The following is a 144,179-nucleotide window of genomic DNA, read 5'->3' as shown; positions in this document are numbered from 1 at the left end:
GTATATGGCCAGTCAAGGTCGCCCATTGGACCATCCCAAGGATGTTTGTGGCACATGGTCCTGACTTTGTTCATGTCTAGCTGTAGGACTTCTGGGGCTACAACGTTGTTCAAACATTTCACCATACCATTTTAGTGAATGCGCTTTTGTATTTTTGTGGCCGAAGACCAGGGGAGCTTTTCCCAGAGTACTCTGGGTTTGAGATTTCATTGATGGGAGAAGGGGGAATAACCTGACAGCAATGGTGCTGGAACAATTTTCAGAGTGAGGGTGCTGCCATCAATGTTGCATTACTGACATCATAGGGATTGTGAAAAATCTAAGCAGCACCCAAAAAACAAGTAGCACATGAGCTAAGTCTATTCAGCAGAAGAGTGATACGGTGTGTTATGTAGCCGGTGGTGCATTTTGGAGCACACTATTGCACATATATTACTAAAGTAGGGTGTGGAAGTAGGGTGTGGAAGTGAAATGTTCACAAACCCTTGCATTGCCAAGCAGCTCTACTGATAAAACTATTGTAGTGCACAATTTGTGGAAATATGGTTGTAGGAAATATTTATCATTTGCATACCACCAAATAAAGTGCCCAGATTTGTTTTAATCATCCTATTAAATTCTTTATTTCAATGACATTTCCAAATTACAAAAAGTGTGCTTCATTTGCACTTTTATAACTGTTTACATATTTTGAAATATTTGTATAGTTCATTTACAAGTATTAAATGTTGTGTGTTAGAAAACACTGGCATCCTACAAGCTTTCCTTTCACACTCCATATACACAAGCAAGATTGTCAGATAGTACACTTTACACAATCTTCTACCTTTGAATCCTCTAATTTTGCAGTTAGAGTGAAAGAAAAGTAAACACCAATATCCATGTTAAAACAATAAATAGCAATTTTTCTGCAATTTGCCCTCCGTCTGTGAACTCACAGCAAATGTGTCAAGATTAAAAATAAAATTTCAAGGCATCTTCATTTCTCATTCACCTTCTGAAGTCCAGCTGGTTTATTTTGGGGTGCAGCAGGGTGCTGCTGCACCCCTTACACCCCTGTTTCTAGCACCTAAGCCGGACAGACCCATTTGAGAGTGAATACATATATGTTTAAATGTAAAGAATTGAAAAGGTAAAGGGATGAATAGTAGTAAATAGGTATATTTTGATAGAGTTCCCCCCATGCCTCATCATGAATTCAGCCCTTTCACAGGAAACTAACCTACATACAATTGGGCTATGTGGTTAGACATCATCAGTGACTGAGTTTCCTGTAGAGTCAATCTCTCCTTGGGGACAATACTCTTCTGGTTAGAATGGCCCCTGATCACAGAGCTCATAGATGGTGAACCTACTGTCATCTGGCCAATTGCAGGCTCAACACTGCCCATTCTGACTTTTCCCCCATACCAAAACAGGTCTCTGCTTCAAAAGTAAGAGGCCTCTACAGCCTTGCTAACGCCTCAACAATGGGTGTCCAGTGGCCTCACATTTGACAATCACAAAAGTGGGTTCAGACCAGTGATTCCACCGTTCAGCTGTTGTATCAAAAGAGTAGCAGTGTTTACATTGGGCATATGCCTTTTTTCTTTCCTTCAGAGGGACTGTCACCAGTTCTTTATCAGATGGCCAACGAAGGGTCAGAACAGGACGGCTTGCAGATAGTAACAAATAATGCAGTACATCACTATATTCATCTCAAGTGAATCATTATTTTAGGGCAATAAAATCACTACAGTACAACAGCCATTTTAATACCAGGCACCCTGGAATCACTGGATATTCTGCCTAAAAACAAATGCAGATCTAAATTAGGTAGCCATGTATAGACCAGATGACAAATCAGGGCAAAACCGGTCTCATGTTTCTTGTGGTCCTTTTCAGGGAAGCCCAGGCCTGACAGTTTGGGCTGGACTGTTCCTATTGGAGCAGGGTCAAGACTGATTTTCATATTGCTGGGTCCAAACTGAGGTAGCATGCTGGATGACATAAACCTGGATTGGAATGATACCCCGTGCGATTGCCAGTGGTTAGAAGTATTGCAAACATTCCTCCCATCACATTTTGTGCGGTGAGTGATTTACTCCATCAGAGGTACTCCATCCACTGATGCATCTGACATCCTCGACCACTGTTGCCAAATCACCAGTGCTTTGCTGGATAGGTTACCCCTTCCCAAAAAGAAACTCAGATCCTTGAAAACCCAATGTAACAAATGTTCCAGCAAATAATTTCAACTCCTAAAATGAAAAGGAACTGGGGAAAATCTTGCCTCCTGGCTGATAGAACCACTTGTCACAACCTGAAGAGAGTTGATAAAGTCAGAACTACAAACAAAGCATAAACCACTACTTCCTAACTTAAAATTACAAAAGGTGATCATTTTTTAAACAAATTCTTTTGGGTCTATCAAAAAATGTTTGGAGTACGCTTGGCTATATCTCATGTACGTAAACCCTCGCAAACATTATGCAATGCACTTGTGCCCTTTTAAAATAAAATAAAATAAAAAAGGAAAACAAAAAACTGACCTCTTCTACTCAACAAATTATTAGTGCCACAGATCCCTTCTCAACTCCTTGGATAAATATTTACTCTGGTTGAATGACAGAATATCAACAACCACAAATAGACTTATCCAAATACTGTGTCAAACATAGTGCCTAGAAAAATATCTAGTTTACATACCTTGAATGTAAATTATCAAAATATTGTGGAGCAAAATCTAGTAAAAAAAGATAAGTATATCTAAATTCTATTAGGATTAGTTTATTTAAAATATTAAATGATAACATTATAATTTATTTTAAATTTTTTTTTAATAAGCAATGCAAATAAATATATATATGTATATACAAACATGTATGACAATATTAATTCCCATAGGAACCTTTAGCCACGCCTACAGCCCGAACTACTGAATGGACTTACACCAAATTTTGGCAGGGAGGGAGATGTTGGTTCAGGGAAGTGCCTTTTGCCTATTTAGTGTAAATCTGTTCTGTAATTTTTGAGAAAAAAGCCAAAAATGATGGAGATATCTCTAGTTGTGGATGTTTGACGATGGTTTTGCGATTAATCGCGAATGCAGGCACCAATGGGAATGCTCTGGTTGGCTGGACAGAACCTGAACAGCAAGCTGTAGCTGTCATTTTATTGTTTGGGAACAGTGCCCGTGGCTGAACATTTCAGATAAAGGTACGATAAGGGGTCAGAGTAGAGGTACTCTGATCCCACGTCTGAGAAATTGAAGTGTTAGTGAGACAAGTTAGGAGTCCGAAATTGATATTTTTAATCGAACCCACCAGGGCTTTCCAAGAACACACTATAGGTTGAAGAAGATAATCAATATATTTACCAGAGTTTCCATCCTCCGCTTCTATTGGAGAATTTACCTTTTTCACAAATGATGAGAGTGAAGCGTATCTCCTCCCAGAAAGATGCATGTGATATAGCTACCTTCAGAACAAAACAGAAATATTTACAGAGAGGCTACCCATATACCATAATTGAGAAGGCTGAGAAACGGATGGTACTCCTATCTAAATTGACCACCAAATCTAGAAGCATTAAGAAAATAATTTGTAGACTTTGGGAACTATTATGAACAGAGCCTGACTTTAAATATTCCTTCATTTACCATTATTTGCTTACACGAGAATGAGGAACTTGAAACAACTGTTGATGGCAAACAATGAGAAGTCGAAAATGAATCATCCAGGAATGAAGGAATGTATGAATTGCATAGATTGTAATAATGTAATGGAGAGAAATTACATTACTCATCCCCATACTGATGAAAGAATTATGTTAAGGCACTCATCGGACTGCAACACCATGAATGTGATTTATGGTATATGTGTCCCTGCGGACTCCTATATAGCGGGAAAACTGAGAGGAAGGTAAAAATCAGGATGGGAGAACACAAGGGCATGATAAGGAATAAGAACACAAGATTCAGTTTAGTGTTACACTGGGTGGAGCAGGGCCACAATATTGCACAATTAATTTTTTTGACTTTAGAAGTCTTGAAACCAAAGGAGGGCATAAACCAGTGCAAAACGCTTCTACAAAAAGAAATTCCATGGATTGAAAAACTTGACACCATGATGTGCTTAGGGTTAAATGATAAACTGGACATGAGTTGCTATTTGTGAGTAAATAGCATTCAGATTTACGAGCTACTATTGATACCGGTGGAGATGCAAAAGGGAATTGAATGTATACCCACAGTTAGAATACAGCCAGTCACACCCACTAGTACTTCATACCTTAAACCTTATACGAAAAACATGAGTGTGCTATGCAGAACCACACATTGTGAACACTTACAATATGAACTAAGTGGTTTCATGTTAGTCTGCTCCTACATTTTATATGAGCTGTTTTTGTAATGTTCATAATTACTATTCCATGAGCATGAGATAAGATGCATTAATATCATATGAACATGCTAGCTGTATACATGTGCATAACAATGTGGTTTTTTGTTGCAATCAATGATTTTGTCATACCTGTTGAATTTAATTATCTCTACATTCAACCTAAGATGACCATAAGAGATAGTTAGTCATGAAGTCATGTGATTTCACGTAGGATTTATTTATGATTTATTCATTTTGTAGATTTGACTCCTGGTAGGATGAGGCTTACGAATCATGTTTTCATAAACGTTTTAGTGGTTTTTTCATAGGAGGAAACAGAAAAAAGATTTTCCTTACTTTTATTTTTTGCGTCTTTTCCTGAATTGGAAACTCTGAGATGGCTGCCATAGTGAGTCGGAATTCTCACAAGGTTTTAGGAAGACCAGGGGCAGAGTTGTGTTCCTTGTAAACCAGCCGTCATTGTTCACGTTTTCATATTACTCATTCCGAGGGAAAAGGAAGGGTTGAGCTACAGATGTAAGATTTCTTTGGATTGAACTCAGTAAGCCGTTTGTTGCGGTGGTGAAATGAAGACTATGGACGAAATACATTGAAGGTGTGTGGTTTCACTATTCGGCTTATGTTTTGATTGCAGGCATATTTAGAGATGCAGACGATGGGTTATCTTCAAGATTTACAAGGTATCACGTAGTATTACACGATGGGTGAGGTTTCGGGCATAACTAGAATGATTGGGTGTTTATTTTTCTCATGCACTTTACAAATATGTGATCGTTTAAAGGGCATTTATAGAAGTATATGCTGGTTCATCTACGAGTCACTTGAGATCTTCGATCTTTGAAGCTATTGGCTTGACAACAGTTAACTTGAGACTCTGTCTTGAAAGTGACCAATTTGTTTTCTGGTTTTTCACAAGCATGTTTAAGCCACTGGTGGCTCATAATGTTAATCCCATCAGCCCTTAGAGACTCATAATGGTTATGAGGCATGGGAAATTAAGCCTTGGGATTCTGCAGGAACATGTGCACATGAGAACTGAGAACTGATGGCATGTAATGCACTTGTATGATTCAGATTTTTGAGAATTAATTTGATTGAGATTGCAGTAATCAACACTATGAATAACAATGGTGTAGTTAGAGATTGGTAGTGCTGTAAACTATATATATGTTTTTTTTAAATGATTGCTTTTTGTTATTTATTTCTTTTGAGGCCCCTGAGGAAGGGACCGTTGTGTCCTGAAATGCATAGGGCAAGACGGATAACATTTAAATAACTTTAATTTGTACAATTATTTTGTTATTGTTTGACTGTAAACTTGTAAGAAGTATGTTAATGGAACAAATCTTATGAGATCCTTTATGTACATGTAATACAATTCAAAAAGAATGAAAAAAGAATTAAATGCAAATGGAATACTGAATATCTATTTGTGATACATGTTATGAAAATGGAAAAGTATTATGTAAAATTGTCGACATACCCAGCTGTGCACACAGTTAATTAGGTACATGGTTACTTGAATACTTTCAGTTGAATATGGAGGACTGGTAGCCTCCAGATACTGTGTAGCACGCAAAACATTCTGTTGAGATAGAGGACCTTTAGGTTTACTCTCAGAGAATTTGGATATAAAAAGGAGTGCACCATTGTAACAGATTAATTTATTTATATATTAGAGTACACCAAGACAATGTGAGGGAAATGCGAAATGAGTTTTGCAAAGGTTTCTTTCATTAGGATTTCCAGCCCTACCCCAGTCAATGTGCCTATTTAATTGTCACAATGTACAATGCAGAATCAGGAGGTGAGGAGCTTGGGAATCCACAATGGATTTAACCAAAGCCAGCAACTAATGAAACTTTCACCCTCTCTGGCCAAATCAAGTAAGCTGCACATTTTGCAAACCCAAGTCCCTGTCAATACCTCTCATTTTTGCACCCTCTTTAGTCCAATAGATATAGCTGTCCCCATCCAAACTCTCATCATTTTGAAGTGAAGTACCAATAGTAGCCAGGAGAAGGCTGCAGCTGAATGAGGCAGTTTTTCAAAGAAAAAGCCGTTAAAATGGAGGTGTTTGAAAAAATGCATTTAATTGGATGTTGTCAGCTTGAAAGTGAATACAATTAGGTAGTGTGTTGGATACCTTAGGAAGAAGTCTTATTATTGGCTGTTGTTTATAAAAAGAAATGTAATACAGTCATGGATTTGCTTTTGAATCTGTGGTGTAAAACACACCTGCTGTATCTCATTTGGAAGTAGCATGTTCCTTCTAGAAAGTGATGTAAACATGTGACCTATTGGTTCCACAGGGTTGTTGCATACACTGAGTTAAGAGTATATTGGGGGGAAGGGTGTTAAAAAGACAGAGCATTTTTTATAAGATGAGAAGTAATTACCGAATTTAAGTAATGGCATGCTTTCATTTCCATCTCAGGACTTTGTAATAAACTGATGTGTAGTATTCAAATAAAAAAATAAAAAAATAAAGCTAGATGAAGGTTGAAGTGCCATTTTTTTCACTATTACTCCGCGATGATTGTGAAAACATCACGAACACGCACCAACAGTAACCTTGTTTTGAAAGAGAGAGAAAGGGTGAACTGATGCTAACCATTCACAAGTGGAGCTAGAGTAGTCTAAAATAAAAGACATTTGCTGCCTTTCTCATGATGATTGAGTGGAAAGATGAAAAAGTTGCCATTTTATAGTTGCTTTCTGTGAGAGTGGTGTACCATTCTTGTTCTTAGTTTTTACAAATCTTAACAGTCCAGAAAGAGATAAATGAACAAATATAATCTACAAGCTCAATTCACTGGTATGTAAATAACTTTCTAATTAGGTAAAATATGTACATTAGAAATTACTATGCATATGGAAGTTTGATTATATCACAGTGATGTGAAAATAAATATATCACTTATATGTTTACATGGTGATCTATGTTCTTCAAGCCTTTTGAAAATGTCATGTATTTAGTGAGGATGATGCCTTTCTTTCAACATGCTATGTTTAAAATTGGGGAGGGGTAATTGTGCACAATGTCTTTTGAAAGTTTGTGTGCTAGCTTCACTGGGCATGTACCTTTTCTTTGAGAAATATGTTTAAAGGCACAAGAAATATTTGTGAAATGATGTAGGTATGCCGTTAGGAAAAGGTTCTGTGCTTTCAAAAGGTGTTCATTGTTTTTTTTAATGATACACGTGGATGCTGAGTAACTAAGCAATGTATACTCCTGCAATTATATAACAAGTGTAATATATAGACTTATTCAATCACCCAGGTACTACACATGCACTCTTCAAATCACACAGGCACTAATTATGCACTAATTATGTACTCATTGAACTATGCAGGCAATACCCATGTGTTCATCCAATCACCCAGATAGTAGCAATATGGTTATGGGAATATATAGGCATTAACTATGCAGAAGGTGGGAATCATGCAGGCCTATATACCTATACTAGCAGCCCGTCCCGACGTTGTCCGGGTATGAAATAGAATGTGTGTAATGTGTGTATTGGGCAAGGGCAATTTATTTTAAAATCTCGCGGTAGACAACATTTTTTGTTTCATTAGAATAGGGACGGAGAAGGCCCAGCTGCAGCCCTGGTTGATGTTAGCAGACGCGTGTAATTGGTGTAGTGATACGCCGCCTGAGCCCGGCTACAGCCCTGGTTGATGTTAGCAGGCACGTGTAATGTCGTTGAATGAGAGAGTTATCAGCCGCGGGTAAACCCGCTTAATGAGAGAGTTGAGTGACAGCGAGTAGGAGAGGCTGCAGTAATTGTCCACGCAGACACGCTCATTTGTGTGTTCCCCCGCTTGAGGCCCAGATGCAGGCCTGTTTGATGTTAGCAGGCGCGTGTTCCCCCGCTTGAGGCCCAGCTGCAGCCCTGGTTGATGTTATCAGGCGCGTGTAATTAGTGTACTGATCCGCTGCCTGAGCCCGGCTAGAGCCCTGGTTGATGGTAGCAGGCGCGTGTAATTTCGTTGAATGAGAGAGTTCAGTAACAGCGCGCATGAGAGGCTGCAGTAACATTACTTACCAGGCCTCCAGGTGAACGCGTTCGTCACGCCCCCAGCACACGGCCACATCAGATGATCTTCTGATTAATGTACGACCCACATGGCATGAAAGGCGGAACGTAGCACGCGCCCCCAGCATTTCTCACGCCCCCTGCATGCCCCTTGATGCGGCGCAATTGCGTTCACATGGCATGAAGGCCAGACACACTCCCCCCAGCGTTTCTTACGCAACCAGCGTGTCACGCCCCCAGCGTGCCCCTTGATTCTGCGCAGCAACGTAATTGACGCTTGTATGTACAATTCACATGGCATGAAGGGCAGACACACGCCCCCAGCGTTTGTCACACCCCCCAGCGTTTGTCACACCCCCAGCACACGCCCACAGCCCACGATGTGATGGCTGTACCACACGCCCCCAGCATTAGTCATGCCCCCAGCCCACGCACACAGCACAATGCAGACACGCCCACAAGGGACTACTTTGCTGGAACGGTTCTTTTACCTTTTAAATGTATAGAGGAGTTGGCCTAACAGCTAAGGCGCTCGACCTCGGACCTGGGGATCTGGGTTCGAGTCTTGGTAACGACGCCAAACATCCTGTGATTCTGGGCAAATTACTTAATCTCCCTGTACCTAACAAAAATGAATGTGTGTCCTCATGTAACGTAACTGGTGCTATGTAAAGTGCTCTGATACCTGATTCCGTTCGGGTCAAGTTCGCGCTATATAAAACTCTGCAAAAAAAGATATGGTGCCCGTCTGCATAGCCTATGTCCTTCTGCTGCAACTGCCCTTTCCAACGCTGTATTGGGTGTTGTGATTGGTGCTGTGGTTACTGAGATTATCCGCCTCAAAGGTTTGGGCTCTCTCTTTATAATATTAGTATGGATTCTGAGGGAATTACGTAGGCACTATCTATCCACTCATCCAAGGAGTATTGTAGTAATCAACCAGAAACACATGTATTTACAATGAATTTTTTTTACAAGTATGCCTTTACCATGAATGCCTTAACAACAAATTTCGTTGTAAATGCATTTAAGGTAAAGACATACACATACTCATAGTAAAAAAAATACATTTCAATGTAAGTATTTTGGTAAGTATTAAAGGTAAGTATTACACATATATATAAATTCACTGAACAAAACATAGGTTTCAGGGACCTTATAGTTAGAAATTAGCATTTAGAAAACCTTTGAAATTCATTGAAAAAAACATAGGTTTCAGGGACGTTATAGTTAGAAATTAGCATTTTAAAGACCTTAGAAATTCACTGCAAAAACCACAGGTTTTAGCGACGCTATAGTTAGTGGGACATTACACTTGTACAAAACCAGAGAAATTTGGCCGTTATAGTTAGTTCATCTAACTTTGACTTGTGCCCCCGCAATGCACTGCTGATGATGTCACATATTACATCATTCATGACATGGTCAGCGACATCACTGATGACATCATGTACTTAGACACTAACACATGCACTGCTACAATCCCCTGAGCACTACCCATGCAGTCCAGCCATCGCTATGTCATTACCCTTGCACTCCTACAATCACCCAGCCAGCACCATGTACTTATCCATTCACTCCACCAAAACCCAAGAACTTATAAATTCACCATGCACTCTCCTTGCAGTACTTGCAGCTACCTCCAGTAAGCGCCACAGAGCAGAGTGGTATAAAAAGAGGGCGTGGCCTTGGACCACCTATCTGCAACACAGCTCCCTGGCACTTACTGGAGGTACCTGGTGGCTAGTTGGCCCCCAGCGACCCTCAGGATTGAAGGGAATGAATGCCCCGGCTTAAAATGCGCCACGGGGTGCGCTTGTACAGAGGTGCAGCGAGGGGGAAGGGCCTGATGTCACAAGTGTGCAAACGTGCCCGTGGCACATTTTAAGTTGGGGGTTAAGTTCCCAAGCACTACCTTTTGACAAATTTGGTGTAATTCCGTTCAGCAGTTCGGGCTGTAGTGTTGGCTAAATTTCCTACGCGAAATTGATTTTTTAACTTTTATTTTTCAGAATTTCTCAACAATTACTGAACGGATTTGCACCATAAAAAACAAAAGGTCGCTTTCTGAACCAAGCTCTATCTTTTTGCCAAATTTGGTGTCATTCTGTTCAGCAGTTTGGGCTGTAGCTTTGCCTATGGAAAATAACATTGGAAAAACAACTTGTTTTGTAATTATTGGGGAGCCTTTGAGGCCCCACCATGCCCTAGAGATCGCCACCCCCCGGGGATTTAATTAAATATGCAGGGGGGCCTTGCAGGACCCCCGAAGCCCGGGGGACCATCACCTCCCCGGTGTTTTGAAAATCGAGGGATGGGGCCACGCGGCCCCCCTCCTGGAGCCCTGGGGACCGTCACTCCCCCGGCTCCCGCAATGTCCCGGGCAGCTCACCTCGGTACATTGTTGTTTGCTATGACAGGGTGGAAGCACGTCGCCCACCCTGGTATAGCAAACCCAGGTTTGCTTCTTTGAAGCGAGAGGAGGAAAACCTGCTCTCACGTCAATGAAGCAAAGCAGGATTGCTTTTGGGCAAGTGGAGCTGTATGTTAGCAGCTCCCCTCACTCAAAAGCAATGCCGGTTCCCGCAGGACAAAAGGGGGTGGTGATGGACAGAGCATCTGATCCAATCAAACACTCACACCCAGTCAACAGATCTGGGTTTAATACATCACCGTTCTTTAGCCCATTCTGCCACCCCAGTTCAGACATGGCCATATGCAAATCAGTCTGACCCTGTGCCTCATGGGAACAGTTCAGCCCGAACTGCCAAGCCATGCCTTCCCTGGACCGGAAACAAGCTTCCTAGGACCAGTTTCTGGCATTTCAGCCGTCTTCAGCCAGGCTTGCTTGAATCCAGTGGCAAAGTGAGCAAGGGACTCACGTCTGAGCATACCCTGCCAACGTATGGCGAACAAAGCGGTACAAAAGGGGGTGGTGATGGACGGAGCATCTGATCCAATCAAACACTAACACCCAGTCAAAAGATCTGGGTTTAATCCATCACCGTTCTTTAGACCACTCTGCCACCCCAGTTCAGACATGGCCAAATGCAAATCAGTCTGACCCTGTGCCTCATGGGAACAGTCCAGCCCGAACTGCCAAGCCATGCCTTCCCTGGACTGGAAACAAGCTTCCTAGGACCGGTTTCTGGCATTTCAGCCGTCTTCAGCCAGGCTTGCTTGAATCCAGTGGCAAAGTGAGAAAGGCACTCACGTCTGAGCATACCCTGCCAACTTATGGCGAACAAAGTGGTACAAAAGGGGGTGGTGATGGACGGAGCATCTGATCCAATCAAACACTCTTTTGTACCACTTTGTTCGCCATAAGTTGGCAGGGTATGCTCAGACGTGAGGCACAGGGTCAGACTAATTTGCATATGGCTATGTCTGACCTGGGGTGGCAGAGTGGGCTAAAGAACGGTGATGGATTAAACCCAGATCTGTTGACAGGGTGTGAGTGTTTGATTGGATCAGATGCTCCGTCCATCACCACCCCCTTTTGTACCGCTTTGTTCGCCATAAGTTGGCAGGGTATGCTCAGACCTGACTGATTTGCATATGGCCATGTCTGAACTGGGGTGGCAGAGTGGGCTAAAGAACGGTGATGGATTAAACCCAGATCTGTTGACTGGGTGTGAGTGTTTGATTGGTTCAGATGCTCCGTCCATCACCACCTGCTTTTGTACCACTTTGTTCGCCATAAGTTGGCAGGGTATGCTCAGACGTGAGTCCCTTGCTCACTTTGCCACTGGATTCAAGCAAGCCGGGCTGAAGACGACTGAAATGCCAGAAACCGGTCCTCAGAAGCTTGTTTCCGGTCCAGGGAAGGCATGGCTTGGCAGTTCGGGCTGTACTGTTCCCATGAGGCACAGGGTCAGTCTGATTTGCATATGGCCATGTCTGAATTGGGGTGGCAGAGTGGGCTAAAGAACGGTGATGGATTAAACCCAGATCTGTTGACTGGGTGTGAGTGTTTTATTGGTTCAGATGCTCCATCCATCACCACCCCCTTTTGGTTCCCGTGGGAGGCAGGGAGCCGGTGGGACTGTGGGGGCCTTGGGGCTCCACCACGTTCTCCAACGAATAGGACAGGCCCCGGGGGATGGGGTCGCCAGGGCCAGAAGTGGAGAAGGAAAGTGGGACCATGCTGCCCCCCTTCCTAATGATTAATAAAAACATTCAAGAATTTGTGAACACACTGGGTGCACGGCTCTCAGTGCGACCCCCTAGTGTGAACGCACTCGGTGCGTGACTCTCAGCGCGGCACCCGAGTAATTCACAGGTCTTTAAAAGACTATTTACCTGTAAATGAGGTTTTGTTGTGTTTTCACCCCTTCTTAGAGCCCCTGCAGCTCCACTCTGCCTATGACTGGAAGATTAGCCCCCCCTGAAATTCTTATCAGCCTCCCCCAAAATTTAGCTCTAGTTGGGTCCCTGACTGGCGTACGCCAGCTCTGCCCAATCTGCTTACGCTTACAGAATTCCATAGATTCTGTCTGCCCTATGTCAATGATCCAGCTGTGGGGCTGGGAATATCTTGCAGACAGGATTCTGGGCCTTTTATTACTGGTGTTCCACGAACCCAGCAGCTCGTTTTAGGGGATCCAGTGGAAAGGACTCTGGGGATCCAATAGTCAGAAATCCTTGATCTAGAGATTAAGGACCTGGGAGGGTATCCACTAAATGAGAATGCAGTATACAACAATGAGAATTCCAAGCTCCTGGACTCTGTTTTCCAGGCATCCATGCGGTATTCCCGCTAGCCAGTGGCTCAGATTTTAGTGGGCGGGAATCCAGGGTACTAGAGCAAAGGCTGTGGGGATCCAGTAGCAAAGAAGGCGGGTGCCTTAGGAACTGGCGCGGTGCCTACTCGTGCTCCGTGCGTAGCGTTGGCTCGCCCGAGGCTTGGTTTGCAATCCTGACGTTCCCCTGGGGTTGCTACTGGTTGGCAGTCAATTAAAGTCAAGCTCGTGCTCTGGGGTTAGGCTCCCCCAGCATATGAACTTATCCAATCACTCTGCCAATCCCCAAGCACTTATAAATTAACCATACACTCTCCTTGCAGTACTTTAATTATCCAGTCTCTACCCATGTACTCATAGAATGACCCAGACAAAGTTACATAACCGAGATCTTCCCCACTGTTAGAGGTAACATGGTTGCACGCGCAGTCAACAGCACAATGTAATGTGGTAGGGGCCAGGGCCATCATGCATACATAATGAACACAGGGACACATTTAGATAGATAGTGGAACTGGCTACGGGCACGTGCGCTTGGTCCCTTTTTTTTACCAGGCTCACATGTTACTGCTTGACACTCAAATGAATAAGTGCACTTTTAGCATCAGGGAGTTCTTGAAGTTGTGTCCACTGTCTTTCTTCTGAAAGAAGTGGGTATGCGATGTAATACACTAGAGTTTGTCTATACACTTTGTTGAGTACAGCGGACCCAGAGTTATCACAATTTCCTGCAGGGCAGTGAGTCAACTTGCTGCGCTGTATCTAAGGGAGAGGGCAGGAATGCAACATATTTATCAATTTATCCAGATCTCTTGCATTCCTGCTCTGTCTCTCTCTCTCTCTGTGCTGGTGAACCAAGTGATGCCCACAGCGCCAATGTAGGTACCCTTGCTGGTGTGCCACATTACACAGCAGTCTAGGTGTTTGTGTGCAGGAAGTAAACACCTCCCTGCACAATCCAAACAGTTCTTATAGGCAAGATGACCATCCCCAACCCTTGATAAATCTGAGCCCTGGAAGTAGTGGTGTATGGTAGGAAGGGTGTTCACCATAGGAGTGGAGTGGACGTCAGGGGAATGATAGTGCCTGGAGTCTGTTCCATCATGAGCTAACCAGTTATTCAATGCTTGTTTGGGATGATTTAAGAAGGGATGTCGACTCCAGTCCTGTCTCTTCTTAGATAGTAGTATATCAGGGTGTTAGCATTCTCTGTGGCTTTAGGTAGCTCATACAGTCCCAATCTCTCTGATATGTAGTATGCATTGCAATGGAAGTCTGAACTTGATCCATCAAAGGGGGCAGTGAGGCAAAGATCATTCACCGCAATGCATGAACCTAAAATATAATTTTAGTTTTAGGAAACTAGGAATAGGATATCTGATTTGGAAAGTAAAATGTTGTGCCTGTCAAAATAGTTTTTGTAGAACTTTCCACTAATCATTCTGTTTTATTCTGTATTACTTTCATAAGTACCCAAGGGCAGGAAGGCATCCGTGGGACAAGCGGCTGTCACCACCAGTGCCATGGCATGTGATGTGCGACTACCACCACCACCACCACCACAACCACCATGTCCAGCACTGCAGCTGTAGAAGATGGTTCTGGTTGTCCGCGTAAGTCATGTTTATTTTTTATTTTATTTTATCTCTCCCCACTATTAAAATTATGGCCTTGTGTACTTATTCTATCAACCTTTTTTCAACTCTCCTATCTCATGTTTGTTATCCCTGCATTACCCTGTTTTTCTATATTTCCTGTTTCCACAGCTGACATTCTCCTGTCTGTACATTTTCTCTTGGCATTTAAAAAAAAGCTTTCCCTCACCGCCCTGTTAAATGTCTGTGTAGTTAGTACTGTTAAGAGAACAGATTTTTGGTACCATGAAAAGGATTGCAGGCCTGAGTAAACTCTTCACCAAACATGTTGGTTGAGAAGGCTTTCTTGAACAAGTAGTCAAAAAGTACAGGAACAGAGATATAGAGTGTCCATGAACCCCCAATGTTGTCTTATTTAGATGGTATACTCGCAGTTCCCATGACAGTGCCGCATGGTAGTAAAGGAATGAGATCCGGTTACCAACCAATACCATATGTCCTTCATTGAACATTCTCTTCCACCCATTCATTGTATTTCACTCTCATCCTTTCGACCTTTGACCATGGTTCAGGGTAGGCCGCTCCCCACTTCGCTCACTGCTGCTCCTCTCCGCCACCGCTGCTGCTTTCCACCGCTCTTTTTGCATCCCCCCTGTGCCATTGTTGTAACCACTTTCATTCTGTGTTTTTTCTCCCCCTTTGTCCTGTAATCCGCTGTGCCCGCTCCCACCGCTTCTTTTCCCGCCACTGCCTTCCCCTGCGGCCCTGCCCCCTTGGCGCCCATTCGCCACCCAGCTCCCACCTCCCAGCTGTTCCTACCTCCTTAACCCCTTATATGGAGGCCACGCAGCGGGCGCGCCTTTGTCAAAGGCAAGCCTGTCTGTGCCCGTCTGTACCTGGACCGCGCCCAGTGCCAGGACCCCTGGCCCCCGCAAATGCCACAATGCCCGCCTCTGCTAAGGCTCCAGCACCCTCCATGCACTCAACACCGGTAGATCTAACACCTGCTGCTTGGCCATCCTGAAACGCACCCAAGGACCCTTCTCCTGCCGGAACTGCAACTTCATCAGGATCTGGCCCACCAACCCACCCACAGAATAACCCAACTTCCTCAGATGCATTCTGCTCCACACCCACTCCGCCCGCAAACATGCCGTCGAACTCTGGGACCTACTCGACACCAACGCACAAGACGTCGCCTTCCTACTGGAGACCTGGCTGACCCCCTCCTCTGCACCTGACATCACCATAGCCATCCCGGAAGGCTACAAGATCACCCACAAGGACCGCACCAACGGGACAGGAGGAGGAATCGTCATCATCCACAGGAACACTCTCAAAGTCTCGACAAACACCAACGACACCCTCAGCTCCGCTAAACACCTGCACTTCCAGATCCACACCGACCCCAACACCACCCTCAGAGGCACCCTCATCTACAGACCCCCCCGGACCCCGACCGCAGTCAGCGACTCCATCACCGACCTCATCAGCTCACGCCCTCGCCTCTACGAACTATATCCTCCTCGGGGACCTGAACTTCCACCTCGAGAACAACAACGACACCAACTCCTGCACCCTGATCGACAACCTCGGACTCAGACAACTCATCACAGCACCAACACTCTCCGCCGGCCACACGCTTGACCCCATCTTCTCTGTGAGCAGCCAAGTCTTCTTCGACCTAACCACCAAACTCCACTGGACTGACCACCGCGGCATCCACTTCACCAACCGGAAACCCACCATACACCACCGCACCCAGCAGATGCCTGGCCGCATCTGGGGCAAGATCGCCGAGGACCAGCTAACCGCCGCCATCGCCCAGAGTCCACTTGCAGACCCGACCGACCCCGACGCCGCAGCACGCCGCCTCAGATAATGGATCAACGACTGCGCTAACACCCTCGCACCGCTCAAGAAGCCCACCAACACCCACACCAGCAAGAGAGCCAGCTGGTTCACCGAAGACCTCCAGGCCTCCAAGCGAGCCAGCCGTAAACTAGAGAAAAACTGGAACCGCAAAAAAATCCCGGAAAACTACACAGCCCACAGGACCGCCACACAGCAACACCACCAACTCATGAGATTCACCAAAAGGACTGCCTTCAGAGACCACCTAGACAACAACGCACACAACAGCAAAGAGCTCTTCAGCATCGTGAAGGAACTCTCCAACCCCAGCTCCAACACCAACGACATCCCACCATCACAAGACCTGTGCGACTCGCTGGCCACCTTCTTCCATCACAAGATAGCAGACATCCATGACAGCTTTGACACCGTCACCATCTCTGCAACATCTGACACCCCCGCTCCCACGACCACCACCCGCACCAACCGCCTGATCGCCTGGACCAACATCAACGACGACAACACCATCAAGATCATGAACACTGTCCACTCCGGATCCCCGGAAGAACACTGCCCACACCACATCTTCAACAAAGCCAGCAGCACCATCGCACCCCACCTCCGGAAAACCATCATAATCTCCTTCAAGACAGCGACCTTCCCGGGGAGCTGGAAACACGCAGAGATCAATGCCCTACTAAAGAACCCAAGGTGGACCCCAAGGACCTCAAGAACTTCCGACCTATCTCCCTGCTCCCATTCCCGGCGAAGGTTATCGTAAAGGCCGGCAACGAACAACTAACCAGCTTCCTCGAAGAGAACAACATCCTGGACCCATACCAGTCCGGGTTCCACAGCAACCACAGCCCCAAAACTGCCATCATCGCCGTCACCGACGACATCAGGATCATGCTCGACAATGGAGAAACCGCGGCCCTCATCCTCCTGGACCTGTCAGCCGCTTTCGACACAGTCTGCCACCACACACTAAGAGCACGCCTCCACTATGCCAGAATCCAAGAGAAGGCCCTGGACTGGACCACCTCCTTACTCTCTGGGAGAACCCAGAGTGTCCGCCTCCCCCCCCTTCCCCTCTAAAGTCACCGAGATCATCTGTGGCGTACCCCAAGGCTCATCTCTCAGCCCTACGATGTTCAACGTCTACATGGCACCACTCGCCCACGTCGCCCGACAGCACGACCTAAACATCTTATCCTACGCCGACAACACCCAGCTGATCCTCTTACTCACCAAGGACCCCCACAATGCCAAAACCAACCTCCATGAAGGAATTAAGGCTGTCACCGACTGGATGAGGGACAGCAGAATGAAGATGAACTCGGGCAAGACAGAGGTCCTCATCTTCGGCTCCACCCCCACGGCCTGGGACAACTCCTGGTGGCCAACGGCACTAGGAGCTCCCCCTACACCCACCAACTACGCACGAAACTTAAGGGTCATCCTCGACCCCACACTCTCCATGACAAAGCAGGTCAACCCCGTCTCCTCCTCCTGCTTCAACACCCTCCGCATGCTTCGCAGGATCTTCAAGTGGATCCACACCGAAACTAGAAGGACGGTCACCCAGGCCCTCATCAGCAGTAGACTGGACTACGGCAACGCACTCTACGCAGGAGCCCTGGCCAAATTCCTGACACGACTCCAACACATCCAGAACGCCTGATCCTCGACATCCTCTGCTGCAGCCACATCACACTCCACCTGAAAGACCTACACTGGCTCCCCATTAACAAGAGGATAACCTTCAAGCTCCTCACCCACTCATACAAGGCACTCCATGACACCGGACCAGCATACCTCAACAGACGACTCAACCTCTGCACCCCCGCCCACCAGCTCTGCTCTGCAGACCATGCCCTCGCCATCTTCCCCCGCATCTGAAGAGTGACCACCGGCAGCAGATCATTCTCCCACCTCGCCGCCAAGACGTGGAAAACCCTCCCCATTCACCTATGACAAACCGAAGACCTTCTAACCTTTAGGAGACTCCTCAAGACCTGGCTCTTCGAACAGTAGCAGCCTCCCCGCCCTATCGCCTTGAGACCCTCACGGGTATGTAGTGCGCTTTACAAATGCTATGATTGATTGATTGATTGATTTTGCAGCCTTACCCCTCCGTTAGGAGAAAAATGTTTTTGGTTTACTTGACGACCTGGTAGTTTCAACATGTTGTCAACAAATAAACCTCCCAAAGTGATAGTTTCAATAGTAGTTCATGCTAACCGAACTATAGTGAGGTATTGCTGTTGTAATTTGTGCAAAATAATTAATTAGGTGGCTTAAACTGGGTCACCGACCACTTCATCAGTCTTTCCTTCTGTTCCAGCCTACCAAAAGATTGTAAATTCCATTTCTGCAATGAATGTGCCACATTTTTCTGCCCAAGTGACATATTTCATGGCGGTCATGAAAGATTTATGCCTGTACCAATTTTTTCCCTCCCATCAAGTCATCATTTGTCAACCAGTATGACTAAGCAAAAGCATATCACATGATCAATGATAACCAACCATTCAATAGCTAAACCTCTACCTAGCCTAATTCTCCTAAGTTACCTTTCTGCAGAGTACCTTTCTCTACTTCAAAGTGAAGGTATTAGTTGAAAATAGTTTGTGGTTTAGGCCAGTGTGTAATGTGCGACTAACTGCCTGATTAGAGTTTGGCAGCGGGGATACTCTGTCACAAAACTGGCAAATAAAATATATCCTGTTGGTGTGTCGTGTAGTTTCTATATATTCTATACAGGATCTGCACGTTCGGATAACATAAACTGTGGGTTTGCTGGCAGAATGCTTCCGAGCACCCCCACCGGATATGTTAACCTGTTTGCGTTACCTAGCTCACAGTGAAATGAGAATCTCCTCTAATCGGGGAGAGAATAGTTTCTGGCAACCTCAGAACATGACAACCCTGATCCCTCAGGATCATGGAAACAATATACTACTTTTCTCTCAGTCACTCATGCTCACATTGTTGTTCTCAGAGATACACAGAATAAACAGTCTGGGTGTTTCAATTAGAATTTTTTGAACAGTTGTTATTCTAGTGTAGAATAGATTTGCTGTAACAACCATCAGACAGTAGAAGAGATATATGATTAGCGGTACTACAAAATTAAAGGGATGGTACAGTTCTACCATTTTGCAGTAATCATGAACATATACAAGTACATAAAACACATGATAAGAAAGTGTGTCCTCCTACAATGTCTCCTTGACTAGATGTCACTAAATGTACCTGGCATTGGTGTAGGTGTTATGCCAATAATCCCTCTAAGGTCTAGTCAACCCCATTACCTGAGTAAGGAAAGAACATGGGACCCCGTCCTGGTATCAAATTGGACGCCCCATGAGGAATGTTAGACCACTGCTGGCTGGAGTATCTGCATGCAGGAACCTCAGCGTCTCTGGTCAGTGTGTCAGCTGGAAAGTCACGATCTCCTCTGTTTTCGAAAGCAAGACATGATGTATATATACCCACAGGTCTCCCCAGGGGTCCTACCTTGTTGTGTTACTGTGTCGGCCTCAAGGATGACGTTGGGCTTGAACTTTCACATAGATATTATACAGGAGCTGTTTGTCTACAGTGCATCGCTTTACAATAAACTGTGCACTGTCTACTTACAGCAGACAGGATATCCATTATATGTCACATGTATGACAGAGTATCCAACCGGCCCTAAGTTTGGAGTCAGCGTAGAATTGAAGAGGCAGTTGGACAGGAGCAGGACCTTTTGAATTAATTATTCGAGGTTAATAAATTATCATGCCATTACAGCAGCCCCAAAAACAAGCTGCAGAGTAGCAGACCCACCAACATGCCTCCATTAATGTTGCACATATACTGTAGTCAAGTATACTATTAATTGTGCAGCATATACACATTCCAAATTAATAAGAGGTAATTCAAAACACATAAAGGGCCTGATTTTGTTCTTTGCAGATGGTTTCCTCCATCACAACGGTGACGGATATCCCGTCTGCTGCAATATAAATTCCACAGGATAAAATGGAATTTATATATATTGGCTGATGAGACATCTGCCACTGTTGTGATGGAGTAAACTATCTGCCAAGATCTAACTCAGGCCCAAAGTGTCTGTTCATGTTTCACTATGAAATCAAATGAAAATCACTTTTTGGTTATATTGGTAAATTGCATTTTGTGACGCATGTGTGGGAAAACTGGGTCCGGTGATGAATCACATAAAACATTCCAATAGCCTTAGGGGACCACTCACCAGCAATGTTCTGATGTTACGCCACTATAGTACTAACAAGTGTTTGCACTGAGCATTACAATTTGTGTTTTTCTTTTTTGTCTTTCTTGATATAGCAACTTCTGCTGCTGAAGGTCACCCATTCTGGCAGGAGATAGCTGCCCGGCTGTGGCTCCTGAGGCTGGAGGCCTTCATGGGTGAATACTGCTGATAGGTGGCTATCAGGAGGCACATGCCTCCAGTTTCTTGGGCCGTCAGCCTGGCCTGCCTCCATCCTTGCCACACCAATGCTGCCACCGCCTGCAGCCGGGGTCCACTGCTGCGCATCAAAACACCACCACCCCTTCTCCTCATCATTGACAACAATGACATGGCCATATGCAAATCAGTCTGACCTTGTGCCTCATAGGAACAGTCCAGCCCGAACTGCCAAGCCATGCCTTCCCTGGAACGGAAACAACCTTCCTAGGACCGGTTTCTGGCAGTTCAGCCGTCTTCAGCCAGGCTTGGTTGAATCCAGTGGCAAAGTGAGCAAGGGACTCACGTCTGAGCATACCCTGCCAACGTATGGCGAACAAAGCGGTACAAAAGGGGGTGGTGATGGACGGAGCATCTGATCCAATCAAACACTAACACCCAGTCAAAAGATCTGGGTTTAATCCATCACCGTTCTTTAGACCACTCTGCCACCCCAGTTCAGACATGGCCAAATGCAAATCAGTCTGACCCTGTGCCTCATGGGAACAGTCCAGCCCGAACTGCCAAGCCATGCCTTCCCTGGACTGGAAACAAGCTTCCTAGGACCGGTTTCTGGCATTTCAGCCGTCTTCAGCCAGGCTTGCTTGAATCCAGTGGCAAAGTGAGCAAGGGACTCACGTCTGAGCATACCCTGCCAACTTATGGCGAAAAAAGCGGTACAAAAGGGGGTGGTGATGGACGGAGCATCTGATCCAAACAAACACTCACACCCAGTCAACGGATCTGGGTTTAATCCATCACCGTTCTTTAGCCCACTCTGCCACCCCAGTTCAGACATGGCCATATGCAAATCAGTCTGACCCTGTGCCTCATGGCAACCGTCCAGCCCGAACTGCCAAGCCATGCCTTCCTTGGACCGGAAACAAGCTTCCGAGGACCGGTTTCTGGCATTTCAGCCGTCTTCAGCCAGGCTTGCTTGAATCCAGTGGCAAAGTGAGCAAGGCACTCACGTCTGAGCATACCCTGCCAACTTATGGCGAACAAAGTGGTACAAAAGGGGGTGGTGATGGACGGAGCATCTGATCCAATCAAACACTCTTTTGTACCACTTTGTTCGCCATAAGTTGGCAGGGTATGCTCAGACGTGAGGCACAGGGTCAGACTAATTTGCATATGGCTATGTCTGACCTGGGGTGGCAGAGTGGGCTAAAGAACGGTGATGGATTAAACCCAGATCTGTTGACAGGGTGTGAGTGTTTGATTGGATCAGATGCTCCGTCCATCACCACCCCCTTTTGTACCGCTTTGTTCGCCATAAGTTGGCAGGGTATGCTCAGACCTGACTGATTTGCATATGGCCATGTCTGAACTGGGGTGGCAGAGTGGGCTAAAGAACGGTGATGGATTAAACCCAGATCTGTTGACTGGGTGTGAGTGTTTGATTGGTTCAGATGCTCCGTCCATCATCACTCCCTTTTGTACCGCTTTGTTCGCCATAAGTTGGCAGGGTATGATCAGACGTGAGCCCCTTGCTCACTTTGCCACTGGATTCAAGCAAGCCTGGCTGAAGACGGCTGAAATGCCAGAAACCGGTCCTAGGAAGCTTGTTTACGGTCCAGGGAAGGCATGGCTTGGCAGTTCATGCTGAACTGTTCTCATGAGGCACAGGGTGAGACTGATTTGCATATGGCCATGTCTGAACTGGGGTGGCAGAGTGGACTAAAGAACGGTGATGGACTAAACCCAGATCTGTTGACTGGGTGTGAGTGTTTGATTGGATCAGATGCTCCGTCCATCACCACCCCCTTTTGTACCGCTTTGTTCGCCATAAGCTGGCAGGGTATGATCAGACGTGAGTCCCTTGCTCACTTTGCCACTGGATTCAAGCAAGCCTGGCTGACGACGGCTGAAATGCCAGAAACCGGTCCTAGGAAGCTTGTTTCCGTTCCAGGGAAGGCATGGCTTGGCAGTTCGGGCTGGACTGTTCCTATGAGGCACAGGGTCAGACTGATTTGCATATGGCCATGTCTGAACTGGGGTGGCAGAGTGGGATAAAGAACGGTGATGGATTAAACCCAGATCTGTTGACTGGGTGTGAGTGTTTGCTTGGATCAGATGCTCCGTCCATCACCACCCCCTTTTGTACCGCTTTGTTCGCCATAAGTTGGCAGGGTATGCTCAGACGTGAGTCCCTTGCTCACTTTGCCACTGGATTCAAGCAAGCCGGGCTGAAGACGACTGAAATGCCAGAAACCGGTCCTCGGAAGCTTGTTTCCGGTCCAGGGAAGGCATGGCTTGGCAGTTCGGGCTGTACTGTTCCCATGAGGCACAGGGTCAGTCTGATTTGCATATGGCCATGTCTGAATTGGGGTGGCAGAGTGGGCTAAAGAACGGTGATGGATTAAACCCAGATCTGTTGACTGGGTGTGAGTGTTTTATTGGTTCAGATGCTCCATCCATCACCACCCCCTTTTGGTTCCCGCGGGAGGCAGGGAGCCGGTGGGACTGTGGGGGCCTTGGGGCTTCACCACGTTCTCCAACGAATAGGACAGGCCCCGGGGGATGGGGTCGCCAGGGCCAGAAGTGGAGAAGGAAAGTGGGACCATGCTGCCCCCCTTCCTAATGATTAATAAAAACATTCAAGAATTTGTGAACACACTGGGTGCACGGCTCTCAGTGCGACCCCCTAGTGTGAACGCACTGGGTGCGTGACTCTCAGCGCGGCACCCGAGTAATTCACAGGTCTTTAAAAGACTATTTACCTGTAAATGAGGTTTTGTTGTGTTTTCACCCCTTCTTAGAGCCCCTGCAGCTCCACTCTGCCTATGACTGGAAGATTAGCCCCCCCTGAAATTCTTATCAGCCTCCCCCAAAATTTAGCTCTAGTTGGGTCCCTGACTGGCGTACGCCAGCTCTGCCCAATCTGCTTACACTTACAGAATTCCATAGATTCTGTCTGCCCTATGTCAATGATCCAGCTGTGGGGCTGGGAATATCTTGCAGACAGGATTCTGGGCCTTTTATTACTGGTGTTCCACGAACCCAGCAGCTCGTTTTAGGGGATCCAGTGGAAAGGACTCTGGGGATCCAATAGTCAGAAATCCTTGATCTAGAGATTAAGGACCTGGGAGGGTATCCACTAAATGAGAATGCAGTATGCAACAATGAGAATTCCAAGCTCCTGGACTCTGTTTTCCAGGCATCCATGCGGTATTCCCGCTAGCCAGTGGCTCAGATTTTAGTGGGCGGGAATCCAGGGTACTAGAGCAAAGGCTGTGGGGATCCAGTAGCAAAGAAGGCGGGTGCCTTAGGAACTGGCGCGGTGCCTACTCGTGCTCCGTGCGTAGCGTTGGCTCTCCCGAGGCTTGGTTTGCAATCCTGACGTTCCCCTGGGGTTGCTACTGGTTGGCAGTCAATTAAAGTCAAGCTCGTGCTCTGGGGTTAGGCTCCCCCAGCATATGAACTTATCCAATCACTCTGCCAATCCCCAAGCACTTATAAATTAACCATACACTCTCCTTGCAGTACTTTAATTATCCAGTCTCTACCCATGTACTCATAGAATGACCCAGACAAAGTTACATAACCGAGATCTTCCCCACTGTTAGAGGTAACATGGTTGCACGTGCAGTCAACAGCACAATGTAATGTGGTAGGGGCCAGGGCCATCATGCATACATAATGAACACAGGGACACATTTAGATAGATAGTGGAACTGGCTACGGGCACGTGCGCTTGGTCCCTTTTTTTTACCAGGCTCACATGTTACTGCTTGACACTCAAATGAATAAGTGCACTTTTAGCATCAGGGAGTTCTTGAAGTTGTGTCCACTGTCTTTCTTCTGAAAGAAGTGGGTATGCGATGTAATACACTAGAGTTTGTCTATACACTTTGTTGAGTACAGCGGACCCAGAGTTATCACAATTTCCTGCAGGGCAGTGAGTCAACTTGCTGCGCTGTATCTAAGGGAGAGGGCAGGAATGCAACATATTTATCAATTTATCCAGATCTCTTGCATTCCTGCTCTGTCTCTCTCTCTCTCTGTGCTGGTGAACCAAGTGATGCCCACAGCGCCAATGTAGGTACCCTTGCTGGTGTGCCACATTACACAGCAGTCTAGGTGTTTGTGTGCAGGAAGTAAACACCTCCCTGCACAATCCAAACAGTTCTTATAGGCAAGATGACCATCCCCAACCCTTGATAAATCTGAGCCCTGGAAGTAGTGGTGTATGGTAGGAAGGGTGTTCACCATAGGAGTGGAGTGGACGTCAGGGGAATGATAGTGCCTGGAGTCTGTTCCATCATGAGCTAACCAGTTATTCAATGCTTGTTTGGGATGATTTAAGAAGGGATGTCGACTCCAGTCCTGTCTCTTTTTAGATAGTAGTATATCAGGGTGTTAGCATTCTCTGTGGCTTTAGGTAGCTCATACAGTCCCAATCTCTCTGATATGTAGTATGCATTGCAATGGAAGTCTGAACTTGATCCATCAAAGGGGGCAGTGAGGCAAAGATCATTCACCGCAATGCATGAACCTAAAATATAATTTTAGTTTTAGGAAACTAGGAATAGGATATCTGATTTGGAAAGTAAAATGTTGTGCCTGTCAAAATAGTTTTTGTAGAACTTTCCACTAATCATTCTGTTTTATTCTGTATTACTTTCATAAGTACCCAAGGGCAGGAAGGCATCCGTGGGACAAGCGGCTGTCACCACCAGTGCCATGGCATGTGATGTGCGACTACCACCACCACCACCACCACAACCACCATGTCCAGCACTGCAGCTGTAGAAGATGGTTCTGGTTGTCCGCGTAAGTCATGTTTATTTTTTATTTTATTTTATCTCTCCCCACTATTAAAATTATGGCCTTGTGTACTTATTCTATCAACCTTTTTTCAACTCTCCTATCTCATGTTTGTTATCCCTGCATTACCCTGTTTTTCTATATTTCCTGTTTCCACAGCTGACTTTCTCCTGTCTGTACATTTTCTCTTGGCATTTAAAAAAAAGCTTTCCCTCACCGCCCTGTTAAATGTCTGTGTAGTTAGTACTGTTAAGAGAACAGATTTTTGGTACCATGAAAAGGATTGCAGGCCTGAGTAAACTCTTCACCAAACATGTTGGTTGAGAAGGCTTTCTTGAACAAGTAGTCAAAAAGTACAGGAACAGAGATATAGAGTGTCCATGAACCCCCAATGTTGTCTTATTTACATGGTATACTCGCAGTTCCCATGACAGTGCCGCATGGTAGTAAAGGAATGAGATCCGGTTACCAACCAATACCATATGTCCTTCATTGAACATTCTCTTCCACCCATTCATTGTATTTCACTCTCATCCTTTCGACCTTTGACCATGGTTCAGGGTAGGCCGCTCCCCACTTCGCTCACTGCTGCTCCTCTCCGCCACCGCTGCTGCTTTCCACCGCTCTTTTTGCATCCCCCCTGTGCCATTGTTGTAACCACTTTCATTCTGTGTTTTTTCTCCCCCTTTGTCCTGTAATCCGCTGTGCCCGCTCCCACCGCTTCTTTTCCCGCCACTGCCTTCCCCTGCGGCCCTGCCCCCTTGGCGCCCATTCGCCACCCAGCTCCCACCTCCCAGCTGTTCCTACCTCCTTAACCCCTTATATGGAGGCCACGCAGCGGGCGCGCCTTTGTCAAAGGCAAGCCTGTCTGTGCCCGTCTGTACCTGGACCGCGCCCAGTGCCAGGACCCCTGGCCCCCGCAAATGCCACAATGCCCGCCTCTGCTAAGGCTCCAGCACCCTCCATGCACTCAACACCCGTAGATCACACACCTGCTGCTTGGCCATCCTGAAACGCACCCAAGGACCCTTCTCCTGCCGGAACTGCAACTTCATCAGGATCTGGCCCACCAACCCACCCACAGAATAACCCAACTTCCTCAGATGCATTCTGCTCCACACCCACTCCGCCCGCAAACATGCCGTCGAACTCTGGGACCTACTCGACACCAACGCACAAGACATCGCCTTCCTACTGGAGACCTGGCTGACCCCCTCCTCTGCACCTGACATCACCATAGCCATCCCGGAAGGCTACAAGATCACCCACAAGGACCGCACCAACGGGACAGGAGGAGGAATCGTCATCATCCACAGGAACACTCTCAAAGTCTCGACAAACACCAACGACACCCTCAGCTCCGCTAAACACCTGCACTTCCAGATCCACACCGACCCCAACACCACCCTCAGAGGCACCCTCATCTACAGACCCCCCCGGACCCCGACCGCAGTCAGCGACTCCATCACCGACCTCATCAGCTCACGCCCTCGCCTCTACGAACTATATCCTCCTCGGGGACCTGAACTTCCACCTCGAGAACAACAACGACACCAACTCCTGCACCCTGATCGACAACCTCGGACTCAGACAACTCATCACAGCACCAACACTCTCCGCCGGCCACACGCTTGACCCCATCTTCTCTGTGAGCAGCCAAGTCTTCTTCGACCTAACCACCAAACTCCACTGGACTGACCACCGCGGCATCCACTTCACCAACCGGAAACCCACCATACACCACCGCACCCAGCAGATGCCTGGCCGCATCTGGGGCAAGATCGCCGAGGACCAGCTAACCGCCGCCATCGCCCAGAGTCCACTTGCAGACCCGACCGACCCCGACGCCGCAGCCCGCCGCCTCAGATAATGGATCAACGACTGCGCTAACACCCTCGCACCGCTCAAGAAGCCCACCAACACCCACACCAGCAAGAGAGCCAGCTGGTTCACCGAAGACCTCCAGGCCTCCAAGCGAGCCAGCCGTAAACTAGAGAAAAACTGGAACCGCAAAAAAATCCCGGAAAACTACACAGCCCACAGGACCGCCACACAGCAACACCACCAACTCATGAGATCCACCAAAAGGACTGCCTTCAGAGACCACCTAGACAACAACGCACACAACAGCAAAGAGCTCTTCAGCATCGTGAAGGAACTCTCCAACCCCAGCTCCAACACCAACGACATCCCACCATCACAAGACCTGTGCGACTCGCTGGCCACCTTCTTCCATCACAAGATAGCAGACATCCATGACAGCTTTGACACGTCACCATCTCTGCAACATCTGACACCCCCGCTCCCACGACCACCACCCGCACCAACCGCCTGATCGCCTGGACCAACATCAACGACGACAACACCATCAAGATCATGAACACTGTCCACTCCGGATCCCCGGAAGAACACTGCCCACACCACATCTTCAACAAAGCCAGCAGCACCATCGCACCCCACCTCCGGAAAACCATCATAATCTCCTTCAAGACAGCGACCTTCCCGGGGAGCTGGAAACACGCAGAGATCAATGCCCTACTAAAGAACCCAAGGTGGACCCCAAGGACCTCAAGAACTTCCGACCTATCTCCCTGCTCCCATTCCCGGCGAAGGTTATCGTAAAGGCCGGCAACGAACAACTAACCAGCTTCCTCGAAGAGAACAACATCCTGGACCCATACCAGTCCGGGTTCCACAGCAACCACAGCCCCAAAACTGCCATCATCGCCGTCACCGACGACATCAGGATCATGCTCGACAATGGAGAAACCGCGGCCCTCATCCTCCTGGACCTGTCAGCCGCTTTCGACACAGTCTGCCACCACACACTAAGAGCACGCCTCCACTATGCCAGAATCCAAGAGAAGGCCCTGGACTGGACCACCTCCTTACTCTCTGGGAGAACCCAGAGTGTCCGCCTCCCCCCCCTTCCCCTCTAAAGTCACCGAGATCATCTGTGGCGTACCCCAAGGCTCATCTCTCAGCCCTACGATGTTCAACGTCTACATGGCACCACTCGCCCACGTCGCCCGACAGCACGACCTAAACATCTTATCCTACGCCGACAACACCCAGCTGATCCTCTTACTCACCAAGGACCCCCACAATGCCAAAACCAACCTCCATGAAGGAATTAAGGCTGTCACCGACTGGATGAGGGACAGCAGAATGAAGATGAACTCGGGCAAGACAGAGGTCCTCATCTTCGGCTCCACCCCCACGGCCTGGGACAACTCCTGGTGGCCAACGGCACTAGGAGCTCCCCCTACACCCACCAACTACGCACGAAACTTAAGGGTCATCCTCGACCCCACACTCTCCATGACAAAGCAGGTCAACCCCGTCTCCTCCTCCTGCTTCAACACCCTCCGCATGCTTCGCAGGATCTTCAAGTGGATCCACACCGAAACTAGAAGGACGGTCACCCAGGCCCTCATCAGCAGTAGACTGGACTACGGCAACGCACTCTACGCAGGAGCCCTGGCCAAATTCCTGACACGACTCCAACACATCCAGAACGCCTGATCCTCGACATCCTCTGCTGCAGCCACATCACACTCCACCTGAAAGACCTACACTGGCTCCCCATTAACAAGAGGATAACCTTCAAGCTCCTCACCCACTCATACAAGGCACTCCACGACACCGGACCAGCATACCTCAACAGACGACTCAACCTCTGCACCCCCGCCCACCAGCTCTGCTCTGCAGACCATGCCCTCGCCATCTTCCCCCGCATCTGAAGAGTGACCACCGGCAGCAGATCATTCTCCCACCTCGCCGCCAAGACGTGGAAAACCCTCCCCATTCACCTACGACAAACCGAAGACCTTCTAACCTTTAGGAGACTCCTCAAGACCTGGCTCTTTGAACAGTAGCAGCCTCCCCGCCCTATCGCCTTGAGACCCTCACGGGTATGTAGTGCGCTTTACAAATGCTATGATTGATTGATTGATTGATTTTGCAGCCTTACCCCTCCGTTAGGAGAAAAATGTTTTTGGTTTACTTGACGACCTGGTAGTTTCAACATGTTGTCAACAAATAAACCTCCCAAAGTGATAGTTTCAATAGTAGTTCATGCTAACCGAACTATAGTGAGGTATTGCTGTTGTAATTTGTGCAAAATAATTAATTAGGTGGCTTAAACTGGGTCACCTACCACTTCATCAGTCTTTCCTTCTGTTCCAGCCTACCAAAAGATTGTAAATTCCATTTCTGCAATGAATGTGCCACATTTTTCTGCCCAAGTGACATATTTCATGGCGGTCATGAAAGATTTATGCCTGTACCAATTTTTTCCCTCCCATCAAGTCATCATTTGTCAACCAGTATGACTAAGCAAAAGCATATCACATGATCAATGATAACCAACCATTCAATAGCTAAACCTCTACCTAGCCTAATTCTCCTAAGTTACCTTTCTGCAGAGTACCTTTCTCTACTTCAAAGTGAATGTATTAGTTGAAAATAGTTTGTGGTTTAGGCCAGTGTATAATGTGCGACTAAGTGCCTGATTAGAGTTTGGCAGCGGGGATACTCTGTCACAAAACTGGCAAATAAAATATATCCTGTTGGTGTGTCGTGTAGTTTCTATATATTCTATACAGGATCTGCACGTTCGGATAACATAAACTGTGGGTTTGCTGGCAGAATGCTTCCGAGCACCCCCACCGGATATGTTAACCTGTTTGCGTTACCTAGCTCACAGTGAAATGAGAATCTCCTCTAATCGGGGAGAGAATAGTTTCTGGCAACCTCAGAACATGACAACCCTGATCCCTCAGGATCATGGAAACAATATACTACTTTTCTCTCAGTCACTCATGCTCACATTGTTGTTCTCAGAGATACACAGAATAAACAGTCTGGGTGTTTCAATTAGAATTTTTTGAACAGTTGTTATTCTAGTGTAGAATAGATTTGCTGTAACAACCATCAGACAGTAGAAGAGATATATGATTAGCGGTACTACAAAATTAAAGGGATGGTACAGTTCTACCATTTTGCAGTAATCATGAACATATACAAGTACATAAAACACATGATAAGAAAGTGTGTCCTCCTACAATGTCTCCTTGACTAGATGTCACTAAATGTACCTGGCATTGGTGTAGGTGTTATGCCAATAATCCCTCTAAGGTCTAGTCAACCCCATTACCTGAGTAAGGAAAGAACATGGGACCCCGTCCTGGTATCGAATTGGACGCCCCATGAGGAATGTTAGACCACTGCTGGCTGGAGTATCTGCATGCAGGAACCTCAGCGTCTCTGGTCAGTGTGTCAGCTGGAAAGTCACGATCTCCTCTGTTTTCGAAAGCAAGACATGATGTATATATACCCACAGGTCTCCCCAGGGGTCCTACCTTGTTGTGTTACTGTGTCGGCCTCAAGGATGACGTTGGGCTTGAACTTTCACATAGATATTATACAGGAGCTGTTTGTCTACAGTGCATCGCTTTACAATAAACTGTGCACTGTCTACTTACAGCAGACAGGATATCCATTATATGTCACATGTATGACAGAGTATCCAACCGGCCCTAAGTTTGGAGTCAGCGTAGAATTGAAGAGGCAGTTGGACAGGAGCAGGACCTTTTGAATTAATTATTCGAGGTTAATAAATTATCATGCCATTACAGCAGCCCCAAAAACAAGCTGCAGAGTAGCAGACCCACCAACATGCCTCCATTAATGTTGCACATATACTGTAGTCAAGTATACTATTAATTGTGCAGCATATACACATTCCAAATTAATAAGAGGTAATTCAAAACACATAAAGGGCCTGATTTTGTTCTTTGCAGATGGTTTCCTCCATCACAACGGCGACGGATATCCCGTCTGCTGCAATATAAATTCCACAGGATAAAATGGAATTTATATATATTGGCTGATGAGACATCTGCCACTGTTGTGATGGAGTAAACTATCTGCCAAGATCTAACTCAGGCCCAAAGTGTCTGTTCATGTTTCACTATGAAATCCTTTAAATGAAAATCACTTTTTGGTTATATTGGTAAATTGCATTTTGTGACGCATGTGTGGGAAAACTGGGTCCGGTGATGAATCACATAAAACATTCCAATAGCCTTAGGGGACCACTCACCAGCAATGTTCTGATGTTACGCCACTATAGTACTAACAAGTGTTTGCACTGAGCATTACAATTTGTGTTTTTCTTTTTTGTCTTTCTTGATATAGCAACTTCTGCTGCTGAAGGTCACCCATTCTGGCAGGAGATAGCTGCCCGGCTGTGGCTCCTGAGGCTGGAGGCCTTCATGGGTGAATACTGCTGATAGGTGGCTATCAGGAGGCACATGCCTCCAGTTTCTTGGGCCGTCAGCCTGGCCTGCCTCCATCCTTGCCACACCAATGCTGCCACCGCCGGCAGCCGGGGTCCACTGCTGCGCATCAAAACACCACCACCCCTTCTCCTCATCATTGACAACAACAGGCTGCCTCCTCCAATGCGCACTATGTGAGCTGACTCTACTCCAGCATGAGCTGCAGAACATGGCCAGGACATGGCCAACCTACACAGCGGGATGGATGCCCCTTTTTTATTTCACCTTTTGTTGGTGGGAGGGACTGTGCCGTTGTGGGTAGAGATGGTGGGAACCGTGAAGGGAAGTTGGGAAAAGTTCAGACTCATAAATTCGGAGTTTTTTGCTTAGGGAGAAGGTGGGCTTATTGTGGGTTGAGACAATGGGTTTCCTTTGTACAAAACATAAATTTACTTTTCACTGCATATCACTAGCTCTCTTTTGTTTATGCAATGCTTGTTAGCGTAGCATTGTGGTTTTTTCATTCTAAAATTGTCATGTGTTATACTGTACATTGAACTTTTTCCCTAGACTTTCCCTACCTCAAGTACCTCGTCAAGTATTTCTTTAGTAGGTAATTTTACTTATCACTTCCTGCAGTCAAGTATACTCCACCACCAGAGCGGGAAAAGACTAGTTCTGTTTGACATATTGCTTGATGAAGTTTTGCAGCACCCAGCCACCTATTACAGTGTATACTATATAGTTAATGCCCTAGTCCTACTACCCTATGTAACTATTGACCTGTAGCAGGGTATGCCAACAACATACACAAAAATCTTAATCTTACAAATCTATCTCTGATCCTAAGAACAACTTCAGTAATAAATACCTAACTAGTTCCCTTGTTAGTTCTTACCTAAATAGACAAAAGCTATGGCTGCTACCCCTCTCGATCTTCCTAAACGATATTGCAAGGTTTTCCAAGGAGCGTTCTTAATGGTGGTGATATTAGTGGGCTAGCAAAAACAGGGAAGACATCACAGAGCAAGGTCTGACTCCCACCTATTACGAATGCGGTGAACTTCAATTGTTGGATTTCAGAAGGATTATCCATCACAGGCAACTAGACTGATAGAAAAGACAGAGTTAGTGGGTTATCAAAGACTGAGACTAAACCATAATGACAAAAAACTCAACTTTCAAAAACTAGCGGTATTAACTTCTAAGCAATCCGGGAAGCTAGTAGCTATTTAACTTATTTAAAATAATTAAAACTAAACTTACAAAACTCAGGATTCAGGAGAAGGCTAGGTTACTCCATGTTGCATTTAATCAACACAAAGCCTGATTCTGAAACGTAAAGTATGTTACACTTTTAATGTTAGTTTTCTCTTGCTGTGTAAGTTTAAAACTAGTAACTTTTCCATCAGGAACTATATAAGTAGTAATTTTGTGAGTAGTAAGTAGCCCCTATTACTTTAAAAGGAGTTACTATTACTAATCGGTAGTTACTACTCATAAGGTTACTACTAGTATAGTTACTGGTGGTTGAGTGACACTGCAAGAGTGATCACCAAATGTGTAACTTTACCTTTGTGAATCAGGCCACATAGTGCACAATAATACTATATATCATGGGACAGACATAGTTCTAAGACTCTGCACTATGATGCTGTTGTCCCTTTCATACCTGGGTGGGTTAGTGGGGGCTGGCATGGGCTATTGTTGGGACAAAGAGATCCTGCAGTGAGTTGGTTTCACTTTAACCACATCCGCCCGCCAATTGTGTGATCCATAGAGCTGCTGCCTAACCCCCACAAAGGAGATCCAGAGTGCACTGATACACATGTAATTGGTTTGTTTCACAACTGGTTCACATGTCTGTTGTCAGGTGGATAGTGTGAACAGCACTTTGCTGCATTGCTTGGCCAAACAATTGCAGCACGTCATAATAGAGTGCTGGACCAGCAACTCTGGCAAAATAGGTTCAACTTGGAACATTCCATTGCAGACAGATGGCCGCCACAAACTCTCACTCTTTCCACAAAGAAAAAAGGGAGTAGTTCCAGCGCTAACATTTTAGCCAGCTTCCCATTGTACAAACGTGCTGTTGAATGGTTGCATTCATAGGGCCCCTCCTGCTTAAACATGCTCCTAATAGTTCCTTACATTTGTTTCTTTTGTGTTGCCACTGACACAGGCGACTTCTGGACAGTAGCAGAAGGTGGTGGACTCACTTTGCTTCTTAAAGCCGGAGTTACTGTATGAGGGGGCGTCTGCATCTAATCCTTGTGCCATTTGGAGGTTGCTGATTTGGGTGATGGTTGCACACTGCAGGGAACAGGGCTGCTTTGTGTAAAGCTGCAAGCCTCTTCATCCTCATCACCTCCTTCTTCTATCACCATGATCTGAGCTGCTTCTCCTTTCTTATCACCACCACCAGCTCTCTTTTTAAGGTGCTCCTCCCACTGGCTTGCATGATGTTTTTCATATGTGACTTTTGGCCTGCAGTACCACAGTGTGAACCAGGTTTACCTCGACAAACATTTGCATGGCAAATGGTGCATATTGCAATGTCATTCTCCTGCCTGATAATCACAAAGAAGTGTTTTTAGTGTGCCACAGTCAATGCTTAAAAAAAACTAGAGGTGGATGGGTTTGTTGTTTGCCTCTCTGGAGTGCGTACTGGACTGAGGTAGAGGTGGATGCAGGTCTCAGAGGAGTCCTACAAATATAAAAACTGGCAGCAGTTTTGGTGGTGGAACAACATCTCTCTTAGCAGGTTGAATAGGAGTCACCATCGCCGTGTCCTCTGAACCACCCTCTGTACTGACAGCAATCATTGGCTCATCATCACTGTGACTTTCCATAATTCTAAGGCTTACAGGAACCTTCCTTTTCTCTGGTCTATTGTGGTGGGTCTCAAACTCAGCCGGAGTCCATGCCATGTCCAGTTCATCAGAAGGGAGTGCTTGAGGAAGATGGTGGGGTAACCTTTCTTTTTCTTGCTGGAGATTGTGACGTCAATGGTTCAAGAGCTACATCTTGCTCAACAAGAAGCTCAACCTCCTGTTCTGCTCCTACTTCAAGAAGAACTGTTGTTGGCTGTGGCTCCTGTTGTCCGCTTTGCTCAATATCTTGTAATGATTGGGTGCCTAGCGGCTGAGACAAATCCAACTCAGACTCACTGCTCGCCACATGACTGCAGTGGCTGCTTCGCTGAGAGACATAGGTTTGTTCTTAAGTTAGGGTGGTGCAGACAATATGGGAGTGCTACTGCCAGCTTTTTCTGCCTGGAGGAGGGTGCAGAAGGCACACCATGTTTCCTAAAAAAGCTGAAGGGTGGCACGCCCATGGTGGCCAACTTCTTCTCCTCTTTATTAGCAGGTGCACCTTTCCTTGGCGCCATCCTCAAGTTCTTAGCTCTGGTAGGTGTCGCTTAGGTGCACAAGTGGAAGCAGAGGTGGAGGAGGGCTCAGGTAATATCACTCAGCTCCACCCTTATGTTTGGCAGTACTCTGTGGGATGTCTCTTATGCACCTAAAAGCTAACCAACAAGTAAAATATTCAGTGAAACCTGACATTTACAGTTTGGTACAGACAATATCATTGAGTGAGGTCATCACAAATAATTAACAATGGTTTATCCATTACAATCCAAGCCATAAAATTATATTTCAATATCATATAGATTTAAAAGCTTACTTTATGTGCCTCTTATGCCTATGGGACACGTGTGACAGGCAGGGGGTGCATGGGCAAATTAAATAATCCTTAAAAATGTAATGCTGGTTTGTGCCTATAGCAGCCATGGGATGTAGGAGATAGAATCATCCTTAACCAATGTATTGCTGGTGTGTGCATATGGCAGACAGGGGGTGCAGAGGAAAATGGAATAATCCTTAACAAAAATAATGCAGGTGTGCACCTATGGCAGTCAGGGAGTGCAGGAGAGCATGGAATAATCCTTAAAAAATGAATGCTGGTGTGTGCATATGGCCTAAAAGAGCAATGGCAGGCAGGGGATGCAGGAAAAAAATCAAATAATGTAATAAACAAATAATTGCTGGTGTCTCACTAGGGACTATGGAAAATCCTATTGAAGGCAAGGAGATACAGGGAAAAATGGGGAAAATGCTAATCATATATAAATACTGTAAATACATACTACAATCATCTTCAAGCACATTAAACTGATATCAGGGAAAAATGGGCAAAAACAAAAAGGCAAAGCCCTCTTCTTTCAATTTCCCTAGAAAATGGCAGGCCAATAGCAAAAGCACACTGACTACTATTCAAAATGGCCGCAGGCTTAATGTTTAAACAGTAACAAGCCAGACTTCATGGACAACAAAAAACACATGCAGGCCTATGGCAAAAACTCACTGATCGCTATATAAAATAGCCGCCGGACACAAACAACAACAAGCAAGGAAGCATTGACAACAAAGAACACATACAGGCATAAGGCAACACACACTGACTCCTACGAAATGGCTTCCGGCGACGTTTTCAAACAACAAGAAGCAAGGCGGCATGGACAAGATGCAGGCCTATGTCAAAAGCACACTGACTACTACAAAATGGCCGCCAGCCACATGTTCAAAGAACAACAAGCAAAAAGGTATTGACAATAAAGAACACCTGCAGGCCTATAGCAGAAGCACACTGACCGCTACACAAAATCACCGCCTGGCACAAACAACAATAAGCAAGGAAGCCTGGGCAACAAAGAGCTCATGCACATCTATGGCAAAAGCGCACTCACCACTACAAAATGGCCACTGGTCACATGTTCAAACAACAACAAGCAAGATGGCATGAACAACAAAGAGCACATGCAGGATTATGGCAAAAGCACACTGCTTTCATTATGTATTATAATAGTGAGGACTTTCTGAGATGCAATCGCTATTGATTAATACAGCTGTTTGAAGTATTGAAGTGAGCATCTGGTTATAGAAGTAGAGTGGTAAATGTGTGGTGCTCTTTACGAATGTATGTCTTCAGATTACTGTTTCCTTCCTTGCATACTTGGATCTGCACATAAGGCTGGTGGTTCCCAGACACCAGAGAGATTTCCATGTTCCATGAGGGATTCTTGAGTGAGGCCTTCCAGAAATACTCTGCAGCTTTTTAAATGTTATCCATTCCCCTTTTCCCCAGAGCGTCCCATTGCTAAGCAGTGATTGACGTACACCCTTTGTGTTGTAACGTGAGGGGGAATATTTGCACATACTTCACACCATCCCCATTGCTGGAAAACACTTAAGGTTAGTGGAATCTCAATCTGACAGCCCTGACAGCATTGCTCGAATGTAAGCAAAATTCTGCCATGCGGTAATTGGCAGAATTTGGCTTGAACTTCCAGTTAACCCCTTCGCTGCTGGCTTTTTCCCCTCCTGTGCTCAGCCTTTTTTTGGCTATTTGGGGTAGTGCGCGCTTAGGCCCCTGTAACGTTTTGACCACATAAGGTATCCAAGCCAATTTTGCGTCCTTTTCTTTCAACATCATGGGGATTCTTAAGGTACCCAGGGTTTGTGGATACCCTTGGAGGGGACCCAGAAATTAGCCAAAATACAGTCATAATTATTTTTTGTCAGAAAAATGGGTAAAACGGGCTACAAATGAAAGCCTCTGGGTTTTTTCCTGCAAATGTTATCAAAAAAGGGTTTGTGAGGCTGAAATCACCATTTTCCCAGCTTTTAGGGAATGACAGTCTTTTGTCAGAGAACCACATTTTTTACACAGTTTTGGCATTTATCTGGGGCGTAGCCTATTTTTGCTTTCAACCTTGTTCCAGTTAATGGTAAAAATGAGTATGAAAGCAATAATGGATCCTGAAAAGCTATACATTTTAGAAAAGTAAACAAAATTCTAAATATAGAAAGGGTTCATTTGTGTAGATCCATCAAGGTTTCTTTATAGAAACTAACAGTTAAATATTGGGAAAATTGAAAATTAGTTGAAAAAAACAGCCTTTTGTGTCAATGTTTTCACCTGTAACTTCTTGTAATTATGACAGCTTTTTGAAAGCAATATACCGCTACATCCGCTGGACCTTCCTGGTTGTGGGGATATATAGAACTTGTAGGCTCACCAAGAACCAGACGAACCCAGAGTCAAAAACTGAGTAGCAATTTGCAATGGCTTTTTATTATGTACCGGGTATATAGCAATTATTGTGCGAAAATGTATACATGGAAAAATCGGTATGAAAGACACCTATGTATTTCTGAAATGGGTACAAATTATAGAGTTTAGAAACAGTACATATTTGCACATTTTCAAAATTGGGAATACTCATACTAGCATGAGAATTATTGGACATTTTCCAAAATGACTTCTTTTTTACACAATGTCTTTCATTTGGAAGGCAGAAATGCATCAAAAATCAATAGGTAATAACAGTTGCTTTACAAATCTGAATTATGCTAAGTCTCCCAATAAAAATGGTACCTCACTTGTGTGGGTAGGCATAGTGTCCACAACCATAAAGGGCTCAAAACCCAACGTGAACACACCACATTTTCACAATGAAAATGTACCCTTTTTTTGTGAAGTGTGTAGCTGTCATTTTTTAACCGTAGCTCTGCCGGAACCTAGGGAAACCTAGCAAACCCACACATTTTTTAATCCAGTATGGGGTGACTTGACTGCCTCCCACCAGGTTCTGTTACCCAGAATCCCTTCCTTGCAAACCTAAAAAATTGTCAAAAAACACATTTTTGCTACATTTCTGAGGTGGAAAGTACTGCAATCTGCGGGGATCCAAACATTTCTATCCAGCGTGCGTTTCCCAAAGTCTTCCGAGAAAAATGGTACCTCTCTTTTGTGGGTCTGCCTAGTGCCTGCGACAGGGAACGATGCAAAAAGCAACATCGTCCCACCTCAATTTCGCAGTGAAAAATCCAGGATGGGGTGACTTGACTGCCTCCCACCAGGTTCTGTACCCAGCAACCCTTGCTAACCTAAACATTTTCCCCCAAAAACACATTTTCTCCATATTTCTGTGGTGGAAAGTTTTGGAATCTGCATGGATATACAAATGTCCACCCTTCCCGCGTTCCCCAAAGTCTTCTGAGAAAAATGGTACCTCACTTGTGTGGGTCGGCCTCGTGCCTGCGACAGGACGGTGCAAAACGCAACGTGGTCACACCTCAATTTCACAGTGAAAAATTACCCTTTTTTGGCAAAGTGCCTAGCTGTAGTTGTTGAACCCTAGCTCTGCCGGCCCCTAGGGAAACCTAGCAAATCTATACATTTCTGAAAACCAGACACCCGGGGAAATCCAGGATGGGGTGACATGACTGCCTCCCACCAGGTTCTGTCCCCCAGAAGCCCTTGCAAACCTAAAAAAATGTTAAAAAAAACATTTTCTCCACATTTCTGTGGTGGAAAGTTCTGGAATCTGCGTGTATCCACAAATTTCCTTCCACCCCGCGTTCCCCAAAGTCTTCCAAGAAAAATGTTACCCCACTTGTGTGGGTCAGCCTAGTGCCTGCGACAGGAAATGGCGTAAAACGCAACGTGATCACACCTCAATTTTACAGTGAAAAATGACCCTTTTTTGGCAAAGTGCCTAGCTGTAGTTTTTTAACCCTAGCTCTGCCGGCACCTAGAGAAACCTAGCAAACCTATACATTTTCGAAAACTAGACACCCAGGTAAATCCAGGATGAGGTGACTTGACTGCCTCCCACCGGGTTCTGTTACCCAGAAACCCTTGTAAACCTAAACAATTGTCAAAAAAACACATTTTCTCCACATTTTTGTGGTGGAAAGTTGGGGAATCTGCATGTATCCACAAATTTCCTTACACCCTGCATTTCCCAAAGTCTTCTGAGAAAAGTGGTACCCCACTTGTGTTGGTCGACCTAGTGCCTGCCACAGGAAACGGCGCAAAACGCAACGTGGTCACACCTCAATTTCGCAGTGAAAAATGACCCTTTTTTGGCAAAGTGCCTAGCTGTAGTTTTTTAACCCTAGCTCTGCCGGAACCTATGGAAACCAAGCAAACCTATACATTTTTGAAAACTAAACACCCTGGGGAATCCAGGATGGGGTGACCTTACTGCCTCCCACCAAGTTCTGTTACCCAGAATCCCTTGCAAATCTAAACAATTGACAAAAAAACATATTTTCCCCACATTTCTGTGGTGGAAAGTTCTGGAATCTGCGTGGATCCACAAATTTCTACCCACCCCGTGTTTCCCAAAGTCTTCTGAGAAAAATGGTACCTCACTTGTGTGGGTCGGCCTAGTGCCTGCGACAGGAAACGGCGCAAAATTCAACGTGATCACACCTCAATTTCGCAGTGAAAAATGACCCTTTTTTTGCAATGTGCCTAGCTGTAGTTTTTTAACCCTAGCTCTGCCGGCACCTAGGGAAAACTATCAAAACTATACATTTTTGAAAACTTAACACCCATGGAAATCCAGGATGGGGTGACTTGACTGCCTCCCACCAGGTTCTGTTACCCAGAAACCCTTGCAAACCTACAAAATTGTCAAAAAAGCCACATTTTCTCCAAATTTCTGTGGTGTAAAGTTCTGGAATCTACGTGCACCCACAAATTTCCTTCTACACTGCGTTCCCCAAAGTCTTACGAGAAAAATGGTACCTCACTTGTGTGGGTCGGCCTAGCGCCTGTGACAGGAAACGGTGCAAAACGCAAAGTGGTCATACCTCAATTTCACAGTGAAAAATGAACCTTTTCTTGCAAAGTGCCTAGCTGTAGTTTGTGAACCCTAGCTCTGCCGGCACCTAGGGAAACCTACCAAACCCACACATTTCTGAAAAGTAGACACCCGGGGGCTTCCAAGGAGGTATAGCTTGCGTGGATCCCCCAACATTTCCCTACCCAGAATACCTTGCAAACCTCAATTTGAGCTGAAAAACCCAGTTTTTTCACACATTTTTGTGTGGGAAAGTGTAGCATCACCGGGCTCACACGAATTTCCTACCGCCCAGCATTCCCCCAGTCCACGCACACCGCCAGCCAAGCACCAGTCCACGCACACCACCAGTCAAACGCCAGTCCACGCACACCACCAGCCAAACACCAGTCCACGCACACCGCCAGCCAAGCACCAATCCATGCACACTGCCAGCCAAGCGCCAGTACAAACAAACTGCCAGCCAAGCGCCATTACAAACACACTGCCAGCCAAGAGTCAGTACAAACACACCACCAGCCAAGTGCCAGTCCATGCACACCACCAGCCAAGCACCAGTCCAGGCACACCGCCAAACAAGCACCAATCCAAACACACCGCCAGCAAGGCGCCATACCACGCAAACCGCCTGTCAAGCACCAGTCCACGCACACCGCCAGCCAGACCCCAGTCCACGCACACTGCCAGCAAAACGGCAGTCCACGCACACCGCCAGCCAAGCGCCAATCCACGCACACTGCCAGCCAAGCGCCAGTACAAACACATTGCCAGCCAAGCGCCAGTACAAACACACTGCCAGCCAAGCGTCAGTACAAACATACCGCCAGCCAAGTGCCAGTCCACGCACACCTCCAGTCAATCACCAGTCCACGTACACCGTCAACCAACCACCAATCCAAACACACCGCAAGCCAAGCGCCAGACCACGCACACCGCCATCACATTTAGGATTGTTTTTTTATATAAATAAGAAAACACAAACAAATTGCAAATCGATACAAATCTACTAACACAACAACTAAAACTAAATACACTACACAAATGCCAACCTTGAAACTGAACAAAATGTATTAAACAATAGAGGCTAGGCATTTCTCTTTACCACTCATGGATGCTCCCAAAAATTCTTTTGCCTGTGATACATTCTAAAACAAGCAGGCACGCACAGCCCAGGGTTAGAAGGACACTCGGGGCAGTACATACAAACCTCCTTCCGCATACCTCTTCGCCAACAGACAATACATCTCCTACTGGGAAAGTCTTTTGAGGATGTAGGAGGAATGTGATCAGGAAAGTGGCGATCTTTCAATCTAGCAACATCCTCCACCACTCCAACTCTAGGACCACTTGCCTGTTCCACTAAAACAAGGCTGCCTATTACAGACTCCTGAAACTTTACAAAAGTCTTCTTTGACTCAGGACAAGATTCCTGGAACACAACAAAAGCATTAAAGGTTGTCAAGTGGAAAAGATGTATAGCCAACTTCTTGTACCAAATGTAAGCCTTACGAAGAGCAGCATAAGGTTCCAACCTCTGATCTACTCTGTCAACACCACCCATATGCCTATTATAGTCTAAAATGCACACAGGTTTGCGCGCTTCAGCAATCTCATCCCAAACAGTCACCGGTTCAGTGCTTTCATCATGGATGGTAGTCAACATGTACACATCTCTCCTGTCTGAAAACTTCACAGCTAGAAGCTCCTCGCAACGCAATGCACTGCACTGTCCCCGCACAAGCTTTTGACAAACAAGGTCTTTTGGGAAACCTTTACGGTTACGCGGATTGTGCCACAAGCAACAGTGTCCAATTTGGCCAATTCCCTGAACAACCGCACACCAGTGTAGAAGTTATCTACATATAAATGGTGGCATTTGTTAAATATTCCTCTACCAAGTTCCCACACAATTTTCTCAGTCACTCCAAAAGTGGACAGACAACCAGGGGGGTTAATCCTGGATTCCTTACTGGTGTACACCCTGAAATTAGAGACATATCCAGTCCGAATGTCACACAGCATATACAGCTTAATTCCATAGCGTGCCCTCTTACTAGGAATGTATTGCCTAAAAACCAAGCGGCCCTTGAACAACACCAAAGACTCATCCACTGCAATTTCTTTCCCTGGAGCATACATCTCAGAAAATCGATCAACAACGTGATCAATGACAGGCCGAATCTTAAAAAGACGGTCACAATCAGGGTGATCTCATGGCAAAGCTAAACCATTATCGACAAAATGCATCATCCGAAGCAGAAGCAAATACCTATCACGACTCATGACTGCTGGAAATATAGCAGTTGCCATCAAGGGACTAGTAGACCAATATGAAGCCATTGATGGCTTCCTTAGCAAGCCCATCAAAAAATTTAAACCCAAGAACTTCTTCATCTCTTCCAGATTTGTTGGAGTCCACCGGGTAGCTCTAGTGTGGGGCTTAAGGCTGGCACTGTTGTCCCTCAAAAACTGTTTGGCATACAAATTAGTCTGCTTAACAATCTCTGCCAAAAACACATCATCCATAAACAACTGGAAAAAATTTGTCGGCAAAATGTTTTCAGTGTTCACCCTACACCCTAGAACACCAGTAAAATCTGGCAATGCCGGCTGCACCATGCCTGGGGCAACCCAGAGTTCAGCACTTTCAACGGGAAGCCTGCAACCCATCTGCCTCTTGTCTCACTATACCAATGGTAAGTCTTGCAACCCAGATGCCTCTTGCCTCATTATACCAATGGGAAGTCTTGCAGCCCCAGGCTGCAGCCCAGATGCCTCTTGTCTCACTATACCAACAGGAAGTCTTGTAGCCCCAGGCTGCAGCCCAGATGCCTCTTGCCACACTATCGGCACATCAATGTCCTCCTCTAACTTCATCCGCACCAAGAGTAGCTTCATCTGCACTGAGAGTATCTTCATCATCGGATAATGCCATATGCAGAGAAAACTCACTGCCTGAATCTTCCCCTCCCACCTCTGCCTCAGAATCAGAGTCAGTCTCTGAACCATGGTCAGAGGAAGAATCAAAAAGCATTCCAACAGCCTGCTGAGCTGTAATCCGGCGGCTAGCCATTATCCTTACTAAGAAAGGAGACTGCACAAACAAGTCAACAACCAACACTGTGCAAAGTAAGTAAAAAAAGTATGCCTTTATTACGAAGATCTATATACTCAAAAACTATACAATTCACTTACAAGGGACAGCTATACTCACCAGCAACTACTCTGCAAAGACACAGCAAATAGTCAACGATATCCCACTAGAAAGAAGAAAAAAAACAATTAATCTACGGAAAACAAAATACACATCAAGCACAAATGCAAAGCATTTTAGACACTCAAAAAACAGAAACCAAACATGGAGTGGTGTGGCTCACTGGTTAGAGGCGGCAGACCCAGGAGCAGAGGGCGGCCTGGGACCAGGGTTCAATTCCCGACGCGGCAGGGTCTTGGACCAGGGTCAACGGACTCGATAATTCTCGCCTTGGTGCCTACCCTAACTAGGCATCACACTCGGTAACTCTGGGCATTATCTTGCCTCATCTCCACAACGGCCCCCCACATACGCCGGGGATGCCTGGTTTCACCTTGGAGAGACCCAGTAGGGACCATCTCACAGGGAAAGCCAGGACGGGTTCCCCAGCGGTCTACAGCGCAGAGATACTCCTTCGGGAGTCGATTCTAGCGCTTTAGAAACCCACAATTAATCAACAATCTTACTGGTATTATTACACATTTTTAAAAAAACACATTTACATTGTAATTGTACAAAAAAGTCTCTTACCAAACACATGCAACTACACAAACAGCAGAATCCACCAGTAACAAAACCGCAACCTGCCACAGTCTAAAGAGCAAAAGCCTTGAACTAGAACAAAAAAGGGGGAAATAAAACATTACAATTCACAAGAAATAAAAACAATACACATTATAACAGGCTAGTCACTACACAAACGGGGGCAGAAAGGCCAAATAAACAGCCTGAATACACATAAACAAATATATGTCCCCTGGAAGCAACTAATTTATTTATTTTTTTAATCCCTGGCACTACTGGGCTTTTCTGCCCCCCCCCCCCCCCGGGCCAGAAATGCCAAAAACATAGGTAATCTGTCCCCAAGGGGGGGGGGGGCAGAAAAGTCTTAGGCCCATAAGGAAGCGACCCTTACCCAAGAGGTCGCTTCCATCTAAAATTTAATACACTCGCTGGTGTCTAGTAGGTTTTCTGCCCCCCCCTCCCGGGGGCAGAAAGGCCAAATAAACAAACCGATCTGCCAGAATATACTTTTAAAAAAATATGGCGCCTGGAATGCGGTCTCCTCAGTGCAGTTGTTGCTAAATGACTGGTAGTTGCTTTTCCAAGTGGTCAAACTTGATGTGTCAATTTTTCCCCACTGTAGCCTACAAAGTAGTTTGTGAATTTCTTCTCCGGTTGGTGCACCCACCATGTTTATGGAGTGGGAGCTTCCTACCTGTAAAGACGTTTTGACACATATGGGGAGGTGATCACTTGCTGAGGTTGAGAGAAATCCATAACTAATGATTGGAGATGGTTACTCATGAAGATGTAATCAATGATGGTTTTTTGCCTGGCAGAAGTATGGGTTTGACCATCTGGGATTATTTTGTGGGTTGATCTCATGTGATATACCATTAGAAATGAATATAGCATTTTGCTGGCTGGATCCCTTAGTAGATTGATGTCTTTGTCTGATTCCAAGTTGTAGGTGTTAAAATCTTCTGCTATAATTATCCCACAGTTTGGGAAGTTCCATTGTTCCCACCAGCTCCATCATTTTGCCCTGTCGGGGACTATCCTTACTGTTCAAATAGACTTTTAATAGTAGAACTGATGTTAATCTGCCATTTATTTTCAAGCCTTCTAAATGTAAAGGCTGAACCATGCATGTGCTCATAGTGGTTTTTACAGCTTTAATTTATGTTTTCAATTTTACGTAAATCGATAGACCCCCTAACGGCCTCTCAAATAAATTGTACTTTTTAGCAGGGTTTTGAAACTCTGTGAATACTGGAATTAGGAGTGGTGTCATGAGCCAAGTTTCTTGTAAGCAAAGAAGGTCCCCAGACTGCAGGAATTCAATGCTTCTTGATTATTCAACACTGTTTTTAGCTCAAAGGCATTACAAGAAATTATTTTTAATGTGTTTTCTACTCCTCTCCTAGCTAGCCCCTTTGATACCCTTGTACTAGGAGCAGGTACGGTAGGAGCCTCCTAAAGTTGACGCTAGCCAGCTCCAGTCATTAGAGCGGTCTGTGCCATTGGGTCCCTCGATGATTTCACATCTCTTGGTGGCATTTGTCGATGCCAGGCAAATCTTCACGTTGAAATGAGACTTCGCAGCCGTTATTGGCAGAGAGCCCTTTGATATAGATTTTCTTTGTGTTTGTGTTGTTTGTACTTTGGGATGTTCCGGTAGCATGTACGGATATCTATCTGCTTTAGATTCCTGGACCTGTATCCCCCAATTGGCTATTTTATTCATTTTATTTCTAGTGTTTTCTATAACACGAACAAGAACCTGAATAGGGTATCAGGTTGCTTCACAGTACAGAGCAAAGTATTCAAGACAGTTTAGTAGGGTCCTTCTGATAGATATCTGGTATAGTTGGTCCTTAGCTGTTATAACAGTTTCGAATATTGTGTGGGTTTTCCATGTTACTAGCATTGATTCTCTAGTTGCCTTACTACTTGGAGTCTTGAATTGTACACACAGTAAGTCTTCTGTGTTAAGATGACTTAGCTGTGATATGTGATGGAGAATTTTTAGTATATTCACCCTATTTAAAATGTCCTTGTTACCTCTGGATATGTATTCTGGAGTAAATATCGTAATGTTGTTTTCTGGGTTCCTTATAGTACATTCTCTTGTCCTTCTTTTCTTTTTTTGCATCCCATTTCCTCTTCCATCTTCACTCCGGCTGAGAATCACCTTATTTTTACGCCTATATTTAACTGGGGTTTTAAGGTAATAATTACTTTTATCAGTTTTACTAGTCCTTTTACCCATTCCATTCTCACTACATATGTATATTAAGCTTCTGTGAATAGCAACTGCTGACTATATTAAATACCTTGAATTCAATTAAAAATTGATAAGGGAGTGGTCATATAGGAATTTCGCTAAACTGTTGTTTTTTATTCTTTTTTCATTTTGATTTGGGGCTCAGAGAATATTGCAATGAGTCCACCAAGTTTAAGCAGATTCAGGCTATTAACCAAGTCTGAAAAAGATTTAATGACTTAAGTTGTGCGCCAAAAAGGGATAATATCTATTTTGAGGAAAGTTGTAATGTTTAAGGAGTTGAATGTGAAGTGAAAAGGTTGAAACAACCAGGTGGGAATATAGTTCAAGCAGACTTTTTGTAGAAGCAAACCAGTAGTGCCTTCTTTAATGGGAAAGGGAGGGGGAGTTTGATTAATTTGTTAAGGGCTTTGATTAGTCCAGTCAGTGTGTTAGTATCACAGGGATCTGTCCAGTTTTCAGTGAAGACCACAAAACGGAGGGAGAGAAAGTGTGAGCTGAAGCAGTCTGCAATAAAAATGATTGCATCATGTATGGACATCCCATGATAGTTTCTTTAAAACTTTATAAAGTTTATTAAGGTGAAGTTCTTCAACTACACCCAGCACTCATTTTTGATTTAAGTAAATAATTGTCCATTAAAAAGAAACAATGAAAGTATGGAATCACTGCATGTACATGATGAACCTCTTTGATTAGTTATCAAATTGAACCATTATTTGAAGGTCACACTGAAAATGTGTCTTACCACACACTGAACAGTGGAATTTACCTCATGACATACACAATTACTCTCTAAACATTGAACTTACCAACATGAGCCTTGCAATGCCTCGGATGATACATGAAATTAAGTTATTAGTTAATTATATTTCTTGCTAGGTCTCCATGTTGTCCCCATGGTGGTAATGATCTCCTATTTATAACTCCCCGTCTATGTACCTTGATGGATATATGTATCACCAAGGTATGTATGGACAAAGTTACATGTATAAAAACCTGCCTTTCATTAATATCCTTATCATAATATTCTGTCACCTCGATGTTCTGCTTGCAATATTAGCAACCTAACTGGAATTTATCACATAATACATTGTAACATTCCCAGAAAATATATTCACAAGTCATTTATTCAGTGTGAGAATGAAAACGTTGTGAGATGTAAGCAAGTTAATTGGTCTCTTTATGTCTATAAAAAGTATCCTTAAGATATAAATAGTGTCACTCTGAGATGTAGAGATGTTAATGGGCCTATGTGAAGTTTGCAATGCCCCCATCAGCATGCCGCCCTTCTCTATTCAGGAAACATTGTTATTTTTTACTGTAATAAAGTTATCAGTTTAAGGCAGGTGTAGATCTAAGAAGATGTTCATGGCAGCAGTGGTGAACTATTAGCAGATCTGTCACTTGTGGTATATGAACATCAGAGGACAATGCCTAATTGCATGTATTTGCCACCTAGGACAGAAGTGCGCCTTATTACTAATTTCAGTTGCTGGAGAACCTCTGATAAGAAATGACTGTTTTGGGTAATGGGTGCAGTCAAAAGAGGCAAGCGGAAAACTGCAATAGAGGCAAACATTTTAAAGAAAGTTACATAACAGATAAAGAGAATCGAAGGCAATACACTGAGAAGGTGTTTGAATCCTAACAAATATCAGTTGTTATGAAATGATGAAGACATGCCTCATTTAAAGTTTCGAGGAACTGAAAATGCTCCAATTTCTGAAGGAAACTCGAAATACATGGTAGAATATGTCCCGCATTTCCTCCACTGTGTTATCTCTGTGATAGCGAGAGCTCAACAGGTAGATTCTACTCTGCATTTAGAGTTTTCTCCAGAAAATGATGTGCCAAGCCTCTTGTGGAAAAAGACTATTCTTTCCAAACCTCTCTATATGTATTTATTAAGACTTTCCAATGTGAGAAGGCTAGGCATTTTATGGAGGTCCACTTCCTGAGTCAATTGAGTTTCTAGAAGAATGTTTAACAGTTCTCATGACACAAGCTAGTGGCTATATTTACCAGCATGGTGCAAAATGAAAGCAAATAATCACTCATGTAGGAATTTGTACCCTTTTGAAGAGAAATCTCCCATATCTGTATCACTCAATTGTGGCACAGGCCTCTATCGTAAAAAAGTGTATAAACCCGCAATCACCAGTGAGCGCCATTGGTTCCCATAATCCTTCCTGGACAGATGGAAGATCTCCAACCAGTGTTGTATGTACTGATTGCGCCTCAGATACATGTTTATTCCACTAGATCTTGGTCAAAGGAACACCTTGAGTAGCCTAGTCATTAGTCCAACATGCTGAAAGGTGGTAGGATGAAAGACCAGCTTTGCTAATTGCATTATTATTGCTTGAGAGTTCATGTGTTTTCTTCTGAAATGCAATTCTTTTGTCATCACCCTTCAGCCAATCATTGCCCTTCCCATTGAAGTAATTCGCTTGCTAACAGTTTGACAACCAGGCTAGACTAGATATGTATATTGCTATGTCTATTCACTGAGTCTACTTGGGCTGTGCAATCCACTGTTCTTGTTAATCAGCTGCCGAATGTGCATAACTGTATCCATCGATTTTTCTCTTCCTTAGGTTAATGCTCATTTTTGCTTTTTGAAATGATACAAAAGCCATTACAATATCTCATCTCTGCAATATGTCCTAAGCCAGGGGTGTTGCACGTGCTCTTCATCCACTTTAAGAACATTACATGATATTTGTTGATGAGCAAACCAGTGCATATATTCATTTATAGATGGTGGTGTTGCTGTTCTTGTCCATCTCAGGTCTCTGGTTGTGCATGTGTGGTCATTATCTTAGCACTGATTTGTGTTTTTTGTTATCTTAGTACCAGGAGCCAACTTTGTGAACGTGGTTGGCATTTTGTCCTATCTGAATTATCCTAGACTCTGTGGAACATTGGAGAAGTGGGCTATAATGATGTAACAGAACAACAGATGTTCGTGACACTGTTGCACCTACTGCAGCCGTCTCAATGTACAGGACCAGTAAGGCTTACCACAGTCGTAGAAGCTTCAGTTGCTGCTTTAGAGGCTCGGTGCTATTTTCAATGTCGTCCGTCATTTCAGTCACGGAGGTTTTTACAACGCATCTCGGCCAGCCTGTAATCAGACAACATTGCTTTCCCAGTCCTATTCCTCTTTGCAGAAGAGGAACTTGAATCTTCCTCCATCACTAGTTAAACTCTAAGGGCCCGATTCACAAAGGTAGACATACACTTTTGTGTTCGTTTTTGATGTTGTTTGCAATTCACAAAGGTATTTTACTAGCAGTATCTTTAAGACTGAGGAATCTTCCACATGAAAAAGATTGCTCTAGATTTTTACGTGGGTAGACTGCGCAGTCGTATATATACTACTAGTAAAATACATTTGGGCCTCATTTATGAAAAGAGACGCATCGCTGCGTGAACACAGCGATGCATCACTTTTCACCGCGCCCTCCTTGCAACACCAATGATGCGTCATATTTACAGTATGACGCATCATGGCGCAAGGAGTTACAGACACGTCAGTATTTCTGACGTATCTGTATGGCGCAAAAGTGACGCATCGCTGGAGTGTGTCACAAAAGTGACGCAACTCCAGCAATGTGTCCTTTCACATGAGGCAAGCCCCATGTGAAAGGGCCTGCGTCAGTCTTACGCCTGCTCTGAGACAGGCGTAAGAAATTGACGCATTTGTGACCTAGAAGTGGCACAGTGAAATCTTATAGATTTCACTGCGTCACTTCTATGACCCTTTCTTGCGTCAGAACGCCCCCATTGCATACATTATACCTGGCGTAGGTATAATGTAGCGCAGGGGTTTACTAAGTGACGCATCTACCTAGATGCGTCACTTTTTAAATATGGTGCAACAAGGCACATTTTTACGCTGCTGGTGCGTCACAAAAAGTGACGCACCGGCGGCATAAAAGTGACGCACGGCCTCATAAATGAGGCCCATTTGTGAATAGCAAACAATCGTGATCTTACACAAAAGTATAACTTTTCCTTTCTAAATCAGACCCTTAAAGCACATCATAAAAAAACGCTGACAGAGCAGACCGCAGTACAACTCTGTAATGTTAGAAATTTGTAAGGCATCAGGAAATCATATTTCGTGTTTTTGCGTCAGATTTCTTTGTTTTTTTGTTTTGCATACAGGCAAGTGAATTAAACCTGAGTACAGAACTCACTGTTCTTGAGTATACTTCTTATACAAATTACTCCAGCTGCTACATAGATAATTCCCAACATTTCCACATTGTAAAGGTGTCAGGTTTAAATAAAATGTTTAAGAGTGCATTGCAGTGTATTCAAGTAGATTTAACACGCAGCTGTTGAACGGAAGACTAACACCTGAACAGGGATACCACAGGGAGGCTGTCATGATTGGCAATCACACGGTTGGCTAATACCACCAAAAACCTGAGATGAGACATCAGGACATGAAATGCGACTGATTATTTTCAATTGAAACAAGTCAAGTCCACATAAGATAAATAGAATGACAAATCTAAATTAATATGTTTAAGTCATAAATCAAAGTTCTCACTCATTTAGGAACACATAAGAGACCAGCCACTGAGGGACCCGCTTACCACAAATGAATTTATATTTCGGTTTCCCCCTTGATCAGAGTATCATCAAGCTGTACAAAATCATTACCTTCAGGGTACAGCAGATCACTGAATCTGCTGTTTAGCTCCATTGGATTGTTTCTGCTTTGAGATTGACAGTAAGTATTATTTTAACAAGCACATGCCCAGGAGCGGTGCAATTTGTTCTGCACTGCCTTTGATTTTGTCAGTAGATTTGTTGTCTTGATAACTAGGACTCTAGTGTCCTGAGGGTCTTCTTCGGAAAATTATAACATTAAGATTGACTTTTGCTCGGAAGTTTCCATCACTGGCCTCGACATCGAAGAAACCTTTTCGCCTTCTTGCCTTGTGTAATCAGGCAGTGTTGCAAGCTCATTATGTTGCTTTTCAATTTTTATAATTGATTTTTCATGACTATTAGTTTCCAATTAAGTTTACTGAAGTACATTCTCCTTGTTACCCTCCTGCTCGCAACTAAAACTCACTGTAGCTTGGTAGAAATGGAAGCAGCACTCGAGAAAGGCTCACTTAATTAATCTATTGGTAAATATATACTAAATCTGCTTGTTCCATGTGAAGCTAAGACGCCCAATAAGATAATAAATAAAGACAACTATAATAAGTATATAAGCCATGCAGTGGAAGTAAATGTGGCTCAATGAATCAATGTATTTGTCCGAAGCAATGTACTAATAAACGTGCATGTTTTCAGTTTTTTTGCAATCTATTAAGAACACAATATTCACCATGTACTCGTTCCTTCTGAGATAACATGGAATGTGAATACTGATAAATACATAAATATATATAAATGTTATCCACCGATTGAAAATAAATTCAAGGCACTCTCCACACTGAAAAGTATTTTTTTGTCACAATGCCAAAGACAACACATTTTGGCTTTATAGCCTCTCTCACTTGAGAAAGGCTGTAAATCAGTGGATAACATAATTATGGAACACAACCCATGAATGGCACCGGCGCCTGTGATCAACTTTTACTGTGTGGAGATGAAAATAACAAATATATATACATATATATATATATTGCCAGTAGGTAGTTTTAGTTAGTACCTACTTTCCATAGCAAAATCATTTTTTGACTTGTCTATAACTTTGGTGTCGTTTGACCAATCTTCAGGAAATTTTTCCCCAAAAAGTGTTGAGGTAGGTTCTTGTTATCATGGAAAGTTTGGGGGCGATCTGTGCAGTGGGGACATATAATTTGGGGTGATAAATAAGGGTGTGTTTGTAATAATTCCAATATGAACATTTAGCCACAGCTACAGCCCGAACTGCTGAACAGACTTACACCCAATTTGGCAGGGAGGTAGATGTTCGTTCAAGAAAGTGCCTTTTGCCTATTTGGTGTAAATCTGTTCAGTAGTATTTGCAAAATTTAAGACAGAAATTATTGTGATATCTCTGGCCGTGGTTATTTCATGATGGTTTGCAAGTAATCGTAAATGCACGCGCCAACGGGAATGCTCTTAGTGGTTGGACGGAACCTGAACAGAAAGTTGTAGCTGCCATTTTACTAATCTGGAATGGTTCCCGGGGCTGAAAATTTCAGAAAAATATAACACATAAGATGTCAGAGTAGAGGTACACTGACCCCATATTTAAGAAATGGGGTCACAAATTATGTGTCCAAAATTGATTTATTTTGATTGCGCACGATATGCAAGATGATGCGCCCCCCAGCACAGCTCCCATGTATCGTCGCAAGGACATCGTGACTACTGACATCCTCATGAATATTGGTGGGACAATCAAACAAGTTATCAAGGAATCATTAATACGCATTTTTACAGAGATATTGAGCTTATGCAAAATGTTTTTTAGAGTTATTTATATAGTGAGTTATCTACTGTGATGATTAGCATTAATTATACAGTTATAATTGTTAAACGACTATAGGAGGAACAACGAACATAAGGAACATGTTTGGAAAGTTAGAAAAGCTTATGAAAAGCTAACAAGCTAAATGGTGGGAGCACAAATGCCTCCACAGATACTTGGAGGTCGGTAGAATACTGAGGGGCTTGCGAATCATGATCGCTCCTAGTTTTGAAAACCCCATTCCGAAAATATTAAGTGAAGGGGCGGAATGCAATCTGGAATCTTTGAGAAAACTTGTACAGATTTTAGTGAAATATGCGGAAATAGATCGGATTGAATTACAAAAAAAGATTGATGAACTAAATGAGGAAATCAATAAAATAGAAGTTACCAATACAATTACCAAATATCGGGAAGATATGCTGACAAGATTACAGAAGGAAGAGGAGATCATTAAAAAAAGAAAAGCTTTTAAGTTCCTGCAAGACAAGCTGGACTATGAGAACGGACACATTTTTACGTTCTCAAGGAAATACGACTCTCTGAAATTGGGTAGAAAAGTCACTCAAAGACCAGAGCAAAATGCTAGTACAGCGCAAGTGCGCCAATTTTCACTTCCAAGTCAGATTTAAGCTCTGCTGTGGAAAGCAAATCGGACTCGGAATAGGCAAAAGGGGGTTCAAATCCGGGGTTTCTATAGCTCTCTCTGGCAGAAGAGCTAGACTTTCTATGCCAAGACATACGCCAAACCTTGCGCCCGAGAACACAGAGCTCAAAACAAGACAAAACAAAAAGCGGCGTGAAAGATGCAAGCAATGCCGCAAATGACAAAAGCTTCAAGAAACCAGCAATCAACAAGTGGAAGCGCAAATAAATACAAACAGAGATACCAACAATACAAATACAATAATCAACCTGTCAACAGTAACCCTAAAGGAAGCTAAAGTATAACTACTATTGTTAGGGTTATCTTTCTCCTCAGAGAGTAACTTCAATTAAGCCCAAACACAAATAGACGTTTACAAGTTTATTCGAAAATTGAAGCTTCGTAAATACCATCTCCTCCAAAAAACAAGCAACTACAGTCAATCCATAACATTTTTAATGAACATGTAACCACTGAAGTGAAGAAACTCAATCATCAAATATCAAGCACACAAAACAGATACAACTACCAGAATCACAAATATCATAAACTCACAAAGAAACTACAAGGCAATGATCAAATTATCACACGCAACTTAGATAAAGGGGTAATATAGTAATTTGGCATACAGGGGACTAAATGGAGGAAGCAATGACACAATTAAATGATTGAGAGTGCTATAAAAGAAGTAACCTCCAGAGAATGAGGGCCCTGTGGAATACATTTTACTTCAAATTATTTGCCTGGAAAAGTGCAGGCTTGTTGAGTATGGACGAATACAGATATCTTAAGAATGATCATCCAATCATGCCTGTAATTTACTACATCCCCAAAATACATAAGCATGTTAGGAGGCCAGCAGGAAGACCAATTATCTCAGCACGTAAAACACTTCCCGATATATTGACTTTTTTCTACAGGAACATGTACGATCACTGCCTTCATACATCCAAGATACTAGTGACTTTCTCAGGAATATTAGCAACTGTACATGGGACTCAGACTATTTACTAATGTCCCTAGATGCTACATCTTTATATATCAGTATCCACCATCAAGATGGTACCAGGGCTATTGAATTCCATCTGGGGTTACGACCAATGTATCTTTACCAGCATAACAAAATGTTAGTCAATTTGATATTATTCTGTTTAGAAAACCACTATTTGCAAATTCGGGGAGTGGCAATGGGGGTGTGTTCTTCACCTAGCTATGCCTGCCTCCATATGGGATGGTGGGAGGAATTGGTCCTCAAAGTGGAATTTAAGAAAATACTGGATGAACATGTTATTGTTTGGCTAAGATATATTGATGATCTATTTGTGATATGGTGTGGCACAGAAGAAAGTGCACATACATTCATTGCCGAAATTAATGTTAACACTTTCAACTTGCACTTCACAGCCACCATAAGTAGAAAAGCAGTGTGCTTTCTTGATGTAGAAGTAATTACAGCAGATCTTAAAACTGAAACAAAATTATATCACAAAAAGACATCAGGCAATACCATACTGCATGCCACAAGTTATCATCCTAAGCATCTGATACACATCATCCCTATGGTGAAATACTTAGAATCAAGAGAATATGCAGTAATGACAGTGAACTAGTCAAGGCTCAAAATGAAAGCAAAAACAGGTGTTTGGCCAGAGGGTACTCAGAAAGAACCATTGAAACTGATATTAGGAAACCATGTGTATTAAACAGAACAGAGCGTCTGGCCACTGCTTCCTGTAAAGAGCCAAATATAACAACAACACAACATAAAGACCATGACAAAAGGTTAATTCGTATGTATAATGTGCAACAAAAAACATTGCGTAAGATAATCAATACAAATTGGCCTATTGTTTTAAGTGTTCCGATACTAGGAGGTGCTCTTCCCAAGAATCCAAGTATTACATTTAGAAAGGCAAGCTCTTTGCACGACACCTCAGTCAGCAGTAGCCCAGAAGTCAAAAGAGTAACCAATTGATCAACCCAAAGGAAGAGGTTTGTCAAATGCACAACATGTTGTGCTTGTAGGTATGGTATAAATAAGACAACCTACAAAACACCATTCATCGACAAGCCCGCCACCATCAGAAAGTTCCTTACATGCAAAACGGAGTATGCAATATATGTGTGGGAGTGCTCTTGTGGATTGCAGTATGTCGGAAGCACAAAACTGCAGGTCCATAAGAGAATACTCGTGTTTGAAGTTTCCTTAGTTCAGCTTCCCGATTGCCCCACGCTTTAAGGCGGGGACCGAGTCTACAACAAAATATTTAAGATGTTCTAAATTTTTGTTGTGAATATCCTTGAAATGACGCCAACCGGGTATGCTGGGTCAGAGTTGGTAATGGCCCTCTGATTTATATACTTGCCTTTACTATCCATTAAAGAACAGTATTTACACTGGCAATGTAATTTCACAACTGTTTAATATACAATAAAGATACATGTCCCTTTTATGTAATCCGTTAAGTCCCATATTTTAAAGTTCACTTATTAAAGTCAGCACTTTAGAACATGTTTTTTCATCAGGGTGGCACTTCAAGGTTTTATACTCACTAAGGCACTTTGAATCGAATATCTAACACAGAGAAGCAATATGAGCAGGCCCACTCGGGCTACGTTGTCAGTAGTAATAGACGCAGAGGACAGGAGAATACAAATAATTAAAAGTATGGGCACTATTAAGTCCCCATACACATTAGTAAGGTTATTCAACACATTATGCACAGAATATTGATTTATAACGCAGACAGTAAAATATGTATTTATTCGCATACTGTGACATTTGTGTTGAATACATGAATTACTTGGAAAATTAGTTGGTTGTGAGAAAATCCATTATTTAAATTGTGTATATAGCATGGTTTAATACAGCTGAATAAGTGTTTAAACAGTTGACATTGTATGTTAAACACACAAGGCAGTGCACACAGTTTTTACAGGCACAATGTGGTCTTGAACATTCCTTTAAAGAGCTGAACTGTGCCATATCTACTAAGATATGGAGCTCCTCCGTCCTCTCACCGCATTGGTGCACTTGAGGCTGCCTAGTGCCAATGCAGGCAACCTTAAACCATAGTGCAAGGATGGCTGTGTTACTGAAAGGATTGGTACACCTTCCTGCACAAAACCAATCCTTTGTGTCATATTTCTCTTTCCACGCATGCTGCAGAAAGCAGCAGGCATGGAAAGATGACAAAGATGGGAAATAAAAAAACTTCTCCTTGCTACACCTGTTGGGGCACATTCCTCTTAGTACATGTGCTGCAGAATGTAGAATACATGGAAAGAGGAAGTGTAAAGGAGAAATAAAGATACTTCTCCTTGCTACACCTCTTCCGGATCTTGGATGAGGCTGTCCTCCCCCTTGAGAAAGGAAATTCCTACCTGACCTATTGGTGGTGTTCAACGTAGTACTTCACAACAGTCCTACTCTGGTCTAGCTAGTATTTGTGAAGAAAGCGCCATCAATTAAAAACTGACGGTATCCCTCGGGGCACACTGACATATGGTGAAATCCTCCTCTATTGAATAAAGCAAGGTTGATACTTGTAGTGTTTCATATGAAGTGATCAAGTTTTATTTTCTTATTTTCTCAATTTCTCATTATTTCATTTGTATTTCCATTGTTGTCAATAAAGTTTCATTGACATGCATTATTTAATCCAGCTCCAATGCATTTCGGGCAACCGCCCTTCACCGGGGAGCATCTACGAACAAACGACATATGATGGATAACATATCTTCTCACGTTTTTGTTATCAAATATCATAATACAGTGGTGGATAAAACATACTAGGTAATAATCGAAGGAGTGAAAAATGAACATCGGATAACTAAAAAATGAGTGGGGAAAGTAGACAGACGTTAAGTATGCTGTTTCATGCAGGGTTCAATACGGGTTAATGTGACTAAGGTTGTGTGTGTTGGTAGTCAATACATTGGTAACGGCTTATATAGTGGTACATAGTGTTAAAAAATGAAGTGCTGTTAATGGAAAAGATCAAAGAGCGTCAAAGGTAGTGAATACAGTTGACAACGTTACGCGTGTTGCAATGCGTGATGAAAACGCTTAATGAGATCGAGTGAAATTAAGCGTAAAAAGTTAAACGAATTGTGAATAACAGCGCTTAGCAATTAAAAAGCTTGTATGTTACTTACAGAGATTGTTAATGCGTTATGGCATACGTTCATCTGGTGTTCTCGCTGCAGTGTTAGTAAATGTTAGCGCGTAAAGACCAGTTCAAAGAGTCTGCCGGTCATGTGACCATGAAAACGTTATAGTAGAAACAGAACTAATGGAGTGCACAAAGTTTTAGTAAGGAAAAAATGAAAACATATGTCGAATACATTGAAATTAATAAATCTCAATAAGTACTGTATGATCTTAAACCAATAAATGTAAAAAATTAAATATAAACAGTTAAAGATACAGAGATGGTCAGGAGAATGGTCCAGAACAACTGGACCCATCGAAGTGTGTTTGAATGCCTATACATGAAAGTCTTACAAGTAGCTGAAAATTCAATCCTTTCATTGAGTCCATATGGCTTAATAGAATTGAGTCTACAGATCCAATAATTTTCTCGTTGAAGTAATATTTTGTTGTTGTCCCTTCCCTCAGTTTATTTATCACTTCTAGTGCCATAAATTTAAGTTGTGAGATGTTATGGTTCATTTCCAGGAAATGACTGGCTATTGAGGATTTCAAATTTCTTGTTCTAATGTTGGACTTATGTTCATTTAGACGAGTCTTAAGTTTGCGCTCAGTCTTCCCTATGTACGCCTTGCCACATGGGCATTTTAACAGGTATATTAAATTGTTGGTGTCACAGGTTGCCGTGACCTTCAGAGCTATGTCATATACTTTCATTGTGTGTGTTACTATATTACCCGAGATTATATTATGGCAGTTGTTGCAATTGTTGCACGGTCTAGTGCCTCGAGAAGGTAAATCAATGGTTTTAGGTTGCTTTAAAATTTCACCCAGATTTCTTCCTCTCGTATATGCAAAGAGTGGTCTTGGTTTGAACATGTCTTTGAAGTCTGATTCTGTAACATTGGCCAATGTTTCAGTATTATATTTTTGTAATTCTGGCTCACATTTGAATATTTCTTTACTATGACCATTCTGTCACTTGGTGTTTTCACTCTGGTTTGTTTTAGAAGGTCTATACGGTTTAAATCTTTCACCTGATTTTTGGCTGTGTCTAATATCTCTTTAGGATATCCTCTTTCGTAAAATCTGTTGGTCATTTCTTCTATTCTGATGTTGGCCACACTAGGATCAGAAGTAATTCGTTTAACCCTTAATAATTAAGATTTGGGTAAATGTTTCTTCAAAGATACCTGGTGAAAACTAGTATAATGAAGAATATTATTCCGATCAGTTGGTTTTCGAAATATGTCTGTAGTAATCTGATTATCTTTCAAAGTGACAAGAACGTCCAAAATTTTTATAGTTTGTGGATCTATGGTCCAGGTAAACTGAATTCGTGGGTTGGCTCAATTCAAAGTGCATAAGGCTTGTTCAAGGTTTTCTCTGGTGTCTTTCCAAAGGATGAATAAATCATCAATAAAGCGAACATACATCTTAATACTTCTATTCCAGATGGGATTGGACCAGATGTGGGTATTCTCAAATTCACCCATAAAGATGTTCGCGTAGACTGGAGCTGCGCAATTTCCCATGCTTGTGCCCACAAATTGTAAAAACCAATCTTCATCATGTTTGAAGTAACTTTGGTACAGTGTAAACATGACTAGTTTCATCAGGAATACTTTCATGGTTTCTTTCATGTCTAATTTTAGAATGGCCTGTTCTATGGCCTCAATGCCCTCCTGGTGTGGAATTGAGGTATATAACGAGCTAACGTCAGCTGTACACAACCATAGTGGTTCATTAGGTTCAAGCTTGATACTTTGCAGTTTACACAAGAAGTCTGTGGTATCTTTAACGCAGCTGGCTAGGGATATTGTCCTATAGGTTTGTGGATGCTTCCACATGTGGATACTATTGGTCGTATCGGTGGGTCAGTCAAATTCTTATGAATTTTTGATGCTGCATATATAGACGAATGCAAAAACAACAATTGATGGACAGAATGCAGAACAATGTCACACATTCTCCCCAGTACAGAGATCTGGGCCTAAATCCATCGTTTTTTTGCACTCCACACCACCCCAGGTCAGACATGGCCATATGCAAATCAGCCTTGACCCTGTGCCTCATGGGAACAGTCCAGCCCGAACTGCCAAGCCATGTCTTTCCTGGACCGGAATCAAGCATCCAAGGACCGGTTTCTGGCTATCAGCCTTCATCAGCCTGGATAGCTTGACTCCAGTGGTGTGGAGAGCATGGGACTCACGTCTGAGCATACCCATCCCACTCGGGGTGACAAATGCAAAAACAACAATTGATGGACAGAATGCAGAACAATGTCATACATTCACCCCAGTACAGAGATGTGGGCCTAAATCCATCGTTTTTTTGCACTCCACACCACCCTTTTGTACCGCTTTTGGCCGGGGTGGCAGAGTGGGCTAAAGAACGGTGATGGATTTAACCCAGATCTTTTGACTGGGTGTGAGTGTTTGATTGGTTCAGATGCTCCGTCCATTACCACCCCCTTTTGTACCGCTTTTGGCCGCCATAAGTGTGGCAGGGTATGCTCAGACGTGAGTCCCTTGCTCACTTTGCCACTGGATTCAAGCAAGCCGGGCTAAAGATGGCTGTAATGCCAGAAACCGGTCCTCGGAAGCTTGTTTCCGGTCCAGGGAAGGCATGGCTTGGCAGTTTGGGCTGGACTGTTCCCATGAGGCACAGGGTCAGACTGATTTGCATATAGCCATGTCTGAACTGGGGTGGCAGAGTGAGCTAAAGAACGATGATGGATTTAACCCAGATCTTTTGACTGGGTGTGAGTGTTTACTTGGTTCAGATGCTCCGTCCATTACCACCCCCTTTTGTACCGCATATATAGATGGACTCCTTGGATTGATTTTGATGAGAAAGTTCCTGGTTCTTTGATTAATAGTTCCAGATGTTAGCGCTTTTTCCACAATGTCTTTGAGAGTGATGGTATATTGAACTGTAGGGTTGCCTGGAAGTTTCATATAGGTAGTTTCATCAGATATATGTTCTTTAAGATTTTGATGGTACATGGTTGAGTTCATGATGACCAAGGCGCCTCCCTTATCAGCTTTGGTACAAATTATGTTTTTGTTATTGGCAATGGATTTCAGTTTGTTACGATCTTTTTGCGTTATGTTTTTGTACGTACCTCTTCGAAAATTGATGGATAATAAATCTTGTTTAACTAGCTGTTCGAAAAGATCAATGGTTTTGGGGCTCACAGGGGCCTGGTAAGAGCTAGAAGTTTTTAATCCCATCGAGGGATCCGGTTCTTTGTCCCCTTGAGGGGGTGCGATATTTTCAAAAAAGTGTTGCAGTCTTAGTTTTCTGGTGAGTTTAAATGTACTAACTTCGAGTTCCAACAAATCTGATCTGGTAGTTGGCACAAATGAGGTTTCTTTTTGTAACAACTTGATTTCCTGTTCACTGAAGGTGTGGTTGGAAATATTAATTACTAATTGTCTTTGTTGTTCTACTTCTTTTTCTTTGGAAGTGTTGTGCTTCTTGTTTGAGGAGGATCTTTTTGTTTAGCTCCTCCTGGGTCGCCTGGTTCTCCTACCTGTTCTAAAAAATCAATGTTGGTGGAACTTGTTGATGTACTTGGTGTTTGTTCCTGTGTCGTATTAGCTGATTGTGCTCCCTGGGTTCTGTCAAAAGGTGTAGGTCCAGATTTTCTTTGACGGGTAGTTGTATCACTATCTGAAGAAGATGTCTCGGTGTTTTCAGTGTATGGGCGGTTCCTTCTTTTTTGAGCGTACACCTCCACCCAGGTGTACACCTCGCCCAATTTGTAATCCAGGGTGTCACGTCGAAACTTTCTGATCTTGCGGTCATTGATGTCATTGCTGTGTTTTTCTAATTGTTGTTTAATGTCTGGAGAAGTGTGGCTCAGGGGTTAGAGGCGGCAGACCCGGAATCTGAGATCGGTCCTGGACCAGGGTTCAATTCCCCGCCCCGGCGGGTCTTGGGCTAAAAAATTCCACGGACTTGATAATTCTCGCCCCGGTGCCTCCTCGACTCTCGGGTTCACACTCTGCGACTCTGGGCAATAGCTTGCTTAATCTCCACAACGGCCCCTCGCGGCGGGATGCCTGACTTTCACCTTGTGGATACCCTGCTATCTCACAGGGGAATATCAGGAAGGGTTCCCTAAGCAAGCGCCGGGAAACCCACTGCGGGTAGCTGTGCGCTATATAAGCTCAACTACATACATGTCTGCAATAAATGTATCCCATTCTTGTGTTGACATTGCTTTTTATGAGTCCCTCTGTGGTTTCTGCTATTTCTTTTTCAAGTTCAATGAGTATGTTGGATAACTCCTTGATAATAAATAGAATTAAATCCAAACTACACTTGTTCAAGATAGCGTACCAACGGTCTTGAAATGATTTTGAGTTCTTACATAGTGAAGATTTTAACGCAATTCGTAGGCCTCTGGGGATGCGCAATGATTTATGATATTTTACTAAGGTACTGGCATGTTGTTTTTGGTAAATTCTCCATTTAGACAGTTAGAGTAATTGTTTTATGTTCTGTTCTTTACTCCTTGCCGTGGATGATTGTGATATGTCGACTTGGATTAATGCGTATATTCTGGTTGCTTCTTCATTAGCAAATGCAAAGGTGTCTGCTCTAGCTCTAATGTTGGACTTATGTTCATTAAGACAAGTCTTAAGTTTGAGCTCAGTCTTCCCTATGTACACCTTGCCACATGGGCATTTTAACAGGTATATTAAATTGTTGGTGTCACAGGTTGCCGTGACCTTCAGAGCTATGTCATATCCTTTCATTGTGTGTGATACTTTATTACCCAAGATTATATTATGGCAGTTGTTGCAATTGTTGCACGGTCTAGTGCCTCGTGAAGGTAAATCAATGGTTTTAGGTTGCTTTAAAATTTCACCCAGATTTCCTCTCGTATATGCAAAGAGTGGTCTTGGTTTGAACATGTCTTTGAAGTCTGATTCTAATTGTAACATTGGCCAATGTTTCAGTATTATATTTTTGTAATTCTGGCTCACATTTGAATATTTCGTTACTATGACCATTCTGTCACTTGGTGTTTTCACTCTGGTTTGTGTTAGAAGTAAGCATGGGCGGATTTTGCGAATTGGCAATCCGCGAACTTGCGTATTTACGGATTCGCAATCCGCAAAATCCGCGAACTTTCGCGAATTTGCGGATTTTCTTATTTTTTTTGTGTTCGCAAGGATTTCTGCCAGTTCGCGAGGGTTCTGTGCCAGTTCGCAATTGCGAACTTACTTGTCGGCTCGCAACGGGCGCGACTATGTTGTTTCTACATCTGGTTCATCATCACAAGTTCACAGCACCCTCTGTTTCACCACTGCCACCCTCTGGTACACCCATGATGCCACCCTCTGGTACATCACTGCCACCCTCTGGTTGGTTTATCACTGTAGATTATGGGGGTGAAAAAAAGCAAGCATACCTGCCCTGCTTCAACTGACATGAATTAATTTGGGGTTGATTAATGTGTCACTGAATTTAAACTTCCAGTCTGGCTGGCACCTGCTTCCTTATCTGTAATTTGCTTTCTGTTGCAGTGCAATTTTTTTTTCACAGGACCTTTGTGGCCTATAGTTGCAAGTAGGCAACTGAACTTTGAAGGGGCCCCTCAGGAAGCACTACAGGGAATGGTTACTAATGATAAGATTGAACTTTTGCACCTGCTGAGTGCTTTCAGTTTTGTCTGTAATTGCTTTCTGTTGCAGTGTAATTTTTTAAACAGGACTTTTGTTGTATACTTGTAGCTATTCTCTGAGCCTGCTGAGTGCTTTCAGTTTTGCAAAAATCCAAATATCCAGCAGCATCCACAAAAAGTAATCCTTCCAGGTCAAGATCCAAATCGAAGTGACCAGCACATGAAGAAAGCACTGGGAGGAGCCTGGTGGACAGGAACAGGAAGTTGGAGACTGTGGGGCACTTCCTTCCTCCCACCCCCACCCCCCAAAATGGACTCCTTGCAAAGAAAAAGTGCAGGCAAATGTCCCTGAGGAGTTATTCTGATAAAAATCATAATTTTCAAGGTTTATGCTGCCTGCTGGTGGATTTCTTGTGCAAAATTGCAAATTTAGCAATCTCGCAATTGCGAGATTGTCGCTGCCCGCCACATCTACGTGTTCGCAAGTGTTTACTCCCGCGAAATTGTATAGTATTCTAGTTGGCAAGTGCGACCAAGCAAAAAATCCGCTTCGCACGGATTTTACGAATTTTCGGCAAGTTCGCAAGAGTTCGCGGATTGCGAATTTACCGAAAATCCCTCTGGTTCATCCCTGTCACCCTCTGGTTCATCACTGCCACCCTCTGGTTCACCACTGCCACCCTCTACCGAGACCTTTTGTGACGCAGCGGCAGCACAAAAGATGCGCCATGGTGCTGGGTATTAACAACGTGACGCATCTCTCTGTGAGATGTGTCACGATGTAAAGCCCTGCGCCATCAGGAGGCGTTCCGACTCAGCCTCCTAAAAGTGGCTGAGTGAAATCTACAAGATTTCACTCAGTCACTTTTAGGCCAATGCTGCGTCAAAACCCTTTGCCTGCTTAAAGCAGGCGCAAGGCTTGATGCAGCATTGGGGAGATAGGGCACCCCCAGAGCATTGCTGGAGCTGCATCGCAAGCGCGACGCAGCTCCAGCAATGCGCTGCTTTTACGGCACAGATGCGTGACGCATCTGTGCCGTTTTTGCCACATGGTGCGCCGCATTGTAAATGCGGCGCACCATGGGTGGCCGAGCTGCGGCGCACAATAACTGGCACATCCCTGGGGATACCCCAGTTATTGTAAATCTGCCCCTATACATTTAGCCAACGAGGGAGCACTTACTGATTAGACAGTAGAAAGTACTCCAGTTGAGTAGAGGTATTGCACAAAAAGGTGGCATCTTCGTGGATAAACATGCAGGGCGGGATTCATTCTGCCCCCTGTTAGACTCGTTTTTTGTGCCCTTCTGCCCTCTGTTATTCCCTTGTTTTTGTACCCTTCTGCCCTCTGTTAGACTAGTTTTTTGTGCCCTTCTGCCCTCTGTTAGACTCGTTTTTGTGCCTTTCTGCCCCGTTATACTCGTTTTTTGTGCCCTTCTGCCCTCTGTTACACTCGTTTTTCCCTTGTTTTTCTGCCCTTCTGTCCTCTGTTAGACTGTTTTTTTGTGCCCTTCTGCCCTCTGTTAGACTTGTTTTTCCCTTGTTTTTCTGCCCTTCTGCCCTTTATTAGACTGCTTTTTGTGCCTTTCTGCCCTCTGCATCACCACATCATCAATCAGCGCTACCCCAGCATCACTCAGCTCCACCACATTATCACTCAGCACCACCACATTATCACTCAGCACCACCACATTAACACTCAGCACCACCACAGCACCACTCAGCACCACCACAGCATCACTCAGCACCACCACAGCATCACTCAGCACCACCACAGCACCACTCAGCACCACCACAGCATCACTCAGCACCACCACATCATCACTCAGCACCACCACAGCATCACTCAGCACCTCCACAGCATCTCTCAGCACCGCCATAGTACCACTCAGCACCACCACAGCATCACTCAGCACCACCACAGCACCACTCAGCGCCACCACAGCATCACTCAGCACCACCACAGCGTCACTCAGCACCACCACATTATCACTCAGCACCACCACAGCACCGCTCAGCACCACCACAGCATCACTCAGCACCACCGCAGCATCACTCAACACCACCACAGCACCACTCAGCACCACCCCAGCATCACTCAGCATCATCCCAGTATCACTCAGCACCACCACAGCAGCACTCAGCACCACCACAGCACCATTCAGCACCACCCCAGCATCAATCTGCGCAACCATTTAACAACAACTGGTTCAAATATGTTCTCTCAATGTTTCAAACTTTATTACAAATGTCACAAAAAGATGTTAATATTTCACTTCTGTTCTTGGATTTTCGTCACAATAAAATACACTGAACATAATCTTCACAAAAGTTATTTACAAAAGTTAAGCTTTTGCCATTATAAATTAAAATCACTTTTATTTAAGTATTAATTATTTAAAAATGAAAAACCATTGTAATTTGTAATATCAATACAGCTAAGTCACGTAAATACAACACATGCGAGACCTATTGCATTGCAAATGCTTGTTTGTACTTTGTCATCTACGATATCTTTGCAATGTTTCAAAAAAGAGAAAGAGAGAGAGATAGAGAGAGAGAGGGAGCGAGAGAGAGAGTGAAAGAAAGAAAGAAAGAAAGAACGAAAGAAAGAAAGAAAAAAGAAAGAAAAGAGAGAGAGAAAGAAAGAAAGAGACAGACAGACAGAGAAGGAGCAAGAAAGTGAAAGTGGAAGGGAGAGTGGGAAAGAGAGGGAGAGAAAGAGAAAGAGAGAGTAAGAGAGAGGGGAGAGAAAGAAAGAAAGAAAGAAAGAAAGAAAGAAAGAAAGAAAGAAAGAAAGAAAGAAAGAAAGAAAGAAAGAAAGAAAGAAAGAAAGAAACAGGGAGAGAAAGAATGAGAGAGAAAAAAGAGAGAGACAGCGAAAGAGCAAGAAAGTGAAAGAGAGAGGAAAGAGAGAGAGAGACATGAAAAGAGAGAGAGAAAGAGAGAAAGACACACAGAGAGGGAGAGAGAGAGGATGAGAGAGAGACAGAGAAAGAGAGAGAGAAAGAGGGAGAGTGAGAGAGAAAGAAAGAGAGAGCGAGAAAGAGAGGATGTGAGAGAGAAAAAGGGAGAGAAAGAGAGGGAGAGAGAAGAGGAGAGAGGGAGAGAGAAAGAGAGAACGAGAGAGAAAGAAAGAAAGAGACAGAGAAAGAGCAAGAAAGTAAAAGAGAGAGAGAAAGAGAGCGAGAGACATGGAAAGAGAGAGAGAAAGAGAGAAAGACACACAGAGAGGGAGAGAGAGAGAGAGGATGAGAAAGAGAAAGAGAGAGAGAAAGAGAAAGAGGGAGAGTGAGAGAGAAAGAAAGAGAGAGAGAGAAAGAGAGAGCGAGAAAGAGAGGATGTGAAAGAGAGAAAGGGAGAGAAAGAGAGGGAGAGAGAAGAGGAGAGAGGGAGAGAGAAAGAAAGAACGAGAGAGAAAGAAAGAGACAGAGAAAGAGCTAGAAAGTAAATGAGAGAGAGAAAGAGAGAGAGAGACATGGAAAGAGAGAGAGAAAGAGAGAAAGACACACAGAGAGGGAGAGAGAGAGAGAGGATGAGAGAAAGAGAAAGAGAGAGAGAAAGAGGGAGAGTGAGAGAGAAAGAAAGAGAGAGAAAGAGAGGATGTGAGAGAGAGAAAGAAAGAGAGGGAGATAGAGAGAAAGAGAGAGAGAACAACGGAGAAAGAAAGAGATAAGCAGAGAAAGAGGAAGAACTTGAAAGAGAGAGAGAAAGAGATAAATAGAGCAAGAAAGGAGAGGAAGAGAGAGATAGATAGAGAGAAAGATAGAGAAAGAGAGGGAGAGAGAGAACGAGAGAAAGAAAGAGAGGCGGGATCTCTGAAGGGCCAGATTCCTGAGTTGCCCCTACAGAACATACAGCTTTTTATTTTTAGCAAAATGCATATGAAAATTGTGCTGTAAAGGTCTCTTTTAGTTTAACCCCTCCTGACAACTCAAAATGGGTGAATTTGCCATCCTCTCCCTTCTTCCTGTTTTTTTTATATCCCTTCTTCCTGTTTTTTTATATTTGTAAGTGCTTCCTGAAGTGATTCCTGGGACAGGTGCCTTGTTGCCTACTTGTAACTATTCTCTGACCCTGCTTCAAGGGTCAGAGCAGGGTCAGAGAATAGTTGCAAGTAGGCAACGAGGCGCCAGGAAGCACTTAGCAGCAGGTGCCCAAGTTGAAGTTAATTTCTTTGTAACCCTTTTGTAAAGGAAAAAGAAATTAGGTTCAACTTTTGCACCTGCTGCTGTAACCCTTGCTTGGCTGAAAATTCGTCCCCGCTGATTGGCGGATTTTACCGCGATTTCGCGAGATTCGCGGATCGCGAAATTGCGGAAAATCCGCAAATTCGCCCGCGAAACGGATTTTACGCCCACCCTTAGTTAGAAGGTCCATACGGTTGAAATCTTTCACCTGATTTTTGGCTGTGTCTAATATCTGTTTAGGATATCCTCTTTTGTAAAATCTTTTGGTCATTTCTTCTGTTCTGATGTTGGCCACATTAGGATCAGAAGTCATTCGTTTAACCCTTAATAATTGAGATTTGGGTAAATGTTTCTTCAAAGATACCTGGTGAAAACTAGTATAATGAAGAATATTATTCCGATCAGTTGGTTTTCGAAATATGTCTGCAGTTGCAGTCCACTTGTGGGACACCCCCGCGCCGCACGGCCACCAGCTGCTGCGTGTGCCCCTCTGTGCCTGACTGCCTTGCCGCCGGCCTCGCGGCCGCCTTGCGTCTCCCTTTGCGCGCTGCTCCAGCTGTCTTGCCGTAATTTGTGCTTGTTTTTGCCAGAAGCCTGTGCTTGTTTTTGCCGTAATTTGTGCTTGTTTTACCATAAGTTTGTGCTTGTTTTTGCCGTAATTTGTGCCTGTTTTGCCGCAATTTGTGCTTGTTTTCTGTGACTTTTCATTTTTCTGTGCTAACGTTCCCTCTCCCCCTGTCTTCGATCTGTTCCTCCCCCCATCTGTGCCAGTAGTAGTATTATTGTTGTCTACCCTTTTTCCCGCCGCCCTCGCCGCTCTCCCTCCCCGCTTCCCGCCACCGCCAGTTGCCCCGCCCCTTTCTCTTTGTTCCCTCCCCGCTCCCGCCTCCCAGCTGCCCCGCCCACCCGCGCACCTGGCCTTATATGGCGACCGTGCGAACGCGCAGCGTTGACGCGCAGCGGGCGCGCCGATTGTGCGCCGAAGGCGCGCCAAAGGTAAGCCCGTCTGCGCCCGTCCGCGACCGGATCGCGACCAGCGCCAGGACCCCTGGCCCCCACCGACGGAAGCCGACCCGACGAACCTACACCGCCGCCGATCTCATCGCACTCAACACCGGCCGCATCCCAGGATGTCATCGAGCCGCCCCGAAGCACACCCACGGACCCTTCAGCTGCCACGCCTGCAAGTTCACCTGCATCCGGACCTTCCCTGCACCCGCCAAGCCGAACACCAGCAGCAACCACCTCAAGTGCATCCTGCTCAACACCCGCTCCGTCCACAGACACGCCGTAGAACTCTGGAACCTCCTCGACACCACCGCCCCTGACGTTGCCTTCCTCACCGAGACCTGGATGAACGCCTCCTCAGCCCCCAACATCGCCATCGCCATCCCAGAGGGCTACAAGATCATCCGGAGGGACCGCACCGCCAACCTGACGGGAGGAGGCATTGCCGTCATCCACAGAGACACCATCCGCATCACGACCAACACCAACGACACCCTAACCACCGCTGAACACCTGCACTTCCAGATCCACACCGACCCGAAGACCACCCTCAGAGGCACCCTGATCTACCGACCCCCGGGACCACGCACACGTTTCAGCGAGGACATCACCGACTTCGTCAGCCCGCATGCCCTCCCCTCCGCCGACTACATCCTCCTGGGGGACCTCAACTTCCACCTGGAGAACAACAGCGACCGCAACACCATCAGCCTGCTCGACAACCTCGCCAACCTCGGACTCAAGCAACTGGTGACCTCCCCCACCCACCTCGCCGGACACACACTCGACGCCGTCTTCTCATCCAGCAAAGACGTCACCTTCAGCCACGCGACAGGACTCCACTGGACGGACCACAGCTGTGTCCACTTCACCTTCAAAAGAACGACGATCCACCACCACCAGCAACAGATTGCCCGAAGAAGCTGGAACAAGATCACAGCCGACCAGCTCACCGCCTCCCTGAGCCAGCACCCTCCCGCCAGCTCAGCGAACCCCAGCCAGGCCGCCGACAACCTCACGATGTGGATCAACAACTGCGCAGACGAACTCGCCCCTCTGAGAACCCCACCCCGCGGACCCTGCAGCAGAAAAACACAATGGTTCACCGACGAACTCAAGAGCTCCAAGAAGAACTGTCGAGCCCTCGAGAAAGTCTGGAGAAGGGAACCAACTACGAACAACATGACCACCCTCAAGCACGCCACCCGGAAACACCACCAACTGATCCGCGCCACCAAGAAAAATACTTACAAGGACCGGCTGGACAACAACGCACACAACTGCAAGGAACTCTTCAACATCGTGAAAGAGCTCTCCAACCCCAACGCCGCTAACAACGACATCACCCCGTCGCAAGACCTCTGCAACTCCCTCGCGTCCTACTTCCACAACAAGATCGCGGACATACACAACAGCTTCAGCAACCAACCAACGGAAGCCACAACCGCAACAACGCCACCCACCACCACCCTCCGCACCTGGACTCCGATCAGCACCGAAGACACCATCCGCACAATGAACTCCATCCACTCCGGATCTCCGACCGACCCCTGCCCTCACCACGTCTTCAACAAGGCCGACGCTGTCATCGCACCCCACCTGCGGGACATCATCAACACCTCCTTCGACACCGCCACCTTCCCTGAGAGCTGGAAGCACGCCGAACTCAGCGCCCTTCTCAAGAAACCCACAGCAGACCCCACCGACCTCAAGAACTACCGTCCCATCTCGCTCCTCCCGTTCCCGGCCAAAGTCATCGAGAAGACCGTCAACAAACAACTGGCCGCCTTCCTCGAGACGAATGGATCCCTCGACCCCTCACAGTCTGGCTTCGGAGCGAACCACAGCACCGAGACCGCCCTCATCGCTGCCACCGATGACATACGAACTCTGATGGACAACGGAGAAACAGCGGCCCTCATCCTCCTGGACCTCTCCGCGGCCTTCGACACTGTCTGCCACCGCACCCTAGTACAGCGCCTCGGCAACATCGGAATCCAGGACAAGGCACTGGAATGGATCACCTCCTTCCTCGACGGCAGAACACAGAGAGTCCGTCTACCACCGTACAAGTCAGAGGCCACCAAAGTCATCTGCGGCGTACCCCAAGGATCCTCGCTGAGCCCAACCCTCTTCAACGTCTACATGAGCCCCCTCGCGACCATCGCACGCCAACACAACCTGAACATCATCTCCTACGCCGATGACACCCAGCTGATCCTCTCCCTGACCAACGACCCCGACGCCGCCAGAGCCAACCTGCACGAAGGGATGAGAGAGGTAGCCGAATGGATGTCGACCAGCCGCCTGTAACTGAACTCAGACAAGACGGAGGTCCTCATCCTGGGATCCTCGCCCTCCGCCTGGGACGACTCCTGGTGGCTCCCCGCCCTGGGCACCGCACCTAAACCGACGGACCACGCACGCAACCTGGGCTTCATCCTGGACTCCTCCCTCTCCATGACCAGACAAGTCAACGTCGTCTCCTCGTCATGCTTCAACATCCTGCGCATGCTACGGAAAATCTTCCGGTGGATCCCCACCGAGACGAGGAAGACGGTCACCCAGGCCCTCGTCACCAGCCGACTGGACTACGGCAACGCCCTCTACGCCGGAACCACCGCCAAGCTCCAGAAAAGACTCCAGCGGATCCAGAACGCCTCAGCAAGACTCATCCTCGACATCCCCCGACACAGCCACATCTCCGGACACTTGAGAGACCTGCACTGGCTCCCGGTCAACAAGAGAATCACCTTCCGCCTCCTCACCCACGCGCACAAAGCCCTACACGACCAAGGCCCGAGCTACCTCAACAACCGAATCAACTTCTACACTCCCACGCGCCTCCTCAGATCAACCAGCCACGCCCTCGCCGCCGTCCCCCGCATCCGAAGAGCGACAACAGGAGGAAGGTCCTTCTCCTACCTGGCTGCCAAGACCTGGAACTCACTCCCGTCCGACCTGCGCATGACCCAAGACCACCTCTCCTTCAGGAAGAAGCTCAAGACCTGGCTGTTCGAGCAGTAACGGCACCCCCCCCCCTCCCAGCGCCTTGAGACCCTACGGGTGAGTAGTGCGCTCTATAAATGTCTTGATTGATTGATTGATTGATTGAGTAATCTGATTATCTTTCAAAGTGACAAGAACGTCCAAAAATGTTATAGTTTGTGGATCTATGGTCCAGGTAAACTGAATTCATGGGTTGGCTGAATTCAAAGTGCATAAGGCTTGTTTAAGGTTTTATCTGGTGTCTTTCCAAAGGATAAATAAATCATCAATAAAGCGAACATACATCTTAATACTTCTATTCCAGATGGGATTGGACCAGATGTGGGTATTCTCAAATTCACCCATAAAGATGTTCGCGTAGACTGGAGCTGCGCAATACCACTGTATTATGATATTTGATAACAAAAACGTGAGAAGATATGTTATCCATCATATGTCGTTTGTTTGTAGATGCTCCCCGATGAAGGGCGGTTCCCCGAAATGCATTGGAGCTGGATGAAATAATGCATGTCAATGAAACTTTATTGACAACAATGGAAATACAAATGAAATAATGAGAAATTGAGAAAATAAGAAAATAAAACTTGATCACTTCATATGAAACACTACGAGTATCAACCTTGCTTTATTCAATAGAGGAGGATTTCACCATATATCAGTGTGCTCCGAGGGATACCGTCAGTTTTTAATGGATGGCGCTTTCTTCACATGTAACTTCATTCGTCTTTGGGTAAAAGACGATACCTCAGGAGCACCTATACAATTTCAATACCTTTATTTGCAAACTTAATCAACTTCAAGGCTGTGCACCAATCAATTAAAACTTTAAGTACTTCACATTGATTTTACCCAACCATTGGCAGCACGCACAACAACTGATTACAAAATGAACTATGAGGATATTTCGCGCTCTACTGAAGCTAGAGCAGACACCTTTGCATTTGCTAATGAAGAAGCAACCAGAATATACGCATTAATCGAAGACGACATATCACAATCATCCACGGCCAGGAGTAAAGAACAGAACATAAAACAATTACTCTACCTGTCTAAACGGAGAATTAACCAAAAACATTATACCAGTACCTTAGTAAAATATCATAAATCATTGCGCATCCCCAGAGGCCTACGAATTGCGTTAAAACCTTCACTATGTAAGAACTCAAAATCATTTCAAGACCCTTGGTACGCTATCTTGAACAAGTGTAGTTTGGATTTAATTCTATTCATTATCGAGGAGTTATCCAACATACTCATTGAACTTGAAAAAGAAATAGCAGAAACCACAGAGGAACTCACAAAAAGCATGTCAACACAAGAATGGGATACATTTATTGCAGACATTAAACAACAATTAGAAAAACACATCAACGACATCAATGACCGCAAGATCTGAAAGTTTCGACGTGACACCCTGGATTACAAATTGGGAGATTTGTACACCTGGGCGGAGGTGTACGCTCAAAAAAGAAGGAACCACCCGTACACTCAAAACACCGAGACATCTTCTTCAGATAGTCATACAACTACCTGTCAAAGAAAATCTGGACCTACACCTTTTGACAGAACCCAGGGAGCACAATTAGCTAATAAGACACAGGAACAAACACCAAGTACATCAACAAGTTCCACCAACATTGATTTTTTAGAACAGGTAGGAGAACCAGACGACCCAGGAGGAGCAAAACAAAAAGAACCTCCTCAAACAAGAAGCACAACACTTCCAAAGAAAAAGAAGTAGAACAACAAAGACAATTAGTAATTAATATTTCCGACCACACCTTCACTGAACCGGAAATCAAGTTGTTACAAAAAAGAACCTCATTTGTGCCAACTACCAGAATAGATTTGTTGGAACTAGAAGCTAGTACATTTAAACTCACCAGAAAACTAAGACTGCGACACTTTTTTGAAAATATCGCACCCCCTCAAGGGGACAAAGAACCGGATCCCTTGATGGGATTAAAAACTTCTAGCTCTTACCAGGCCCCATTGAGCCACAAAATCATTGATCTTTTCGAACCACTTGTTAAACAAGATTTATTATCCATCAATTTTCGAAGAGGTACGTACAAAAACATAACGCAAAAAGATCGTAACAAACTGAAATCCATTGCCAATAACAAAAACATAATTTGTACCAAAGCTGATAAGGGAGGCGCCTTGGTCGTCATGAACTCAACTATGTACCGTCAAAAACTTAAAGAACACATATCTGATGAAACTACCTATATGAAACTTGAAGGAAACCCTACAGTTCAACATACCATCACACTTAAAGACATTGTGGAAAAAGCGCTAACATCTGGAACTATTAATCAAAGAAGCAGGAACTTTCTCATCAAAATCAATCCAAGGAGTCCGTCTATATATGCAGCACCAAAAATTCATAAGAATTTGACTGACCCACCGATACGACCAATAGTATCCACATGTGGAAGCATCCACGAATCTATAGGACAATATTTAGATCGCCATCTCCAACCTATAGTTAAATCCCTACCCAGTACATTAAAGATACCACAGACTTCTCGTGTAAACTGCAAAGTATCAAGATGGAACCTAATGAACCACTATGGTTGTGTACAGCTGACGTTAGCTTGGTATATACCTCAATTCCATACCAGGAGGGAATTGAGGCCATAGAACAGGCCATTCTAAAATTAGACATGGAAGAAACCATAAAAGTATTCCTGATGAAACTAGTCATGTTTATACTGTACCAAAGTTACTTCAAACATGATGAAGATTTTTTTTTACAATTGGTGAGCACAAGCATGGGAAATTGCGCAGCTCCAGTCTACGTGAACATCTTTATGGGTGAATTTGAGAATACCCACATCTGGTCTAATCCCATCTGGAATAGAAGTATTAAGATGTATGTTCGCTTTATTGATGATTTATTCATCCTTTGGAAAGACACCAGAGAAAACCTTGAACAAGCCTTATGCACTTTGAATTCAGCCAACCCACGAATTCAGTTTACCTGGACCATAGATCCACAAACTATAAAATGTTTGGACGGTCTTGTCACTTTGAAAGATAATCAGATTACTACAGACATATTTCGAAAACCAACTGATCGGAATAACATTTTTCATTATACTAGTTTTCCCCAGGTATCTTTGTAGAAACATTTACCCAAATCTCAATTATTAAGGGTTAAACGAATTACTTCTGATCCCAATGTGGCCAACATCAGAATAGAAGAAATGACCAACAGATTTTACGAAAGAGGATATCCTAAACAGATATTAGACACAGCCAAAAATCAGGTGAAAGATTTAAACCGTATGGACCTTCTAAAACAAACCAGAGTGAAAACACCAAGTGACAGAATGGTCATAGTAACGAAATATTCAAATGTGAGCCAGAATTACAAAAATATGATACTTAAACATTGGCCAATGTTACAATTAGAATCAGGCTTCAAAGACATGTTCAAACCAAGACCACTCTTTGCATATATGAGAGGAAGAAATCTGGGTGAAATTTTAAAGCAACCTAAAACCATTGATTTACCTTCACGAGGCACTAGACCGTGCAACAATTGCAACAACTGCCATAATATAATCTTGGGTAATAAAGTATCACACACAATGAAAGGATATGACATAGCTCTGAAGGTCACGGCAACCTGTGACACCAACAATTTAATATACCTGTTAAAATGCCCATGTGGCAAGGTGTACATAGGGAAGACTGAGCGCAAACTTAAGACTCGTCTTAATGAACATAAGTCCAACATTAGAACAAGAAATTTGAAATCCTCAATAGCCAGTCATTTCCTGGAAATGAACCATAACATCTCACAACTTAAATTTATGGCAGTAGAAGTGATAAATAAAACTGAGGGAAGAGACAACAACAAAATGTTACTTCAACAAGAAAATTATTGGATCTATAGACTCAATTCTATTAAGCCATATGGACTCAATGAAAGGATTGAATTTTCATGCTACTTGTAAGACTTTCATGTATAGACATTCAAACCCACTTCGATGGGTCTAGTTGTTTGGACCATTCTCCTGACCATCTCTGTATCTTTAACTGTTTATATTTAATTTTTTACATTTATTGGTTAGGATCATACAGTACTTATTGAGATTTATTAATTTCAATGTATTCGACATATGTTTTCATTTTTTCCTTACTAAATTTTTGTGCACTCCATTAGTCCTGTTTCTACTCTAACGTTTTCATGGTCGCATGACCGGCAGACTCTTTGAACTGGTCTTTACGCGCTAACATTTACTAACACTGCAGCGAGAACACCATATGAACTAGTGCCGTAACGCATTAACAATCTCTGTAAGTAACATACAAGCTTTTTAATTGCTAAGCGCTGTTATTCACAGTTCATTTAACTTTTTACGCTTAATTTCACTCGATCTCATTGAGCGTTTTCATCACGCATTGCAACACGCGTAACGTTGTCAACTGTATTCACTCCCTCTTACGCTCTTTGATCTTTTCCGTTAACAGCACTTCATTTTTTAACACTATGTACCACTATATAAGCCGTTACCAATGTATTGACTACCAACACACACGACCTTAGTCACATTAACTCGTATTTACCCCTGCATGAAACAGCATACTTAACGTCTATCTACCTTCCCCACTCTTATTTAGATTTTACCATTTGCAACTCAGAATTATTATTCAATCTGGACAATTTTTGCATCCATCCACGGTCTGAAAGTGACCACAGGCCGCAGGTTATCTCCCTCAACACAAAGACAGAATTCCGCAACCCACAAGGGAATATATTCCAAAAATGTAAAGCGTCTCAAATGGAGTGAGACGAACAGCCAGAATATTCTAACAGCAAGTAAGGACTTCACCAAAGGCAGACTGGACCAAGACGCCTCCCCGATAGTGAAATGGTCGCTGCTTTGCTCTCACTTGATCAGCTGCTTTCCAGCGACAGTGCAGGGTCCAAGTCGCACTTTATCAGCCTGGTTTGTAGTTTCCACTGACACAAAGTCCTTAAAGAGAACGAGAAACAACGCCCTGAGGACACTTTCAAAATTGCCGGGGAATAGTATCTACGTAGTTAAATATGATCAAGCTCAAAAAGCATTCAAGAGGGCAATTACCCAAGAGAAAAAGGCACAAGAAACCCAATATTGGGTTAAACTGGTGTGGTAGAGCAAGAAAAAAAATTCCAGGAAATTCTGGGCTCTCGTTAACTGCACCAATCTGAACTTGAAAAACTCTGGCTCAGCAAACATTCAGGAAGCGGAATGGGCATCATACCTATTGGACCATTTCCAGGTACAAGACTACTTAGATTCTATTGGATCAGCCAGTGCACATGGCACCGGTGTCGGTGTACCACTGAGCACTCCCCCCGATCCAATACAAGGGACCGCCATGGAACATGTATTAACCGAAGAAAGAGTCACCAAAGCAGTGACAAAAGGGAGACAAGATGGAGCACCAGGCCCGAACGTCCTCCCACAGAGTTTGTTTAACTCGGACATTTCTTTCTGGTCCATGGTGCTATCAAACCTTTTTAACTACACTTTGAGGACAGCAACAATCCCAGACTCATGGCGGGGTGCAATCATTCATCCCATTTATAAATCTGGATCACGAGCTAGCCCTAACAATTACAGATTATTCGCCCTTTTGGACATAGAGGTCAAACATTACGCTGGGCTTATCTTGGAGGACCTCGGGCAATGGGTAAAGGACAACAATCTGATACCACTGAATCAAACAGGGTTCGTTGTCAACTCAGGAAGCATGAAAAATCTATTAGCAGTCTCTACCATCGTCGACAAAGCCCTTTTATCATCTAGGACAGCATTTTGCTGCTTTGTCGACTTCAAAGCTGCATTTGATAGGGTTCCCAGGGCGGCACTCTGCAAAAAACTGAGGCAGTGGGGAATTCCAGATAGAATTCTGAACCCTATTATCCAATTGCACACCAGTACCTGGGTCCGAGTGAAGTTAGGGTCCGGCACGCATCTCTTGCGAAAAATCATGACCTCAAGAGGCGTCAAGCAGGGATGCGTGCTGACCCCCCTTCTCTTCAATCTTTTCATAGCAGACCTGTCAAGTACCCTAGACAAAGTAAACAGTCACCCGCCCAAAGTAGGAGGTACGGCATTATGTAATCTTTTATACGCCGACGATCTGGCCCTGTTTAGCCTCACAAGGGTAGGGTTACAAAGGCTTCTTGACTCATTAATGCAATATACGACCACCAACCAACTAGAAGTTAACATGAAAAAGACCCTGATAGTCCCGTTTGGCAAGAAACGTTACGGCGGTGGTGGCTGGTCACTTAACAAAACAAGCCTTACCACCGGCCAATCATATAAATACTTAGGCATTTGTTTGGATCTCAGGGGCAACTTTATAAAGCAGAGTAATGTAATCACAGCCAAAGCCATGGCACTTGTGGTATCACTGTCTAAAAATGTGTGAGATTGACATCTCTCGCCACTGACAAAGCTCTCCTTACGAAACGTAGCCATTCTTGGGCAGTAGTCAACTCCTACAAACGGCTATCTCCCGCTATGTATTTTTCCACCACTTTTTCACTCTATTTAAAGCGCAGTTTTATAGCCTTAAGATTGGGGGACTGGCGCTTCCTTCAAAATCTACCCATTTGGCGTCGCACGGTGGAGGACACAACCTGTGTGGGTTAGCAATAGAAACAAACATGCATGTGGTTTGCATTTGCCCCACCTTCAATTCTCAATGCAGGTGTATGCTCAGGTCAGAATGGAATAGGCTGGGAGTTCGGACCTGCAGGCATGCCATCATTGCCGCCCTGTCTACGGACAACACTGTCTTAAACATAAAATTTGCTAAATTTATCCAGCAAGCGTATCACAATTTTAACACAAAGAAAACTGTCTTGGCTTTGCAACCCACCATTTAGATCAAATAATGTATTGTAATAGAATTTCCAACGATTATGAGGGTCGTAACTCAAATTGAAATTCTGGGGCGTGTATGCTTATGGTTCGATTTTATCATTTGAATATAATGGGAGCTGCACGAGAGACGCTAGGTCATGTTATACAAAACTGTTTAAATTTCTATTTTTTTATGTTTTTTGTGCCCGCATGGGTTCTTTGACTTTAACTATTTTATACACAAAATTGTACACAATGTGATTTGGGGAAAAACTTTTAAAGATATTGTTTTATATCTAAATAAAGATTATTATTATTATTATTACCTTCCCCACTCATTTTTTAGTCATCCGATGTTTATTTTTCACTCCTTCGATCATTACCTAGTATGTTTTATCTACCACTGTATTATGATATTTGATAACAAAAACGTGGGAAGATATGTTATCCATCATATGTCGTTTGTTTGTAGATGCTCCCCAATGAAGGGTGGTTGCCCGAAATGCATTGGAGCTGGATTAAATAATGCATGTCCATGAAACTTTATTGACAACAATGGAAATACAAATTAAATAATGAGAAATTGAGAAAATAAGAAAATAAAACTTGATTGCTTCATATGAAACACTACGAGTATCAACTTTGCTTTATTCAATAGAGAAGGATTTCACCATATATCAGTGTGCCCCGAGGGATACCGTCAGTTTTTAATTGATGGCGCTTTCTTCACATGTAACTTCATTCGTCTTTGGGTAAAAGACGATACCTCAGGAGCACCTATCCAATTTCAATACCTTTATTTGCAAACTTAATCAACTTCAAGGCTGTGCACCAATCAATTAAATCTTTAAGTACTAACTAGTGTTTGGACATCAACTCCAAGCAAACTGAACTGTTCATTATAAAATCTAGCTGCAGTATTTCAAGGTACCAAATAAGGGCCATTAATATCCCAACTTTCTGTAGCCTGTATATTGGACATAACAATTCTAAAATAATCAGTCATCTCCTTTCATCTTAAATTCAATGATATAAAGCTGCCTCTTAAAGTGTTGTTTCAAATAGACTTACAGCCTGATTCATCATTCTCCCGTTTTGCGAGCCCCTTATAGCGATTCATAACGAATCGCTATTAAGGACTTGTAAAACAGGATTCATGTAGGAATTGCAATAAATATTGCGATTCCTACATGTTCCTTATTTGCGATTAGCTAATTGCTAATCGCTAATAAGGAATAACTCCCCATGCATTCCTATGGACCTACAGGCCCATAGGAATGCATGGGGAGTTATTCCTTATTTGCGATTAGCAATTAGCTAATCCCAAATAAGGATGCGATTTCAAGGGTGCAGGGGTGTCCAAAGGACACCCTGTAGCACCCCTGAAATGTAATCTACATTGGTGTTGCGCACACACATGTCCAAAGGACATGTGTGTGTGTAACATGCAACTTAGAAAAATGCATTTAAATGCATTTTTCTAAGTTTTTGCTATTTACCGAGAGGTCTGACCTCTCGGTAAATAGCGGCCCAAAATTGCAATTTCGCAATTTGAAAATGCTTCATGAATTGCATTTAAGGAATCTCAAATAGAGATTCCTTAAATTCAATTCTTCGCAAATGTGTGAATTCTTAAATAGCGAATTTTGCATTTGGGATGATGAATCCCAAATGCAAAAATTGCACTCGCAAAAGGCAAGATTCTGAGAATCTTGCCCTTTGCGAGTGCAATTTAGCTTGATGAATCAGGCGGATAATTCTAATTGATCAGACTCTAAAAGATATCCAAGCCCGTTTGTCCTTCAACCACATGGACCATTGAAGACAAACTTCCTCTATAACCCACCCCACACCCTGGCCTCTGTGCAAGAATTCTTAGGATCTCTACATGTTCTTAACTGCTAACCAAAAAGTATTGACCACACCAAATTACAGGGGATCATTCTTGAAAGAGGTCTAAACATTCAAACGTATATAAATTCCTCTGCAAAGAACATCCGCTACCATCTCAAACTTCTCAGAAATGTCAAACCTTTCATTCTAGAACCAGACTTTAACAAATTAGTAAAATCTCTATCTTCAGACTGTGATACAGGAATGTGTTACTCACAGGAATCCCTAAAATACACCTAGCTCCAATGAAAATCACTCCCATGATGGCAGCAAGGTTGGTATATAGACTTATGTGATTCAACCATATTATGCCCATGTTGATTACTCTTAACCGGCACCCAATTGATGCAGAATCGTATAAAAAAAGGATTGTATCACTCACAGATATCTGTATTGCACTCCATAGTACCTAGTACAAAAATGTGTCCTTTCTCTGGCCTGTTGTTTGCTTAGAAGTTCCAGATCTCTTCTCTTGGCACAAGTCAAGTTCGAGAAACAATGAATCATCACCCCATCCTTTTTGGGAAGTTCCACCAAAATCTCCTGAAATATGCATTGATCCTCTTTGAAACCTTCAAATTAAACTTAATGCACATACTGATTGGGAAGTATCTACTAAATTAACTTCTAACTCTCATTTTTTTAATAAGTTTGACCTTGATTTGCTTTGTTCTGCTATTTGATATTTATTTATATTATTAATGTACCGTTACGATCTTGCAGTTGCTATATTTCCTAATGGTTGCTATAAAGTCCACTGACACCCCCTGATCTTGGTCACACTATACAAAACCGCAAATACATTTATTAACTCCCACCCCTGCTGGAAAAGAGATATAAATGAGAGACTGAGTATGCTTTTTGGCGAATGTGCAAACGTTTTTATGCACTAACAGGAACATGCATCAAAGGATTTTGCGATCGCAAACGGTGCGAATCGCAAAAATCGGCCGTTTGCGATTGCAAAATCTTTTTTTTGGAATGCATGAAGGGTCAAGGCCCTAGCAATTTAAGAATTCGCAAATATTTGCGAATGTTCAAATTGCGATTGCTTAATTGCAATGCATGAAACATTAAAAAATTGCGATTTCGCAATTAAGGGGAGCAAATTACCATGAGGTTGAACGTCATGGTAATTTGCGAAAACCTTGAAAAATGCACTTTTGTGCATTTTTCAAAGTTTTATGTTGTGCACACACATGCCCTTAGGGCATGTGTGTGCACAACATATGTGCATAGATTGATTTCAGGGGTGCAACAGGGTGTCCTTTGGACTTGAAATCGCATTCTCAATTTGTGATTCGCAAATTGCTAATCGCAAATTGAGAATGTCTTCCCTTTCATTCCTATGGGCCTCCAGGCCCATAGGAATGAATGGGAAGGTATTCCTTAATTGCGACTCGCAATTTGCGAGTCGCAATTAAGGAATATTAAGAAATCACAATTTATTTAGCGATTTCTTGATGCATTGCATTTTGCAATCCCTTAATTGCGATTCCTTATTTTTCGCAATTAAGGAATCGCAAAATGCAATATTGATGCATGTGCCTATAAGTTCATGCATTGAGTCCTGAGTTTAAATGGTAATAGTACATCACTTTTTTGTGTTGCTATTTATCAGTATTACTGAAAGGACAGTAAGGAAGCAATAGTACATTTGTTGGAGTGCTCAAGAAGTGTACTCGATATGTGACACTATATGACTAATTTGGGTATCTTATGATGACATTCCATTGTTGTGGAGTTTAAGGATAATCATTATTTCATTATTGATATTACAAATGTATTAATGTGATATGTATGGATGGAATACTGTGTGATTATTTAAAAAAACCGTAATGGTAGCAGTTGAAGGTAAGGTAAAGTTAGTACTGTAACTTGTGAACGTCACAGCTTTTGATACATAGGGCCAGATGTAGGTAAATATTATTTACCTATTCTTAAATACCGAATCATACGGATTCGGTATTTAAGAATCGGTAAATAGTATGTAGGTAATTTTTCGGTGAATTTTACCGAATCTGTAAAATTCGGTATTTACCGAATCAGTATTTACCGATTCGGTAATTGCCATTCATTCCTATGGGCCTGAAGGCCCATAGGAATGAATGTCAATTACCGAATCGGTAAATACCGATTCGGTAAAAGGGGGAAAACATTGAAAGGTAGCAGGGTGTCACTTTGACACCCTGTTGCACCCCTCAATTGTGTATGGGTGCACATGTTGCAAACATACATGCCCTAAGGGCATGTATGTCTGCAACATGGCACTGTTGGATAAGCAAAAAAAAATGCTTTTTCAAAGGTTTTCATTATTTACTACCAACTTGTTGTTCGTGGTAAATAACGAATCCTTAACTAAGGAATGCACTAACTTGAGTGCTCCCTACATCCTGGATTCAGTAATTTACCGAATCGGTATGTTAAAAATTCGATAGTTTATTGAATCCTTAAATTACCGATTCGGTAAAATACCGAATCCTACAAAAATGCCACCTACATCTAAAATGCCCAATACCGGTCGGTAACGGCCGAAATTTGGTAATTTCGGCCGTTACCGACCGGTATTGGGCGACCTACATCTGGCCCATAATGTCATAGCCAGTATTGACTCCCATCAATGTTACCTAAAGCTTTACTATGTTCTTCACACTGATTATCTTTTGGGTTAGACACACTGCAATAATGACAAATAGCATTAATGAGATTCAATATCCCATGCCAGGAATGAGGATTAAAGACCCCAGCAACTACTGAACCTTTATAACCTTAGACCAAAAAGACACTGCAAGGGATGTAGTAAAAAATAACAATCAATCGTTCTTTGGTTCCTTGAAATCCCCCGCAAAAAATACAACTATTCAAAGAAGAATAGAAGGAAATAAAAGTTTACTTCTTAATCCAGAACTTCCCCGTTGTTTCATAATGTCAAGATATTTAAAATAAATAGAGCTGAATTACACCACTGTTACAAATGTGGCTGAGTTACTCATTTAACTTCCTGTGTTTTAAAAAAATGAATTTCCCTTTTTACATGTTCGATAGTCAGTGAGGAGGGAAATAAGTTCATGCCAAGGGGTCCTGAGAACATGTGTGGGTTGGTGAAGTGTTTGGGAGACAGCCGTGCTTGCGGGTGCTTCCTGCTGTGTGGTCTGTTGCAGGGGCTGTGTTCTCCTCCATGTAGCTTGGCTACCCTGGTCCCGGTGGTGGGTTGAGTGGGATGTCCATGGGCTGTTATAGGGTGTCAGTGTCGAAGGTGTGGTGGTCCTCTCCGGCATCACTGATGGGGAGTCTGCACTGCTCTGCTGGAGGTGTTGTGTGTCCCTCTGCAATGTGAAGGGGAAATGAATGTTGACATTGTGTTGACATGTATGTTGGCGCATTGTTCTTGTTTACATGCAGTCTGTATGACAATGTACATTGTGAAGGTTTGGGAGGTGCTGGATTTAGATGCAGGACAGTAGACATTTCGACTACATGACGGATGTGAGGTTGTACGCATAAATTTCCATCTCACAGTTTACAGCTCTGTCAGATGTAGTTGGCTTGTTTCTGTGCATGTGGGGAGCCAGTTGTGTCCTCTGCTCTGTAGTGTCAGGGTTGCACATTGTACCAAATTGTCGTCAATGTGGATGTGCTGTTATTGCTAGGTGTGGGTGCTGCAGTGTGCCATGGGGATCAGGGACATGATCCAGGGTAATTGTGGTTGTGCAGTGTGCTACACATCGTTGTGCATGTGTGCCATTGTGCCCATCTCCTTCTGACCCCCCAGTTCCTGGTCGTTACTCACCCTGATGATGTTGTGTTAGGTCCTCTCGAGCTGTGTCCGGACTCCCGACTCCTTGAACCGTCTCCACACTGATGACTGTGGCCTCCGTTTCCTCTAACTCGTCTTGTGGCGCTGGACTCCCACCTTCTGTCGCCGTTGCTGCTTTCTTGTTGGCAGCGGCTTTGTGCCTGGTTTAGATGTTCACATCATTCCAGCGCCTGTTGGCCTCCTCCATTGACCTCCTCGACACTCCGACTGCATTCACGGTAGTCTAATCTAAACGGGTCAGTTGATAGTAGTGTTCTGTCACCTCCGTGACGCTGATCTGATTTCCCCTGTGGACTGCACCCCGTCTTCCTCTCCCTCTCCTCCTTGGCCTTCCCCCGACCCTGTTGGTCCTCGCTGGTGGTCTGTGGGGCTTGTGGGGTTCGTGTTCACCTCTGCACTCGGTCAGGGTGCATCGATAATGTTACGCACTTTGAATTGTTTTTGGTGGTTTTTTGCTTGCTTTTATAGTGCATTTTCCCACCTGATGGGTGGGATGTACAGGCCTGTTGCTAAGAATGTTGCGCAGTGGTGTTGTCGCAGCTTTTTGCACGGGAACGCCTACGCATCTCATTAGCGATAGTTGCGGGGGTCATCTGTGGCGATGTTTTTGTGGCTACTATTGCAGGTAAACTGGTGATATGGGCTGTTAGCACCAGCTTGTGAATGGGGCGATACATTTAGCGCCAATTTGGCTGTGATAAAGTGCTGTTAACTCAGCGACAGTTTCTTGAGAATATGCCCCATAATCAATTAAAGACTTATCGTGTTCTCGAGAAGCCTTTAGATATGCTGATTTTAATCAATCTGACACATTTGCATATGTTTGCAGTAGCAGGCACCCAGCTGAGAAGGCTGGTTCCTCCTTTTGCTGCCTGCCTTTCCCTTGGCTTCACAGTGCAGGAGACGCCTCCCTTCCCTATCAGCTAGACGCATCTCAAGTTTGGTATTAACCATTCAGATATGGTTGTTTTTTTAAATAAAGGTAGGGGAACTGTTTTTGTGAAGTTAAAAACAAATTGGGAAACATTTTCAGAGTAAATCCTGTCAACTTCAACTACTGGTTTTGTCTCGAAGTGTGTATCCCACAAGTCAAATATTTTGTTTAAAAAAAATCTCTTTGAGATGTGAGACAGAAGCATGACTGGTAGCCTCAAGCAGCCCAGCTGGATGTCGCAGCATGTTAGAGGGCATCATGAGTTAACTGGGAAGGAGGAGTTGCAACTCAGCAGGTATCCTGAGCACTGCTGCTTAGCAACACCATAACTTTTAGGTATCTTAATAGATAGCAGTGTGGAGCCCTGGTGCAGCCCTAAAACTGCAGGCCAGTGCCCTGCATCTTTACAATAGCCAGACTCACAATGTTCAGCCTGCCCTTGAAAACTGCATTCCTCATTAGACCCATGTTAAACAGGAGATCATCGTAGAGCTACATAAATGGCAATAGTTCAATCAAGTATGCAGCCTGAATAAAAGGAAAATACAACAGCAACCTTAGGATTATGTTTTCTCAACTCTGGGATAAGCTGGTAGGTTGATAATTGCTCTCATCTTTCTTACAATATAGGCAAAAACGGCATTTGAACAATATCTGATACTGTGTTACTTTAATCATGAGGTTATTGCGTGTTAAGTATCCCTCCTTAGCCACAATAACAAAATGAAATCATCATGTATGAATGAATTTCACACCAAAATCCTGTCCTGGGAATTTGTCCTGCCCCTTGGTTCTCATTTCCTGTATCAAGCCAGTTTCAGAGTTCTTGCATGATGGCGTATACGGAGACAAAGTTATACGGAGGTAATGATTTGTCCTAGATTTAACATTTTGGTCAAGCAGAAGAAACAAGATGACCTGCTGTCATCCCCAAAGATGCATAAAAAAGCCAGGGTTAGGTGTCGAATGAGATAGCTCCAGTGATAAGATTGACTACTCCCTATACCACATCTAGTGATAAGTGTGGTGCTGTCTGCCCATCCCAGGATTTGTGCTCCTTGTTGTGGGTCCTGACAGGGTTTTTGTGTAGCACTTACTTCTTGAACTGAGTCAGTTTCTAAGGACTCCCAATGTTTGTAAATAAGACATTGGAGGCAGAAGAAGACTGCGGGGCTTTTTCTCTGAGTCTCCGGCAATAGGTGGCTACTGGCAAATATTCTTGGTGAATAGTGTTCCTTTTCATTATATTCTTAGGGCGTCGATTAAATAACCAGGGGCCATATTACCAAGATGTGCGTTAAAAAATGCACATCGCACATTTCCCTATCGCCGGCTATCGCCGGATTTTATCGCCGTGTTAGCGCGTCTTTATCAACGCGCAACACGTAGGCGATATTAAATCCGGCGATATCCGGCGATAGGGAACATTGGCGTGTGAAAACAAGCGCTGTTGTCACGCCCTAATGTGTGCCTTGATAATATGGGGGGTGGGATTCAGCTTTATGCTCCACACCCTCATGTTATCAATGCCTAACACCTGATCAGAGCAGGCGTTGGGAGACCTGCGATAAACGAGTTCATCGCAGGTCTTTTTCTCCCAACGCCTGCCTTGGTAATAGGGTGTTACCACCTCCAACCACATTTTACATGTGGTTGGACGTGGGAACGCCCACTTTGCATGTCATTAGCGATGTTTCTCGCTGACATGCAAAGTGGGCTAGAGGCAGGTGTTAGCATGGCCTTGTTAATAGGGCGCTAGAAGTATTGCCGCTTTCTCGGCACAATTCGCCGAAAAAGCAGCGATACTTCACCTTGGTAATATGGCCCCAGGTTACTTCCTTTATACACTGAACTTGCTAAAGTAGCAATAGCAAACAGTCAATGGTAACTCCAAAAATTCGTTCACCAATCTGCAATAAACCCCCACCCCCAAAGAAATGTCTTGATTGCACGCATACGAAAAGTGCCTCGATGTGCACAAAAGCTCCTGGGATATTGGTCACCCTGCCTGCGCTTCGCCAGTGCTTTCTGCACTGTGTTTCTCTAAGCTTTCCAATTTTGTAGGTGTTACAATGTGTGGGAACTGCATCGGCCTGGTATGCTCTTGACCTCTCCTCAAAACTCTGCCTTTGATCCGGCAGCTCTTAAAACACCCACCCCTGTATGCATGTGCACATTTGAGGAGTGGATGAATTACATCTTCAAGGACTTCATTATGTGCATTTGGGTCCTTGGCATCTAAAAAGGCATCCCCTTAACAGCATCAGTGATCCATGATAGAGAAAAAATCTAATTAATCAGTGCCCGGCCTGGTTGTTATGCTGTGGGTTTTTAGATCCCTCACGGACAGATTGATGGTTCTTTCCAATGCTGTAGTCTGCTCGAAGGCAGTAAATGAGAGATGACTGATAAGCAAAAAGCAAGTCTCAAGGTGCTCGGTCTGTGCAGAGATAGCGAAAGGAGACTTTCTTCGTCTGTTGCCTGGCACAGAGTGTCAACATACAATTATCCCTAATGAGGATCACTTGCTCTGTTAATGTAGTGGTTTCTTACACAAAGCAAGAACACCTTAGCTTCTATTAGCAGTTCACGTGGCCTCATTCTCAATTCACCTACTTGGTCTCAATGATTTTCGTCAGATGACATTATCAAGGCTCTCCTGCATGAACTAGTTCAAGTTTAATGTTTATTTTACTTGCAGAGCTACTTAAAACCATTGCAATAATAACATTAAACAAAAAAACTTGAATACTTATGTAATACCTAGTCGTGAAATTCAATTATTCTCACAATTCTGTCCATCGTTATTTTGTTTTTAAAGTACATTTCCCATTCGTTTTGCTAATTTGGTATCATTTAACGAGGTCTAAAGTAATTTCTTTTTTTAACCAGATTGTTTTGGATTCTTCAGGGTGTCCTAGTCTCTGTGCTGATGTACTCTAAAGGATGAAAGCACGATTACCTACTAAGACCTCCAAGGCAGAGCAAAGTAGACTTTCACCCTCAAACAAGTAAGGCAAGTGCCCCCCCCCCTCGTACCCCCAGTTTTGTAGTAAAAAACAGTCCTAATTGGGGACCTGGGTTTCCTCATAGCACTGCTATTGTTCCTGCTGCACTATTGTTAGCTGAGCCCCTGTGTGACCTTACCCTTTGAGCTATGCCTTTGTGTCGCATTTGACAGCTCTGTGGTCAGGCAAGGTGTCTTAGCATGTCATTTTTGGTTCAACTTCGGCTTCATGAAAGAATGCATGGGTAGGTTGTGATAAATTGGAATACAGGTTGAGGGGAGTGAAACCCCACTCAAGTAGCAAACACAATTGTCAGGCTGAAGCACAAGCAAACCTCTGATTATCCTCTGCTGAACCATCTGGTAGCTTGACACAGAGCAGTCAGACTCAACTTAGAGGCAATGTGTAATGTAATTATGCAGCACTTCAAACAGTAATAAAGTGAAAACACAACACAAGAAACATCCCACAACAATGTAGAAACATAGAGCGAAATGTAATAAATAAATCAAGATCAAAATGACAAAAATGAAATCAGGAGACCCAAAGATATGTAATTAAAAAAAAATTAAGCGAAAATAGCACCAAAAAGCCCAAAGCATCACTTGTGGCGATCTGGTCCTGCAAGACAGGGAGAAAGTCACAAGTTCAGGGCGACTGAGATGGAGCACCGGTTGGATACAGGGGCCTGGCCAGTCCTGTGGACAAGTTACCTTCTCAGTCTAGCGCAAAGAGTCCCGTTTGCGATGAAGGGGGCCGCAAGGACTAGGGAAGCATTATGGATGGTCGTTAATATAGGTCGAAGAGCAGGCTTGGTATCGCGGAAGGTCGTCGCTGTAGCACGAAGATACTTATTGAGAACGGTCGGGCCGAAACTTGACAGTGGCACTCCCCATGAGCAGTCGATGCTGTAGCGCGAAGGGTCGGGTTGACAGAACTTCGCATTGGTGGGAAGTGCAATTGACAACATTTTGGCACAATGGGTCTGTTCACGAATACGAAGAGCCCAAAAACTTCAATTCAGCTGAAGTGAGGCTACACCAAGTGTCCGTGATCTGAAGGGTACCCCGTGGGATTCAGGAGCATACTCCAGGTGGTTGTGGGTGCTGGTACAGATCATTGGAGCTTGTTGTCCGTGTTGCCCTGGACAGGATGCCAGCAGACTAGCCTTTGAAGTCGCTCTAATAGTCCAGGGTTCAGGAGCAGGTCCAATCCCTCTGACTCAGAGAAGAGGGCAGCAGCCCAGCAAGACAGCATTATAGTACGGTAATAGTCCAGCAGGGCAGCGGTCCAGCAGAGTGGCAGTCCTTTCACCTGCCCAGAAGTTCTCATACCTAGCAGAGTCTCCACAGGTCCAGACGTGTGATCAAGAGTTGGTGTTAGAGATCCAATTTTTATACTTGGTTGCTTCCTTTGAAGTGTACCGGTTTCCTGCCTTCCCTGTTCTGGCTCCAGACTTACTACAGGGGGTGTGCAGCCCTTTGTGTGGTGGCAAGGCACAGCCTATTCAAGTGTAATTAGAGCTGTGCCCAACTCTGTCCTCCCATCCTGCCAGTGATGGCCCATTCAGGTGCACCTACGCCCTGTATTGTGTGTGGCTAACTAGGAGAAATACACATAACCCAACCGCCAACTACACCCAGTCATGTGGCCAGGTGACATGCTGCAGGCACTAAATGGCTAAAGCAGGAAAATACCAACTTTCTAAAAGTGGCATTTTCTATATTGTAATTTTAAACCAGAGTTTACCATATGAGAGGATTTTTCATTACAATTCTAAACACACCAAACATGAACGGGTTGCCTATCTCATTTGGACGTTACAGCTTATTAAATGTAATAAGGTAACTCCCATGTTATCCTGTTGGGGGTGACCTTGCAGTACTGAAAGATAAATTTAGTATTTCACTACCAGGACATTTAAAACTTAAAAGTACATGCCCATTTTAAATTCACCGCACCCTGCCCTCTGATATGTCTAGGGCCTTTCCTAGGGGTGATGTATCTGAATTAAAAAGGATGGTTTGGACCTGGCAAAAGGTTTCATTTGTCAGGTAGAAATGGTATTATAAAAACTGCATATGCAGGCTGCAATTGCAGGCCTGAGATATGTTTAAGGGGCTCCTACAGTGCGTAGCACAATTAGTGCGGCATTTAATTTACAAGCCCTGTGTATATATATTGCCACTTTACTAGGGACGTCCAAGTAAATTAAATGTGCCAATTGGATATAAGCCAATTCTACCAAGTTTTAAGGAGTTAGAAGTGGTAAGGTGTGCAGAGCCCTAAAAGCCACCAAAAGTGGTTTCAGAAAACAGGAGGGTGAAGGAACAAAGTTTGGGAATGAACTTCCAACATACATTAAATAGGCGACATAGCTGCAAGTTACTCCGGCATATTTGTACCCTAAAATGTGCATGCATTGAAAAATACCTAAGCTGACACAATATTTTTGTAGTCTAGTATTACATTGTTCTATCATTTCAACTTCATGTCATTTCCCTTTTCATTCATGAACCTGCCTGCAGTGACTTGTAACTTTGAGTGCTGTTGTTCGGTGATACAGCTGCAGTACACTCCAAATCAGTAAAATAGAAGACTTCCCTTGGGATCAATACTGTACACAATAGATACAATCAATCACTTTTAACATGCAACCACTAAATTCATCCCCCGGAAGCAATTGGGGTCCTATAATTTTAAGCACATACCACCAGAGAGGAAATTTATATGACGCTTTAATGTCATTGAGACCACATATAGATATCCAACTTATTTATCATATTCTCATAGAACATATAAAAAAACATATTGATTAAAAACAATCTCATAAGTTAAAAACAATCCCTTTCAACACCCCAACGGTATTGGCGCAACAGGATACAATTAAACATATAATGTATAATATAAAATGATAATCAAATGGGAGAACCCAAAAACACAGTGTTACTACATCTGTTACAAGTGCTATCCGCTATTTCTTAACAAACATGAATCCTAATGAAGCTAATATTTTTCATCTAAAATCCATCGTCGTTGTTAGATTCAGCGCATGAATTTGGTATTATAACTTATGAGAGTGTTTATAATCGGTTTACTCAATACAATACTGTAATTTACTATGAAATAGATCAATGGTGACATATGTAGCAATGTAACCAAAAATCTAATTTATATAGTTTTGATCCAAATCAAACATGATAAAGCGCTTACATCACTCTAAATTGTATTTGTGCATTATACTCATGGTTCAAATGCACTTACATATATTTTGTCGTTTGCAGTGCTTCATGATGATTATTAACAATGCATTTATTCAAGTCACATAAACATTTGTAATGTAGTATGCACATTTAAGTAGGACTTTGTATGTATCAGAAAAGTTTAGTATTCCTGTTTGTATAATGTGCTGGATCTAATTATACTCGTACAATATAACTGTGTGTAGTTCAAGTTGCCTGCATTGTAGGCTGAAATTGCAGGTTCTTTTTACTTTCATTTCTCCTTGGTTGCTCAATAAATAATTAAATTAATCCTTTGTATTCGAAGATAGTATGTTCTCATCCTCCTGCAGGTGCAGGAATTAAACCTCGTTATTCTTAGATTAGGGATATACCCCGAATGTCTTTGAAGAAGACTGGAAGGCGAAAAGGGATGACACCTTTCATGTCTGGCCTATTTGAGAACAAAGTCCACTGGAGAGGAGCTGAACAAACTAAGGCTCCTGTGGAAAGCTACTAAAATGTTGCAATGAAAAGGTTCATTATGTGACATATTGTGGGCTGAACATTGTCTTTTTGTATGATGCGCAGGGACAGAGTCGAGAGACTTCTGTTTTTTCGGAAAAGAAGGAGCATCTTAGAACAAGCTCCATAGCCTTAAGCTATCAGACCCATTTTGACGTGAGTACTTCTTAGGAAGTCAACACATGCTGACTCCTTTGGGGTATGATATAAGTGAGATAGGCAGAACCCTATCTGGGATCTGCTCGACACCTCCGCCCCAGACGTGGCCTTCCTGACTGAGACCTGGTGGAATCGGAAGAGGAATAAACATCGTCCACAAATCCACCCTCAAGGTCGCCACCCATGCAGAAGAAACCCTCAACACCGCCGAACACCTGCACTTCCGGATCCACAACGACCCCAACACCACCCTCAGAGGAACACTCATCTACAGACCACCCGGCCCCCTAGCTCAATTCAGCGACTCCATCGCCAACCTTGCCAGCACCCACGCACTCGCCTCCACGGACTACATCCTCCTCGGGACCTGAATTTCCACCTCGAGAACAACAACGACGCCAACTCCACCACCCTGATTGACAACCTCGCCAACCTCGGCCTCAGACAACTCATCATCGCACCCACCCATGCCGCTGGCCACACGCTGGACCCCATCTTCTCCACAGGCACCCACGTCACCTTCAACCACACCACCGAACTCCACTGGACCGACCACCACTGCATCCATTTCACCTTCAACAAACCAACCATGCACCACCGCACCCAACAGCTGCATCGCCGCTGCTGGAGCAAAGTCACCGAAGACCAGCTGATCACCACCCTCACCCAAAACCCGCCCACCGACCCCACCAAGCCAGACACCGCAGCCTGCAATCTCAGACAGTGGATCGACGACTGCGCTAACACCCTCGCCCCACTCAAGAAACCCTCCAACAAGCACACCAGCAAGAGAGTCACCGGGTTCACCAATGAGCTGCAGACCTCAAAATGTGCCTGCCGGAAACTGGAGAAGATATGGCTTCACGAACGCACTCCGGACAACCACGCAGCCCACAAGGATGCCACCCGCAGACATCACCATCTCATCAGATTAGCCATGAGATCCTCCTTCAAAGATCGCCTGGATAACAAAGCACACAACAGCAAAGAGCTCTTCAGCATCGTAAAGGAACTCTCCAACCCCAGCTCCAACGCCAATGACATACCACCCTCACAAGAACTATGCAACTCACTAGCCATCTTCTTCCACCGCAAGATCGCTGATATCCATGACAGCTTCAACACCATGACCTCCCTGACCACGCCAGACCCCACCTCCCCTGTGAACACCACGAGCGCCAACCACATGACCTCCTGGTCCAACATCAACGACGACGAGACACGCAAGGTCATGAACTCCATCCACTCAGGATCTCCGTCAGACCCATGCCCAAACCAGGTATTCAACAAAGCAGACGCTGCCATCGTACCCCAGCTACGGAAGTTCATCAACATCTCCTTCGAAACAGCGACATTCCCGGAAAGCTGGAAACACGCCGAAATCAACACCCTACAAGAAGCCCAAGGCGGACCCCAAGGGCCTCAAGAACTTCCGGCCCATCTCCCTGCTCCCGTTCCCGGCAAAGGTCATCGAGAAAATTGTCAACATGCAACTGGCCCGCCAGCTGGAAGACAACAACATCTTGGACCCGTCCCAGTCCGGGTTCAGACAAAACCACAGCACCAAGACAGCCCTCATCGCCGCCACAGACAACATCAGGTGCCAACTAGACAACGGCGAAACATCAGCCCTCATCCTCCTAGACCTTTCAGCCGTCTTCGACACGGTCTGCCATCGCACTCTAAAGACACACCTCCTAGAAGACGGAATCCAAGAGAAGGCCCTTGACTGGACCACGTCCTTCCTCTCCGGCAGAACCCAGAGCATCCACCTCCCGCCCTTCTGATCCGAGGCCACCAACATCATCTGCGGCGTCACCCAGGGCTCATCTCTCAGCCCAACGCTGTTCAACATCTACATGGCCCCCCTCGCACAAGTGGCCCGCCAACATGACCTCAACATCATCTCCTACGCCGACGACACCCAGATCATCCTCTCCCTCACCAAGGACCCGCACACTGCCAAAACCAACCTCCACGAGGGAATGAAGGCCGTCGCCGACTGGTTGAGGAACAGCCGTCTGAAGCAGACCCACCCCCTCAGCCTGAGACGACTCCTGGTGGCCGACCACACTGGGAACAACACCGACACCCACCGATCATGCACGCAACCAAGGATACATCCTCGACTCCTCCCTCTCCATGTCTAAACAGGTCAACGCCGTCTCCGCCTCCTGCTACAACACCCTCCGAATGCTCTGCAGGATCTACAAGTGGATCTCGACCAAAACAAGAAGAACTGTGACACAGGCCCTCGTCAGCAGCAGTCTGGACTACGGCAACGCACTCTATGCAGAAATCCCATCCAAACACCTATGACTACTACAATGCATCCAAAACGCCTCCGCCCGACTGATCGTCAACGTCCCCCGCCGCAGCCACATCACCCCCCCACCTGAGAGACCTACACTGGCTCCCCATCGACAAGAGGATCAACTTCAAGCTCCTCACCCACGCACACAAAGCACTCCACAACGCCAGACCAGCCTACCTGAACAGCAGACACAGCTTCTACACCCCGACCCGCCAGCTCCGCTCCACCAACCTCACCCTTGCTGCTGTCCCCCACGTCCAACGAACAACCTCCGGCAGTAGATCCTTCTCCTACCTCGCCGCCAAGACCTGGAACACCCTCCCTACCCACCTACGGCAGACCTAAGACCTACTCGCCTTCAGAAGACTCCTCAAGACCTGGCTCTTCGAGCAGTAGCGGCACCCCCTCCACTCAGCGCCTTGAGACCCTCACGGGTAAGTAGTGCACATTACAAGTACTCTGATTGATTGATTGGCTCTCATTTAGAGCAGCGTAGGAAAAGATACTTTTTGTTTTGATCCTCAATGAAAAGAGAATTGGACTCAGCTTCTATTCTGGGTTGCATTTTGATTTTGGAATTCATCACATTATGCCTTTCGTGCCGAATGAATTATATTCAGCTCTGTATCGATTTTTATGTACCTATATACTCTGATATTAAGGTGTGTTTATATTCAATTATTTTTGGCCTCATAATAAATCCATCAAACTAAGTCCAGAGTCTGTGGTCCTTTATAGCATGACTAATTTGTAAGTATAATCTTGAATTGTTTGATTCCCTCTACCACTTTTAGCAGGCAAATAAAAGACCATTGGTATTGATTTTAGTAGGGAAGGTAAGGAGTAAAGTTAGCATAATCAAATGGTAGCAGAGGATGGTTTGCCTCTAAAAGAGAGGAATTAGAGTAGAATCAGAAAAAAATTGGGCTCTGGACACGGAGCAGACGACGGCAAAGGCGAAGACTGATGGAGGTCGGCGGATGCTGATGGTGCGGCGGAAACGGTAGTAGCATGAGTATGAAATTGTGTGGTGTGTTAGTTTGCGGTGATGTCTTGCGAAGTTGGGATGTAAGTTGAGTGAGTGTGGGTTAATCGGTTTACTGGTCCAGACACGTGCAGAGCAGGAAGTTTGGTGAGCAGGCTCAAGAGAAGTCCAAGATCCCGGGATAGTTTTATTTGTAATTGTCTGATCAATACTGTTGGTGTCGTGATGCACTATCAACAATTTACTTGTGATAGGGAACTTAGTGTGAATGCAGGAGTACGTCACGGGAACAAGCCTCTGGTACCGGGAGGGGACTACGGTGATTATGTGACCAACACGGGTCAGGGGTCACAGCGGACAAAGGTGTTTATAAGAGTGTTATATCGATCTTTTAGTAGATGGATAATTACTTGTTTTTTGTAACTGTAAGTTATTGTGACTGTTGTACAAAGCAGTTACTTGATTTAATTGCTTTTGGACATACAGTTACTTGTAGTACGAATGTGTGAGCAAGTGTTCAAGGTGAAATTGGAATGGAGGGAGAGCCGCTGCAAAGAGGGAGCAGTGACGTAAGTGTGTGCTGCGCTGGGATTGGTCGGTTGGTGTAACGCCGCGCTGGGATTGGTGGAAGTTTGTCCGGAGTTATAAATTGATATATGGGCTGCCAAATATTGTTTTTTATGATGAGATATTTTAAGGTGTAGCGAGATTTGAGTAGAGGCAACACAGGGGTGGTGACTCGGGTAGAAGAAGAAGCTCCACCAGAGGATACCCTGGGACATTATTAGCAATGAATGTGGGACTCCATACTATAGTGTGGCTGCAAAATTGGCATAAAATTGCAGAGAAAGAGTCCCTTGTAATGGGTCATTTTGAATGGAGGTGCAGTTGCAGCTGAGGGGAGTAATGGCTTCTCTGAAATCTCCATCTAGACCAACAGAATTTGAGGCATTACATGTATGGATGAGAGCAGCAATGGCAAAAAGAAGAGAAGTGTCACAGGGAAGAATGAAAAAAGCAATGAAAGCATATCAGGGTGCTTGGTGGGATGCACAATTGAAGAGATGGAGAGTAGACACCATAGAGCGAGAGCGCTTATATCCATTCAGGTTGACAAAAGGAGGGTCTGATGGAAAAAGTAAGACAGAGGAGTACAGTGATACAGATGATAGTTTACTTGAAAGACTGCTAGCAGAACGTCCTCCACCTTGTGACTCCAGGTTGGAGCAGGAGAAAACGCAGCAAATGGAAGAAGCTTTAGGAGTGGGAGGAATGGGTTCAGAGGAACAGACAACAGGAGTAAGAGGGAGAATGTCAGTAGGAATAAGAATCCAGGAGGATCTGGAGGAATAGGGTACGCAACTCCTGAGCCAGACGAAACAGTTTGTACCATGCGATTGCCAGAAGCTCTGACGGTACTAGAAGCCCAGGTTAGATGTCCTGCACATCTAACCTGGACTTCTATTGGAATTCTATAACACATATTAGCAAGCCCATTTTTGCCGTTTTAGCTGCAGTTTCCTGCCGCTAAAACAGCGATAATTTTAACAAGGTTGTTGCTAATATGCCCCTTAGAGTACTGTTTGAGCCACAGAATTTATGTGAGAGTAACCATTGGAGAAGTCGAAGTTGTGAAAGAGAAAGTCGCCCAGTGTTGAGAATGGAGGAGAGTGTAGGTCCAAGGAGAGCACAAAGTTGTGGCAGGGAGGAATCAAGAAGTGAAAGAGGTCAGAGAATTATACACGTTGCAATGAAGACACCATTGATAGATGTGGTAAGATTAAAAGCCGAAATAGATGAGGTGATTGAAGGAAATGTGCCATTTTGAAAGAATTGAAACATATGACCCAAGTGAATTGCTATTTGTAGCTAAGGATGTTACTAAAAAGCAAAGCGAGCTCACAAAGCATTGGTACAGTAGGCCCGAAGGTATAAAGTGGATTTGACAAAGACGAACTTGATCCAGGGAAACTGCAGATTGAATTATACTGATCAAAACTTAGAAGAAAAGCGAACGACAGGACTAAAGGCACAAATTAGAGATTTGGTAATAGGGATGTGACAGTGGAGAGAATTAGACAAATGGGAAGCAAAGTGGTCTAAAAAGAAAAGTGCCAAGAAAGTGATAGGAGATACTCTGCTTCCAGGTGGAGGGACGGGAGCAGCAGGAAATTACCCTCTGAGAGAAGTATAAAATGGGGAGTATCTACATGTACCATGGAGCAGGGATGAATTGGGAGCATTCACTAATGATTTTCCTCGGCTGAGGGAAAAACCTGCTAATTGGTATTAACAGATTGACAGGTTTGTTAAGATTTCAAAAGTGTTATGGATTGATTTGAACACTCTGTTTGATATAGTGGTCCCGGGTGATTTGTGGGCGACATGCAAGGTTGCCATTGATTGGCCCACTATAGAACCAGCTTGACATGAGGTGAATCATGGTCCTTCACCCTAGGTAATGAAGAAATATGAGCAAGTGATCACATGGTTACAATCAAAGTAGCTCCTCAGACTGTCGATTGGCTTAAAATAGATCGTACTACTTAAAATCCTAAGGAGTCGGTACATGACTATTATGAGAGACTTTTAGTGGCTTTTAAACAGAGTGGATTGGACACCATTGAGCAGAAAGACTTGGGACAGTTTTTCTCGAAGTTTGTGTTGGGATTAAAATCTGATATTTGCTTGATGATACAGCATCATTTGATATGTTGGCAGAATAAGTCAGTGGACGAAATTCTGCGTTATGCAAAATATTGTAGTGAGCAAGTAGAGGCAGCAGAAAAGAAAATGAAAGATAAATTGATGTTGGTACATTTGAGGAATGTCGAAAGGCCTGAGTGGATGCAAGGGGTTGGAGGAGCGATGGGCCAAGGAAGAGGAAGTGGTAGGGCAATAAAACAACAGACGGTACCTCAACCTGGACAGGGAAGAGGAAGGGGTATGGATGCAGGTATGGGAGGTGATTGGGTGGTGAATCAAAAGAAGGTCACTGCTTGCCATTATTGTCACAAAATCAGGCATTGGAAGCACAAGTGTCAATTAAATCCGGCAAATCAAATGCAACATGAGGGAGAGGGACAGATGTCTGAGGGTTTGAACACCATGACAAGACCTAAATCCATGTATGGGGGAGGTTGTGAGTCGCAAATGCAGATATCTCAGCCTTCAAGAATACCCATACGTAATCAAGTATATCATCAGATGCCTTATTTTGAAATACAAGCCAGATTTGACCAAACTCAAAGTTCTCATGAGTGTCAGAGGGGGGTGCAGGGAGAGTACACTTTGGGTGCTGCTCTGGAAGTATATCAGAGTGGACTGTTTGTAGATGCAGAGGTGAAGTGACATCCAGTTACCTTTTTGTTAGACACAGGAGCTGCGCGCTCCACAGTAAGGACAGAAGTGGTCCCGTATTTATCCCTTTCAGGAAAATCAATTCAAGTGGTGGGAGTTACCAAGTTGAAAATGTCTAACCCATTGACAAACAGGTTACCTGTTAGAATAGGTCCCTTCCAAGACAAACACCAATTTGTGTAAGCTAAATTGTACTATATCTTGCACTCCGAGGGGTGTGGAGTTACAAACCTATGATGCCGATGCCGATTTTAAAATGGCCAACATGAGTTTGTGTGCTGAAATATTTGTGGTTCTCACGACCGAAGACTTACCCATGATTTGAGAGATTGGGTTAGTCCAAAAGTCTGGGATTTCACAGGTGAGGAGAAAAGATTGATTCGATGCGTTGAACCTTTTAAGATATAGGTCAAACCAAATGCTGAATTCCCACAAACTCCGCAGTATAAATTGACTCCAGACACTGTGGCTGGAATAAGACCTGTAATCGAGTCCACGATTGCACAAGGCATTCTAAAGGAGAAAAGAGGAAGCCCCTGTAACTCACCTATTATCGGACTGCAGAAGCCTATTGGCAAGTACAGAATAGTGCAGGATTTACACAGGGTTAATGAGATAGTGATCCCATGTTGCCCTGTGGTACCAAATCCAGCTGTTATATCATTTCAGATACCATGTGAGGCAGAATGGTTTAACGTCATTGATTTATGTCAAGAATTTTTCTCCATACCACTTCACAAGGATAGTCAATATTTATTTGCATTTAGAATGGATGACAGTGTATTAACATGGTGTCATATCCTTCAAGGGTATATAGAAAGCACCTCTATCTTTAGTCAATGTTTGAAAAAGAATCTTGAAGGGCTGGTGATGCCCCAGAGTTCAGCTCTGATCCAGTATATTGATGGTCTTTTGGTCGCATCAGAGACTGAAGATGATTGCAGGATTGACACAGTGGCTTTGCTGAATCATTTGGCAGGGAATGGACACAAAGTATCCCCAAACAAACTTCAGTATTGTCAGATTGAATTTCAGTATCTAGGTCACCGGGCTGAGAAGGGAAAACGAAGAGTGTCACCAGATCGCATGGAGGCGATTCTGCAAATGGGAACTCCAAAAACTCAGAAAGAAGTCTGCCTGTTTTTGGGAATGGTCGGCTATTGTTGACAGTGGATCCCAAATTTTTCAATGCAAGCAAAGCCACTGTTGAGGTTGACTCAAAAGGACATTAGTGATCCGGTACCATGGGATGACGATTGCTTGAGAGCCTTCCACGAGCTGAGAGAGAGCCTGTGTCACACCCCAGATCTGGGAATACTAGTTTACAACAAAGCGTTTTTGCTCTTTTGCTGTGAGAAGGAAGGATGTGCATTAGCGGTCCTTGTACAGACACATTGAGGTGCCCGTAGACCAGTGGCTTATAATTCCGCTATGTTAGATCCCATAGCTTCTGCTTTGCCTGGATCTCTCAAATCCGTTGCTGCAACAGGTGTCATCATTGAGACTGAGATGTGAAAGCATAGTGATGGGTCATCCACTGATTGTTTATGTGCCACATTCAGTAGAACTGTTAATGACAAGAACTAAGACACAGTATCTAACGAATAACAGACTTACAAAGTATGAGCAGGTTATATTAACCTTCAAAAATGTTACTCTGAAACGTTGTACCACCTTGAATCCTGCCACGTTGTTACCTCTTCCGCAAGAGGAAGGAGAGGACTGTGAAGAGCATGACTGTCTAGATGTTACTGAGCTATCTACCAAACCCAGACCTGACATTGTTGATGAACCTTTGCCTGAATCTGATTTGATCTTTTTTATCGATAGTTCATGCTTAAGAGACAATGAGGGGTGCTTGAGAGCAGCGTTTGCTGTGTGCACCTTCTTAGGGGTGGTGGAAGCTGTCTGTTTGAAAAGAGTATACTCTGCTCAGGTGGCTGAGATTATCGCTCTGATATGTGCCTGTCCCATCTCGAATGGAGTTCGAGTGACTATCTATATGGACAGCCAGTATGGGTTTGGAGTGGTACAAAACTTTGGACAGTTATAGTCACAAAGGGGATTTTTGTCGTCCTCAGGATCCCCTATCTGTAATGGGGAATATGTGCGCCAATTGTTAGAGGCTTTGCAGAAACCTAAAGAGATAGCTGTAGTAAAATGTGTGCAGCTCATGGAAAGGGAGAGGACTTTGATACTAAAGGAAATAACTACGCCGATGAAGTAGCTTGTTTTTGTGCTATACATGCTTGTATTTTTAATGACGAATATGTAGGAGAGAGCACAGAAGAGACTGAGCTCAGCATGATGTTAGCTGAAGCCGATACTTGGGATGAGGTGAAGCGGCTGCAGGATGAGGTCCCAAAGGAGGAAGCTGCATCTTGGGTTAGAACAGGCTGTTAAAAGAGAGAAGGCGGCATTTGGGTATTGACAGATGACAGAGCAGTACTACCCAACTGTCTACTAAGTCTGATGGCAAGACAGATTCACGGAGCAGTCCATCGTGGAAGAGATGCCACGGTGAGAGTGTTTAGGCACACTTGGTTCAACCCACGATTTTGTGTAGATGCTGAAGCAGTGTGTCACAGGTGTGTTACATGTCAATAAATGAATGTTGGAAAGAGAACTGTGGTCGCAATGAGCCACATTGGAAGATCAGGGGGTCCTTTCAACAGGATACAATTGTATTTTATTGAGATGCCGAGATGCAATAGGCTGAGATATGTTTTGGTGGTGGTGTGTATCTTTTCATGTTGGGTTGAGGCATATCCAACTAGATGATGTGACAATCTCACAGTGGCGAAAATGCTCTTAAGGGAACTGATACCGTGTTTTGGATTTCCGACCTCAGTGGAGACAGTTAGAGGAACACACTTCCATAATGAAATCATGAAATTGTTGTGCACAGCTTTGAACATTGATCAGAGATTGCACTGTACCTACAGGCCTGAGGCTTCTGGTCTTGTGGAGCAGATAAACAGCACAATCAAGATGAGGGTGTCAAAGGTTTGTTTGCCGACTTCATTGAAATGGCCAGATGCATTGCAATTGGTAATGATGAGTCTGCGTAGTACTCCTGATAGGCGGACAGGACTCTCTCCCCATGAGATATTGATGGGAAGAGCTATGTGATTGCCTATGGTGCCAGCTACAGCATTGATAAACATCACAGATGATTTGGTTATGGAGTATTGTAGGGGACTGGCTGATGTGGTTAATTATGTGTCCTGCCAGGTGGAAGCTGCGACTGCATCCACTTTGAGAGACCTGCTGCATGATCTTAACCCTGGTGACTGGGTGCTTGTCCCAAAGCATGTGAGGAAGAGCTGTCTGACAATTGATATTCAGTTATTGGTCCCTTGAGTTGAAGCCTTTGGAACCCTCACTCTGACAGTCCCCGATCCACCAAGGCTAAGTGGTTTGCGATTCCTGATCCTTAACCAGGTTGCTTTTCCTACCTTTGGTCGACAGCCCACTACACAGGAACAAGGAGAGATTTGTGTTGAGATTCTGTAGCTTGTTCTTACCATACTTGGATCTAATATCATAAATGATGAAGCTTGAATGGTGAATGAAGAACTTATTAGCCTGAGAAAGTAGATAACCTAGGCCCAAGTGGAAGAAGATTTAAGGTATGGACTTTCAATAGAGGAAGAACTGAGGACTAGGGCGGACTACATCTCTACAATAGGTTTAGTATTACTGGAATGAAAATTGCAATAATCGAATGGAACACAGAACATAAAAAGACATTGTAAATAACAGGATAAGGCAAAGAAAAGCAGATAAGATACTTTGCTGATTTCGTTTACGCTTCAAGAAACCTAATAGTGGTTCAACATGGAGTCTGGATGCAAGCAGAAGGGCATCATTGGTACCCTTGTTGTTGTGGTGCTTATCGTCATAGCTGTGGTGATAGTTACATCTTTGGTTGGGTCCCACGATGATAAAAAGAATTGAGAACAGGCGAAACTTATCCCACCTGTCTCAGATGAAGAAGGGAGTGCGTCTGCAAAAGATAGAGCACATTGTTGCAAATATATTACTAACGCATAGTGTAGCAGTGCACTGCCATTTACAGACAGCAGATTTTCCATCGAAATTATCACAAAATTCACACTGACATGCAGTTTCACTGATAAAACTAATTAGAGCCAGGGTTGGATTGGGATTAAAAATCGTCCCAGGCACGCTGAAAATCAAGCATTGTCATAGCCAATAGGTCTCACCTTTAGGACCTTATAAGTGTTTAGTTATCCAGCACAATATCCTTGGTGCAACAAAATCAAGTGTTGCATGGCTAAACACTTATAAGGTCCCAAAGGCGAGACCTATTGGCTATGCTAATGGCTCTTTTCTTTGCACTTGGAGCTCTAGAGGAAGTGTGTAGTGTTTCTGCGCTCTTCACTACCCACCGTGTTCACTAGTTTGCTACAGCCATTGATCTGTTCTATAATGGTGACTAGAGAGTGGAGGGCTATCCTGCTCTCTGCCTGTTCTCTCCGGGTGGCTGCTGTGGGCCAACAAGGGGATAGGAAACCCACTAGCTATTGAGGTCAAAATGAGAGTTTAGGATTGGATTCAGAGGCAACGACTTCCTCTTTCTTGCTCTCCTTTATGTACCCATGGTGGGAGGGGTTATGAATGCCTGTGTTGTCTCTAAGCCTGTGATTTAGTATAGAGGAGATTTTGTTTTTGTGGCTGACACATTCTCATCAAAGTGGCCATTTAAACAGCAAATCCGGCATCTGCAGTATTTGCACTGTCTCATCCCAATTGTTTTTTTATCTCCTCACAGATTTCAATGGATAAATGAATCTGGAGCAGAAACGTTCGTGAAACTTGCCAGTTTTATGTTTCAGAAATGGCACCTCAGCAATTCATACGTATGAGGTCAAATAAAAAAAAGAGTAAAATGGGAGATTAATGAGTTTATGCAGACACTCTTCAGGGAGCCTGCCCTACAGGAACTTCTTTCACAAATCAGATGTCTTCCTTCTTTGCAACTGACTGATTCTTACATTTATACAATTTGTCTGACATTGATTTAAGGGCTTTGTTCTTTAATTAAGCATAGTCTTTTATAACCTCTTTCTACCTATTTTTTGTCTTGTGTAATATTAATAATTCCTTCAATTTGGTCTGTTGTAGAGGGTGGGCAGGAATGAGACCGAGGTTTTTATATTGTTGTTTTATGCTTCTTTTCAGAGTTTTTTTTATCGCACATTGACTTGGCTCTAGTCATTTTTGGCTTCTTCGTGAAAGTGCTCACCCTGAAGGCGCTTGGCTTCTGTGTTCCAATTCTCAAATTCTGCTGTGGTGTGAACGTATGCACTTGTATAAGTCATTTCCCGAGGTCCTTCTTGCTTTCTTTTTTTGTCACATGCTTTCTGCTGCAGCTGTTCACCCGAGAAACGGCGAGTATTCTACACATTTCTCGAACAAAGACATTTTATTATTTTGCAAAATTGCAAAACAATGCATTGGGTGCTCCAAAAATCCTGAAGAATAGGGGTGCTCTCATTTTCAAGACACCTGCATGAAACCCACAAGTATGCAGTGCTTAACCCCTTCGCTGCTAGGCCTTTCCACCCCCCTGCTAAGCCTTTTTTTGGCTATTTGGGGTAGTTTGCGCTTAGGCTCCTGTAACTTTTTGACCACATAAGGTATCCACACCAAATTTGCGTCCTTTTTATCCAACATCATTGGGATTCTAAAGGTACCCAGGTTTTGTGGATTCCCCTGGAGGGGACCCATAAATTAGCCAAAATACAGCTATAGTTTGTTTTTTTGGGGGAAAAATGTGAACAAAGGGCTACAGATGAAAGTGTCTGTTTTTTCCCTGTAAATGGTATCAAAAAAGGGGTTGTGGTGCTGAAATTACCATCTTCCCAGATTTCAAGGACAAGCAGACTTTTTTCATAATACCTTAATTTTTTACACAGTTTTGGCATTTTTCTGGGACATTGTCTATTTTTGCTTTTTTATGTGCTTTCAAACTTCTTCCAGCTAATGGTAAGAATGGGTATAAAAGCAATAATGGATCCTAGAAAGCTATACATTTTGGAAAAGTAGATAACATTCTGAATTCAGCAAGGGGTCATTTGTGTAGATCCTTCAAGGTTTCTTTATAGAAACTAACAGTTATATATAGGAAACATTGAAAATTACTTTAAAAAAAACAGCCTTTTGCATCAACTTTTTCACCTGTAACTTCTTCTAATTATGGCAGCTCTTTAAAAGCAATATACATTTACATCCTCTGGCCCTTACTGGTTGTGGAGATATATAGGACTTGTAGGTTTACCAAGAACTCGACGAACCCAGAGCCAAAAATTGAGCAGTGACCTGCAATGGTTTTGTATTATGTACCGGGTATATAGCCATTATTCTGGGAAAATGTATACATGGAAAAATCGGTAAGAAAGATACCTATGTATTTCTGAAATGAGAACAAAATATAGAGTTTAGAAACAGTAGATATTTGCACATATCCGAAATATGGGAATAGTCATACTAGCATGAGAATTTTCAATCATTTATCAAAATTACTTCTCTATTACTCATTGTCTTTCATTTGGAAGGCAGAAATGCATCCAAAGTCAATAGGTAATAACAGTTGCTTTAAAAATCTGAATTACCCTAAGCCTCCCGATAAAAATGGTACCTCACTTGTGTGGGTAGGCATAGTGCAGAGTCAACGACAGGATACGGCTCACAACGCAACGTGAACACACCACATTTTCACAATGAAAAATGACCCTTTTTTTGCAAAGTGCCTAGCTGTAGATTTTGAACCCTAGCTCTGCCGGAACCTACGGAAACCTATCAAACCTATACATTTTTGAAAACTAAACACCAATGGAAATCCAGGATGGAGTGACTTGACTGGCTCACACCAGGTTCTGTTACCCAGAATCCGTTGCAAACCTAAAAAATTGTCAAAAAACACACATTTTCCTCACATTTCTGTGGTGGAAAGTTCTGGAATCTGTGTGGACTCAGAAATTTCCACCTACCTTGCGTTTTCCAAAGTCTTCCTAGACAAATGGTACCTCACTTGTGTGGGTAGGACTAGTGGCCGCAATACGAAATGGCGCAAAACGCAAAATGGACACACCACAATTTCACAGTGAAAAATTACCCTTTTTTGGCAAAGTACCTGGCTGTAGTTTTAATCCATAGCTCTGCCGGCACTAGGGGAAACCTAGCAAACCTACACATTTTTGAAAACTAGACACAGAGGGGAATCCAGGATGGGGTGACTTGACTGCCTCCCACCAGGTTACCCAGAATCCCTTGCAAACCTAAAAAAGTGTCCCCAAAAAATATTCCTCACATTTCTGTGGTGGAAAGTTCTTGTATCTGCATGGATCCACAAATTTCCATGCACCCTGCGTTCCCCAAAGTCTTCTGAGAAAAACGGTGCCTCACTTGTGTGGGTAGGCCTAGTGCCTGTGACAGGAAACGGCACAAAACGCAAGGTGGACACACCTCAATTTCACTGTGAAAAATTACCCTTTTTTGGCAAAGTATCCAGCTGTAGTTGTTTAACCCTAGCTCTGCCAGCACTTAAGGAAACCTAGCAAACCTATACATTTTTTTAAACTAAACACCCAGGAGAATCCAGGATGGGGTGACTTGACTGCCTCTCACCAAGTTCTGTTACCCAGAATCCCTTGCAAATCTAAATAACTGTCCAAAAATAATACATTTTCCTCACATTTCTGTGGTGGAAAGTTCTGGAATCTGTGTGGATCCACACATTTCCACTCACTCCATGTGCCCCACAGTCTTCAGAGAAAAACGGTACCATGCTTGTGTGGGTAGGCCTAGTGCCCGTGACAGGAAACGGTGAAAAACGCAACGTGGACACACCAAAATTTCACAGTCAAAAATGACCCTTTTTTTGCAAATTGCCTAGCTGTAGCTTTTTTACCTTAGCTCTGCCGGTACCCAGGGAAACCTAGCAAACCAATACATTGTTTAAAACTAGACAGCCAGGGGAATCCAGAATGGGGTGACTTGACTGCCTCTCACCAGGTTCTGATACCCAGAACCCTTCAAACCTAAAAAACTGTCAAAAAAACATACATTTTCCTCACATTTCTGTGGTGGAAAGTTCTGGAATCTGCGTGGATCCACAAATTTCCACCCACCCCACGTTCCCCATAGTCTTCCAAGAGAAATGGTATCTCACTTGTGTGGGTAGGCCTAGTGCCCGCCACAGGAAACCTATGCAAATATGTATGGAAAAATAGATTTTTCGGCTAAATTTGAGGTTTGCAGGGGATTCTGGGTAGGAAAACATTGGGGGACCCACGCAAGCCGTACCTCGCTGGACTCCACGGGCTGTTTAGTTTTCAGAAATGTTTGGGTTTGGTAGTTTCCCAAGATGGCCGCCGAGCCCGGGGACATAAACCCAGGTGGCCACCCTTGCAAAGCCAGTTTGTTTTGTGATAGGTCATTTTGATGTCGCCTCAATGGGTATTAGGCTCTTGCCTGTCACGGGTACTTGACCCATCCACACGAGTGAGGTATCATTTTTATCGGGAGACTAGAGGGAACGCTGGGTGGGAGGAAATTTGTGGATCCACGTAGATTCCAGAACTTTCCCACACAGAAATTTGAGAAAAAAGTGCTTTTTTTCAGCGAAATGTGAGGTTTGCTGGGCATTCTGGGTCAGAAAACATTGGGGGACACACAGAAGCCATACATCGCTGGACTTCCCCGGGTGTCTAGTTTTCAGAAAGGTGTGGGTTTGGTAGTTTTCCAAGATAGCCACCGAACCAAAGGCCAAAAACCCAGGTCACCCCCCTTGCAAAACCAGGTTGTTTTGTGATAGGTCATTTTGATGTCTCCTAAATAAGTTTTGGGCCGTTGCCTGTCGCTTGTACTTGACCCACCCACACGAGAGAGCTATCCTTTTTATCAGGAGACCTGGGCAAATGCTGCGTGGTAGGAAATGTGTGGATCTACGTAGATTTCAGAACTTTCCCAGACAGAAAAGTGAGAAAAAAGTGTTTTTTTCCAGTGAAATGTGAGGTTTGCATGGCATTCTGGGTAGGAAAACGTTGGGGGACCCATGCAAGCCATACCTCGCTGGACTCCCCCGGGTGTCTAGTTTCCAGAAATGTGTGGGCTTGTTAGGTTTCCCCAGACGGTCGCTGAGCCAAGGGCCAAATACTCATGGGACCCCCCTTGCAAAACCAGGTTGGTTTGAGATAGGAAATTTTGAAGTCGCCTCAATAGGTTTTGGCCCTTGCCTGTTGTGGGTCCTTGACCCACCCACACGAGTGAGGTACCAGTTTTATCAGGAGACCTGGGGGAACTCTGGAAAGGAGAAAATGTGTGGAACCACGCAGGTTCCAGAACTTTCCCACACAGAAATTTGAGAAAAAAGTGATTTTTTCAGTGAAATTTGAGGTTAGCAGAGGGTTCTGGGTAGGAGAATGTGGGGGGACCCACGCAAGCCATACCTCGCTAGACTACCCCAGGAGTCTAGTTTCTAGAAATGTGTGGGATTTGTAGGTTCCCCTAGATGACCCCCGAGCCACGGGCCAAAAACTCATGGGACCCCCCTTCCAAAACCAGGTTGGTTTGTGATAGGCAATTTTGATGTCACCTCAATAGGTTTCGGGCCCTTGCCTGTTGCGGGTCCTTGACCCACCCACACGAGTGAGGTACCGTTTTTATAGGGAGACCTGGGGTAATGTTGGGTGGGAGGAAATTTGTGGATCCACACAAATTCCAGAACTTTCTCACACGGATATTTGAGAAAAAAGTGATTTATTCAGCAAAATTTGAGGTTTGTAAGAGATTCTGGGTAGGATAATGTCGGGGGACCCATGCAAGCCATGCCTCGCTGGACTTCCTGGGGTGCCTAGTTTCCAGAAATGTGTGGGTTTTGTAGGTTTCCCTAGATGGCAGCCGACCCCGGGTCAAAAACTCATGAGACCCCCCTTGCAAATCCAGGTTGGTTTGTGATAGGTAATTTTGATGTTGCATCAATAGGTGTTGGGCCCTTGCCTGTCGCGAGTACTTGACCCACCCATGCAAGTGAGGTACCATTTTTCTTGGAAGACTTTGGGAAATGCAGGGTAGATGGAAATGTGTGGATCCCCGCAGATTCCACAACTTTCCACCACAGAAATGTGAGGAAAATTTGTTTTTTTTAATTCTTTAGGTTTGCAAGGGATTCAGGGTAACAGAACCTGGGGATAGCCAGTTAATTCAACCCATGCTAGATTCCCCTGGGTGTATTGTGTTAAAAAATTTATAGGTTTGCTAGGTTTCCCTAGGTGCTGGCAGAACTAGGGCTAAAAAAACTACAGCTAGGCACTTTGCAAAAAAAGGGTTATTTTTCACTTTGAAATGATGGTGTGTCCATGTTGCGTTTTGCACCGTTTCTTCTCGCTGGCACTAGGCCTACCCACACAAGTGAGGTACCATTTTTCTCGGAGACTTTGTGGAATAGGGAGTGGGTGGAATTTTGTGGATCCACGCAGATCCCAGAACTTTCTGTCACAGAAATGTGAGGAAAATTAGTTTTTTTAACTAAGTTTGAGGTTTGCATGGGATTCTAGGTAGCATAACGTGGTGAGAAGCACACAAGTCACCCCATCCTGAATTCCCCTTGGTGTCTAGTTTGAAAAAATGTATACAAGTTTGCTAGATTTCCCTATGTGCCGGCTGCGCTAGTGCCCAAAATCCCCAGGTAGACACATTGCTAAAAACAAGTCTGTGCCTAGTAGGCTTTCTGCCGCTCTGGGGGGAATCGGGGGTGGGGGGGTTGCCCTAATATACCCCCAAGGGAGGCAGAAAGGGGGGTGTGGGAATTGGAATGCCATTCTGGGCAGTCCCCATGCATAAAAAAGCCAGCATAATCGCTGGTGCCTAGTGGGCTTTTTGCCCCCCTGGGGGGCAGATTGGGGACTACTGCCCACATCTTCCATCCAGGGGGGGCAGAAAGGCTTACATTTCTCTGGGGGGTGGGCGCATTGCCATGCCCTTTTTCAGGCAGCCCCCATCCCAACGCCAATTAAAAAAATAATCCCTGGTTTCTAGTGGGCTTCCCGCCCCGGGAGGCAGATTGGGGGCTACTGTCCCCATCTTCCCCCAGGGGAGGGCAGAAAGACTGACATTTCTTTGGGGGGGTGGGGGCATTGCCATGCCCTTTTTAGGCAGCCCCATCCCAATGCCAATTAAAAAAAATAATCCCTGGTTCCAAGTGGGCTTTCTGCCCCCCAGGGGGGCAGAAAGAGTTACATTTCTCTGGGGGGTGGGGGCATTGCCATTTCCTTTTTGGGCAGGCCCCACCCCAATGTCAATAAAAAAGAATCCCTGGTTTCTAGTGGCTTTATGCCCCTCGGGGGGCAGATTGGGGGCTACTGCCCCCATCTTCCCCCAGAGGGGTAGAACGACTGACATTTCTTTTGGGGAGATGGGGGCATTGCCATGCCCTTTTTGGGCAGCCCCCACCCCTGCATCAATAAAAAAAATCCCTGGTTTCTAGTGAGCTTTCCCCCCCGGGGGGACAGAAAGACTGACATTTCTTTGGGGGGATGGGGGCATTGCCATGCCCTTTTTGGGCAGCCCCCATCCCAACGTCAATAAAAAAATATCCTGGTGCCTAGTGGGCTTTCTGTGCCCCCGGGGTAGCAGATTGAGCACTACTGCCCCATCTGCCCCCCAAGGGGGAGAGAAAAACATTTCTCTGGGGGGGGGCATTGCCATGCCCTCTTTGGGCAGCCCCCACCCAAACATCAATAAAAATAAAATCCCTGGTGGCTAGTGTGTTTTCCACCCCCCGGTGGGGCAGATTGAGGGCTACTGCCCCCATCTGCCCCCAGGGGGGACAGAAAGTCTGTAGTGGACAAATAAATATGGGGGAGCAAAGGCCCTTGCCCAAGGGGCCGCTCCCCCCTCCCTGGCGCTAGTGGGTGGATCACTACTTGGGGATCGCCCTCCTGGGTCCCCAAGCAGGGATCCACTAGGGTAGGGTACCACTGGAAAGGGGAGATTATCCCCTTTCTAACAATACCTCTCCCATCTTTTTCGGTGCACGGGGGGCTGAGATAGCCTTTTTCGGGCAGCCCCCATCCCAACGTCAATAATTTAAAAAAACCCTGGTTCTTAGAGGGCTTTCTGAGCCCCCGGGGGGGCAGATTGGGCACTACTGCCCCATCGGGGCAGAAAAGCATATTTCTCGGGGGGGGGGGCATTTCCATGCCCTTTTTGGGCAGCCCCCACCCAAACATCAATAAAAAAAGAGTCCCTGGTGGCTAGTGTGTTTTCTGCCCCCCAGTGGGGCAGATTGGGGGCTACGGCCCCCATCTGCCCCCAGGGGGTACAAAAAGTTTGTAGCAGACAAATAAATATAGGGGAGCAAAGACCCTTGCCCAAGGGGCCGCTCCTCCCTCCCTGGTGCTAGAGGTGGATCACTGCTTGGGGATCGCCCTCCTGGGGTGCTCCCAAACAGGGATCCACACTAGAGAAGGGTATCACTGGAAAGGGGAGATTATCCCCTTTCCAACAATACCTCTCCCATCTTTTTCGGTGCTCGGGGGGCTGAGATAGCCCCACAAGCACCAAAACTGAGAAACTGAAACTAAGTTTCAGTTTTGATTTTGTTGCAATGACAATGGCGCGCCATTCGCGCGATCGTCATTGCAAAGAAATTCAATAACAGCCTGGGAAGGTTGAGGGAGCTCTTCCCCACTTTCACAAGCAAAAAAAAAGAAATGGGAAATCCATCTGCTGTCTGCAGCAGAGGGATTCCCTGCGCATGTGCTCATGACGGAAAAGTTCAGTTATGAGCACATTAGAACTTGTGCTCATGACGGAACAATTCCGTCATGAGCATGGAAAGGGTTAATATATGAAAACAGTAGGTGCCAGCAGCGGCTGATCCTCCATTATGGCGGAAGAGCATCGCCCCCCCTGCTGAGAGCCATCAAGGGCAAAAGTGAAAAATAGATTGTCAATAAAACAATGTTATTTTAATTGTATTTTTCTTATGGAGACAGGGCCAGCTGAGACTAAGGCGGAGTGGGGCCATCCTGATGACAGAAATAGGCAGGAGGAGTAAGGCACATGTCGGTTTGCCCGGCTATCTTAGGACGGCCAAACCGACATGCACACATATTTCTCCAAACCGAGCTGCGTTGCACTGTTCTCATGCTGACAAATAGTTTTACCAGCAGGAGAGCAGCATCTTGATTGATGTCTGGGAGCCTGCGCAGTGTGCACCAGCCTGTGGACTGCCGGAAATAAGGAGTCAGGACAGGAGCAGAAAATCATTGAGGCAGCGGCCAGTAGCGGCAGGTAAGTACTCTTTTGTTTTATTTTATTTTTTCATTATTTAGCCCCACATGACCCCACCACCGCCCAACCACTTGTCAGTAAGAGCAGCTAGCACTCAGGGCCGGACTCGGAAAAGCAACCATCCCTGGCAGGTTGCTGCTCGACCGGCCCTGGCAGCAAGGGTGGGGGTGTAGCCAGGAAGCATCACTTTCTCTTTTCCTACAGGTGGCCGATATTACAGCACTGCTGCAAAACCGTCCCACTGTAAGAAAAGTAGCCCCTGCGGCGGCAAAACCGGCCACCACCCCTCCAGCTCACCGGGTAAATGCCCGGTGCCCCAGTGGCGGCTGGTGACATTTGAAAGTGGAGAGGCGGAAACTGATAATCAAAGTGCACCGTAGCGAGCGAGCGAAGCGAGCGGGGAGCCCGAACCCCTTAAGGAGGGTTCGGGGGGATTTCCCCCCGAGAAAATTTTGAAAAAATTGTGGGAAAATGGTGCATTTTCAAGCAAATTTGAGAAAGCAGGAAGGTTAATAAAGCAATTGTGAAAGTGCAGATATTACATTATTAAAGAGCTGTCATATAACATAGTTAGCTGCTGTGGCTCAATGGTTAGAGCGGCAGACCCTGATGCAGAGGTCTAGTCCGGGACCAGGGTTCAATTCCCCGCCTCGGCGGGTCTTGGGCTCAAAAATTCTACGGACCTGATAATTCTCGCCTCGGTGCCTATTCAAATCATGGAGTCCCACTCTGCAACTCTGGGCAATAGCTTGCTTAATCTCCACAACGGCCCCCACAGCGCTAAGGATGCCTGGCCTCCACCTTGGGGGTGCCCAGGAGTGGACACCTCACATGGAAAGCCAGGATGGATTCCACAGCGGTATTCGTACAAGCGCCTTGAGACCCTGGCGGGTGAGTAGTGCGCTATACAAGTATCAATTTACATTTACATTTACATTCAGTATAACCACAGAGCTTCATAACAGACTTCAAGATACAATGCTGAGAACCTCACAGATTCTTTTTATTTAAACGGCAAACAACAAAACACACACCTTTTTGATTTAAACTGCAAACAACAAAAGAACCAACTAAACAGGTCACAAACTATCACCATTCAACATATTTACTTTTTGTATCTAAATTCAGCACGTCTGTCTTTAAGCGCAGCAAATTTTTCAATTACTTGAATGTTAAAGTCAGTAATATTTTGAACAAGCTTGCTCTCTATAGACAGCATTGCCAACGCATTGAGTCTGTCCTGATTTTTCCGACAAATGCAGTGACTCACTGACCTATTTACAGCATTTTGTGATCTGCATCAGGTGCATGTTCTTTGCAGCAGGCATATTAACCTTCTCTGCTACCTTATCATGAGTCAAAACCTCCATTAGACAAAACTCTGATCTCTCTCTAGGATAAACATGACCTGGGGCCACAAATTATGGCAGAGCAATGCGTGGAGTGTTTTAGGGTGTCCCATGGCAATGAGGGGTCATGGGCTCCAACTGAGTCAATTCTATTCAGTTCTTCACCTCTATAGTTCGGCCCCCCTGACCATGAGCCCAGCACTCAGCAGTGTCAGCAGCACCAAATAGACCTCGGTAGCGCCTGTCCTTTTAGGGGCGCCCGGGCAGTCAGCGACTAATGTCCTCTGACAACCAGACCCCTTTTTGCTGTTGATGTCCAGAGGCTTAACCCTAAGTGTTTGTCCCAAAGCAGATCGCCAAGTAACCCTACAGCAGTGGCCCTGTGGGCAGTGAAGTCCCTTCGTCACACACCATGAAAAGCTAGAGTCGATCCACCTAACCCGGCCAGCAATGCTTGCCTGCCTGCCTTAAAATCCCACAAGCCCCCTCTATGCAAACCACCCTCACACTTAATACTGTTTCTGTTCAGAAAAGCACCTAGAAGCAGTTCAATTATGTTGCGTGCGCCTTACAAACAATATTGACATGGATTATAACAGAGGGTCGGTCTGTCTCACTACTCACACATCATGAAAAGCTATAGTTGAGCTAATGTCTGCCTGCAATGAATGCAAACCTCTCTCACACATACTGGTGCTGCTCTTGAAAGCACCTCCTAGAAGCAATTTAACTAGTAAAAGTGTGCGCTTTACAAACAAAATTCTTGTGGAGAAGTGTGGCTCACTGGTTAGAGGCGGCAGACCCTAAAGCAGAGGTCAGACCCGGGACCAGGGTTCAATTCCCGACGCGGCAGGGTCTTGAGCCCAAATATCCACGAACTCGATAATTCTCGTTTCGGTGCCTACTCGAGTCACAGGTTCACACTCTGCAGCTCTGGGCATTAGCTTGCTTAATCTCCACTACGGCCCCCCTGCGGCGGGATGCCTGGCTTTCACCTTGGGGATGCCCAGTACGGGTATCTCACAGGGAAAAACCAGGACGGGTTCCCAAGGCAAGCGCCGAGATGCCTACGGGTAATCGAGCGCTATATAAGAACGCATAATAATAATAACTTGGTTGGATGTACCAACTGCCAGCTGCCATGACGCTGAGTGTATTAATTAATGATGATACACTTTAGGAATCTGAGGCTGAGCTCGACCTCATGGCGACTGGATGGACGGTTCAAATCCAAGTGGGTCGACTCGTGAGCCTTTTGTGTCAGTGAATGTCTGCTTTTGTGTGAGAGAGCGTAAGCAACAGAGAGAGCATCGTAAGCGACAGAGAGAGCATTGGGACATTATGTGGAGGTATTTTAACCGAAAATGAGAGGAATTTTTGTGTGTGCATGTCTGCTTGTTCTTGGGCCTGTGTGTGAGTGCATACTCATGGGCAAGAGAATGTATAAATGCTGTATGTAATACAACAAATAGGAACTGAACCTGCAAATACAAGCATTTGCAATGCAATAGGTCTCGCATTAGGAAAGTGTGAGCTATTGGTATTGTACTTTACAAATTTTTTAATGTGTTGGCTTTGAAAGAACTGAACCTGCAAATATAAAAAAAACGCAGACACTAAAGCATAACACATTGTTTGGCCTTGATGTAATTTTTTGTGAGGAAATACACACTTTCTGTTCATACACTTATCATGTTTTTGGGTGTGTGCTGAAACTGCTGTAACTAACATGTTCCTTTAAATGCAATGAGCAGCTTACACAGTTAAAAGGGGCATATAAGGAGACAGGTTATCAATTGTCTACATATGCCATGCCCACATGTGCAGAGATAATTTTGCACACGCAGGCAATTTGAGACTGTTGATAAGCGTAATTTAAGGGCAAAAGGATTACTTGACAGATGGCAGTAGTGTTTTAATATAATTATGCCCCACCCTCAGCTCCGCCCCTTGCCCTGCCCCCTAGCTCAATTTGATGAGTACCGTCACTTATTTTTCCCCATTTAAAGCACTGGGTGTGGGTGGATTCAACAGGAAGGAACTCAGATTAGCTGTCAACGTTTTAACGACGTGGGAAGGTATTGTAAAGCAGTAATTTCGCAGTGTGTAGAAGATTTGAGGGAGTGAGATTGTTTCCTACAGGGCTCCACTACCTGTAATAAGATGATCCTTCTGAGACACTTCACTTAAGAGGGATGTATATAAACCTGCTCAGTGGAAATAAACGCATTACCTATAAAGGGAATCATTGAATCCTCCAGAAGGGAACACCTAATTTATAGTCTTTCTATCCATTCGGATATATATATATACCATATTTGCTGTCCCACAACAATGTTACCACCCTAGCCATATGATGATTCTGTAGAGGTAGAACAACAAAAGTATTCTGGGAACATTCGAACCCAATGGGAAATGAGAACTCGAAACCAAAACCAGTTTTAAGTTCGTACTATCTCTCCCTGCAAGAAAAAACAGAGAACTACAAAGAACGGTAAAGGGTATCTTAAACCATACATGGCTTTTTTGTCCCCATGTATGAGGAAAAGGCACTGGCCACTATGTACAGTATAAAATTATACTGGGTTTGTTTTGGGTTATTGCCCCGCATAGAAAACACAGCCTGAGGTCCTTCCCTCCCCAGGCAGTCTTGACCTCTTTCCATGTCCGAGTCTAACAAGATGACCAGTCCTTCCTCTAGCCATTACAATGCTCTAGCTAAGACTTCCAGTGGCTGGATGAAAACTAAAAGCAAATGTTTGGGAACTAAACAGAAAAGGTGTTTTCAGGCATCTACTTTTAAAACTGAAGGGCCACCAAAAAGAGAAGCCCTGTGACAGTGGGAAGCATTCATCCAAAGTCGGGATGCACGTTGCCATGCCAGCTGCAAAAATAAACGGAATGTGTGCACGGCAGAAGGACTGCAAGAAAGACAGGAGGAGAATAATAATTATAGAAAACAACACCACAAAAGAAACATAATTGGAGGAAAGGGTGTTTACAAACCAACTCTGTAAAAACGAAAAGGAAAAAATTAATTGCTGATAATTTCATGAGACGGACTCTGGACTGATGTTAAAAACGTGAGCCAAGGGTTTGGTGCTAATTATGGACAAGGTCTCTCAGAGCTTCAGAACGGGCTGCATGGCTACTCTCCATCCCAGTTTGTCACCTTCTCATCCGGGCAGGACCGATGAAAAGGAAACCCTATATTCACCTCATCACCGTCAGCTATTCCCAGGCTCACTGTACAGCAGCAGACGCAGATGCCAAGCCAGCTGAACACATTCGAACATTGAGTAGACGACTCCGCATTTCATCTTTTCCTTCAGGTGCTGCTGCTGGCCTGCAGCACTGGCTTCTCTTCCGAGCTGCAGGCTAGCAGCAGCACCTGAAGGAATGCATGCTCCCGGCCACTAGTGTACAGATGTGCATGCAGCCTGTGTGCTCAGCAGCGTGTGAGCAGTGCTCACACGCTGCTCACCTGCCCCCTTCACCATACTCAAGGCCTCTATAATATTGTATGCGGCCTGTGTGCTTACACGCTGCTTACCTGCCCCCTTCACCGCATGCACATGTGTGTGCAGCCTGTGTGCTCACTCACACGCTCCTTTTACATGCCCCCTTCACCGAATGCTCCCGGCCTCAATATGACTATGCGGCCTGTGGGAGCTCACACGCTGCTTAACTGCCCCCTTCACCATACATACTTGAGGCCTCTACATGTGTATGCACTGCCAGGCAGCCCGTGTGCTCACACGCTGCATACCTGCCCCCTTCACCGAATGCTCCCGGCCTCTAGTCTATATAGACTAGAGGCAAGACTGGTGAATGTATTAGCAACATCTGTCCTATCCTTGGTATGTGTTGATAAGTAAAAGACATGCACATGATGAGGGTGAATTATATATTACTGAAATAGCGGTGAATATCATTACATTTACATTAGTAATCAGAAAGCCTCATCGAACATCTAATTTGTCCCATTTCAGAGCTGAAGGGGACCAACCGCTGTAAAATATATTCCTGGAACTTGCACTGAAATAATGACATTTTCGTTATTCTCTTCATGGTAACGCAATATGTGAATGTATTTCAGATTTAATATACACGGATCGGTATTAGTGTTGATGGGATATAGGTCAATGGGGACTGAAACATATTTTGAACATTTCCTGTATGGTCAGAGTGGTCACAATTTCTAAAGCATGCAATAAGAAGAATAGGTGGCGTTGCACAATGGAAGTGGCATGTCAATTAATCAATATATTTATTCTGAAAAAAAGTTCCATAAAACCAATACATCATTCTTTACAAACATTCCTTGCAAAGAAACAAAACTTCCCATTACTCGTTACATAAACTATATGTGTATGCGGCCTCATGGGTGGCAGTCCAGACAGAGCTTTACCAATGGGACCAGACAGAGGGTTTGGAGTCGGACAATCGACAAGGAGCGCGTTATTTAAATGGGCGACACAAGGACGAGATGGAGCGCTGAGCAGAGTTTAAGCAGAGCAAAGGTCAGGATTCAGGAAGCTACTATTCCAGTCGGGTCAGGGGCCGCTGAGAACACACAACTCTTCACTAACAACCAGTTTAACTTACGTGGTTGGACGTTGGACCGGACGACTGGACTGGACGCGTGGCGTTGGCACTGACTCAGACTGCACAGTGCACACTACTACTGCTAGTGTCTCTGCTGCTCACAAAGCAAAGGTCCAGGCAGGCGGTACTCCTAGGCTCCACTCTGCAGCACGCCGCACCACACACAACGCAACGACGACTTCACTGCTGCTGGTCACGAGAGGAGTCTCACGAAGATGAGTAGTCACGAGTCACGACCAGTCGACTGATCACTATGACTCATCCCGACCTCGACTACTTCTAGACTAGTTCTTTCAGTTTCACTTACTGTATGTTGTTGACTGTGGTGGCCAGCAGTGCAGCACTGGTGTGCCACGCGCGGTGACGTCCCCACAGCGTAGGCAAATGGCCAATCACAAAAGACATGGCTGGATATAGCCATATGTGATTGGCCATAGTGTGCGGCCCTCGGCATAGCAGCCAACACCCACGCGCGGCACCATCCTGCTGCAGCAGCCAATCCTGGCGCAGTGTTAACAGCGCCACTGCGCCAGGATTGGCTACGAGCAGGATACTATCTGCCCTAAATGAGACCGGGGGCCCGGGTCTTCATAATGTCTCTGAGTGCTAGGGGGGGGGAGGGAAGGGCTACAGTCTACGCATGCGCGGACCAGGCAAAATAATAAAGACTCCGGGATTTTATATGCGCAGTCAGCGAGCTGTCTGTACTGTAATTGTGTGGTGCCTGCCTCTGCCCGTCACTCTCTGCCTCAGCCCCGCCCCCCACGGCCCACTGCCTTATGCATGCCCGATTCAGTCGGGCTTGTCCCGGGCCGGTAGCGCGCAGTGCTCGGGTGCCTGCGTGCTCGGCTCACATTTATTTTTAAAAAAGTTATTACACTAATTTTGGCAGTGCGGTCGTCCATGGCTAGTGGGGCAACGCCCCCCATGGACGCACCGCCACTGCGGTGCCCGCCATGGCCAGTCCGGCCCTGCCACCACTGGGTGCCAGTGGCCAGGGACCTATATTTTGCATAGAATATTGCCACTCAATTCCACCTCTGGTACTGCCCACTTCCTTTTTTTTATGCCACCCACTCCTTGCATGTATCCAGTCCAATGCCTTTAGTGCTCTCACTGCCCTGCTCTGCTTGATCTGGGGAGACCCAGGGCGTGTGTCAAGGGTTTCTTTTTCAACTTTGGAGTCCTGAATGTTGTGCTAAACTTACACAACAGGTTAACCCCCTATATATCCGACAATAATGAAATAAAAAGAAGCAACAGGCTCCAGTCAACTAAACTGTGCAAAATCCAGCATACTGGTGAACTATGAAAGCGGGGGCTTGGAGGTTATTATTCCTGACATTAATATCAGGGAGCAAGTAAAACGAACAAACCTGGCTTCCTCAATGAGAATTTGGGAGGTTTGCCCTTGAAAAAAGTCCAAAATAGCTGCATTTTACAGCACAATTCCTAATCAGGAAGAGTCCATAGTGACGGTACCTCGCCAACAATGAAGAACCCAAAGATCAGGACAGGAACTACTAGATTGTATATACAGGATAACCTTCTCAGGCTCAACGTAGTCCCTGAGGCCTTCTTTGTTGAAGACAAGGTGTAAAGAAAAGTGAATATCAGTTATTAGTAGATTTAAAAGGTGGGGGAAGACACACTTACAACTGCCATTTCAAGACATCTCTCTTCAGCAAGAAGTAGCAGCAAAGTATCCACATTCAGTAGACAATATATTTATTTATGAAATAGGTTTTTAAATGTACCGAAAGGTGTGCCTCTCTTCCGATGTAAAATGTTGTCATATTGAATTATTTATAGGATCAATAACCCCTCCATTATGCATAAGTGTTACAATAACTTTGTTTTGCAATTTTATATAGCACAGAATCGACCCGAAGGTATTGGAGCACATGAAATGAGCACCAGGTCTATTATACACGGACACATCAAGAGGAATATTATCAAGGGCCTGATCTCCGCTTTTTTGGGTTTTAAAGCGAAAAAAGGTGAGATAATCTTTACTCCCTATTTGCAAGCAGGTGCTAACATGCATTAGCGCATGCTATCAGCCGTTTTGCCGATGCCTCGCTTTGCATCTCTAATGAGATGCAAAGTGGGCATCACTGGGCGTACCCCAAAACCAGCGATGTTCCCTGCAAAACTGGCGATTTCCCCGCTATCGCTGGATTATATATCGCCCTTGAGTTATGCATTGATGATAACGCCCTAACTCGGCGATTTAATTCAGTGATAGCCGGCGTTAGGGAAATCAGCGCTAGGCGCGGTGGGCGATAATTATCGTCCCTCGTTGTTGATATGCCCCTCAGTTTTTTCTCGACACAAGGAGGTTGAATGGTTGGCTCAGAATCACAGAATGTTGAGCCGACGGCGAGACTCGACCCTGGTACCATAGTGGGCCGAGACGCCACTCCCTCTCCCCCACTTAAGATATTCTTTTCAATTTTCTATTTGTGATAATATATAGTTCATTGTCGTTTTGTTAAAGAACTAACAAGTTAGGAGACCGCTTCAGAACACTAATAAAACAACGTGAACCTCTGAGATTCCAGCATGTGTAGTTGCATTTGTCTCTAAGTGCAGGGCACTGCTTATAAGGAAATGCATTTGAAATGATATAGCATTTCTTAAAGTTATTTAATACGTCCTAAATGTAATGAATGTGATACGCGAATAACTTCATAAACCAACATCTGTGTTAACGCGGGATTACTGGTTACTAGTTACCTTACCAGATCCCAAACCAAGTCGACTGGATCGTTGGTACCTGTCATTGAGTAAAAGGTAATCTAACAATAGGTCAATCAATTAAGAACTTACACCACTCTAAATGACCACTGACCAGGATTAAGTTTCAAAGATTTAATATAAAGTCAAAGATAACTGAAGATACAAACTTCTCAAAATGAGGTTCAAAAGATAAACTGGTATCACTATGAACATGAACTTTTTGAATAGTCTGAGTCTGAAAAACAGAATAATGAGTACGATTTCAAATAACATGAGCGTTGCCAAAATGGATACAAGTTGCAACCTCAAAGTCATTACAGAAAAGAAAATTAAGGTTAGTCTGTCCCTATACTACACTAAGGGACATCCCTACTTAACAAGATCTATACCCCTCTAGGTGTCAGCCGTGGTGACTTCCTAAGAAGATCACACACTTTTCTTTGTCTCTTCTCTGATAGTGGGTCTCTCCTGATCAGCCTATCTGCCTACCCATCCGCTTCCTTAGGCTCCCAAAATCATCTGCTCTGCCCTCCTCCCGGGTCGCTTTCCCTAATACCAAATCACATTTTTGATAGGAACGCCCCTTGGGACGCCCCTCACGTGGTACATCTTTGCGCGGTAAACTCCATGATGGTACTCTTCAAGACCCTCGTTAAAGTTGACCTTGGTTCCCAGGCTTCTTCTCCAGTGCGCCGATACCCCCTGAAATTCCTGAAGACTCCTACAGGCCTGCGCCAAGCGCCACTGAACAAAGCCCCTTTCATTCTAGCTGATTAGGACCCTCGCACCTGCATACAGTCCTTTCTGCAGTGGGCCTCAAATTCCAGACTCCACCATATCTATAGGTCGTAAAGCACACGCGAAGCTCTGTGCTGGACACCTCTCGACTTCTCTTCCAACGAGCACATGGCACATCAAAGGAGATGACAATATCAGTACAGGCCTCCTTGATTTACATGAAGCGGGTCCCTGCACTCTAAAACATTAACTTGATTTAAACAACATTCTTAACTAGCATACGTTTCTAAAACAACACATCTATAAAGCATATGTTTCAAACTTAATTCGATAATACATTTTTGGAAGAACCATGTTAACCCCATCTCACATTATTTTAGCAGCACGTTTAGATTTGCTGTGAATTGCCCTAAGGCCTACACAATATACTGGTTTTCAGAGTTCCATTGAACTCTTACATGATTCCTTTAACATGAGAACATGAGGTTTTCATATTCATCCCAAACATTTCTACATTAATCTCACACAGTTATGACTATTGTTACTCTACTTAAACATTCTATACATTTCATACATTTCACTACTGAATATAAGGCACTCTGTGTATTTCACTTCTAGATATAAAACACTCGTGTTCAGCGCATGTTTAAACTAACTACGTGCTTGTAAATATGGTGCACTTATACATTTTTTCATGCTCTCTCAATCCCCCCTTTGATGACCTTCAGGGGTCATCACCATCAAGACACCATCACAAAAATGTAGAACCCTTCAAAGTGAAGTCGTGGCAGTGCCACCTCTTTTCATTGTCTCCAATGCTTTTAGACTCCTGTATTGAGTGTCCTGCATCGCTGTCAACTTTTCCACCTGTTTCCTCATAGATCTCTGCAACCTATTTGCTCTATACCACTGATACAAACGCACCAATCCCCACAAAGTGATTACACAAATCACAATTATGATGATGGGTTTCAGTATGTACCAAACGATACCCTTTCCTAGGTTGGCAAACCAACCTCCAACTTTACCCATTCCCTGACCTACTTTTTCCCACACATTTACTTTTGCCAAATCCTCAATCTCATGGTGAATTGCAGTGATGTTTCGTATATACTTCTCTAGAGGTTTTGAATTGTCCGGAATGTAAGTGCAGCACTCCTGGACCTTCAAAGCCTTACAGACTCCTCCCTCTTTAGCTAACAGAACGTCTAAAGCAAGTCGGTTCTGAAGAACCATTGCCCTAATCGATTGCATCTCACCTTCCACCAGCATCAATGATCTAGCAGTACTGGCAGATAGCCTATCTACGACTGTAGCTAACCTCCTAATCTTAATGTCATTCAGTATCACTCCTAGGATAGGGAATGCAGCACCGAATACATCCCCAATTACTTCTGCTGCACCCAGCCCTCTCTTCCCTCTAGTTGGTATTCCTTTCTTCGTCGTTTCTAAATTCTCAACATGATATATTTTAGGGAAGACAATAGCCAGATAGCATGATCCGTACCAATTATCTGGTAGCTTTACATAGGCATTTCTTCCACATACAAAATATACATTTGGAATTGCTTGCATCTCTTTCAGGAAATCCTTGGAGTAGTACTCCAATTGAAAAGCATGTTCACAACTGACTTGACCTACATACAGATTCTCATAATAGGACTAGGAGTAACTCCTGTGAATGCACAGTTTCCCCCATTTCTCCTTGTCTAAAGCAATTGGACCAAAGCTACCCTTTCTTTGATGTCTCCTTTCCTCCTTGGTCCAATCTGTTTCCCATTGTCCTGAGGCCTTTAGAATCTTCTGCCTCCTGTATCTAGTATCTACCTGCCCTATAAACTTTTTCTCAATTTCTGACACTTGACAAGTCAGATTATTTCTTCGGGCATGTGAAGTATCTAACGTTTTCCATGGAATGAACCATTTGTGTAATCTGTCTTCGCTTTTGTAATAGTCCCACTTGTTCAAATGCTTGTAATTTGGGACCTCTGGCAATGTCGAGTCGAAATTCGAGAAATAATACTCAAATCCTTCTCGTCCATAAAATATGCTCAACAACAAACTGCATGTGATTCCATATGTCAATGGAAGATGATGGTATCTGATACCCTCATCCACAGAAGCTGGTAACTGCATACAAATGTAGCAGTTCTTCGCCTCCATGACATCAATGTACTCGTAAAGTAATTTTGCATAAGCATTTGACCTGAAATTTCCCTGTGACTCATCTGTGTGTAACCTTTTTATTTCTGCATCTAACAACGTTTTGTCTTTATCATTGATGTTTCCCTTATAATTAACAGTAGTGGTTCTCGGTGTTGACACTCCCTTGACCTCCTTGACTGCAGTTGCATCTCTCTCGTGTCCCACTATGTATGAGACAGCAACCACTAAAACTATCAGGGAAATCACCACTCCCAACAGTGTGCCAACTATACATTTTGCCAGCCTCCATGTTCTCAAACAGTGTAGCTCTTGACGTTTTTCCAGCATTCGCTTCTTCTTCTCTCTGAACAAAGTCTTTCTTTTACACAATGTCTCTCTTTTGAACCCTTGGAAGCTGACAATTTACTCCGCAAAACAGTTTAAAGTCCGGTAGAAACAGACAACCCTAGCCCTTCTCCATCCGCTAAAAGGAAACCCCTACCATTTTTTTTCCTTCTTCCACTCGGCGCTAGGTTATCTTGCAGTAATTTTACAAATTCTTTTCAAGAGTCTTATATCCGTCTGAAGTTATGTATGGCTCAAGGAGTGACACTACGTCTTCATAAATGTCCATCCGAAGAAACATTCCCTCAAGTTCTGGGCAATTCTTGCAACAACATGGAAAGTCAACTGTTTCTAGGATTATTCTCCGTATTTCGCTCTGGACAAGTGGACGGACGAAATTGAGAGTTAACGTTTTTTCAATTTTTACTCCTGGTACTATCAGTTCTACATCCACGGTTACAAAGGGGTCCGTTCTAATCAGGATCACTTTCTTCACCTTTCCAGTTCTGCGCCCCTTTGAAGACATTCGCAATATGGTGTTAGTCCAACACAATGAGCACTCCAAGAGCTTCCACTACTCGCTCAAGCATTTCTAACCGAAGGAGAGTTCCCTCCAACACTGGATATCGTGAACAGCAAACTGGAAATTCAACTGTTTCTAAAATCAATTTTCTTATTCCGCTTAGGAGAGGAGGATAGACGATGTTGAGTGTCAGCAACCTTTCGGTCTCCGCCCCCGGTAGCAGGAACAGTATTTGTACTGTGATTATCGGGTCAGTTCTGATCAGGTTCACTTCCCTGACCCTCCCGGTTCTGTGCCCCACCGACATCTGCAACGAGGTAGGTCCAATCAGGAGTAGAGTATCTTCTACTAGGCACCCGCACCCTCCTTGACCTTCTAGGACCCTCCTCGGCTTGATCCGGGGTATCTTCTTCCTGATCCGAGTCTTCAGATATAGGAGCAAGTGTTTCTTCCTGGGCCGACCTCAAACTTAGCCTCCTGTCTCTTCCCGGCCAAGTGGCAGCCTCACACCTTGTTCTCCTATGTCTCGTCCTCACACTCGGTTCTTGATCACTCTGGTACAGATCTGTCTCTGAATCGTATTCACTGCTGCTCTCTCCTTCAGTTGCGTCTTCAGTCTCACTGCCGTCCTGTCTTCGCTCTTCGTCTGAATCCGATACGTTCCCAACTTCTTCCGACACCCCCTCAGCTGCTTCGATCCCTTCTTGCGACTCTTCTTCCACTTCTGGGCTTTCGTCTGGGATAGGAGCTGTTTCTTCTAGAGGTGCTGGAACTCTTCGAGTATGGGATGCATGGATCCAATTTGGCAGCCCCCCGCACTTCACCGCGGTGTTCGTGATCAGGATTACCTGAAAGGGCCCACGCCAGCGAACATCTAGGCAGTTCTTCCGGACGTGCTTCTTGACCAACACCCAGTCCCCTGGGTTCAGGTCATGACACAGGTTCCTCGATGCTGGAACTTCAGCCGCATGCACCTGAAGGGACACAGAATGGATGGCGTCAGACAGTCCTTTACAATAATCCAAGATCAGATCATCTGTAATATTCAATAGGGCAGCAGTTGGAACCGTGGGAAGTCTCATGGCCCTCCCCATCAGAATCTCGTGTGGAGAGAGACCTGTCCTCCTGTCAGGGGTGCTGCGCATGCTCATGAGCACTAAAGGAAGAGCATCTGGCCAACTCAAAGATGTGGATGCCACTACTTTAGCCAATCTATTCTTCAGAGTGCCGTTCACTTGTTCCACAATTCCTGAAGCTTCTGGTCGATAACTACAATGCAGTTTTTGATCGATATTCAGTGTGGAGCACAACATCTTCACTATTTCGCTGTTAAAATGTTTTCCTCTGTCCGATTCCAGAGAGGCAGGCACCCCGAAGCGCGGTATCAACTCCCTGAGCAACAATTTAGCCACTGTGAGTGTATCGCACCTACGTGTAGGGTACGCTTCAACCCATCTGGAAAATACGCATACAATCACCAACACATACCGAAGGCGATTAACTCTTGGCATTTCGATGAAATCTAGTTGCATTCTATTGAAAGGCCCCCCCGACCTCCCAATGTGACTCAGTGTGACTGGTGTTCGTTTGCCTACGTTCAGTTGTTGGCAGGTAACACATCGCTTACATACTGATTCTGCTGCTATTCTAAATTTAGGGCAATACCAAGTTTGCCTAAACACTCTCATCATAGCATCCCTTCCTAGATGTACTGGACCATGTATTTCTCTCGCCATGGGATTTGCTAATTCTTCAGGTAACACAGCCCTCCCATCTGCTGAAACCCAAAAATCCATTTCACTTCGCACACAACCTGCTGTTTCCCATGCCCTTTTCTCAGTTTCTGGTGCGTTCTCCTGCATTACCCTCAAATCTTCCCAGGTATCCACGGTCTCTAACATCATGCTTAATTCTGTCCTTTCTTCTGCACCTTCTATTTCCACCTTTGAGAAAGAATAATTTTGTTCCGCACAATAACGTGCGAATTCATCAGCGTATCTGTTGCCTTGTGACACAAAATCTGTATTCTTAGTATGAGCTACACACTTTACTATTGCGATGTCAACTGGACCTTGTAATGCTTCTAACAACAGTCGCACAAATTCTCCATTTCGAATGGGCGAACCAGAGGAGGTCATGTAACCTCTCTGAGACCACAACTGCCCGAAATCATGAACCACACCGAAACCATATTGGCTGTCAGTGTATATGGTGACTCTCTTTCCGTTTCCTGCTATGCAGGCACGAGTTAGGGCAATAATTTCTGCTACCTGTGCGGAATGTACTCCTTCCAGGCAAGCGGCTTCCACAACTCCAGTAATGGTACAAACAGCATAAGCTGCTCTCAACCGACCAGTATCGTCTCTTAAACATGAGCCATCAACAAAATAAATTTCATCGGGGTCTGACAACGGCCCATCCACAATATCTGGTCTGGGTTTCGTGCATAGTTCAGTCACATCAAGGCAATCGTGGTCTTCACATCCTTCGCCTTCTATTACAGTAGGTAATGGCATTAAAGTAGCAGGATTCAAGACAGAGCATCTCCTGAGGGTCACGTTCTCCGCGGCAAGAATAACTTGCTCGTAGCGCGTGAGCCTACTATTGGTCAGATGCTGCGTCTTCGTCCTGGTCATTAGCAATTCAACTGAATGTGGTACATACACCACCACTGGATGTCCCATCACAATACTCTCGCTCCTTTCAATGCTGACACCCGTTGCAGCAACGGATTTGAGACATCCGGGCAACGCTGCGGCTACTGGATCTAATGTAGCCGAAAAATATGCAACTGGTCTACGGGCATTTCCGTGGGTCTGTGCCAAGACTGACAAAGCACATCCCTCTCTCTCACAACAATAGAGTGAAAATGACTTCTCGTAATCAGGCATTCCCAGAGCCGGAGCACGACATAAATCGTCTCTCAGCTGCAAGAACGCCACCAGACATTCTTCATCCCATGGTACCGGATCACTCACCTCCTTGTGCGTCAGTTTCTGTAAGGGCTTTGCTTTCAGTGAAAAGTTAACTATCCACTGTCGGCAGTAACCCACCATTCCTAGGAACATTCTAACTTCTCTCTGTGTTGTAGGCGCATTCATCTTCATTATCGCCTTAATCCTCTCTGGTGACACCTTACGTTTTCCTTTCTCTAACCGGTGCCCTAAATACTGTACTTCTGTCAGACAATACTGCAACTTGCTCGGAGATACCTTATGTCCATTTTCAGCTAAATGGTTCAGTAAGGCAATTGAGTCTACTTTACAGGCTTCCTCTGTTTCTGACGCAACAAGTAGGTCATCTATGTATTGGACCAGAACCGAGTTCTGGGGCAGTACTAGATTTTCGAGATTCTTTTTCAACAACTGGTTGAAGATGGATGGGCTGTCTGTGAATCCTTGTGGGATTCGACACCATGTTAAAACGCGATCTTCCATTTTAAAAGCAAAAAGATATCTGCTCTCTTCATCCAATGGGATGGAAAAGAAAGCCTGGCAAAGATCTATCACTGTGAACCATTCTGCTTGACATGGTATTTGAAACAGTATCACTGAAGGATTCGGTACCACAGGACAACATGAAACGACTATGTTGTTAATTTTTCGTAAATCCTGCACTATCCTGAATTTCCCACTAGGTTTCTGCAAACCCATAATCGGGGAATTACAAGGACTACCTACAATTTCTTTCAGTATTCCCTGTTGAATCATTGACTCGATCACAGGTTTTATTCCTGCAATCGTTTCCTGAGACAATTTGTATTGAGGCGTTCTTGGAAACTCAGCATTTGGTTTTACCAGTATTTTTACCGGTTCTACCCCTTTAATCAATCCTATTTCTTCTCCTGTGAAATCCCATACCTCTGACGCCACTGCATCTCGTAAGTCTTGGGGAAGATCTTCTACTGTCAGAGTAGGATATAGTTCTACACAGGATTTTGAATTGGCCACCTTAAAAGTAGCATCATCGTCGGTAGTCTGTACCTCCACTCCTTGCGGGGTGCAGTATATTGTGCAGTTCAATTTGCACAACAAATCCCTTCCTAACAGACATACCGGACTCGAATCACAAACCACAAACTGATGTTCGTTCATATGGTTTCCTATCTTCACAGACACTGGTTCCGTCAATGGACTAGTCAGCCTTTTGTTTGCGACTCCTACCACCTGAATTGTTTCCCCTGACATCGGCAAGTCTGGAACCACCGCTGATCTCAGAGGCGATCGAGTAGCTCCAGTATCCACTAGGAACGTTGTAGGACACCCTGCCACTTCTGCCTCAACAAACGGCCCTCTTTGATCCACTTCTAAGACTGCCCCGAGGGTGCAGTCCTCCTCACTACTCACACGCTGTCCTGTCAATGGATCAATGTAATAACACTTTTCTTCCTCGATAAAGAGAGGCATTTGTTTGAGAACCTTTCCCCCTGTCGATATTTTCGGTGGCTGTGGGAACTGAGTTCGCGGAGCCGAAGTCCCCCCTTTGGCCCCTTTGCTTCCTGTAACTGTCCCCTTTGGAGCTGGAACTTCCTGAACCTGTTCTTCAACTTCTAACTCTCCATTTTCAGGGTTAAAGGGACACTCGCGTCGCCAATGTCCCACCTGGTGACACTGGTGGCACTTTGTCGTTTTCTTTAAAGTGGCAAAGTCTATCCTAGGTCTCTGCCCTTCCTCATTATCCTTATTCTGACCGTTTGGCTTTCGTCCCATCCCCTGCTTCTGCTGGCCACCCTTCCCGGCGGACTGCATTTGCACCACCATCAATTTCTCCTTTAGATTCTTGGCTTTAGAATCTATCTCGTCACTACAGTATCTTGCATAACGTAGGATCTCATCGAGTGGTTTGTTTTGCCAACAGATTAAATGTTGCTGAATCATCAAACAAATATCAGGTCTCAACCCCAAAACAAACTTAGACACAAATTGTCCTATATCTTTGGGATCCATTACATCGAGTCCACTGTATTGCTTGAATGTTTTCAACAACCTCTCATAAAACTCATGAACGGTCTCCTTCGGTTCTTGTCTCGTTCGATCTATCTTCACCCAATCTATATCCTGTGGTGGTACCTTATCTTTCAACCAAGCTATTACCCTTTCATACTTCCGCATGACAATCTCGGATGGTCCATTAGTTCGAACATCCCTCACTGGTTCAGTATTTGGCCATTCAACACTAGTCTTGCACGGGGTCCACAAGTCAGATGGGACCACGATGTCAAACAACGTGTTCAAATCAATCCACAATACTTTCGAGATCTTCACAAACCTTTCTACCTGCTTATACCACTCAACTGGATTGTCCCTTAACTTCGGAAATGAGTTGGTAAATGCAGCTAAGTCTCCTCTACTCCAGGGCACATGTACATAATTTCCGTTTGATATTTCTCGCAAAGGGAATGCCTCCATATGCATTACTCTTCCCTCGGGGGTCATCACATTTGTACTTCGTCTAACTGTGCCCTTTTTCGACCACCTTTCTTCCCATTTGTCCAGTTCTCTCCACACTCTTATTCCAGATACCAACTCTCTTATGTGAGTTTTCAATCCGGTAGTCCTCTTCTCATCTAGGTCTTGGTCTGAGTATTGTAGTCGGTGGTTACTCTGTAATGCCCTCGTCCTAGATAAATCTACAGCATACCTGTCTGCCAAATCAGTCAGTTTCTCATGAAACGCTCTAGCTTTCCTAGTAATATCCTTTGCCATGAACAATAACTCATCCTGTTCATACAATTCTATCCTTTCCAAAGGCAATGTTCCATCTATTATCTCATCAACATCTGATTTTAAACTAGTGACATCGAGTCTCTTTGCCTTAATTTCAGCTTTCAACACACTAAATTTAGTTACTCCATCCGCATCTCTCCCATCCCAGCTCCGAGATCTACGTTTAGGTACTGGTGAGTTATAGGGAGTCCTCCCCTGTTCCCATCTCTCTAGGTCCCATGCCTTTCCATCTTCTCGGGGTGGATGGTGAAACACTCCTTCACGCCTCATAGCCCCTCTCTCCCCATCCTGGCTCGTTTCGCGGGATGCATGGTAAGGTATTCCATTACTCCCTCTTTCTTCACTACTTCCCTGTGATTCCTGATTATTCGAGGCATGGCGGGACCTATCACTGTTCTCCTTTCTCCAATGTTGAACGTCTTCTCCGAGTACATGATGAAGGCACCTAAACCTATTCTGAAAAGCCTGTACCATCTGATCTCCCCCTTTCTCCCAGAGACGGGACATTTCCTCACACTCTACACTCCTACTATTTTGCTCCTGCTGTTCCCTCTCATCCGTAGGACGTGTAACCCCTCTATTCTCCTGACTTTGGCCTTCCCGCCCCTGACTGCTTTCGCTGGCCCCACAATGAGATACAGTCCCGTTGCCCCTGGTTTCCCACTCTGGTTCTGTCCTTGTCCTGTTGCTCAGGGATACTGCGGACCCGTCCCATTCCCTCAAATCAGCTCTTAATTCTGAATAGGGCCTTGGCCGCGGTCCCCTTAAATCCATGGGTCCTCTCGGACCTCCCTGTCCTAGATTGGGACCGACAGTTGTGTCTAATGGGGTATTCCACGTTACCGATCCTGGCAATTGCTTCCATGCATTTGTCACATTATTCCTCCTTTCCATCTCAATCCTTTCTCTATCCAATTGCCTCTGTTCTTCCTCTCTATCTCTTTCAGGGTTATAGATCGATACTATGGGTCCTATGGTAACAGGCACTTGAAGAGCATCTGGCAATCCAACAGACTCAACCCTTTCGGTGGTTGGCGTTTTCTGCACCACAAACCTTCCCACTACACTCTGTACTGTACTGGGTTGAGGTGTCTCCCCACCTTTGGTAGGTGTCCATTCCGATATAGGGAGTGGTGTATACCCCTCTATGGCATTCCCATCTTCCCTTGCGAGCCCCCTATCTTCTATCACCCCCACTCTCGGAGGTGGTCTATCCATTAACAATCTGTTTATCAGATTGTCTTCCGACTCGCTTTCCTCGTCTTCTTCCATGAGGTTTCCTCCTCCTCCTGCCACCTCCCTCATCGGATAAATTTTTTCCACCTCAATAGCCTGTACCCTCCACCGCTTTGCTTCCTCATCCCATTTAGAATCTCGCACTGCTCTTACCGATCGCGTCAGTCTTTGTTGACGCCTGTTCAAATTTCTGTCGTGTGCCGCCCTAATCCATGCATTAAGGGCCTCAAACTGTGTAGGTCTAGGTGAGGGTTTCAATGAGGACATAGTTGCTTTTAGCCGATGTAACACCTCTAACTTAAACGTCCTGTACCTCGGGAACTGCATTTCCTCATTCCCTTCCGTAAGCTTATTCCAAGCCCCAATCCATAATATGGTATGCAACCCCACATTCGTTGCCATATAATGAGCTGGTGTACCCTCCGGCGGAGCCTCTTCCCCATAATAATATTCACTTCGTTTTCTTTTAAAAATCCCTTTCAGACACTTAAAACACTTCATGATTTCCCTTTTCTCCGCGTTTGTTTACTTCCTGATGACACTCCACCAATCTCAGCGCCGTTCTCACTAACTGGCCTATCCGTACGCGACTTTCCTCCGACGTCACTCTAGCCGCCCAACCAGAGCGCGGCTCTAGCTAACGTCACACCAACCGCTCAATCACAGCGCGGCTCTAGCCGACGTCACCCGTCCCCCTTTGCAGCAGTTCCCCTCCTTTCTCAGATCGTCTCCTCGGTCATGCACGCGTCCCATTCATACTCTGAAAAATGATTACTTCCTTCCCAGCAAGCGATCACCTTTCTTGACTGTACGCCCACAGTCTTTTCTGTAGTTGTCACCTTAACTTGACGAAATGTCTTTCCGTTTACTTCCAGACAATCGCCTTCTCCGATAGGTTACTCACACGCAGTAACTTTCGACCAGCGTCCGTTACTCATACACTCACTCTTACACTCCCCCTATCTTGGATCCACGGCGGTCAATGGTACCTCGTGACCTCCGTACTATGGTCGACAACTACCCTGGATGTTCGATACACCCAAAACCACTTAAGCTCTGGCCTGAACTTAAGATTTCACCAGTTCACCCGTTTACCAGGTAACCAGTTTACCAGGTTGTGCGCGCTCACAACCTTCTCTCATCCACACTACAGGCATTCAACTCCGCAAGACATTACAATACAAATACAACACAAAACACCGCAATCTGTTCACGCATGACCCTTGTTATACTCACTCTCCTCTGATACTGCTGCTTTTCTCGCACCGTCTGCACCTTTCGGCGCACGATTCTTCCGCTGCTCGTCTCTCGGCGTCTAGGGGCCTTGGGGTAAACTAACCTCTCTAGATTACCTTCCTCAAGAAGATAACCATCCTACTCTGCTACCAACTGTTAACGCGGGATTACTGGTTACTAGTTACCTTACCAGATCCCAAACCAAGTCGACTGGATCGTTGGTACCTGTCATTGAGTAAAAGGTAATCTAACAATAGGTCAATCAATTAAGAACTTACACCACTCTAAATGACCACTGACCAGAATTAAGTTTCAAAGATTTAATATAAAGTCAAAGATAACTGAAGATACAAACTTCTCAAAATGAGGTTCAAAAGATAAACTGGTATCACTATGAACATGAACTTTTTGAATAGTCTGAGTCTGAAAAACAGAATAATGAGTACGATTTCAAATAACATGAGCGTTGCCAAAATGGATACAAGTTGCAACCTCAAAGTCATTACAGAAAAGAAAATTAAGGTTAGTCTGTCCCTATACTACACTAAGTGACATCCCTACTTAACAAGATCTATACCCCTCTAGGTGTCAGCCGTGGTGACTTCCTAAGAAGATCACACACTTTTCTTTGTCTCTTCTCTGATAGTGGGTCTCTCCTGATCAGCCTATCTGCCTACCCATCCGCTTCCTTAGGCTCCCAAAATCATCTGCTCTGCCCTCCTCCCGGGTCGCTTTCCCTAATACCAAATCACATTTTTGATAGGAACGCCCCTTGGGACGCCCCTCACGTGGTACATCTTTGCGCGGTAAACTCCATGATGGTACTCTTCAAGACCCTCGTTAAAGTTGACCTTGGTTCCCAGGCTTCTTCTCCAGTGCGCCGATACCCCCTGAAATTCCTGAAGACTCCTACAGGCCTGCGCCAAGCGCCACTGAACAAAGCCCCTTTCATTCTAGCTGATTAGGACCCTCGCACCTGCATACAGTCCTTTCTGCAGTGGGCCTCAAATTCCAGACTCCACCATATCTATAGGTCGTAAAGCACACGCGAAGCTCTGTGCTGGACACCTCTCGACTTCTCTTCTAACGAGCACATGGCACATCAAAGGAGATGACATTATCAGTACAGGCCTCCTTGATTTACATGAAGCGGGTCCCTGCACTCTAAAACATTAACTTGATTTAAACAACATTCTTAACTAGCATACGTTTCTAAAACAACACATCTATAAAGCATATATTTCAAACTTAATTCGATAATACATTTTTGGAAGAACCATGTTAACCCCATCTCACATTATTTTAGCAGCACGTTTAGATTTGCTGTGAATTGCCCTAAGGCCTACACAATATACTGGTTTTCAGAGTTCCATTCAACTCTTACATGATTCCTTTAACATGAGAACATGAGGTTTTCATATTCATCCCAAACATTTCTACATTAATCTCACACAGTTATGACTATTGTTACTCTACTTAAACATTCTATACATTTCACTACTGAATATAAGGCACTCTGTGTATTTCACTTCTAGATATAAAACACTCGTGTTCAGCGCATGTTTAAACTAACTACGTGCTTGTAAATATGGTGCACTTATACATTTTTCAGACTTGTGCTCTCTCATCTGCATGCATTCGTTTGGTTTCTTTGTATGGCAGCTACAATCGAATTTTACACATATATGCCCTATATATTTTTTTTAAGTAGGCTGATTTATTGTATCAACATTCACTGATTCCGCTCACAGGTAGATGGAAATGAACGTGTGGCGTAAACATGAAAGCACACATTGTACATCACAGATTACCTTGCTTATATTATATACAGTGTGAAAACTGACCTCAGGCATTACTTCTGGGAGTCCGAATGTATGGGTAGATATCAGTAATCAGTTGCTGATACACTGGGTCAGAAGTGGACGTCTGATGAAAATACACGCTAAGCCCTGCTAGGTATTACCACAGGATACACGATTGACCACTAATATCACCAGAAGTCAGCTTTCCCTGTTGGTAGAAGAATGCCTCGAGAGCTGTGCTCACGTCCTTGTCAAAATAAGGGATTTTTTGGAGTTGCTACATCCTGCTTAATCCTGACTATCATTGGTGGAGCTGAGCTGTCAATTATGGGAGCCTCACTCTGACCATGGACAAAATGCTACCATTATGGTTGTGTCATGTGAGCAGTTCAATGGTACCCATGGGGACCAAAGCACAGCATTATCAGCCTCACACAGTGAGACTGAGAGCAGCTTGTGCTCCTGTCATGTTAGAAAAGGCGAGACAGTGGTTTCTTCCAGTGGCGTAACACAGGCCCCTGCAGCCCCCATGGTGCAGGGGGGTGGGGGGCTTCAAGCTCCAGGGGGCTCAAGTTTCGTTATGACAGTAGTTTTTTCATATCCACCGCAGGGCCTTGCTTCTCAGGTCACCGAGTCTGAGAAAGAGTAAGCGCCCTAAAATCGAGCCTGGTCTTATGCAAAACTAGAGGTCTTAGGGCACTTTTGCCCAAAGTAGACAGGGGAGCTCCTACTTCCCACCCATGATGGTTGCTTTTCAGAATATGGAACTAACTGCATGCTGTTACACCAACAGATAGTAAGCGTTGAACTGAATGCTACGAGACGACAGCATTGTAAGTGAGCTTGGGTAGACGGTTGACAAAACAGGGTAGTCTGTGAGTTTCCCCCCTCTAAGTGCCCCTCAAAGTATTCATTGCAAGATCAAAGTGGGGGTATCATGTCTCTCCCTTCGACAGTTCATTATGAATTGATGGTAAATACAGAATTCTCAAACTATCAACAGAGACAGCCAGCCAAATACCCTGGATTTTCTAAGTGCATGCTCCTTTCCATTACTAAATTAAATGGCACACATGTATTTGTTTTACACAGAAGAACCACTGCCCATTCCTTTTACATATTGAAGAAATCTGGTCCACTGCCTGCTGAGAGAGGGAAGAAGAGTGCCGTGCCAGGAGAAGAAGTGCAGCCATGTTTCTAGCATGTGGAGCACCCAGAAGAATCTGCAGTGCCCAATTTGAGCTGGTGGTTGCCAGTGGGGGACACCAGCACTCATTTTTGAGGATCAGCACTTATTTTTTCTCATCAGACATTTCTTGAGAGCAAGAGAGGAAAAAAACATGCAAACAGGAATGAAGAAGGAAGAGAAAAAGGAAAAAACCAGCATCAGAACCTGTGACATAAAGGGGCAGCAAATGCCTGGTAGTGGATTTATGAGGCACAATGGCAATGGATTTATGAGGCCTGAGGGGGATTCACGACTGCGCACCATTGGTTAATGTCACGCTGTCTTTTAATAGTGCCTCCCGCGGGCTTCTGAGCAGTGTTTAGGGAACCGTACCCTTTATTTATCAAATTAAACACTGAGAAGCTGATTACCAGCTGAGAATAATGCCAGTCGTGACAAGAGTCATGAGGTGTCACCTGGTCTCCCAGAATGTAATTTACATGGCAAAATGCATAAAGTACCTAGAGAAAAAACTGTGTATCATCCGGTGACTCTGCAGCATGCCCAAAGCACAAGTGCTGCAGCTGCAGGCATTCGGCACATCATGCCTGCACAGCGTAAAAGGTCACTTTATCAGGATACTCTAGTAGTCATCAAATTAAATATTTACAAGACAATACATGAATCAGAGATATCCACGCTATTACTAAATGTTTCCTGACATCCACTCTCCCTTAACAACTCCCAAACTTTGTAACAATTCCCCAGAAGAAATTAAATCTCTTTCTCCCCAACGTCATCTTTTATTTTCTATTCATAGTCCTTACCCTTCATTACCCAATATCTCTCTCAACCACCTTACCAATCATCTCCAAATGAACTCCATTTCTCCCAAAACTCCTCTGAGTAAGAAGGGCGGATATGTCAGCACCTGACTTTCCATGTCCCCTAAAAAAGCGCCCCTAAACTGCTACAACTTATCCTCCCTTTGCATACACATGACAACATATTTCAAACAAGTAAGCCATAGATATCACCAAATAGGGAATAAATCCCATTGGGTGGGTGGCCCTAGCTTTGAATTGCCCTGTACCCCCACCTGCAAAATGGAGTCCGCAATAAAACTGGACCTCCCCTCTATTGACACCTATAAATATTTTCACTAAACCTCTCCCCTTTATGTCTGTCCCAGTCTATCTCTGTCCTCCTGCCATGTGGCCTGACACAACTGCACGAAGTCAACCAGGGGAGACAGATTGTAGCCGTTGTTCTACCCGGGGACCCACATTGTGCAATAACAACCCAAATACAAGCATGTATAGCATAAAGGACACTTTATTAGGACAGGCTTGTAGTCATCAAATTCAATATTTACAAGACAATATATGAACTAGAGACATCCTCTCTAGTACATAATGTTTCCTAACATCCCCCAACGACTCCCAAACTTTGTAATAATTCTCCAGAACAAATTATCTCCCTTACAAAATCCAATTGGTATGGGAGACAGTAAAGAGTTGTTAAAACAAATTACATTGCATGCACTGAAACGCATATGGCATTTCAGGGCGCACAATTAAATTAGTTTTATTTCTTTATTTCTTTAAATTACTCCGGTTGGCCGTGAGATGGAGTTTACTACCCCCCACCCTGCCTCTCGCCCGCCCCGCCCCACCGTCCCAGGCACTACCTCCATGGGCCACTACTGTCCAGTTATCATCTGAAGTGTGCTCAAATCTATTCCAAAAAAGGTCAGAGAAGAAGTTGCTCCCTCAGTTTTGCCAGCCGCTGGCAGGACACCCGGATCCTGTAGCAGAGTTTCAAAATAGTACAAAGCACATTGGCACTCAACTGTCCTTGCCCTGCCCACAAACAGAAAATCATCCAAGTAGTGGCAAACCAGATCATGTCCCCTAAAACGTGTGAAAGCTCACTGCAGGAAAGTGCTAAATATCTCAGAGTGTACAAGAGGTGGCACAGCCCATTGGAAGTACGTTGTTAACATAAATGCCACTACCAAAGTGCATACCCAACAAAGAAAAATCTGATAGGTGTACAGGAAACAGATGAAAGGCAAATTCAGGGTCACTGTTTACCAGTTCAGCTCCAACTCCAAAACTCCTCACTAATCCTCATCTACAATGTAGTCAATAATGGACTCCCCTTCTGGCCCTGACCAGTGTTGAATCAAATAGTATTCCCCGGCCACAATTTTGGGCACGATCCCTTACAGGAAAATCATCAGATTTGGAAAAGGCAATTCCCAAAAGGGGTCTGCAATCCTGCCTTTCTGCAATTCTTTAATTAGTTTCTCCTGTACAACATGTAGTAACTCTCTAGCAGATTTCAGATTGCTAATACCCCTAGCGGAAACGTTCCTCAAACACTCATACCAAATGTGTTACACTTTGTCTGTTAAGACAAAATTGGAGCAACCAGATCAGCCTAGACTCCTTAATTGGTGTAAGAGCCCTTTGGGATAGGTTCAATGGACTGTCCCCTGATCTTCATTGCACCCCTTTGTAGGCCGTTTCAAAACATTGTGTGAGAGTGTGATGCCCACAGCATTTTGAACATTCATGCTTGAAATGACAGAAAGGCCTTGGGCAGAAACCCCTTTTGAATCTCCAGCACACTCTTGAATTAAGGAACTGTCATCTACCCAATGTTCCCGTCCCTTGTTGGACGAGCCGGTTTTGAAACAGCCGGGAAGTGATTGATAAGCCACTAGCTGTATGTGTGGTCACTAGTGGGTGTGTAGAAGACATTCATTGTTTCCATAACTCAGAGTCTACATCAACCCAATGCTTATAAAGGTTCAAACTCATCCTAGCCCTAAACCCTTCATTGTAATGTTGCCAAGTATATCCCCCAAAGCGCATCCAAGCCTTGCATATGATATCCATGTATTTCAAGAGAGCAACCGCTCTGTCACTGTGCTTCTCACAATAGATGCTAGCAAACATCAAAAAAGCTGGTGTCCATTTATCTACAGACACAGGTACTCTAGGTTGCGTTGCCAATTCAGATTCCTCCTCCTTAGAATCGTAAATAGATTGTACATTTCCATGTAATAGTGTAGTGTAGTACCTATATTCCCAATAGGCTCTGGACATTGGAATAATATATCCTATAGAATTGACGTAGGACTGAGGTCGACTAGGTCTCTATCGACTATATTAGACTTAATTGTGAGTGCCAGCTAGCTCAGAGGTCACTAGAAACTTTCTCGAATAAACAAGAAGGGATTAGTTTCTGACAACCGCATAAACATGACAACTTTGTTTTCCAAGAATAAATGTATCTTCAGAGTCGTGGAAACAATAGATAGATATTTTACTTAGTCAATCTTGCATGCTTCGTTTCATCAGAGGTGCAGAGAAATAGAGAGACAGGTGTTTTCAATAAAAGGATTTATTGAACAGTCTTCTTTCTCATGCAAGTAAAGTGAACTGCTACAATGGTAATACAGGTTGCAAAGTATAATACGTACAGCGAGAAGAGTATTATAATATAATACTGTAAAAGCATTGTATGGTTTCTAAGCCATATAAAAGTACATACATAAATAACAATGGCTAAAAGTACTCAACTGGTGCTTCTAAAATACGCCTACCCCAATGTACCTAACCTAAGTCTAGTACGCGGGAAGAAGTAAGTGTGGTGTAGCATAGGTTTTGTAATCTTTGCCAAGAATCTATCCAAGATTTCTCTTAGGGTCTAATCAGCTCCATGTCTTAGTGTAGAATGAAGGAGAACTGGTATCTCTTGTCTCGGACTCGATTTCCCAACACCCCGCAAGGGGAGCTTGGAAACACTGGAGCTGGATTCTGAGTGAGAGAAAGGCAGCCTCTCGATCAGTGCGCCAGCTGGAGGGTCGGCTTCTTTCGGCACTTGTTGTAGCGAGCTGCGTTGGGCAAGTAGATAGTCAAACTGTTCCAAACCACCGTGTGTTTGCTAGGGCAAGTGAAGGCATATTTATACCTTGAAGGTGCCTGGTTTTACGTAAAGTCGGGGATAATAACATCAGCAAAGAACCGCAAGGGAATGGCAGTTCTTTGAAAACTCCATGAGTTCTTGGACAAATCATTATTCAAGAAAGGGGATGTCCCTGACTGCTTAAGCCGATTTTCCAAGAAATCGTTGTGACTTTTTAGTACGGGTGGAAGTAGCCATGCCTGTATTTGGACTGCATGGGCTATGTCTAAATATGGGTATGATTTCTATGCCTGTATTAGGGCAATGTGAATTGTACCTATATAAGGGCATGAATCGGGAAAATTTCACTCGGGTTTTAAAACGCTGCATAACAATAGTTTACAAACATCCACATATTCGTGTTTCCAAATCTTATTCTTTGTCTTTTCAGATATGCGTTATCCCAAAGACATTGCTATTTACATACAGGGCAGCTTCTTACTATGCTGAATACAATTTAAAAAAGTTTCTGTGAACTGCATCATGAGAGGCTTCTCCAGAATTAGTGCAGAATTATATGATACCAGAAGATAATGACTCTTAGGAAGATCAAGTTATTCCATATAAGACAGAGGGAAACTATATAGGAGAAGTTAAGTTAGGATTACATTAATCTTTGTTCTTACTATTCGTGACTATGCAATCCATTTAATTTTTAATAGTGACCATAAGTGGAGTTCTTAACATTCATGTGTTTTGTAAGATACATTTTTCGGTAGTAACATTATACTCTCTGCCTTAAAGTGTGCTTATTTAGATTTATGATACATATATCATTGAATAGTGTGGTTTGCTCGTTTTTTCTTTCATCTTAGTGATATATTTATTTTTTGTAAGTTAAATGGTTTTTAATTGACTGTTTTGCAGTCCTGAAGAAGCAAGATGTTCCACAAAACAAGTGTTGGCTGCAAACATTTCAAATGTACTTTTGACCTCAAGTCTAGGCCTCCATGTCATAAGGGAAGACAGTAAAATAAACTTCATGGATTGTTTAAACTACATGTGCATTTATATTCTCCCTTAGGAAAGTATTGTTGTAATGAACTTGGATAGAGGCTATTTGGAAGATTTTATTATGAAAAAGAAATGCTAAAGCATATTTGTGTACATTATGTGATGATTCTCACGAAATAATATTTTTTGCTTATATTTTTGTATTAAGTCATTGCGAGAATATTACAGTCAATGTGTTTAAAAACTATCTCCACAAGAACTTTTGTATTCAATTATAGTTTTACTAAACTTGTTTTAATTTTAATTCCAATGTCAGATATAAATACAGTGGAAATACTGCATTTTTATTCCCAAACATTAGCCTAAAATGTCATAGTAAGCTCACATTATTTTCCCAAATCCTAGCTTTTCATTTCGGGCAAAGATACTAAAGTCATTAAAAAGAAATGTAATATTTATTGAAAAATAAAGTTTTACCTCTCACTGCCAGCTTTTCATTTTTCATAAATACACAAATGTGATTGCCACCTTGACCATACTGTGCACTACTGCTCAATATGAACAGATTGTACCTCATCACATGTTATTAGTAGGCAAGAAATGTTAGAGTTCCTCATTTATGCTTGGATGCCTATGTGATGGCCACCACCATGCATTTTGCTCCTTCTTTCTTTCACCCCATTCTTTCTTTCAAAAGTGTGCACAACCTAAAAGAATACATCAAATGAAGAATGGTGGGCATAAAGTCCTGTGAGTTTTAGCTAATATCTAACAGTCATGGGTGCACAACACTATTCCCAATGCTGACATTCTATCTGAGCTTCAATCTCTCCTCCTGACTGCTGAACCCATGCCCAAAATACATTCAGTAACAAAATTACCAAGAATGTTTAGTACTAAATTGTTCAATATTCTGAAATGTTTATCAGCACATAACACTCCGTGCTAGCTGAAGTGTATACTATATATGTGAGTAGCCAGAATGACAGAAGGTGACATATGAGCTCTTTACAAAAAACCTGCAAGGATGAGAGATTCTACATGTATTCCTTCACGCTTTCATAGCCCAGTTAACATAACATTACATAAAATAATATAACATAATTAATTTGTGTCCATTGATTTTAGTTTCACCATCTTTTTAACTACTAGATTGACACATTATTTTACTGCATGAAATATATAGCTCAATGTCCAAAAGCTTGTGTGCGACAGCTGGAAACCAAATCTGTCTATAAATCAACTATCAATTCTAGCGGGAGGTTCTGAATGCTTGGGAGTGTCTTACATTATGTTTGTGGACATGGACATGAACTGCTTTCCATTGCAGACAGTAGGACTTGAAAGAGAGATAGAAAATTCTTTATTGTATGATCAATTTAACTCTTTACAATTGTATTAAAAGAAACACTTTAGTGAGCAGTAAACCAATACCACCCATGATACATAAAACCATTAATTAACACATAATTAGTTAGATATTTAAAAATGTATTGCCGTGGTTTTTTAGGGGAAGTTAAAAAAATAATAAACGGAGAATCGAGGGTAGTAGACAACAGAAAAGAGGGGTGCAAACTCAGCATTAAGTACCTTATCAGACACCGATGTGGACTAAAGTGGTCGAGTGGTCACAGGGTGGTGCTAGTGGGACTCACAGGACTGACAGGTTGGCTCCAAGGGAAAAGATAGCGTCCACCTGCTTGGTTAGTTCTATAGCCAGGCTCTGTAGGTTGGTCTACCAACCGCCAGAATGAGTCTTATATTCTCAATGGTTGCACTGCACCTGAGAGTTCAGCTACAAAGCTTAGTGTTTCAACAGGCTGTACATCACCACTGGACTTGACCCGTTCCCGAGCAGTGTGACCCATTGAGCGCCTGTTTAATGCATCGTTCGTGAGGTTGATATATCTGCCAAATTTCACTAGTTCCATAGGCTCAGTTAGGGTGAACACCATGGTTGGGGCCCTAGTTACATGTTCTTATTCCATAGGTAAGGAAAGTGGTTTAGTAATATGCTGCCTGGATTCAGGACTGTCTGGAAACTGCATAAAAGGTGACTAAATGATTTGTACTTGTAGGCACAAAAGTCTGCATTTGGAGGATTTGGCGAGTGACTGCCACTTGGGGTTTACTTTTATTGATTGTGAACCCACAAGCCTTGCAAACATTATTTGTTTCAGGCACACTTTGCGAATGGTACAACTGAGGAAGGGTTGTGGTATAAGGCCAACTGCTTGAGCGTTAGCAAATGATTGCCCCGCTGCTTGTATAGTTTGGATTTGCTGAGGCTAACTATGTCACTTGCCTTGGACAATCTTTTTGTTTGCTTTTTCAGAGTAGCTTTTATGGCGGCACAGAAAGCTGCAAACTGTCCAGAACTAATTGATCTATTTGAATGGTGGCAATAGATTTGTGAAGATATTGCGACTAGGGGTTTCGTTCTTGAGAGAAATTGCGCTGAAGAATGGTTTTCATGCTGTTGGGAGGTGGCCTTTTGAATCTTATAGTTATAGTTTACAAAGACGTCATACTTGCCCAGTTTTGGCCCTCTAAGCCAAATTCAAGCCTTATTAAGCAAGTCTGAAGATATGTGGGGAGTCTAAAAACCCACTAGTAAGAATTGAGCTGATACTTACCCATAATGTTAACAAGTTGACCCGTGTTGTCTTCAGGGCCATACCTGATGGTTGTGGCAATTACTTATCTTATTTGAACAGTGAAGTGTTTTCCAAGGCATTGTTTAATTTGCATAGTCTGATTATTATGTCTTCTACCTTTGTGACTGTGTGTGTAAGATGCTTTTTTGCTCCTCCTTTGGTTGATACCCAAACGCCTAGGTAGTTATAACTTATACCCAGCTGTTATTTCAAATTTTAGTGCGCCCAAAGTCCAGGTGTTTTTTAGTGCGCCCAAAGTCCAGGTGTAGTTTGAATTTTTGGTTGAGTTATCAAAAAGAGTACTTTGGTCTTAGCGCCATTCGCCACCACCTTGTTGTCCTGATTGTATTTGTGTAGGGCATTTAGGGACCTCTCTAGGCCGACTCTTGAGTGGTCCAGGAAAATGATGTTGTCTGCATATTATAGTAGTGAAAACTTTGTAGAGATTGAAGAGCAGGGGCACTAACACACAGCCCTGCGTGAAGCCATTATCTGTCTGAATTTTTCTGCTTATCGCTGTGGGTGTTAGGTTGACCTGTACTAAAGTAGAGGTTCCTGTCAACCAGGTCTAAGGCGGATGTGTAGTCCACAAAACAGA

This window comes from Lissotriton helveticus, chromosome 8, assembly GCF_964261635.1.
Source record: "Lissotriton helveticus chromosome 8, aLisHel1.1, whole genome shotgun sequence".
In the NCBI taxonomy this organism is placed as follows: Eukaryota; Metazoa; Chordata; class Amphibia; order Caudata; family Salamandridae; genus Lissotriton; species Lissotriton helveticus.
Note: the sequence above shows the minus strand (reverse complement) of the source record.